Source organism: Rhinolophus ferrumequinum, chromosome 24, assembly GCF_004115265.2.
Source record: "Rhinolophus ferrumequinum isolate MPI-CBG mRhiFer1 chromosome 24, mRhiFer1_v1.p, whole genome shotgun sequence".
In the NCBI taxonomy this organism is placed as follows: Eukaryota; Metazoa; Chordata; class Mammalia; order Chiroptera; family Rhinolophidae; genus Rhinolophus; species Rhinolophus ferrumequinum.
In genome coordinates this window covers 19503345-19625240 of record NC_046307.1, presented here as the reverse complement: position 1 = coordinate 19625240, position 121896 = coordinate 19503345, and the positions used below count along the sequence as shown (strand labels likewise).

Here is a 121896-nt window from a genome sequence, read left to right as displayed (position 1 = left end):
CCCGGACACAAAAGTCACTTAGGCCATTACATTACACATATTACCTACTCAATAAGAAAGAAAGTGGATTCATTTGTAATGGAATCTAGTAGAATCGCATTCAAAATTACATAATGTATATAATTTATTTGTAAATATGCATAAGTAGATATATACGGAAGGGTGTTCACCACACGATGAAACTATTTTTATAGTAAGCATAGTAAGCTGGGCTGCTGTTGAAAGGAGAACCCAATGAGGAGACAGCTGGGTTCTAGTCAACATCACGGGAGAACTAACTCCTTCATATCAGAAATACAGACAATGTCTATTATACCCATTTCTACCACTCACGGGGGCTGATCCCCTACTTCCCTATGGTAACTCATTACTTAGCATTACAGTTATTGGAAAGAAAGCCTATTTTGGAGGCAGGACAAAGCTTTGGAGCTCGAGTACCAAAGCCAGACTGCCTAGGTTGAAATTCCAGGCCTATCACTTACTGGACACGTGACCTGGAAGCAGTTACTTCATGCAATGGAATGTTCAGGATTGACTGGGAAAAGGCCTTGAGATAAGACCTTGTGTGAAGGTGTGTGACTATGACCTTGTGTGAAGAACTCAACGACTTAATACGATTCAATTATCCCTGTAATCCCTGTACCCACATAACACAGAAATACAAAAGACTGCAGCAAGATTTAACACCAATTCAATTATCCCCACTATCATTTGGCCTGTACAGGAAAGGATGGCTCTTTCTAAAAATTAATTGCTAAGGCTGACTCTGAGTAAAGAATACACCCAAGGTTGATGGGGATGGCCTGGCTTAGACGTGACATGACATCCTAAGGACACCCTGTCTCATGCAAACACAAAAGAGAACACTCAACAGCCATTTTAAAGATGTAGATCAATTGATAACACAGAGTTATTTGTGACATATGAAAAGAGAAACCAAATTTACAATGGCATCTAGTACAGTATTTTCAAAATTATATACATGTATAAATTGTATTTGAAAATACATCTACAGAGATATCCGGGCAGCATCACATCTCACCTTTCCATGCTGCCTTCCCTGTGAAATCCAGGAACTCTCCTGCCTCTGAGTTTTTCAACCCTTTTCTAGATTCCATCCATGAGTTATATACCCTAGAGTTTCAGGAAGGTACCTTCAAGACCTCAGCAATAGTGAGGGGAGAGCCTCAGAAAATAGACCATGATTCTACCCGACACTGCTTTAAACAATACGCCTCCCCTTTTATGTGCTGCAGACATTGAGCTTCTGCCAAAGATTTCATCTGAAAAAAAGATTTTCCACAATGTTATGCCACTGGCCATAACATTGACTTGGTACTTGGCTTTACATTTCCAGGGGTATAGTCTTATGTAACATTACGGGCGATCTTTTCACCAAAGCACATGCTGTCTCCCCACACAGTGGTTTTCCAAGACGTGACAGATCCTTAGTCCCACTTCCTTGATTTTTCCCACGATTTCTAGAATGGTTTCATAGATTCTCATTATGTGGTTGAAGAGTTTTTCAACTAGGACATCTATCTGTTGTGGAGATTATCAGACTAACCAACTCTGCAGATAGTTCCACCGAAGTCCAGGTAGGACTCAATGGTCTACAAACTCCCATTGGACCCTCCCATGACACCTCCAATCCTGTTTTACATTATTTCCCACCACAAAGGCACATCTTTTTCAGATGCATTTTATAAAGTTTTTAATAACCATTCTTCAAAGGAGATTTGATACCAATTAATTGTCAAATACAGTATTATGCTCAAAAGTAAAGTAACTACCATGTTTCCCTGAAAATAAGACCTACCCGGACAATCAGTTCTAATGAGTCTTTTGGAGCAAAAATTAATATAAGACCTGGTCTTATTTCACTGTAAGACCAGGTTTTATATGATATAATATAAGACCGGGTCTTATATTAATTTTTACTCCAAAAGACGCATTAGAGCTGATTGTCCAGCTAGGTCTTATTTTGGGGGAAACACAGTACATGGGCCTGGGCTAGATGTGAACATTAGGTATGGAAGAATAAAGAGCTGTGCTGTCCGATGTGGGAGCCACAAGCTCCATGTGACAATTTCAATTTAAATCATTAAAATTAAATAAAATTTAAAATCCAGTCCCCCAGTGGTCCTAGCCACATTCCAAGTGCTCAGTAGCTACATGGGGCTGGTGGCTACCATATTGGACAGGCAGCTATGGGACATTGCCATCATCACAGAAAGTTCTATTGGATAACACTGATGGAAAGGCCACTGAGTTTATCATTTCATAAAGTTTTCTGAAGCACACTAGCCTGGTAGAATGCTGTCATTTGGGCTAAATTAATCTGGAAAGTTCTGCATCCTAAACACCCTGCCTTACATGTTAGAATATTAATATTATGAATCTCCAAGACTCAGGCTTTAGCATCAGATAAGTCCAAGTTTGAATCCTCGCTCAGCCACTTATTAGCAGTGTGACCTTGGGGCAAGTTATTTAACGTTGAATCTCAGTGTCTTCATTGGATAAATTGGAACAATAGAACACCTTGGTATTTATTGTCATGAGAATGAAATAATACATGAAAAATTTAGCAAAGTGCTTCCCAAATACTAAAGTCTCAATAAATGTAAGCTATTGTAATTATTATTTTTTAAGGTGCAAAGACGTCCTATTTTATTTGGTTTAGTCCAGAATTTCTCAAATTTACTAGCACCAAATTTTTTTAGAATACATGGAAGACAGTATAATAGCCCCCTGCCTCCCCAAAGAGGTCTGTACCCGAATCCCAGGACCTATGAATATTTTGCCTTACATGATAAAAGGAATTTTTGCAGATGTGATCAAGGGTTTTGAGACAGATTATCCTGGATTATTTTAAAAACATTTATGAAAGTAAAAATTACAGACATGCTTTGTGAGAATAACTCAAACTTGCATATTTCAACTTCTCAATTACCAAGCAAAGGGGTAAAACAATAGATAAGGTAGTTTTAAGGTAGTTTTAGAAGAAAACTTTCAGAAGAATTTTTCCTGAACTTTTAACATGGATTTGTAATGGGGGACTGAAAAGTGTTTAAATTTCTTGTTTTAATTTACTCAGCAGAAAAGCTGATTGACAAATATTTTGTGCCCAGGTTGAAATATTTGTAGCCTTCCTTCCCCTGCATCCAAACATCTTTTCTTGCACAGAATCAGAGTGTGATATTTTATGACTGGGGGATGATTAAAACAATTTTTTAGACTTTTCTCCTCCCAAGAATAAATATACATGAAGAGCAAAACCACAAGAACTGCCTCTCCCATTTTAAAAAGGAAGGTAAATTCTGGGACTCAGGGGTGGCAATATACTCTCCTTTCTTGACATGTCACCCAGAAATCAGGTTCGGGTCAGACCTCTGAGCTTTGCACATTCCTTTTCAGGCCCATCCAGTCCTGGGATGTTTGAAACACCTGTGAAGACGCCACACCACCTGCTGGATTTGGCAGTCATAGAACCAGCTCTCAGCAGCACGGAAGAGGGAGCATTTCATCTCCGCTAGCCACTCAAGATGGGTAAGAATGTGAAAACATTAAATACCCAAAACCACTGAATTGTCACTTTAAATGGGCGAATTGTATGGCATGTGAATTATATCTCAATAAAGGTTTTTAAAAAAATAATGTGAAGGACGTCATAGGAATGGCGGCAGCGGGGCGCACTTTCTGAGTTCTCCTCCGGATCTTGTTGCAAACAAGACCTATAACCCATCAAAGAACTCTTTGCTCATCACACAGAACAGCTAAGAGACTCGTGGATTACTTGAAGCTAAGGATTACTTGAAGGTGCGCTAATTGGGCGAGCAGGGGAAGGAAGGAAGGGAGCGGAGTGAAAACGCCCGGCTGGCGGCGGTGGGAGATCCCAGCCCGCGGCAGAGTCTCAGCCGGAGGCGGCGAAAACCGCAAACCGCGGTGGCACCCGCAGTTCCAGGCACGCGCGGGATCCCAGGGCGGAACGGAGAGCACAGAGACCAGGAGGTGGGCTCTTTCCCTGCGTCCCACGGCTGATTTCTCCCGCCGGGAGGGCGGCCAGAGGGCCCTAGGGCAGACAAAGAACACAGACTCCATACCTGGGCCCATCCCCCGCCCCTCTCTTCCAATCCTACCTGCCCTTCCAGAGACTTAAACTGGCCCCTGAACTGAGGAGTAGTGTCAGATTACAGAGGAGCCGTAATGCTCAGGCTTTGGGAAGCCTGACGGGCAGCCCTGACCCAGGGAGGAGACTAGGAAGTGTGTGATTTTGGCTGGGCTAGGAGAGAAGAGACTCCTCCACCCCCAGCCACCACCTTTTCTGGCCTGCGGGAAGAGGGTGACGCGCGGCTGGGCTGGGAGAGAGAAGACCCCTCCATCCCCAGCCCCCACTCTTTCTGGCCTGCCTAGGGCGGGGCAAGTGTTACTGCCCAGACACACCTGGAGATCAGCAGTGAGGCAGGCGCAGCTCTGGGCTTTCAGCAGCTCGGAAATCTCCCGCCCGCACCCCCCCTCCCATATACACACACACTGAAGAAGTGCCCTAAGACTCAGGAATAGTGGACATGGGGCTGGTGGGGCTACTCTCTGTGCATATGTGCAGACAAGGGCAGAAACTGCACTGACTTTGTGAAAACTATCATCCAGACCCCCTCAGGCCCACGCATTTAAGTCTGCAGTCCCAAAGTCACTCTGGGCACCAGGTGACCGGCTCTGCCAGCGCAATAAGCAGGGAGCTCTTTGGTACAGCAGAGGACAACCTGGACATTGCTTGGTGGGCTTAGGCCGAGACTGTTGCTGCTTTTTGTTTTGCTTTGTTTTGTTTTGTTTTGTCTTTATATCTTTGATATCTTTGCCTGTGTCAAGTGGGGGTTATCGGGTGTTTTTGCATGTGAATGTATTTGATTTTTTTCTTTGTTGTCGTTGTTGCTGTTGTGCTTGGTGATTTGCTTTGTTCTGAAACTGCCCTGCCGGGGCCCAGCTTGAGAGGCACGGGATTCAGCATATCCAGGGGCCAACTCCAGACCAAACCGGAGTGCTGCCGGGTTTGACCTGCAGGTCACACGCCCAGAGGGGGTTCTCTTCAGGCACTGGAGCCCATAGAGGCCAAACCACATTTGGGTGGTCAACCCTCACACAGCAGAGCGCCCTGCGGGGGGCAGAGCCAAGTCTCACAACGGGTCAGCCCAGGAGTTAACCCCACCTACTCACAAGCAAAAAGCAATTAAAGATCTTCTTGAACGGGACAGTGTGCACAACACAAGAGTCACCTTTGGAGCACACGCAGAGGAGAAGGACGACGTGGTGCGAGTCAAATATAAAGGACACATACTACATAAGATAACCTAGCAAGAACTAAGAACTCTAGGGGATCTACCTAATACATCAAAATAAACACAGAGAGTCAGCCAGAATGGGGAAACAAAGATACATGTCACAAATAAAAGAACAGAAGAAACCTCCACAACTGGAACCAAATGAAGGAGACGTAACCAACCTTTCAGAGACAGAGTTCAGAACACTGGTGATAAGAATGTTTAAGGAGCTTAGAGAAGAAATAAAGAAGGATGTAGAAATCATAACGAACAACCAGTTAGAACTAAAGAACACAATTACCAAAATTAAGAACTCACTTGAAGGAATTACCAGCAGGTTAGATGAAGCAGAGGATCGAATCAGCGACTTAGAAGACAAGGTAGCAGAGATCACCCAAACGGAACAACAGAAAGAAAAAAGAATAAAAAACAATGAAGATGGCCTAAGAGACCTCTGGGATAACATCAAGCGCAACAACATGCGCATCATAGGAATACCAGAAGGTGAAGAGAGCAAGCAAGGGATTGAGAACATATTTGAAGTAATAATGTCTGAAAACTTCCCCAACCTGATGAAGGAAACCAACATACAAGTCCAGGAAGTGCAGAGAGTTCCAACCAGGATTAACCCAAACAGGTCCACACCAAGACACATTATAGTTAAAATGGCAAAGCTTAAAGACAAAGAGAGAATCCTAAAAGCAGCAAGAGAAAGACGGAGGGTTACATACAAGGGAACTCCCATAAGACTATCAAATGATTTTTCTACAGAAACATTGAAGGCCAGGAGGGAGTGGCAGGAGATACTCAAAGTGATGGAAAACAAAGGCCTACAACCTAGATTGCTTTATCCAGCAAGGCTATCATTTAAAGTCGATGGAGAGATAAAGAGCTTTCCAGAAAAAAATAAGCTAAAGGAATTTGTTACCACCAAGCCAGCATTGCAAGAAATACTAAAAGGACTTCTGTAAATAGAAGAAAGATCAAAACAACCTAACTACAAATTTAAAAATGGCAATAACTATGTACCTATCAATAATCACTTTAAATGTAAATGGATTAAATGCTACAGTCAAGAGACATAGGGTGGCTGACTGGATAAGAAAGCAAGACCCTTGTATATGCTGTATACAAGAGACTCACCTCAGAACAAAAGACACACAGGCTGAAAGTGAAGGGTTGGAGTAAGATATTTCATGCAAATGGAAATGAGAAAAAAGCTGGAGTTGCAATCCTTATATCTGACAAAATAGACTTTAAAATGAAGAACATATTAAAAGATAAAGATGGGCACTATATAATAATAAAGGGATCGAACCGACAAGAGGACATAACCCTAGTAAACATCTATGCACCCAACATAGGAGCACCTAAATATATAAAACAGGTACTGACTGACATAAAGACAGAGATCAACAGTAACACTATCATAGTAGGGGACTTCAACACACCTCTGACAACAAGGGACAGGTCTTCCAGACAGAAAATCAATATGGAAACAACAGCCTTAAATGATACATTGGACCACTTGGATTTAATCGATATTTTCAGAACATTTCACCCCAATGCTGCAAAATACACATTTTTCTCAAGCGCACATGGAACATTTTCCAAGATAGACCATATGTTAGGCCACAAAACAAGTCCTGATAAATTTAAGAAAATTGAAATCATACCAATTGTCTTCTCTGATCACAATGCTATGAAATTAGAAATGAACTACAGGAAAAAAACTGGAAGACACACCAATTCATGGAGGCTGAATAACTTATTACTAAATAATGAATGGGTCAAGCAGGAGATGAAGGAAGAAATCAAAAGATATCTCGAGAAAAACGAAAATGAAAACACAACAACCCAAAATCTATGGGATGCCGCGAAAGCAGTCATAAGAGGGAAATTCATAGCTTTGCAGGCCTACCTAAAGAAACAAGAAACAGCACTAATCAACAGTTTATCTTCACACTTAAGGAATTTGGAAAAAGAACAGCAAAATAAGCCCAAAGGGAGCACAAGGAAGGAGATAATAAAGATCAGAGCAGAAATAAATGAAATACAAACCAGAAAAACAATACAAAAGATCAATGAATCCAAGAGTTGGTTCTTAGAGAAGATAAACAAAATCAACAAACCTTTAGCCAGACTCATTAAAAAAAAGAGAGGACCCAAATTAATAAAATCAGAAATGAAAGAGGAGAAGTGACAACAGACACCACAGAAATACAAAAAGTTTTAAGAAGTTACTATGAGCAACTATATGCCAACAAATTTGACAATCTGGAAGAAATGGACAATTTTCTAGAGGCGTATAACCTTCCAAGGCTAACTCAAGAAGAAACAGAAAACCTGAATAGACTGATTACCACCACGGAAATTGAATCAGTAATCAACAATCTCCCAACAAACAAAAGCCCTGGACCAGATAGCTTTACAGGTGAATTTTACAAAACGTTCAAAAAAGAACTATCACCTATTCTCCTCAAGCTCTTCCAAAAAATCCAGAAGGAAGGAAGACTCCCAAACACTTTTTACGAAGCCACTATCACCCTGATCCCAAAATCAGACAAAGACACCACAAAAAAAGAAAACTACAGGCCGATATCTCTAATGAACATAGATGCAAAAATCCTCAACAAAATATTAGCGAACAGAATTCAGCAATACATTAAAAAGATCATACACCATGATCAAGTGGGATTCATCCCTGGTATGCAAGGGTGGTTCAACATCCGCAAATCAATTAATGTGATACACCACATTAACAAAATGAAAAATAAAAATCACATGATCATATCAATAGATGCACAAAAAGCATTTGATAAAATCCAACAGCCATTTATGATAAAAACCCTTAATAAAGTGGGAATAGAGGGATCATATCCCAACATAATAAAGGCCATATATGACAAACCCACAGCTAACATCATACTCAATGGGGAAAAGCTAAAACCATTCCCCCTAAGATCAGGAACAAGGCAAGGTTGCCCACTATCTCCGCTTCTATTCAACATAGTGCTGGAAGTTCTAGCCACAGCAATCAGACAAGAAAAAGAAATAAAAGGCATCCAAATTGGTAAGGAGGAAGTAAAATTATCATTATATGCAGATGATATGATACTATATATAGAGAACCCTAAAGACTCCACCAAGAAGCTATTAGAGCTGATAGATGAATTTAGTAAAGTAGCAGGATGATACAAAATTAATATTCAGAAATCAGTTGCATTTGTATATACCAATAATAAAACATCAGAAGGAGAAATTAAAAAAACAATCCCATTTACAATTGCTCCAAAGACTATAAAATACCTGGGAATAAGTTTAACCAAAGAAGTAAAAGATCTGTACTCAGAAAATTATAAGACACTGAAGAAAGGAATGAAGGAAGATATAAATAGATGGAAACACATATCATGTTCATGGATAGGAAGAATTAATATAGTTAAAATGTCCATACTGCCTAAGGCAATATACATATTCAACGCAATTCCTATCAAACTACCAATGACGTTTTTCACAGAAATAGAACATATAATCCTAAAATTTATATGGGACCATAAAAGACCCCGAATAGCCAAGGCAATCTTGAGAAATAAGAACAAAGGGGGAGGTATAACAATACCTGACTTCAAATTATACTACAAGGCTACAGTAATCAAAACAGCATGGTACTGGCATAAAAACAGACACATAGATAAACGGAACAGAATAGAGAGTCCAGAAATAAATCCACACCTATATGGCCATTTAATCTACGACAATGGAAGCAAGAATGTACAGTGGGATAAAGACAATCTATTCAATAAATGGTGCTGGGAAACCTGGACAGACACATGCAAAAAAATGAAGCTGGACCACCTCCTTACACCATATACAAAAATAAATTCAAAATGGCTTAAAGACTTAAGATCTGAAACCATAAAATACCTAGAAGAAAATATAGGAAGAAACTTCTCAGACATTACCCGGAGTAAAATTTTTACTGATATATCCCCTCGCGTGAGGGAAGTAAGAGAAAAAATAAACATGTGGGATTATATCAAACTAAAAAGTTTTTTCACAGCAAAGGAAACCATCAATAAAACAAAAAGGGATCCTACTGAAAGGGAAAAGATATTTGCCAATGATATATCTGATAAGGGATTAATATCACAAATCTATGAAAAACTCACTCAACTCAACTCCAAAAAAACAAACGACCCAATTACAAAATGGGCAGAGGACTTGAAGAGACATTTTTCTAAAAAGGACATACAGATGGCAAACAGACATATGAAGAAATGCTCAACCTCACTAACCATCAGAGAAATGCAAATAAAAACCACAATGAGATACTACCTCACCCCAGTCAAAATGGCTATCATCAATAAATCAACAAACAACAAGTGCTGGCGCGGATGTGGAGAAAAGGGAACGCTTGTGCACTGTTGGTGGGATTGCAGATTGGTGCAGCCACTATGGAAACAGTATGGAGGTATCTCAAAAATCTGAAAATGGAACTACCCTATGATCCAGTAATTCCACTCCTAGGTATCTATCCGGAGAAATCCAAAACTCCAATTCAAAAATCTTTATGCACTCCTATGTTTATTGCAGCACTATACACAATAGCTAAGACATGAAAACAACTGAAATGCCCATCGGTAGATGACTGGATTAAGAAAATGTGATACATTTATACAATGGAGTATTACGCAGCCATAAAGAAGAAAGAAACCTTACCATTTGCAACAACATGGATGGACCTAGAGAACATTATGTTAAGTGAAATAAGTCAGACAGAGAAAGATAAGTACCATATGATCTCACTTATATGCGGAATCTAAAGAAAAGAATAAGTGAATGAACTAATGAGAAACAGTTTTGGAGACAAAGAGGAAAAACTGAGGGTTGCTAGATGGGCGGTGGTGGGGTGGGGGTAAAGGGGAAGGTGAGGGGATTAGAAAGCAATCAGTAACCACAAGATGGCCACGGGGTTTGAAAATTAATCTGGGGAACGTAATTTAGTGGTTACCAGAGGGTAAGGGGGTTGGGGGGTGGGAGATGAGGGTGAGGGGGATCAAATGTATGGTGATGGAAGGAGAACTGACTCTGGGTGGTGAACACACAATGTAATTTATAGATGATGTGATACAGAATTGCACACCTGAAATCTATGTAATTTTACTAACAATTGTCACCCCAATAAATTAAAAAAAAATAAAAATAATGTTAAAACAATTTACTGTACAAGGTGAACATAGCAATTGAATTTTGATTTTTTTTTTAACAACTATATTTTCCTCTAAATGATAGGACATGTCATTCAGTAAGGTCTCACACAGACGACAGCCTATAGAAACAAAGTAGCTCTAGCCAGGGATGGACTTATGTTCAAAGCATGATTTTTAACCACCCTGGGTCCACATAAATATTTTAGTCCTTTACTTGCTGAAAAGGCTGTTTTCTTAGGACAATGTGCCCCTACCAAATAGCAACTGTGCCATCTTCATTATGGTTATGGCGAATCAACCCGAGTGAGATCTTTCTAGGATCTTTTTGGTTGACCAGGTCCTCTCATCACGTTACAACAAAAATCCTAGCCGCCATTATAATTTTCATTATAACAAGCTAAAAAGCAAACAAACTCTTGTAAACAAACTCGTTTGTTTGAAAAAAGATAAAAGGAAATATATCACAATATCAACCACAACATCGAGAAAGCTGGAAGTTCTACATAAGCTGGCAGGATGCAGCTACCTTCTCATGTTTCTACCATTCTCTTGCTTTCCCAAAAGCCTTCACATCTACGTCCAAATTTTATCCTCCATAAAATCAAAACATAAGTTACTACAAAGGCAAAAAACCCTGGCAGGAAAAAGTGCAAGACTGTGTGAAGAACAAAAAGCATCCACCTGGCAGCTGAGATGCCTGGATCCCAGCTCATGCCCTGCTACCAAGGAACCAGTAACATTTTCTGAGCATCTGTCACCACACCTGGGAAATAACCGTTTGATCAGGCAATCAAAAAGACCCCTTTCAGATCTAACAGTCTCATCTTTTAAGGACTGGGTTCAGATCTCCTGACTCCCAGTCTGTGGAACATTTGAAATATATAGGATAGCCACCAAATCTGGAAACATACACAAATACATAATGGCTACTGATATTAAATAACAGGACAAAATAATCATCTACTTCCAGACTAGATGACCACTTAGTAACGAACAGCACAATCCATCATCTTCCCTACAGTGGACTTAAGAGGTACCAAACCAACAGCAGAAATAGGGGTGGGAGGAGGCTTGGAGTGCTGTGTGGTACAAGTGGCCACTCCGACAGAGCCAGACCCACTCAACACTTACCTTAGAGAGGGACTGTCACTCAGTTTGCACTTGCAGCCGGGAACGATATTCCAAGACACCAGACGCTAAATAACTGGACGTGCCACGCAGGAAGGCTCCCCAGCATAAAATATTCCACAAAACACGGTAACGGTTGTCCACAACCAGAGAGTACAACCAGAGGACTGGAGAAAGGAAGCCTCAGCCGAGCAAGGAGGTCAGCAAGGAAGGAAACAGCACCTGTGTATTATGGCCTTTTATCCACAGTGGGAGTGGGCATGAGGGATGGTAAAGCCATTGCAGACTGAGGGCTAACTTGTCTACTGTCCACGCAGTTGGAGCTGAGCATGCTCAATAAGCTGGTAAATGTCAGCTGGTCTGCGAAGCCCCGCCAGACCCACTCTGCCCCTCCCCGCGCTTCACCTGCAATGTTCGGAGGCTGAAAACCTGGAGGCAGGAGAGATGAACTCTCAGAGACCTGAAGTAAACCAAACTAACGTCGCTGATGAGAAGCAGCTGCTTTCTTGTGTGGTTAACACAGGGATACTGAATATGCAGCAGTGACGAGCTCCAAAAGGCTCTGGTGGAGTTGAGCAGGTAGGTGCATGGCTGAGGTGTCAGCCTGGATTTCACTTCTCAGGAAGTCTTCGCCTGACTCTCCCGCCACTGACTCTTGGCCTGTTTCAGGGGCCCCTCCTCCAGGAATCATCAGCCAGTACTCTCGTAGCACTGCCATTCAACTTTCTTGGTTCAGCTCTCCAACTAGGCTGTAGGTCCTCAAGGAAAGGGACTGTCATGCAGGGTCTCAGCTCCCGTTTCCTGCACAAGAACGCAGGACATGGTGAGACCAAAAAGGAACACCCAGGGAGCCATGGATAGGGGAGTCATAACTCTATAGTCTCGCTAGCGGCTGGTTTGGAGACACAGGAGGCAGGAGCCACACGATCTGCCACCTTCCGTCCACTTTCTGCCAACCAACCCACCCCACTTGCTAGCTGCAATCTGCTGTGCTAACTGCAATCCGCGCTTGCAGGCTCAGCCACCATCTTCTTGCCAGCCCCCATTTTCTGCTAGCCTAGCCACAGCAGTTATATTAGTGCCCACTGGCTCACTGGTTACAGCTGACGGCCAACTAGCCACAGCTGATGGCCATCCAATCACAGCTGATGGCCATTTACTACCTGAGCCAGCACCTTTCCACATGAGACCTAGAGCCTGGAAACTGCACTCCTGGCTCTGTCCCCACAGGACTCTACCACATTGGGTCCCCAGGGCCTAGCGTGCTGTTTGGCACAGTGGAGGAGGGGGCTGGGAGCTTTGTACTCCCTGTGCCAAAGGGCTGAACACATGCTTGTTGAACTGAACTATACCAATTTCATAATCACACTGCTTAAAGACCAGTGTCATTCGGGGTCTCTGGTCCCGCTCCCTGCATAAGAACGCAGGATATGGCGAGGCCCAAAAGGAACACCCACGGAGCCACGGATGTGGGCTTCATACAACTATAGTCTCGCTGGTGGCTGGGTTGTAGATACAGGAAGCTGGAGCCACACGATTCGCAATCTGCCGTCTGCTTTTCTGTCAACCAACCAACCAACCAACCCCACTTGCTAACTGCACTCCGCGCTTCTCTTCTCTCCCACCCAACCCACCAACGTAGCCAGGGCAGTTATATCAGTGGCTAATGGCTAACCGGTAACAGCCGATGGCCAGCTAGTCACAGCTGATGGCCATGTACTACGCGAGCCAGCACCTTTCCGCGGGAGGCCGAGAGCCTGGAACCGCTCTCTGGGACTGTCCCCACAGTCAGTGTCCCACAACTTCCTTAGGGGGCACCGTAGCTGGCTGTGGGGACAGAGCCCCAAAAAGCAGTTTCCAGGCTCTCGGCCTCACATAGAAAGGTGCTGGCTCAGGTAGTAAATGGCCATCAACTGTGATCAAATGGCCAGCAGCTGTGGCTAGTTGGCCGTCAGCTGTAACCAGTGAGCCACTAATATAACTGCCATGGCTAGGCTAGCAGGAAATGGGGGCTAGCAAGAAGATGGGGGCTGAGCCTGCAAGCGGCACAGTGAGGGTTGAGAATTGTGTTGCTCCTGGTTCCTGTCTCCAACCCAGCCGCCAGTGAGTATAGAGATATGACTCCCCTACCTATGGCTCCGTGGGTGTTCCTTTTTGGCCCTACCATGTCCTGCGTTCTTATGTGGGGAGCGGGAGCAGAGACCCCGCCGGACGCCCCGCATGACACTGGCACACTGCTTATGATCATCAGCTCTGGAACCCCAGCTCTGGGGTCAGACCCCTAGGGGTCTGTGATAGGGGTCCCTATCACAACTCTGTCATGTACTAGCTGTGTGACCGACAGACCCACGGGCGAGTTATTTCACCTCTCTATGCCTCAATGTCGTCATCTTTAGAAGGGGTGATAACAGTACCTCCCCAGGAGTCATGAATATTCAGTGCGTGCAACGCTTAGCACAGAGGTTGGTACTTAGAACTGACCCAATACATGGACCCAGGTTGAAACATTTGGAATCGACTTCAGCCTGAAACGTTTGATCAAGCTCCCCTTTCGTGTGCTCCCCAGATGTTGCATTTTTTACAAATTGAAGGTGAGACCCTCCACCAGCAGAAATTACCACTCGCTTTATTGCGATACCTTTATTGCGTTCTGGAACCAAATCCACACTATCTCCAAGGTAAACCTGTGTTATTACCGTAGTCACCCTTCCCTGGAACTGAGCTATAGGGTAAACATCACCTAGCCCTGATAAGAGATGACACTTAGCTCTGCTTTTATCAGAAGCCACTTATCGCGTTCAAGCTTGGCCACCAATTTGCTTTGTCTAGATTCTTCTGATTAAGCTGGCTGAGGTCCCTTGCAACTTAAAATTATACAAATGAAATGATGTCTGTGGCTCAGACTTTCTGTTGCTTCCGAGTTTCCAGGGGCTATCTCCTGGCATCATCACTATGGGTGGTGTCCCTGTCAGGAAAAGCCGCCTGGGACCCAGCTGAGGCGCTTGGGGTGGCGGCTGCACTGTTGCTGGAGTCTTCGTGTGTGTGGAAGTAGACAGAGGGAGAAGGCTACACTGAAAACCCATGTCCAAGCTGGGGAACCAGGTGTTAAATTCTGAGTGCCAGCAGCTGGACGTCGTTGTCTCTGCTGCCCTCGTATATCCTTTCCTACCGAATACTGGCCGTGGGCTTCGGCTTTCTAAGCCCCAATCTCTCCCTGGTTCCGTAATTTTCTTTTTTTCAATCACAGTCTCAGAATAGAATAGCCTGTCTACTGGAGGCTACTCAGCATCCTAAGAGCAAAGAAATGTGCCCTTTACCTACTGCAGACCTGCTGGATCAAATGACCCAGGTGATTCTGGTGCATGCTTAACTTCCAAGGACTCTGCAGTTCAGATGCAGTGTTTACTGAATTAGACCGCAGTCAAGATTTTAGAAAGAGCTGGTTGAAAATAATTGCCTTGACTGGCTCCAGTGACCCCCCAGGAACATGTCCCACTTACACGTATGTTCTCCTCATTTATCATTTATGGCGATGTCGGGCTTTTACTCCACAGGGCTGACACTTTGATATCAGACTTGCTAATGAGTGGCAATCATTCGCCCCTGCTGCCTGTCGTTCAGAGCAATCAAGGTGTATCGCTTGCAGCGGAGAGGAGCTTAGCAGTCAACCTCCTTCCACATTCGGCTCTCAGAAAATAAGGGAAGGGTCCAGAGGTGTCATTTGACGCTGACAACGGCGTATTTCCTATGCAAGAAAGCCAAGGCTAAAGACAAAAAGAAAGCGACCTTCTGTAAGCAGGAGCTGGATGGAAAAGGTGATGCTGGCGGCTGCCTCTGCAGACTCCAACTCCAGCACCATGAACGTGTCCCTTGCTCACCTCCACTTCGCCGGAGGGTACCTGCCCTCTGACTCCAAGGACTGGAGGACCATAATCCCTGCTTTCTTGGTGGCTGTCTGCTTGGTGGGCTTCGTGGGGAACCTGTGTGTGATTGGCATCCTACTTCACAGTGCTTGGAAAGGAAAGCTATCCCTGATCCACTCCCTGATTCTGAATCTCAGCCTGGCTGATCTCTCTCTCCTGCTGTTTTCTGCACCTGTCCGAGCTACAGCATACTCCAAAGGTGTATGGGATCTAGGCTGGTTTGTCTGCAAGTCCTCTGACTGGTTCATCCACACGTGCATGGCAGCCAAGAGCCTGACAATTGTTGCAGTGGCCAAAGTATGCTTCATGTATGCAAAGGACCCAGCCAAGCAAGGAAGTGTCCACAGCTGCACCATCTGGTCAGTGCTGGTGGCCATCTGGGCTGTGGCTAGCCTGCTACCCCTGCCGGAATGGTTCTTCAGCACCACCAGGCTTCACGCAGGTGTGGAAATGTGCCTCATGGACGTACCCGCCGTGGCCGAAAAGTTCATGTCAATGTTTGGTAAGCTCTACCCTCTCTTGGTATTTTGCCTTCCATTACTCTTTGCTAGCTTTTATTTCTGGAGAGCTTATGGCCAATGTCAAAAGCGAGGAACTAAGACTCAGAATCTTAGAAAGCAGATGCGCTCAAAGCGACTCACAGTGACGTTGCTAAGCATCGGCGTCACCTCTGCTCTTCTGTGGCTCCCTGAATGGATAGCGTGGCTGTGGATATGGCATCTGAAGGCTGGAGGCCGGGCCCCACCACAGGGTTTTCTAGCCCTCTCGCAAGTCCTAATGTTTTCCATCTCTTCGGCAAATCCTCTCATTTTTCTAGTGATGTCAGAAGAGTTCAAGGAAGGCCTGAAAGGTGTATGGAAATGGATGATAACCAAACGACATCCAGCTGCCTCGGAGTCTCAGGAAGCACCAGCTGGTAACTTAGAGGTCCTTTCTGAGAACATTCCCTCTCCAGGGTCCCTAACATCCATGCCAGAGAAAGAGAAAACTGGCTCTCCCTCCTCCAGCCAAGAGAAAACGGAGAAGGCAGAGATCCCCATCCTCCCTGATGTCGAGCAGTTTTGGCACGAGAGGGACACAGTCCTTTGTGTACAAGACAATGACCCTACCCCCTGGGAACATGAAGATCGGGAGACAGGAGAGTGTGAGAAATGATTAAGCTTCAAAGCAAAACAAATTGTGATGATTGTATTTACTTGTACTGCTGCTTACTGATATTGCTGACTATACTATATATGACATGGTAAGAATTATTACCATTAGGAATGACAAAAATGCTTCAGCCTGCATTTCCAAAATGTGCAGTTCGTAGAACACCATGTTAGGAGCAATAATTGTTTCAGAATTGTAACTTGGCTGTCGATAGAATTGTACAAGTGACTAGGAAGCCCAGCTATTTTGTCTCTTGTTCGCAATGGCTGTTTTACTGACCACTCTTTAGGAGCAGCTCTGTACTGGCTGGGGTAGAGCTTATCTGTCAAAAGTCTTTACCTTAGTTTCTTTCTGAACCTGCTAGCCCTAAATTAACCTGTCAAGCTTTATTTCACATTAACCAAAGCTCACAATCTACATCCAGTTAAGAGATTTTTAACACACACTAATGAATAAGTTGTAATGAGTTATTTGCATTTACTGAAAATAAGTAAATTTACTTGATGAATATCTATACACAACGTTCAAGACTGAAGGTTGCAGAATAAGGAACACCACTTTATTCCAGTTCTGGGCTAATTTCAAATCATGGCTTATTTTGACTAAGTTTAAGTAAAAACTTTGCCTTATACTAAAACCTGCCTCACTGATTTTAATGCCACCACAGTGAGTTTTCAGTTTCTAAGTCTAAGGATTTTAGCATCTTAACATGACATTCTATTAGGTTGGTGCAAAAGTAATTGCAGTTTAAAAGGTTAAAAATAATTGCAAAAACTGAAATTACTTTTGCACCAACCTTATATACTCTGAAAGAGCTTAAAAACTACCCTATTTCTCTTCCCAAGTATCTACTCTTCCAAACTGCAGGAGACAGTTATTCTTCTGTAAGCTGAAATCAATCTGTTCCTCGCAATATTTCCTTCCTCTCAAGATAAATTATAAGTTATGACTAATGATATAGGTATTAATTACTGAAGGCAATTGTCAAATATAAATATAAATATAAAAGGGGGACAGAGATGGTGAACTTTCTTGTTAAATAACATTAAACATACCTATAACATTGAATGTGAACCCAGCCCAACTTTTAAAATGCCTCAGGGTTTTTTAAGTTATAAAGTTAAGCAAGAGTAACAATAAAAAAAGATTAGTATGGAAAAAGAGAAAATTCAGTGGACACAAGACAGAATTATAAGAGTAGAAAACAAACACAAGGGCAATGCAGAAAGAAAAGCACTAAAATTTAGTGTTCCCACACATATTACCAGTATAACTTGAATAACAGGAAATAACTGCTTATTTTACAGCAAGGTAAAGCATACCCAATAATACATTTCTTCCTCTCTAAGGCCATTTATCCATGGTTCTTGATTACTTTGTAATGAAACTCTGGCGTATTTTCACTGAAGGACTCTTTCAGAAAAAAAAACTGCCTTTAAGGCAAGCAAGAAGAGATTGAAATATAAAACATATGCAATTGATGGAATTTTTATTTTTTAAACAAAGTTCAGTCTGGATTTTTTAGTTTTTGTTTTTACAAATGGTCATGGTTTGCTTTTTCACACAGAAGTGAGGGCTTTTTTCTTTTTATTTGGTTCATTATAAAATTTTAAGGCTCACAGCACACACAAAGTACAACTTAACCTAAGTATCCAAAATATTGTTTTCGTGATATGATACTTATACAAAGGCATTCCTTTTAAAATTGTCTGCAATGAACTATTTAAGATTTTTATATACATTATAGATAGTAAATGTAGGACATAAAATTCCAGTGTTTGATATTTTAACTCGTAAACAAATAAAAACAGTTATGTTTCACTTCAGAAGGAGATTTCAAGCTGTCTTGTCTTAAATGCTCCTTTCAAACTCACCCTTTGGCACAATGGGGCTTTATGGGAAGGTCAGACCTTAACACTGGCACAGGTCTCAGAATAAACGAAATAATGTATGTTTACAAAGTCTGCTGAGAAGCACCAAATCAAGATGCAGATATGGAAACCCAGTGTGATGACAACATCCCTTTCATTAAGAACCTAATACACAAAGTCCTGGCTCGATCTCTTAAAGAAATCTGCGTAGAAGAGTTTGATTTGCAATTTGTATCAGCAATCAATCCCAAGTACTTTATAATAAAAGTAGGAAATTAGATATCACCAAACCATTTTCTTCACACTACTCTGAGAAACAGAATGTAGTGCATGGGCAAACAATACTATGGAATTCAAAATAACAAAGCACTCTGCAAATTTCACCTTTGTAGGACAGTAACATATCTGTAACAGTCACGTTTCTTTTGTTAAACATTTCAGTCTCACTCCTCATAAAAATTAAAAATCACTCAATGAATTTATAAAAATGAACTTCAAAAAAAAAAAAAGAGGAGAAATGAAAGAAAATTCTGCTAATTACAGTTTTACCAGTCGACCTTAGCCAAATAATTCTAAGTTTCTACATACAGAGTTCACGTAAGTTTTGTGGCACTTAACATATTTAAGCTAAGTATTAATAACAGAGATGTGAATGTGTTTGTTTGTGTGTGATGTGTGTCTAACATACAAATATAAATCGGTTGGTGTTTCCTTTTTAGGTTTTGTTACAATCATTGAAGGTGTGAGATAACAGAGAAAATAGATTATCCTACTAACATATATTTTTCTAAACATTTATGTGGTACTCTGAAACTAGGAATCTATGAAGGAATGAAATAGGATCTTCTTAAACTGGGGAGGTAAAGCTGCCGAGAACAACTGGGAATCAAAAGTAAGTTTTATGGTATGATGTGTACAACACATTGAAAGGATGCCAAAGCAGCATTAACTATCACTGTTAATATAAAAGACAAAGACAAGAACACCACAAAATTCAGCATCTTCATATAAAGCAGTGAGATACTGCTGAGGGACTGAACACCAAAATGGCTCTTTCCAAGCCCCTTCTGTCTTATGCTGCAAGTAATTTATTATTATACTCAAGCCTTTCAAAATGATGTGATATCCAATTTTAAAGTCAGCTTTCTTTGTGCCAAATTACATCAGCTGCTGCTGGAAAGAACAGGTTTAAAAGAAGTTTTTACACATTATGTAATAATCATATACAATCCACATATATAAAAAGGGTTGGTTTATTGTAGTTCAAATACATAAACTGAACATTCAAACATCTTAAAATTAAACTTTAGAAACAAAAGTTTAACATTCCAACAGGAGTATAGTTTACAGGGAACACCCAGAAAGGTAATCTGTTGTCTAACGCAGAATATTGATGAAGATCACTTACTGGTGAATAAAAGGTGTTTAACCAGCAGTCCTATTATGGCCCACGTGTTAGTATGACCGTGGTTCCATACCTGAGAAGAAATTACTACAGAAATCTTCTCTTAGGCTAAACAACAAGACCTGGCCTATAATTTAGAGGGGATAATCAAAGCACATAAGTGACCAAATAAAACTAAAGTGTTCTTTAGAGACAAAGTGTCCATTATAATAATCTTAGCCTCTGGAAGATAAGAATTCAATTCTCAGTGTGTCCTCTTTTACCCGCTTTAAAAAACAAAATCAAAACAAAACAAACCCCAACTTAGGTTTTCTTGGAGTCTGTGGTATCTGTATCTTGCAAGTTCAAACCACAAATGCTCTTACGTCTTGCATGTATAACACTGCTAGAAGAACGTCACCAAAAGTCACTGACTTCCACACCTCATAAAAGGATGATTTTTAGCTTCAAGATTTTAGATTTACTAGAGACAGCCTATATTTGAGTATGTATGTCAGTCATGCCACACAAAGAAAAGCATAAATATTTCCAAAGTGTTCTCTGTTCAGCAACTTGTTCACAAATGCTTCTCCTTCTTTTCGTCAGATGGTTCTGCAATTGTCTGACTAATGCACATAACATGTAAAAACCCGAAATTGGCTCATGCAAGCATTTTGAATTAATAGGTACCCCTGTGGAAGAGTCTGCAGTTATTTTGTGGATCGTCTCGTGGGCTCTGACGCTGTGGGCGGTGGGGGTGGACCCCGGCGATCCAGGTCATCCACATATGCCACGATCAGTTTCCGCCTCTCCTCTGGCACACAGTCTAGGACTAGATACCGTTTGTCGTTCTGCAAAATTTTTTCTACATCTTTCAGGTGCTGATCAGATTCCTGGATTAGCTTTTTGGATCTGAAATAAGAAAAGAAGTCCAAGAATTACTGACTGCTGTTCACAGGTCTTTCAGAAATGAGCTGGAAATGTCCATCTAGTTCCTAATTGTGTTTCCATTTTTTTTTTAAGAAAAATTTCACTGCAGTGGTCACCTTTGTAAGTCGCCTCAGCAAAGACTCCAAGGAGTGAAAGGGCCTCAGAAGCTGAATAACCCTCCCACCCCTACTGGTGGTCCCTCCAGATCAGGGCTGAGGGTGGGTGGGTAAATCTTGCCCGTGCTGTACCTGTTCTGTGGATGAACAGAGGACTTCAGTCTGCAGGGCTGCCAATCCCAGCATCTTTCACAAGCTTTCACTTTCACATCTTTCACTAAATTAACTATAAAAATGTAGAAAGAAGTCTTACTTCACATCTAGTTTAAAAGCTCAAGCTGATGCAAAACATTAAGGATCCTGACCAAAAAATCCAATGACAAAATACCTAAAAACCACACCCTCAGCACTATCTATCCTCCCGTGCACATACCCTTCATTAAGATGTTTCAACTTTTTTCTCTTCAAGAAAGAAAAGCCGGAGCATGAAACAACAACGGTTTCCTGCCTAAGGGTGGCTAAGCAATGTAAAACTTTTCCTGATGACAAATTGGTGGGGGCGGGGGGATTACTGGGTATGTTACAGAGAAATCTTGTTTGAAAGCTCTGATTTTATAATTTAAAATTTTCAGTTAAAAGTATCCAGGAAACTGCTTTCCTCTGAGAAAAAAAGTGTTTTTGCTGAGCTTAAATAAGATTTCAACTTTCAGAATGGTTCAACAACACTGAATAGTCTTCAGAGGAGGCAAAGATAATTGATAGTGAAGGATTATTTAAAAATTCTCTTCATGAAATACAACTCTTATATAGTTGGGGGTACTCCTAAAAAAGCAGTGAAGTAAAAACAAAAGTATGTTTAAAAAACTGGATGGTGGGTAACACAAAATAAGAATTGACATCTGGGCCCTTTCTTTAAAAAAAAAAAAAAAAGTTAAGGTACAGATGGGCTGTATTTGGCCTTTGATTAAAGTTGGCTTATTATTCTTAAAAATTAATAATGTCAACATGTGTGTGAATGCAAAGTATGCTTTGGCCATTAGAGCAAGAACTAGTAAAGACGATAACTGCTGATATGAAACATTTCATTGCACACACCTATATGTTATAAATTTGGTCTCTTTCAAAAGCGTCCTGAAGTCAGCTTTGGCTGTGATGTATTTGTCTCTGATGTATTCTTCGAACTCTCTTTGTTTTTTCTGCAAAAAGACAGTAAGATTAGGAAAAAAATCCACAATTCCAAAATTAAATCAGATATTAAACCAGTAAATTTATAAATAAATGTATTTGCTAAATTTCTAAGTCACATAAATAAATCATGAAATAAAAAATTCAAAAGAAAAACACAACAAGGTACATTTATTTGTTCATAACAGTCATTAAAATGCACGATCTGCAATGTACATTTTTTAGGAAAAAAGAAAGCAAGAATTAGGAACCACATAATTTAGTAGTGGCTAAAATCTGAGGGCTTGCTATGTGCTACCCTCAGATTAAAGATTAAAGGATATCCCCTTTAATCTTCGTAACAACCTCAAGTGGTAGACAGACACTCTTAAAAAAATGAAATTAAGAGTTAAATGTGCGTTAGATTGTATTTATGTCTTCTAGCACAAAGATACCAATACACCAACCTAATTTTCATAAATAAGTTATGCTGAGCATTTAACTTTTTTAGTAATAATAGTTATGACAGGTATAAACTCTCTGGGCTTAAAAAAAAAAAAAGAACTTATTATCAATTCTAAACAATCAGAAAGTTAGAAACTGTGATTGGATCGCTCAGTTGTGTATCTGCCACTCTTTCTCAGTCACGTGTATCTTGTGGCCCAAACATCTAAAACACAACTTAATAGGGTATGAAAAAGAAGAGTATTTGGACTTCTAGAGAAACAAACCAGGAAAGGAGAATGATGGGAAGAAAGAACAAATGAAAGGCCAAGGAATAAAACGGACTGGAGTAAGCTACACTTTCCTTGACATCATTCACTATTGCAGACCCGAGGTGAGTTTGTTCCCTATATAGGAGTCACCGGGCACCAGAACAGGGCTCTGCTTCCACAAACCTCATGCATCTGAGGTTCCCCTACTCCAAAGCCTCTGAGCTTTCAAGAACTAGAGATGATGTTATGGAGTTCTGCTGGTGTAGCTTCAGTGAGGCACTTTGACAGTGTGGCATTAACTGACAGCCTGAAGACATCTAGTGAAACTGACTACACAATAAATAAGAACTATAGCTTCATTAAATCTCTAGGATCCCAAAATATAGTTTTAACCCCAAGGATGAAATTCTTAAAGTTTCTATTGTGCTGTCTTGTTAATGTACCGTGCGAAAAGGAGAATGTGAACTTAAAATTCAAATTTGTTTCTCATACACTTAAAAGTTAAACACTTAAAACCATCAACTTAACTTTGGTCATGATACTAGTGCTGCTGATTAGGCACCCGATTAACATTTATAAACTAACAATAAATCTCAGATAAAAATCCTCTTACCCTGTCACTGGAGGAGAACTTAATGCACCGAGGATCTTCCTTAATGATTTTTTTTACTTCTTTCCATGTGGATGTTAAGGTGATCTTTGAAAAGACAAGTGCATAAAAACCATAAATACAATTCACTCTTACCGAGGGGTCAAACTGCAGCACATGGTATGTAATATTACACACTGACCTGCCATCTCTTGGAATGCTCAAGCATACCTGGCCTAGTTAGGGACAAGCAAGCAGCTTTAAGGCAATTTCTTTTTGTTGGCTTGCCACAAGAGTTATTTTCATGGCCATACTTTCAAGGTGGCCTAAGACAATCACCTGCAAACCCTGCATTTCCAAGGCAACTTCATAACTTCTGAAGAAACCATCATCAAAAGAGAGCAGATAAATAGGAGCAAACCTGGACAACAGTGTTCAAACTGCCAAACAAGGGGGCCATGATACCAGATAGAAAATGGAACAAAAAACGGGCATCTATTAACTCTATCATTAGGAGGGATCTCTGATCACACACTGCTGAGGATATATTTTTTTTTTTAAGATTTTTTTACTGGGGAAAGGGAACAGGACTTTATTGGGGAACAGTGTGTACTTCCAGGACTTTTTTCCAGTCAAGTTGTTGTCCTTTCAGTCTTAGTTGTGGAGGGTGCAGCTCAGCTCCAGGTCCAGGTGCCGTTGCTAGTTGCAGTAGGGGCAGCCCACCATCCCCCTTGCGGGAGTTGAACTGGCAACCTTGTGGTTGAGAGGTCGCGCTCCAACCAACTGAGCCATCCGGGAGCTCAGCGGCAGCTCAGCTCAAGGTGCTGTGTTCAATCTTAGTTGCAGGGGGTGGAGCCCACCATCCCTTGCGGGACTCGAGGAATCGAACCGGCAACCTTGTGGTTGACAGCCTGCGCTCCAACCAACTGAGCCATCCGGGAGGCAGCTCAGCTCAAGGTGCCGTGTTCAATCTTAGTTGCAGGGGGCGGAGCCCACCATCCCTTGCGGGACTCGAGGAATTGAACCGGCAACCTTGTGGTTGAGAGCCCACTGGCCACCTGGGAATCGAACCGGCAGCCTTCAGAGTTAGGAGCATGGAGCTCCAACCGCCTGAGCGACCGGGCCTGGGCCCCTGCTGAGGATATTTTGAATAGCCACAGGAGCAGGTATGAATTTGAAAACTGCAAAAGGAAATAATTTCTAAATAGTAAGAATACCATCAACATTTTACTTGGAAAAAAATCCTAGAAGAAAGTGTCATAAAACCCAAGAATTCCAGTAATGGATCTAAAGGGCACAACACTAAAAATCGTATCAATATTTTACTTTTGGGAACTATTAATGGAGATCTGTGCAGATTAGTAAGAACAAACAAGAAACTTACTGCAGAAGTCTCATCCAGAAGCTGCCGAAAGTGCTCCCTCTTCTTTTTGGTGAGCGCTTCAATGTGCTCATTGAAGAGCTTCTCCTTCTCCTCTCTTTCCAACAAGGATCCTGATTCCCAGCGGTGATCTTTCCGGAGAGTTCTCCGGGTATCGGACCATGACACATCTGAAGAACGTACCTGAGACAGAGAACTGTATCCATCACCAAGACTTATCTTCTTATATTTCAACAATAAAAACCTCGTTTGTTTACAAAAGATGACACATTTAATAAAAGAAGCTTCTGGTGACTTCAAGTTAGTTAAGCAGTCACTGAAAATCTGCTTTTAAAGTCAGAAAACCTACCTCCCAGAGCACACCTAAGCTATCAAGTATGAATGTAAAGGTGGGAAAGGATGAAGAGAAGGTATCTCCCATCAACCATGGTCCCCAAGAACTTTAATAATACTTAGGTACTCTACCTAACATCTTACCGCCTTTTAGTAGAGAGATGGATACAAATGAAATAGGATATACATTGTCTAATTGTAGCACCAAGTAGCGCGCACACACACACACACACACACACACACACACCCCACAACTCCTGAGCTCAGATTTGGACTTATCAATTACATAGTGGAAGCATAATCAAGAATGATCATGGTTAAGAAGACAAGGTAACAGACAACAAGACAGGCCTTGCTGGTTCACCAACCAGCAGAAAGGTATGCTTCAATGTGGGTAATGGCATTATCAAAAAAGTCACACTGCTGGCAAGGATAAAAAATATGGGAGGTTGAAAATACAGAAAGGTAAGAAAGAAGAAAAAAACCCACTGATTTAACCAACATTTATCAAGCATCTAAATACATGTCAGGTTAAGTACTATACTTGGCACTGGGAATACAAAATAAGATGCTATCCCTTCCTTCAAAGGGCTCACTGTTTTAGGAAAGCAGGCACATAAGCCTGCTTGTCATTGCGGTCACATGTCATTGGTGCTGCAGAGGTACACGCAGAGCACAGGACAACAAAAGGAACAGCGAGCTCAGGTCTGCCCAGGTGGGTCAGGATCAGCCTCACAGAAGAGACAGCTGCGTGTGCTCTTGAAGAATGAGAAAGTTCGCCACTGTGCCGGGAAGTTTAAAAGCATTCTCGGCTGAGGGACTGGCATGAGCAATAGTAGGATTCATCAGTGTGATTCATTAAAGGTTAAGTGCCGCAAGGCTAGAGCCTAATGAGGGGCAAGAGAGGAAACCAAAGAGGGTTAGGTAATACGAAGGTGGGGGGCATCAAGAAATGAAGAGTCTTTTATATTACGTGGAGGAGACGGAACCTGAAAAGTAGGCCATTGCTAAGAGTAAGCACCAGGCAGGGTGACGAAATCAGCTTTGTCTTCTACAAAGATTTCTGTGATTGCAATAAGATGAACCCAGTGGGGAAGTAGAGGCAGGGAAAGGATGAGGAAACAACTCCAGCTGTCCAGAGAACAGAAAGATCGGCAGAAGCAAGGGGAGAAACCTTGTAACAGGACAGGAATGATGAGGAGAGCCCCACTGAGAGAAAAGAAGTAGGAGCAGGGCCTTCACTGCAGGGACAAAATAACCTACATACCTCAGCAACCCTGGGTAATGCAGAAGGATTTTCAAGAACGTTCCAGGGAATCTCCTGGGGTCAGTACACCCCTAGTCCTACATCTCATACCATCTTCATGGATAATAACTGGTCATCACACTGATGACCTTAGATCAACAACAAAAAATTTAAAGTATGTTCTACACAATTAATTACTATAGCCAGTCAGTGTAATAATTTAAGATGACGTCCATCAAAACCAATAACAATAAAGCTTTAACACTAAAAATTTTCATATGTACAAAACATCTAACTTCTGAAAATGTTAAATAACTAGGGTTTTCCTATTTCAACAGGGCTGAAACCATGCACTCAATTTTAAAAGGCTTTATAAATAACTTACCAAATTGTTTCCCTCAGAGTCAAGTTAAAGAACATTAAAATGTTGACTAAGAGGTATGTTATGGATTAGTAAGATCCAGTACTTTACAGAGAGAAAGGTGAAAGAGTAATAATACCATGTCAGACAGAAGAGCCTTGAAATTCTGGATAGCTTCTTCTCGTTTATGTTGCTCTCTCTCTCGATCTATTTCTTTCGTTTGTTCTGATCGAGCCTTTTGAACCTCTCTCTCTCGTTCTCGGAGGCTTGCCTCAATGCGGGCTTGCCTTTCAAGCTCCTTTTCTTTTTCTGAGTCTAAATTCTGTAAAAGTAAAATTACATTATCCTTCTTACCACTGCTTCAAAACGTTTCTACAGAACAAGTTTGCCAAATGTAAAATTTCAAAACCAAGTTTTTACCAAGAATATACCTAAATAGAGTACCTCATTTACAAATCAACTACTAGAGATTCTTATATTCAGAATACCAACAAGAAAAATTCCAAACCCCCAAGGAGCAGCAAATACCTTTAAAACACAGTTAAGGATTTGATGATTCCACAGTTACAGTACAAGTCAACACAATAGCTACCTTGGCTATTTTTTCGATGTATTGTTTGAAAAGGTCTTCTCTCATTGATGAACTATCCACTGCCTTGTAACGCGGGTCACTTTCTACTTTGTCTTTTACTTTGCTCCATCGAGACTGACTGTCCAAGTGATGATTAGATAATAGTTCAAAGAAATCTGATTTAATCTGTATTTCAAAACAACATGGGGGGGGAACAATGTGCCATGAGAAATTCCTCATATCTAAATGTTTACAACTAACAAAAAAAGTTCCCTTCCTTACCTTAAAGATGAGAATAACAACTTTTTAAACGCACTTATTTAGAGTAGAATAAATTTTACTAAGAGTATCAGATTACTCTTTCATGAGACATATAAAAATCAACACACATATAGGCTCTCATTTAAAACCTACCAAATTCAAGATAAATCATATTCTCCAATGAAATTATTCAAATATAGAAAAAACTTTCATATTGTTTACAATGTTTGATCTCAGCACTGTCATGTTTTCATTAGGAATATGACTTTGGATTTATTTTTAGCTAAGATCCAGCTTACGAACTGATGGTAAAATACGTTAGCATCAAGATGGTAAAAATGATTTATTTTAAAAAGAAGATGAATAAAATTTTTTGTTTGTTAAAATACAGGAATTTAGAAATAACTGAGCACAAATAGCAGGTCTTATTCATTACAAATCTAAAACTATACTGCCAAATGCCTAAAAACAAATAAATAGGGTAGATTTTTATATTTTGGTTTAAAAAAGAGCAATATTTGCAACATTATATTCAAGAAAAACTTATAGCATTTCTATGTTGGTCATAATTAATTAATCATTACTAAAAAAACTACATTCAGATTTTCTGTACTTTTTAGCCATTAAATATGTATGCCTTTATCGTTATACGACTCAGATTATAAGTGTTAATGAAATAACATATTTAACAACTGATGTACCAAGTTAGTAACATTATACCAAAGGTATTAAATAATATTAATCCTTTAGTATCAACATATACAATACTTAGGACCCCTCTCCCAAACTGTATTTATAATTTTTTTTTAATAGGGAAAGGGATAAATGAGGCATTTATTTTTATGCACCACTGAGGACCTGTTTTAAAATTTAATCTCATCTATATCATTCTATACTCCTACCAGGGAAGACAGCCAAGGTAGCCAAAGTCATTTCAACAGAGGATTCTGACCATGTCAAGAACCTCTACTCCCCACAGAGATTAAACATGCCGCCTTCTCACCTGACCAAGAGAATGAGAAGGTAGGAATGAAATCAGAATTTAAAATGTGTTGGCACAAAATCAATGAATCATTCCTGCTGCCTATTCCAAACCTCTCATTTCTTTCTATAACTTCATTTCTCCTATCAGAGGATTAAAAGGGAGGCTGAGATCCTTTCTGGAAAATACTTGTAAGGTTATAAGAAACAGTTTCTATATTAGAGGATTTTTTTTTAAAGACGAGCTAATCAACTGCAGATTTCTCCACTACTGAACTTGGATCTTGACTTTATTTGGATTAATGAGAAATACTCATAAATCCAGTATTTCCAGACGTGATAAAGAAACTACTTGATGTAGAGATGTTAACATCAATTTTCTGTTCATCTTGTCTACTTTGTATCTGATATGATGAACACCAAATCCCAAGATACACATAACTAGAATGCAAAATTTATAAAAGGTAAATAAAACATGCACGCTGTATCAAATAGGAATCTTTCTAAGCTATAGGAATTTGTATTAACTTAAAATAATTTTCAAATATTAAATACAAAGCCTACAAAGTAAAAATGATATAGATTTTTAAATGTATGATACATAACCAAAGTAAACTTTAAATAAAAGTACCTTACCATCTAGGCTGTTTCATTTAATAGGGAGAAACAGTCCCCTGAGCCTTAAGGATTAACTGCATTATGTGCAACTTCAAATGTGCTGTTCCAAATGGTAAATTATTTGAACCAAAATTTTATAAAAATTGGTTATAATAAATTGTAATTAAAAAACCAAAAACTTGACTGTAGCTACACTTTGGCAAACAAAACAGTCTATTAAAAATAAACAGTTTTAGGGGCACTTTTTTTGTAAAATGGAAAATTACCAGTGAAAGCTACGTGAAAATGACTGTACTCTTTTAACTTGAAAATGTCTACGGAAGGGGAAAAAAGATTTCACCAAAAGTCAAGTGTCCTTCACAGGCTTTTGATTCAGCTACTGATTCGATTAGAGAATAACAAGAAAAGAGACACCCAATATACCAGCATGCTACTGGTAGTGATCTTGCTATTCAATTACACAGTTAAAATGTGATTAAAACCAAAACCAAAAAACAGTACAGACAATATACTTCATAAGAATAACTATACAGTGAAAGTCATGAAGAATGTGGTAAAACTTCATTTGCCAAACACTTCTCAGAATGTGAATATAAAATATACTATATTTAAACCCTTAAAGTTTTCTGCTTTCATGACCTAGTTAGTAATTGATTTTGCATTCTTTAAATTGGCTGAGACAGTTTCTTTTTCCTTCCTTTTTTTTTTTAATTTAGTAATGGCACAAAGCCAAACCTATAATTTAGAGAATTAAAATTTTACAATCAAAAGAAAATAAAGCTGAATATAATAGGTTGATTTAGATGTAATGTCTATTTAATTTCTTATTTTAATTAACACATTCTGGGCACAACTCTCATCACTTCATAAGGAAACAGACTAAAAAAATGTAAAGTACTGGAACTGCGGGAGGCTAAAGTTACCACACAGAGAGATATCAATTTTTTCCTCACTAGGGAATCCCATAATATTTTACGTATCAGTGATTGATAGCTGTCAGAACTGAAATGATTGACAGGCCACACAGCACAAAACTGTAAACTCTATCCACTTGTTATAAAACAGAATACATAAAATAGTTACATTAAAAAAGTGTTTAAGAAAAAGTAGTTACAAATGCAAAGAGAAAAACATTTAATTTGTATGAAAGCAATCATACAAATCATACCATATCAATCATTTATTTACTTGGTTTTCTTTAATCAAATAGATTACAACTAAAAGTCAAAACTAGCAATCAACATGTTTCTCATATAACACATAAGATGTTCAAGTAGAACTCAATTTTGCACGTTTCCTCTGAGAAGTATAATTAATCATTTACAAAAAAAATGTTAATACTGAAATAATTCTGGAAAAATCTACTTTTAGGCCCAACAAATCAGGAAATTTCAAACATTTCTGACAAAAGTCATTTCACCTAATACTGTTGTTATTTTCAATGAAAGAGGCTTCTTTCCAGCAAAAGTGATACTAATTCCCTAACATTTCTTAATAGAATTTATGATATTTTAACTTCCTGGAATAAGAGACAATTTGAAATGTCAAGAGTGATTAGGCTTCAGAGGCTCCTTCTCCCCATTCACGAAGCACACAGGGACACTAAGGGGAGTAGCTGCACGTTTTGATGGTTCACACACCACTGGTGCCATCTCCCTACCAGTCTGGCTCCCCAGTGGTGAGCTCCTCTCCATTCCTGACACTGCTATCAAATGACATTTGGAATTCATTCATCTTTAATAGCTGACCTTTAATTCTGATAAGCAATGATTCACATGTGAGATTTGTTTACTAAAAGATTAGAAAGTCACTAAAATGCTTTTAGAGGACAAAAAAGATAAAGAAGCTTTTTGAAACTTAAATGTTACCACCTATAAAGAATCTTGAAATCTTAGCAGGCACTTAGCTGGCACCAGAGAGGCATCAACAACCAGTTCTGGGTTTACCCGGCATCTTAGTATTAAAAAAACTTAAAGCAAACCTATGTAGTTTAGTGAAGCTACTAAAATAAGCATTATGGAAGTCAAGTGACAGAATACACACATGTAAACAATTATATAATAAAAATTAATTTAAAAGACTAAACAGTAAATGTGGGTCCTTTTATGCTCATGCATGAGATTAGAAGCACAGCACCAGCTTAGGCCCTTCCCATTGACACTTCCATCAATCACACTACTGGAACTAAAACCGTCTTACCTTCTCACCTCTGGTCTTCGAATCTTCTTTTTCTTTCTTCCTTGCAGCTGCCACAAATTCATTAAATAAGGCTTCTCGATCTTTCATCTTTTCAATTGCTTTGAATCGTGAATCTTTAGCATGCTTGGCTGCAAATTCACTAAAAGTAGCTCTGTAACAAAATGGCAAGTGTGCTAACTTTGGTAGAGCTATTTCTGCTTATAGAAAGGTATAACAGAAGATACCATTGTCCCAGCAAGGATGTGTACCAAAGAGACACTAAATCCCAACCTCTATCTAAACAGTGAGCAATGAGCTACAGAAAGGAGTAAGAAGGGCTAAAGGGTGAAAATGTGGTTAGAGACTTGTATGGTGGCAGGAGGATCCACACATCAGAGAGCAAAGAATTTATGTAGCTCAAGAGACTTATGAGTTCATCTATTTCCATCCTAAGATGAGGCTGAGGCCTGCTTCTAGCCATGGTGGAATAACTAACTGAATTAGCTCTCCTTCCATAAACAACGTTGTAACACAGGACAAAATATAAAAGGCAACTGATTTCAAGCAGTGGGCAACAGGAACAGCATACTGAGGCAAGCGCACTGCCCTCTCTCTGCTTCAGGACAATCTCCCACGGTGCAGAGAGCTAGTGGTGTCTAAGCACCACAACTATCCCAATGAGTGAGATGCAGCAAAGGTCCGAGTATGGGTGCTAATGTGCCAGAGAAGACGCTCAAGTGAGAGGGTGCCCCAGAAGAATACCACAGAGGGATTCCCCAGGAGGCCACGGCCAAGGCCAAGCTGTGTAAGACAGGAAGACCACCTCCTGTACCAAGCTGCTACACGGTTAAAAGCAAAAAGGAGATACCAGAAACTGAGTAATGCTGCAAAAAAAACAGTATTAGGACAATGACCAAAAAATCCACCAGGGAGACAAAGTTGGGAGGTTGAGAGAAATACCTTCCAGTTTCTAAGATCCACACTAACAAAGCATAAAATCAAACCTAAAATTAAGGTGATCAGCCAGTAACTGAACTGCCTGCTAAAGCAAGAATTTACACTCTTCGGAGGAAGATAACAGACTCCAGAATCTCTACCTATTATCCACAATTTCCAATATTCAATTAAAAATAACTAAACATACAAAGAAACATGTGATCCATAGACAAAAAACTTAAAAGCCAATAGAAATGGAACCCAAGATGCCCAGATGTTGTCTTAGACAGATACTTTAAATTATGTTGAAAAAATTAAATCAAAATAGGTTCAAAGAATTAAAACATGGTCAATGAACGAATATGGAGTTTGAGCAGAGATGTGGAAAATATAAAACAGAACTGACAGGAAATTTTCACTGGATGGACTTAACACGAGAGTAGAGAGAGAACCAAGAGTCAGTAACTTGAAGTTAGATCGGTTGGAATTCTCTCATCAAAGGAGGACCCAGAAAATAATATTGGAGGGGAGGGAGAGAACAGTCTCAGGGACATGTAAGATAACATCAAACACTTTGATATATGTGTGATTAGAATCCTAAAAGAGAAAAGAGTGAATCAGCAGAAAAATTACCGAACAAAAACTTTCTAAATTTAATGAAAAACATTAATGTATAGATCCAAAAAGCCCAGCAAACACCAAGCAGGCTAAATACAAGGATGAAGCCTACGAGGGCTAATGAGGATAGGTATAAAACAAAAGTTTCTTCATGAATAAAAGGCATTTATACACAGCTTTCATGTATTTAGACATATTTTAATATCTAAAGGTTTTTCCTTCTATAATAAGAATTTACTCTTATAATAAACACTCCATATTTAGCATGTTTTAAGAGGAGAAAATGAAGCTTATTTTCCCTCTTTAAAAACTATTTAACTATTTTAATGCAAATTAAACTTATGTGTTAAACATTACAGGCTTTAATTATAAAGAATTTAAAACATCAACTGAAGATTACAAGTACCACTCACAGCTAACATTTACTATTTTTAAGCTTTGCTAACCAGCCAGATTCTAATAATCTTTTATATTAGATATTTCTTTCAATATCTAATTTCATTAACATTTTTAACAAGATATATTGCAAACCTGGTTTGAACAATGGATATGTAACCACAATAAAATTCTAAGGTAAAACAGAAGTGTATCTCAAAAAAAAGATCACATGTAGTCCACTAAATGTTTTTTTTCCATAATAAATTAAGCACCTTGCTTTATAATTTTAGGACAGAAAACGCAAAACTGCGATTAAAGAATAAACCTTTTTAAAAATGTAAAATTAATGTATAAAAGTGAGAATTCAATTATTTTACACTTATTTATATTATTTATAATAGGTAAAATAATTAATAATTTTTACCAGAACAGACTAAAATGAAGTTTTAGCATTGGATTCCCACAGAGATGTTTTTATATGACTCATCTTTTAACTCTAAAAAGAACTATTTTATAACAGACATGGTATAAGAATCCTTTTTGGTGGGGGAGGGTTGGGGGTGGGGTAGGTGATGACCGATGGTAGGGGATGGGGAACAGTACAGTGATCAGGAGTTGACCCAAAATTTCCATTAAAAAAGAAAAAAGACATAGAAGAGACAGGCACTAAAGATAAGTAACTCTCCCCAGTCATTCTTTCCCTTGGAATAAACTCCAGTGCTTTATATCTACAAACTCTACCAAACAGTTTTGTGATAGTGGTCTTTTCCCAGTTCAGAAAAGTTTTGGTCAGTGGATAATATTTTCTCTTTTAAGTTATTCTTCCTTGTTTTCTGCTACTTACTAAAATTGGTCCTAATTTCTGTGCTAGCATTAAATGTACCAATACAGCACAATGCCCCAAATACTAAAACTTCCGGTCACGTATGTGACCTGAAGGAACCTCATAGCATAGATCACCCTAACTATTCCATCTGCTCCAAAGAACATCAATTGGGTACTGTGACACCGTAACACTTACTTCATCAAATCCACAAAAGGAAAACCTTTGGGTCTCAATCATTCCCAGACCCACAAAGGGTTTTAACAAATACATATATTGTGTTGAATCATTTGAAAATAAGCTGTAAACACCATGAGACTTCATCTATAAATATTTCATCAGGCATCTCCTGAGAGTAAATCCCTTTTTCTCCATTACCACAATACTCAAGAAAATTACTAATTCTCTAATATCATGTAATAATAATCCATGTTCAAAATTCCTCAACTGCCTCCAAAAATGTCTTTTACAACCCAGTCTCAACTACCACGATCCATGAGCTCACTCTTTAAATTAAGAAAAAGCCTAAGCCCTCTGGAGAGTCTGAAACTATCACTCACTGAAGGATTTTATATTCTTCATAGCCACAATCTTCTATAGGCTTTATTTCCAGAAATTTACATCAACGCCACAGCAGGTTTCTCTTCATATTTCAAATATAAAATTATAATACAAAATATACTTTCTCAAACATCATTCCACTGACAAAAATAACTTGAAACAAGATGAACTTTTATAAAAAGTGCCATTTAATCTAGACTCCATGACTCTACCTTACAGTTTTAGAAATTCTACATGTTCTGAGGTATTCACAATTACCTAATCCCACTACTACCACAACTAAGGCATAAATAAGAAAGCATTCTTCCTGCCTGGACTATTTTGTGTAACACTGGAATCTAGCTGAAATCCCACATTCATTTGGGCAAGTTACCTAATTTGCTTATGTCTTATTTTCCTTATCTGTAAAATGGGTATGATGAGTACCTAAACCATATTGGCTGTTTTGAAAATTGAACGAGATACTATGTGTGTGTGCGTGTGTGTGTATACATATGGACATTTTAGGTGCATATATGTAAAAATGTATGTGTAAGTTCATACATGTATCTTTAAGGGCACATAAAATGCCCAATAATTGATGCTATTATTATTATAACGCTAGTGTAAAATATCTCATTTTCTTTAGCCCATTACATATATTCAATACATATTAAGAATGAATTGAAAACGTCAGACAAAACTATAATCTAGACCTTAGAAAACTGAAACGAAATTCAATCAAAATAATGTCCCTGCTCTGAAATTTATTATGTGTAAAGAAGACAGGGACAGATTTTCTATTATTTACTCGTTTCTAGAGAAGGAAACTTGTTCCCACAGGGAAGCATTTAAAACAAAGTTACCCTTCTTGAAAACCAATTTCTCTCATACAGAACCAGGGATTCCTCTAAAGGAAATATATTAAGAATGAAAATTAGAAAGGCAGAAATCAAAGATCAAATAAGAAGCTTTTCATGTCCAAATATCCAAAAGATCATAAATATAATTTTTAAAAAATTATTTTCAACTGATCTTAGGAGAAAACACATACATATTTTGATAGCTGACAGTAATGAACTACATACCTGGGATTAAATTTTGCTTCTTCCATCATTTTTTTGAAATCTTCCTTGGCTTGCATTATTTTGTTTTTCTTTTCCCTGCGTTCTTCCTCTGCCCTGGTCTTTACATACTGATCAAATACCTATTACAAAAATAAACCAATTTTGACAAGTTAGTCTTTCATGTAGATAATTTAAGAACCAAATTATGGAATCTATTAAAAAAAAATACTAAGTCACTATCTCTGCCCAATCTATAGTAGGAAAAATAGATAACTACAGGTAACTCAATCATATGCAGATTATCTATAGCAGGGGTGTCCAAATTTTTTTCAACGTTTTCCACCAAGGGCCATATGCGGTAAAACACACAAACAGCCGGGCCACTCACTCGAGGTGAAGTACGTATTGCCTCACCTGGTTTATTTACGTAAACTAAATATATTTTTGGAATTTGCTGCGGGCCAATTAACAATGGATCGCGGGCCGCAGTTGGCCCACGGGCCGCAGTTTGGACACCCCTGATCTATAGCAAGTCTCACTTTAAAGCTCTAATCAATAGCACTATAGAAACATATAGTCTTCTGCTCAGGCTTCCGGAATAGAAAAGTTAAAAGCCCCTCATTTATTTTTCCTAATTATAAACTGAATACATGCTTATTAAAAAAATTTCAAGCAATTTAGAAATGTTTAAGATTAATCAGTCCTCTCAACTCCCTTCTAGGAAAAAAAAAAGTATGGAATCTATAGTTTAATTTTATTTCTGAACTTCTCTTTAAGAAAATAATTATTTTCACCAAAATGTAACCATGCTTTACCTGTTTCCCGCTTAATAATGTATAGTCAAGAGGAAGAACAGAGCATGCACACCTATATCCTGCCTTCTTCAAACACTAATAAAATGACAGTAGAGGGATTTCTTTTTTTAAGCCACAAACCAACAAGAACAGGGAAATGGAAAAAAGAGAAACAGTAACTCTGTAAGTTGAAAAGCAGACGAACAAGTGGTAAAGGATTTGGCAGACACAAGAAAGCTGATCCTAAACCAACAATCAAGAAAACAAAGGAAGCATTTTTTTTATTAGAGAATCTTCAAACAGCTCAGGAACTGGTAGCACCAAACACCCTTGGAAGTGAGTGCGGTACAGCTACAATAAGGCTGTTTAAGAAGCAGTACAATCATTAGCCCTCTCCCGCCAAGTTTATCTTTCTGGGGGGCACTGCCACTTCTGAACTTCAGTAAAAGGCAAGTAGCTGTTCTCTAGAGCAAGAAGAGTTGGCAAATCATGATATGCTGGCCATATCTGGCCTGCTGCCTCTTTTGATACAGCCCAACAACAGTTTTGACATTTTTAAATGGTTGGATAGAAAAACAGCAGAAAATTTCATGACATATGAAAATTAAATGAAACCCAAATTTCAGTGTCCATCAATAAAGCTTTATTTGAATAGTCCTGCTCATTCCTTTACTTACATCTATGGGACTCCGTCACAACAGCAGTTACACAACTGTGACAGAGACCAGATGGCCCACAAAGCCTAAAATATTACCTGACCCTTTATGTTAAAAATATGCTGACCCTGCTCTAGAAGATAACACAGAATCTCTGGACTTGGGGGAATATGAATTAGAAATGAGGTATGCCAGACTGAGAATGTAGGAATTAAGCAAACATTGTAACACAGTTCTCTCAGAATCAAAGCAAAAACTGTGCCTTCCAGCCAGGAGGCTGCAAGTTCTTATCCAGAATCTGACTAGCCTAAAAATTACTTGTTGCCGGGAATCAACAAACCAGCCTAAATCGCCCCACAGCAGGGTTTTCCAACCTCAACGCTTTTCACATTTGGGCCCAATAGTGTGCAGCAGCATCCCCTCAGCTGTGATAACCAAAATGCCCCTGGACGAGAATCATTGCTCTACAATAAAGCCCCCAATGGTAAGAGCCCCACTATACGAGTATGTTAAGATAGCTCAGGAAAACAAGAAAAACTCAAAGAAATCCTAGAAATTAAAAGATAACAGAAGAAATAAAAAAACTAATTGCAGAAATCATCTAGAAAGTTAAAACCAAAGGCAGAGGTAGAAAACAGGACAGAAAAGAAACTGTGCAGACCGAACCAGAAGGGCAAATTCTGTCCCAGAATGAAAAAGGAAACAGAAGCAAATAAGAAAAGTAAATCAAAAAGTAAACCAGAATTGAAAGATGTGTTTCCACATTGAAAGAACCAGCAAGTGCCCAGTACAATAGACCATTCCAACAGGGTACATAATCACTAAATTTCAGAACACTAAGGACTAAGGAAAGAAAGATCCCACATGCTTACCCAGAGGAAAAATAAAGAAACAGGTCCACATACAAAGGAACAGGTAACACACGGGCTTCAAAAACACTAAAACTAGAAGTAGAGCAAAGCCTTCAAAATCCTGAAGGAAAAAAATTTCCAACTTCAAATTCCTTAGCCAGCCAAACAATTTCAAATTAGGATATAATAAACATGTTTTTAAAAATATAAGGCCTTAAATATGTATTTCCTATGCATGTTTTCTCAAGAAGCTACTACAGGGATGGAATGCATCAAAAAGGAATAAACCAAGTAAGAAAAGACTTATGATGTAGGGAACAGGTGAACTCCCGCCCCCAGCAAAAACCAGAGAGATGAAGGAAATTCCCCAGGGTAATGGTAAAGAGCTGTCCTCCTCAAAAATGACAGCGTACACCAGGTCCAGTCTGGACAGGCAACCAGTCCAGACTGAAGTAAGTCACAAGGCTCTGGAAGAAATGTCTTCAGGAAGGTAAAATTGGGGCAGCACTCTGATATTTTTAATAACATACAGAGTTATTGGGCTCTTTAAGTACGTGCATGCATATCTTTGAGAAAAGACCAAAATAAAATGTTTTCTTTAAAATGCCTTAGATATCTTTCCAGGTCAGTCTATATATATAAAACACACACACACACGCGGTGCCAAAAAAATGTAACACATTTTAAAAAAGGAAAAAAACTACTAAAATTGTAGTAATATATACCAATAACAAAAGATGAATACAAGTCATGTGTACACAATTTTTGGGGCATCCTCTGTGTATGTGTGTGCGTGTGTGCGTATGCATATGCACATGTATATGTATATGTATATGTACCTCCACCAGTCTGTAACAGCCACACAGAAACATCTCTAACTGTCTCACCAGTCCCCTGCTAGGCAAGTAGGTCATTTTCAATACTTCCTAAATATAGCACTGCAGTAAATCATGAAAGTAACTGCATGCTGATGTGAAGGGGAGAGTTGTTTCCAATCCTACTCTTTTCTCAGTATATACTTTCTTACTTATAAAAAAAGTATTAAAATTATAAATAAAATTCAAGTGACTCTATATTAACTTTCTTTTCAGAAGCTGGAGGAAACGTCACATCCCCTCCTTTGGGATAACCCACACCAGGGTTAGGAATTCTTCTCTGAGAAAGAACATCTCAGAAAATTAGTAGGAGTTCTGTTACTTGCATGCTTCTAACTTTCTCCTAATTATGGTGTCATGCTTCCCAATACACTTGGCTTTATGTTCTCTATTTTAAGCAGTTATTTTCTTATAACATCAACTCACGAACAAAATGTTAGAAAAGTTTTTAAGTTTAAGTTGAAGTTAGAAAAGTTTTCAAGTAAGTCTTCAGGGATATTTAGGTTAAACATTAGACAGGTTGATCAGAAGGCATTTGGACAAGGACCTGAATGAAATGATGAAGGCAGCTATGCAAACACCTGGGAGAAAACATTCCAGGCAGAGGAAATAGGAAGTACCAGAATGTGCCTGGCTTGTTCAAGGCATATCAAGGCCAGGGTGGCTAGAATGAATAAATAAATGTAAAAGAGCTTCAAAAAGTTTGCAGGCGTGAACACATGCAGAATCTTACAGGCCATGATAAACAGTTTCAATTTTATCCTAAACAAGATGGGAAGCACTGCACAGATGTTAAGCAACGGACCACTGCCTTAATTTGTCACTTAAACTTCAAAATTAGTCTGGCTGCTGTGTGGAAAAAGAACTTGACTACACAGAAGCAAGAATGGATGGAAGGAAGCAAGATCAATTAGGGGCTACACAAACGTTCAGAGTTGTATTATAGTTTGGTGGTGTAAATCAGGGAAAATGGTAAGAAGTTGCATTTAGAAAAGTTCTTGGATGTAGATTTGCCGATAGACTTGAAATTTACAGTGGAGACAAGTTAAGAATTAAGGCTGATGAACAAGTTTTGATAGGGCCAACAACTCAAGTGAGAAAGACCATCACACACAATCATTTTTTCTTTTTGTTTTTAAAGAGTACTGTGTTTGAAATGCTGATGTAAATATGTTTGGAAAGGCATGTCTTTCTATTACAAGTACTAAAATACATGTCTGGCACACTGTAAATTTCCTCTTTTCATAAAAACTCTATGGTTAGACCTATATGCACAAATTGTGTAGAGAATTATTCCAACCATTAAATTACAAATATGGAAGAAGGACACTGTTGTTGCCAAAGGAAATCTTATAAGCTCAACAATGCTACAGCCAGTGGTTTAACATACTATGTTATAGAAATCCCTGTCGGAGTGATCCAGGTAATTCAGAAATTATGTAAGTTGGAAGTGTGTAATGCTTTAGAGAAAGAAGTAATCACCATGAGATCCCATGCCACTGAATTATCAAGGGAATAAATGGCAACTCAGTAAGAAAACAACTCTCATTCAGCAGAGACCCTGAAGTGTCCATCATTTCTCAAAGTTTATGGTGAAAAGACATTTTCACCATAGATGTGGACTTCATGTGTGTAGTGTGTGAGACACGTTAGGTCTTCCAGTGTTGTCTATCTACATTACACGGACACACACACACACACACACACACACACACACACACACACACGAAGTGGTCAGGAAGGCTATAAACCAGTGTTCAAAGGTGGTCCTATTTGCTGGGTAGAATTATAAGTGGTCTTTTTTTCCTTTTTACTCATTTACACTTTGCCATTTTTCTACCCGAAATTTGCATCATTTGCCCAATGAAAAAATAAATTAATAAATGCACTTGAAATGGATTTGGAAACCTTAGCTATAACCTCAGTGTGTATGAGGCATAAGGACAAAATCTCCATGAGGCAATAACCATGCCCATAAAAGCAAAAATAATATCCAAGGCAGAAATGTCCACCTAGAGGACGACTGTGTTCCAAGATCTGAGACTCTGTTTTAAAGTAGTAGTGTTAGGAAAAGGGGAAAAGAAATAAAGGATGGTACTTTATTCCTTACAATTTAAAATTTATATTGGCGAGTGATATACATTTCGTAAACGTTATTTTCCTTTTACCTGTTTTCTCTCCTTAGGGTTGAGAAGTAAGTACCGAGGGTCAAAAACTATCTTGTGCAACTCCTTCTCCCACGTTGAAAAAGCAGACACCTTTAAAATAAAAAGTATATTGCCCTCGTAATTAAGTTGACTCTAAAAACATAAAGGTCACATACTTTTACTTGAAATCTACAGGACATCTGCTTAAAAAGGAGACACAATAAAAACCATCCTGAAGTTTCCATCACTAATAAATGACAAGCAGTGGGAAGCTGGCAATAGCAAAAATTTCCACACTAATTGGCTCTGAACATTTCTATATTATATAGAAATAACACACACTTAATTACTCATTAAAATAACCACTACTGTGTGACATTTTAAAAATCAGTACATCAGAAAAAGCCTTGAAGATCTGCATTTTGGTTTCCTATGCTTGCTCCAATCTTGCGAACAATGTTGATTTAAAATCGAGAATTTTACTTATTCACGAGTCTGTGCACATAACCAAAACGTTGAAATCCCTTCTTAATTAAGCGTCATTAATAACAATATCACAAAGGACCAGTTCTCCTTTCATCATAATCCATTCTGAAGATATTAAAGGAAGAATCGTATATACCTTACCTATCCCGGGTCGTCCGCCATTCCGCAATGTTAATACTCGTCTTACATTACTCACCAAAGTTTAATGACCCAATAAATGTTAAAATGTTATTTGTACTTAAAAGGACGGTCAATGGCATTTAGTTAAGCATGACATAATTAGCCAAGAAGCGGCTGCCTGACAAAGAACAGTAATTTCATAGGCTTCCCTCATCCCCCCCACAACAAGCGCACTAACCTTAGATTTGACCTTTTAGCAAGACATATTTATATTACTTATACAAAACAGAAATATCTCCCCCAAAGATTGTTTTCTGACCCCTCTCTCTAGCAGCATGTCCTTGAACTGCTTCATTCGGGCCTCCAGAGGGACAATGGCCCTTTCTCGGGCAGCTTTAATTTCAGCTTCCATTGCAGCTTCTTTCTCTGAATCAATGTCTTTATTATCGTCTCTCCTATAAAAAATAAAAAATATAAGGCATCAACTGACAAAGTATTAATAAGGAATCTTACTAAAATCTTAAAATGAATGGAATATTCAAGACTCACTACTGAGCAGCATATTTTTGGCAAAAACAAATTATACTGAGGGCTTTAAATGAACTCTAAGGGATAAGCAACTTTCATTTTAATAACAAACTTACAATGAACTTCTAATGATGTTACAATGGCTACATTGTAGGAAAAATAATATACCTTTACTGTGCTGTCTCTCCCTGACACTAGTTGATACACAAAATGTACTATCTTACTTAAAAAAAACAAAAAACTTATCTCACATTGCAGTAAAATTTTATGTCTGAGAATTGAACAGCACAGAATATAATTTTTAGTTCTTGAAATGATACAGGAAAAACAGTATTCTCCAAAATGTTTTACGTTATAAATGCATAAGATAGTTTTTAAATCTAATAAAAATTGGTATGTCTTAGTAATCTCAAATATTTATTTTGAAAATAAAATTAACATATCTGCAAACTTGGCCAAGTAGATATGTGAGATATATACCTTACCTACCTGACATTTTTTTTACTCACTTTCTGGGTGATAAGTTGAGATTTAAGCTGAAGAACAGGTTCCAGAGAGCAACATAGGCCCAGGAGTAGTGAGGTGGAATTAGAACTGTTCATCAATGACTAAACTACTTCTTGCTCCTCCAAAATGACCCCAGGGCTAAGGGCAACCCTGCTGCTGTATGGTACTCAAGGGAGATTGTGAACATGAAATCGAGTCACCTCTCAAACATCTGTACTATGAAGGAGGCCCGTTCATGTGAATAATCAAAAAATAAATGAAGTAATTCAAAAGCTGAGTGTGTTTGAGCACATCTTACTTCTTAAATATGATCTGCTCAGTATAAAAATAAAATTGGTTCATAATCCCTACATAAATTTAAGGGAATTAAAAACACAGAACATCAGAAAATTCAAAAGTTAAGGTGGCCCAGAAAATTTAAATAAAACTAAGGCTAACCTATAAATATGGTGAGAGGTAATTAACTTAGGGTATGAATCAAAAGAAATAGAAGACATAGTCCGTGACCTGCAGGAACTTAGCGAGATAGTCTGTGACCTAAGATATGCACAAAACAAACAGGTAAAAGCAATTTGCCCAACAATATATACCCTCTTATAATTTATTTAAGAACTATTTAAATAAGAGTTAAAAGACATCCAAGAAATATAACTAATGAAAACAAATAATCTTTATAGAATTACACTAAATGAAAATGTCACAATACAAACTATCACTATCTATCTCAATAAAAGAAATAAAGAAAAACTAAGCCAGGAAAAATAGGCTTTTAGCTTTGTACCTAAATAGAGAAGCTCGGGCAATCCACATAAAGGACTTCTTTGACATTCTCCTGATAAAAGCAGTTAAAAACCTTACAGAGTTGTCTATAAGAACAAACAATTAAAAACAACCTAAAAGTTTAACATTGTAGGAACATCCAAAATTATGGTACATAAACAGAATGAATACAGTCATTTATAATAATTAAGAAAACAAACGTCTTATTCTAGATTTTTTAAAAAAAGAACACAAAATCAGTTGATTACAACTAATAAAAATACTTATACATTTGGTCAAGAACTAAAATGTCAATTACAAAAAAGAAAATAGCAGTGTTACTGTGGCTACTGACTCTCTTTAATATCTTAATTTCTTTAACATCATTGCCAATAAAGACATTTTTTAGAAAGAACCACCATTGATAGGGGTTATCTTACTGATTTCTTTGCCATAATTTGGCTGCATTCAATCTGTCCTTTTCAGATAAGGACTATGATCAAACAGTCCCTAATGTCTTCAGACTTTCCTTTTTGCTGCTAAATAATGGTCCCATTGGCCCCCACCCCAAACACCCACTATCCCACCCTTCCACCCCCATAATTAGTAACATTCATATTTTACCCAATTCTAGAGCACTGGCTAAGCTAATCCTTCCACTTACAAACAGTCTCTTTTTCTCAGAACATTTTCTAAGCTCATGGGTTCCCTCTCCAGAGGGTAAAATGACCAGACTCAAGGTTTAAGGAAGTCATAAGTATGTACAAAGAGAAGTCTGTCTGCAGTCATGAAATTTCTGGAATGCTGTCTGTTGGGGTCTACATTAGGGAGGAAATTTATTTTTTATAAAATTCAAGGCCTAATCGATGTTTGAAAATAATTTATCAATTAATCCCTAAAATGTCATTTTGCTTCATAATACATATTTGAATACCCAAATCTTTTGCAAATCTAGCAACAAAAGGGACACCATTTCTACATTCTAAAGCAAAACTTTTTAATATCAGGTCTAAGAGAACAATCATCATTTCTGTCTCCTAACATACAAATTACCTGTCCCAATCAAGAACTGACTGTGATCTAATCAACCTTTAAAAGCTAAAATCTACCTGAATTACATAAATTGGAAGTTATTACTTACTTCCGTTTTTTGGCTTTAACAGGTTCATCTTCATTAATTTCTTCCATTAATTCTTGCTCTTCTTTAACTACAACATAAAATTTAATTAAACTCTGTCAGAATAAAAATAAGCAAGCAACAACTGAAGTATCTAGGCATGAATCCTGCTAACCGCTCCTAGAACACTTGCCTTAATAGTTATTACAAAGAAGCTACAATTTACAGTTAGTTCACTTACTTGCACTCATAGAGAACTGCCACTTTTGGATGGATAACATTGTCGGGGTCGGGTGCCCTGGCAAAAACATTTCAAATATTATTATGAATAGTCATATGTGTATATTATACAATCTTTTATTTTAAAAAATTCCTGTTTACATAAAATATCCATCCTATAACATGCACTACTTTATAAAACATTAAAGCACAGTGATTCTATACCCTCTACTACTCCCGCCTTTACAGTAAATATTCAATTCTTTTGAACTGATTCTTTGATGCATGTATTTAAAAAATAAATGGACTGAATATTTGAAAATAGACTCATAAAAACACATAAAAGCAAATCATATACTTTTTTGGCATGATGCAACACTATGGTACAAAGTCTTATCAGTATCACAGCTATAAAACATATTGCTGGTGGGGACAAGCTAGTGCCCCTATCTTCAGCACCAAGTAGGCAACGTCTGACTGATTTAGAAATCACTTGTAAGCAGAAAATGTTAGTACCACATATCCACAATCCACGAAGATTTCTTAATTATTTTAAGTGACATATATTAGGGTTTGTTCCATTTGAAGTATGTACAACAAAATGATTCATTTATCATGCTTATACATTACATGGGGGAACTCTATACAAACACATCATGTCAATACAAGGGCAAATAACCAATAAAAAATATTCAATAAAAACTATGTACAAATATTTGTTTTATTATATATATATCAGAATGCTGTCTGAACATGAGGTAGATTAAAGATCATCTCTTAATAAGGTTTAAATGTCTCTATTCTCAGGAATAAGGCTTACCTTCCCTAAATTTCATCTATTTTAAAAGACTCATATAAATAAGTTTTCATATCTTACAAAATTTTAGTAAACAAAGTATTTTTAATATACTCTAGTTTTATTTCAGAAAATATATAACTCGTCACAAAAGGGGACACAAGGCTCACTGAGGAGCACTTTAGTATTATTAGTAAGTATGGAGCAAACATCAGCAATACCAACGTATCTTGTATTAACTGAAAGTCTCAACAAGTAAAAAAACATATACGTTTTTTAAATGGTTTTTATCCAAATTCTCTATTTTTTATATCACTAATACTGAACTCAAACTAATACAGCAGTCTATTTTCCATTTCTCCAATTTCTTATATTCCTTGAAAATAGAGTTTTTCTAAATGGCCTCACATTTTCTGTCAAAATATTAAAAGAATGTTAACATTAGAAAATGAATTCCTAATTTAAAACTTACTTAGTTTCTTCATTTCTTCCATTCCTTTCTTATGAGGGGGCTCTTGAATAATTTTGTCAACATCTGCCCTTCCAATCAGATCATCAGGCCGGTCCCACATAGAAAGACGGGTGGTAGGATTATAAAAGAAGACCCGTTCATCACCAGTCCAAACAACACACCTAAGAATGGATTCAAATAGCATTACCTTATGTTATGAAACACATTTTATAGCTAGGTCTTTTGCTGTCATCCTGTTATAAGGGGAGGTGGTGGTCATGGGAAAGGATATGTTTATATTTACTTACAGTTATTTATAGAGAACCAAACAAGGTTTTTAGAGCAGAACAAAGCTGACTGCCTAAGGTGAAAACCACAGTTTAACATATTGAGAAAACCAGGAAAAGCAAAGCAATTGTGATCAGAGTTTAGAGTGCACAGGAACTTGGTCAGGCACACTCAAATTGAGAATGCTACATTTAACATATCACAAAGGATGCGGTTAATGGCAACAAGTAATAATGCAACTAAGCATTCTAAAACTAAAAGAACAGACCATAGTACCTTACCTATGACACAATTCTTAATATCTCTTATCAAATCAGAATTACATACTCAAATACAACCTTCTATGAAGCCTTTATATCTGATTATATCTGGTATAAGAAACAGAAGTACCAACAGAGCTGTGGCACTGTAGTCCACTACAGCTCACTGTTCCTGTTAATCACAACCAGAAACTCAGACAAAATAGAAAAAAACAATTATGGGAGGACTCCGTAAAGTTTAAAAAAAAGAAGGGGAAAAAAAAGACTGGGGTAAGGAGGAGAGTCAAAATTTAGAGAAGCAACTGCATGGGTATAAATTTCCCATTTCTCCTCCCTCAAATCGCAGCCCTGAGGGTGGCCCTTAGGTAACTCCAACAGAAACCAGGCCTTTATGGCCAGATAATCAAGTTAATCAACAGCTGCTAAGCCCAAGGTGACCTAGACTGTGAAATTATCAGACAAAGCCTCTATTGTTGAAATAATCAAAGACTTGAAAGCAGCATTTATACTTAGGCTTCATGAGATGAAGAAAAACAAACTTGAAATGAATGAAAAGACGGGTTCTCAGCACAGAAACGGAAATTGTAAAAAAAAAAAAAATTTAAAGAAGGAAATTTTACAAATGAAAAATACAACTGAAATTAAATTTCTCTGGATTGGCTCAAGAGCAGAATGGTGACAAAAGAAACAATTAGAAGACAGATCAATAATGATCCCATCTGAACACAGGGAGGGCGCAGAGAGCCAGGGGATGAACAGTCTCAGGAACCTGAGGGACCATATCAAAATGTCTAATATACATAGCACTGGGATCCCAGAAGAGGCTATTAGGCAGAAAAAAATCTGAAGACATAATGGCCAAAAACTTCTCCAAATTTGGTAAAAGACATAAATATTAAAGAAGCTCAGTGAACCCCAAACAGGATGGTGCAACTAGAACTCGCATACGCTGCTGATGGAAATTCCAAAATGAAAGGACGACTTTGGAAAGCAACTGGGCAGTTTCTTAGGAAGTTAAGCACATATACCAAATAATCCAGGGATTACACTCCTAGTTATTTACCTAAGACAAATAAAAACCTATGTCTCCACAAGAATGTTCATAGCCATTTTAGTTGTAATTAACTTGGGCTATATCCAATTTTTGGCTATGACAAAAAGGCTAACATGTAGGCGTGGAATGGCTGAATATTGGAAACAACCCAAATGTGCATCAGCAGGTGAAAGGATAAACTGGCATAAGCAAACAAAGGCCTGCTACTCAGCAATAAAAAGGAACAAACTATTGATACATTCAATAACACGGATAAATGTCAAAAATCATTATTGCTAAGTGAAAGAAATTACCCAAGCCGATCACAAAAGGCACATATTATATGATTCCATTTATACGAAATATCCAGAATAAGCAAATCTAGATAGAAAGGAGACTAGTGCCTAGGACTGAGGGAGCTGACAAGAAATGCGGAGTGACTGTAAATGAGCATGGGATTTCTTTGGGGGGTAATGAAAATATTCTCAAGTTGATCATGCTGATGGTAACACAACTCTGAACATATTAAAAATCAGTAGGTTGTACTCTTTAACAAGTGATTTGCATGGTATGTGAATTATCCCAATAAAGCTGTTAAACATTTTTTAAAAAGAAACTAGACAGAAAAAAGTATATACTATATGATTACTGATATAAAATTCTAGAAAATGCAAAGTAATCTATAATAATAGAAAGCAGAGACATACTTAGGGATGGAGATAGAAGGAAGGATGGACTACAAAGGGACACAAGAAAACTTTTGGGGGTACTGGTAATGTTTGTCTTGATGGTGGTAATGAAATTTAAGTATGTGCAGCTTATTTTACTTCAACTATACCTCAGTAACACAAGTAAAAATAAGAGAAAATGTATAATACACCACCAAACTAAAATCTTTTAGGGAAATAGACTAGATATCTTTTTTTTTTTTTTTGTCATGAAATCCAACCAAAACCTAAGGCTTACTGATCCTAGAGAACACAAAATGCTTCTAGTTTTGACCTCTCTTTACACTTAATTTTTAAAGTACCATAGGGTTTTGGGGTGGGGCGAGTGTTATACATTTTCATCCAAATATTCAGTGCAGAATTCTCTTCAAGAAGTTCCATTAGAACCATCATGAGACACTTAATCCATCTTGTTAGATGTTTATTGGGGAAAAAAACTAAGTCTAAATTTTTCTATGGCAGCTTCTAAAACACTGATCTATACTAACAACAACCAATACTTTACAATAGAAATGTTGTTCTAACTCATGTTGGCTTCAAAATACCTAAGTTGCTAATACAGTGCCAGTGGTATTAGAAATAAATGTGGAGTGTGAAGCTCTCGGGACATTTCAGAATTAACAGAAAAGCTATGGACAAAAAAAAATTCTTTTGTCACAAAACTGCCGTGTTGATGATATGCATAATAAATTATTTAGGGGTGAAATGCAGTGATATCTGCAAATGTTAACGTATCAAAAAAAAACTGATTAGCAGATGCATTGAGGGACAGATAAGTGACAAAGCAAATATGATGAAATATTAACTGTAGAATCTAGGTGGTCTATATATGGTGTTAACTGTTCTAGAAACATTCTTTCAATGTTTCTGTATGTTTCAATTTTTGCACAATAATTGGAAGTAAAAAGCTATAAAAACAAAAATAACCACAGAAACACAGCAGAAAGAAAGAGACAGACAGAGAGGGGAGGGAGGGAGCGAGGAAGGAAAGAAGGAAAGAAAGAAAGGGAGGGAGGGAGAAAAGAGAGGGCAGGCCCTGTGCCACTCTCAGTAAATATAAAAGTGACTAGAAGTTAGAGATAAATTTTTCATAAAAACCCAACATAGACTACAGATAAGCAAAGCATGGCAAATACAGACGGCCCTCACTTTGTATGGGACTATAAAAATAAATGCAAGCTAAATCTGTGTGATGCAATCTTAGTAAGCAATAGGAAAAATTACAATTGGTCTGTGACCTTTAGGAAAAAAAACTCCCAATATAGGTAAGAGAAACATGAAACTTTGTGTTTTACATTCAGCTTCTTAACTTATCTCTAAAGAAAGTAATTTGAAGAGCGACATTAGAAGATATCAAGAGACAGACCAATAAAAATTTAATTATCCAAATGAAGTGGCATATCCCTGCCTTAGCTGAACAATTTGTTTACAGTTAATTTACCCATTTTATAAGAAATATAAAATAATAAACTAAGGATTAAAGTTACACTGATAATAAATTCCTTCATTGATAGAACTTGGAAAATAATTTGGACAAGTGGTTATCTTTCATGTACAAATTTCCTCTGCTATCCGAAAGAGCGTTCCTATGAAACCTTTTGTAAGCGGAAATACTAAAGCAAAGAAGCAATTACCATTAATTTATATGGAAAATTCTTGAGCGTTCCCAGATCCAAAATTCAAGATATGCACAATGTCTTTGTTTTGTTCACCATGAACGAAACGCTTACTACATCCAGTTTTCCACTAAGCTTACTGTAGGCTTTTCTTACTGAGCTCTTGTAGGCTTTTCTGATACCTTAGGACACATCTTGCTAACTGATGCACAAAACCAATCGAGATAATGCACAGATGCTCACAGACACACAGTTCAAAGCTGTGGGCGGCTTGATGCTGAGATGCTGAGAGTAGTTTCCGGGACAGGGCTTGGCGGGGCCACTCTAGCTGCTGGGGGTATGCGCTGCCTATAAAGGCTTGCTGCAAAACAAACGCTCAACGCTATTTTCACCTTTTTTCATAAAAGCGAAAATCCTCTTTGGATTTCTTTCAGTTAGCAAAAAAACAAGTACTAATGTAGGTCTTTTGTAAAAGTAGCATAAGATGAACTTTCAAAAAGCAGGGGATACCTGTACTCTGATGGGCTGTAAAAGCACTAAAAATATAGTTGCTTTTTGTGGGGGTGGGGGATAAACGGGAATGCTTCCTAAGACACAGAACCTAGAAACTATAAATAAAAAAATCAATAAATTTGACCTCATCAAAATATAAAACTTATGTATGATGAGATATCAGAAAGACAGAAATTGTAATACATGAAAAAGTCTCTCAGGTATCATTAAGAAAAAGACAAGTCCATAAAGAGAGGAGCAAAAACTAAAGAGGCAATCCACAGCCAATAAACACGAAAGAGGTTCGATTATAGCAGCATTCTGGAAATCTAAGAATCCTTTTCTTATCAGGTTACCAAAGATTTAAAAGGAATAACCCCTACACTGTTGAGTGCAGAAGAACTGGTACTGTTGGAAATATTAACTGGTACAGCTCCTCCGCCCCCCGAGAAAACCCTTACCAAGGTCCATTTAAGCAATGATCACCAAAATTTTAAATAGCTGTATCACTTGATTCAGCACATCAAACAGAAATATTTGAATAAATTCAAAAAGAAAACATGTATAAGGTGTCCTAAACAGCAATTTTTGTAATGCCAAGGGCAAACCACCCCTACCACACACAAAAAAATGTAAAATAACCTAATCACCCATTTGCAGGAAAATTACGCATTTTCATACAACAGAAAATGATGCCCTCACAAGTAGATTTATATGTACTAAAACTGAAAATTTTCTGAGACCTATTTAGTAAAAAAACACCGAGAATACACATATTTTTAAGGACACTATAATGTGCATGTATGCTGCACACATACCTCTATGTACATAAAACACAATATTGCAAAAGGTCCACAAGGCATATGTACCAAACTTTTATTAATGAAGAGGTTTGGTGAAGGTGGAATTCTACAACTTTTTACTTCATACAAGTCCTTCATATTGTATTCTTTTGTGCATTCATTATTCTTTTCTATATTATGTCAGATCAATGAGAAAACAAAGCAAAGCCCAAAAGCAAAAGATATAAATAAGAGAAAAAGTAAATAAATAAATAAATAAAAATAAATAAAATAAATAAATAAATATAAATAAAAGAGGATAATAAATACAAGAGACTTGACATGCAAATGACAAATGTTCCAGAAAAAGAAAAAGATGAAAAGAAGCAATAATTAAATCCCAAAGAATATTTTGCTAATCTGAGGGCCCAAGTCTGAAAGTTGATGAGACCCATGAAGCTCAGACTGGTGGGGTTTGGGGCTGGTTCCCGGCTTGTCATGTACAATACTCAGAGAAACCACAACCTAGAAATATATTCTCTGAATAGAGTGTTTTCGTAACTTTGGTTTTGGAACCAGGTGAATATTCTGCATAATTATGTTTTAAAATGAGCTTGTGTATCAAGTTGGTGAAATAACTACGCAGAAAACAAATATTCCAAATGCCTTTAAAACATAATTTGACTACAACATCCGTAGAGTGATACAACCAAAACAAAAAACAAAATAACGAGGAAAAGAGTTTATACTGTCTTCAGTAATCACACTGTTATTGTTACTGTTGGTGTTGTTCTGTGACTTGTTTGTGAGAAAAGCAAAAGAGTAATTATGTTGCTATCACTAAAAAACAGGATTTTCAGCAGGAAAGGACATACTGAACTAACAGAGACAATGAGATTCAGTAAAAATCTTGTAGACCTGAATTGCAAGTAATGGCATGAATTCAGGATGTATATTTAAATGTACGTGTCTTCCATGTATACGGGTAAGTGATTTGGAGCAGGAACAGGAGAGAAAGCACTGATGGGGAGAGGGAGAACCAAAAAAAAGAAGAAATTATGAACAAGAAACATTACTGGAAAGCACCATGAAAGGAGGAAGAAAGACACTGCAGCAACTGAGTTTTAGGTTGAATACTCAAAAGACAACAAACAAGAACCAAAATATTCAGTAAATAAAAACATACATTTGACATATACTTATTAAAAGTACTTTTGCTTTCTGTAGGATAAACCACATAACAATCAAATGTAACAAACAAATAAATAAGCCAACTACATACCATGGAGTACCAGGAATAGGGGTAGTAGCTACGGGCTTTGCCTTCTGGGCAGCCTTTTCTTCTTCGGTCATCTCCTCTTCTTTGGGCTCCTATAAGAAATGTTACTCCCATTTAATTAATACCATAAAATTATACCACAAAGTATCACTGCAAATGGCTCAAAGTGCAAACAACATAAGTTCTGCTGCTAGTATAGGGAGGAGAGACTGAGTAGAAATTTCTAAGAAAGCTCTAAATTCTTGCCTCCTAGACAGAACTGAATTCCACAATAGTAGATGGTTCTATCTTACAGACTCACTAACCATCTGCTTGGGAGCAGAAATCGGGAATACAGTATACAAAATTTAAGGTCATTTTCATTTAAGGTCATTTCATTTTTTCTGCTAATTTCCTTACTATAAACATGACTGCCATTGTTCCCTCACTGGATAAAGGAAGCTTCCAAAAATCAAGTTTTTAGTGATGCGTACCAATTCTTCCATGCTAGGAGAGGACAGATAAAAAATATAATGAACATTCCCCAAATATGAAGTTATAGTTATAATTTTAACATGTACCAGTCTGTAAGTAGGAGACTGGAGATCAGGTCCAAGCTCTGGTCTAACGTGCTTTCTTTTGATTTAGTATAAGAAGTAATTTAATGAAAACTTTCAAAGGAAAAACTGAATTAAAACTTCAAAGAACCCTTTCAGAGATGAAATCTGTAACAATTATCTGAAACTGTTATCAAATGGATTTTCAGTTACAAGTAACTTGTACCCAATAATCAATGCTGGCTCCCAGGTTACCTCCTTTATCTCCTTTATTGGCTCTTCTTTAGGATCCTCCTCCTCCGTCTCCATTGGCAGAGGTTCTTCAGAAGGTTCTTTAATTGGCTCTTTAATCTTATCCTCTAATTTTTCTATGTAAAAAGTTAAGATAATGTCACTCAATGGTTTTGATATAATTTTCCAAGAACTTTCAGGGACTGAACAGTTAAGATATTCCATAACTAGAGTTACCAACCACAAAGATACAATGTTCTTCCTTGTAATATCATCATTCATTTGAATCTAACATAATGCTCAACTTCACATACCTTGCTATACCAATCAGAAAACTGTCACTAGAAAAGAACTACTGATTTCAGAGAGAAAAGGTCTTTTAGGTCATTCGTGTATCATTTGTAGCAATCATTCATTTTGCTGAAAGGGATAAGATACTAAGATACTTATGAACAGAAACTGGGACTTGTGGTATAGAAAATTATGAGTCTTCTTCAACCAAGACTTCAAGGGCTTAATTTTGTTATTTTGGAACACATACAATACATACATTCCTTTCTGATCAGTACTATCAACCTCAATAAGGATACCGATAATTAAATAACAGACTAATAATGCCATTCCTGACACGAGTAAAAATATGTATTTGTATGTATGTATAATTTTAATTTCTCCAGCTGGAATAGTCTTCTATTTATAATATTATAGTTTATACTATGTCCCACCAAATCATTAAAACTATACCTTTTTCCTTTAGTTCTTGGGGTTTTTCCCAGGTTGATTCTAATGTTCTATTATTATAATAGTATGTCTTCCCATCTGCTGTTTTATATTCAGTCCACTCAGAAACTGCTGTTGCTCCAGCTAAGGTAGCAGGTGAAGCTGCAATAGCGACCTGGGGGTGTATCATGGGTACAATAGGAGGGGCCATTCCTGGCAACACACCTAAAAGAAGAAGTAAAAAAAAATTAGACCCAAATATCAAATTGCAATTCAAAATAAAACTTTTAAATACGAGCTAAATCTTCCTATTAAATATTAATAAATGAGCCAGTTGGAATTAAAAAAAAAATCACATAAAATGTGATTTAATTACTTAAATCTATTTCCCTTATTTAGTTCTAATGTCTAAATTCAATTAAATTCAGAAACTAAACCCAAGAAGTACCATAAGAACAGTCAGAAATTTGGGTCACACCTATGACGAAGTCTTAAAATAATAAATTCTAAAAATCCTGGTATAGTCTCTACTTATTAATAGAAATATATTTTTATAAAGAATTTCTCAAATTCTAATGAAATAAAGGCAACGAGTATATTTACTGAGTATGTTTCCTGAGGCAAAATCATTTTCTAGTTCTAAGGTACTTAAAAGGGTATGAATAAAATTCTCAGTTTTTAAATTAAATGACTGAGTTTATTCTCAAATCTACTTTAAATACTAAGTGATTAAGTCAGAGAGCCCTATAACTGTCAGTTTAGTCTTTTCTTAAAAGAAAACAGTGTCTTCTATTTTTAAAACAAGCCACAACTTACATTTTTACAAGATAGCTAAAAAAGCTGGTATTACATAAATAATTAAGAATATGTGAATCAAAATTGAAAAACAAAACCTCAAATCCTATACAGGAATCTAAGTTTTAGGTAGTTATCTTCAATCCCCTTAAAATATAAATTTATGCTATACACACAAATATTCACACACATATACTCACTAGCATGCAAGCATAATCACATCACTTTACACATGGAAATGATTTTTTTATATTTAACTTAAAAACACGTATCAAAAAATAAAATTAAATGTTATGAATATGAGAATGAAGTTGTTTACACTTATTACAAAAATTAAGATATAAAGTGATCTGACCTTATTTGCTTTTGTGAACCAAAGAAGCTAATACTACAGGCAATTGGGAAAATTAAGTGTTGGCCAAATATGACAACTGCATTTATACTGCTCGTTAAAAAGAAAAATATAAAAAAATCCACTCACTTGGGCAAAAGTAAAGAAATAAAAGGATAAACAACAACATTCACTACCATGCCAACTTACAGACAAAACAAACTAAGATGGTTTTAAAAATTACCGGTCTTGGTGGTAGCGACTGTCTTTACATACGGGCAGCTGACTATTTGCATCATTGCTACACCTGTAAAATGGATAAGCAAGCATACGTTGGAAAGCTGCCATTGTTATGTCGGCTACCACTGGGATTCAGGAAAATAATTTACCACCACAATTTAGAATGCTATTTCCAATGAAAAAGACCAAGAATGGAATAAAATTTCTTTTTGTTTGACATTTTGTGGGAAGTGGCGCCAAATCCAATGATAGCTAATTCTAAATTATATCAATTACCTTTTTAGCAAACCAGCTCTGATAATATTTGAAGGAGTCTTAAGAGTTTAAATTCAACAAAGGAAAGCCCCTTCGTTAACATATACATAACAAGTTCTCATGTGGGACATTTTCCCACAGGACATCAAACCCATGCTGCTGTTGCTTAGATACCAGTGAAAGGCAGATGCAGCATGACATTGACAAGACATTGACTTTCTCTGTGCTGCTTCTAAGTGGGAACTACATGCAGAAGCTGAGGCATGGAGCATAACCATGCAGAAATAGAAAAAGAATAAGGACAAAGGAGGGGAAAGGAAGAAAATAAGGTATGAGATGGAGCCAAATATTCCACTGCAAATAATACTGTAAATAAAGGAAGGGCAAAGATGAAAAGGAGGGTAGCATTCAATTAACGACAAAATATCCATGTGTAGTGCCTGCTCTATGAATGACATGTGCTTGGGACACTGTGGAAGCAGGCTAACATGTTAAGAAAAACACAGCCCCTTTAATCTCATTAATGACTATATGGGCTGACTGCTTCAGAAACCTCTATCACTTAAGCCAGCTAAAGAGATAGCACTTGTAATTAAAGCACGGAAATTACGTACAGTTCTTAGAAGAATGAAGACTCATCATGATGCATTACAATGGTGATATAAAAAGGGAATGAAAGGAAAAGCTGGAAAACTAAGACTGATTAACTGAGGATATTAAAAATTAAGAGTGAAATTAAAAAATTTTTTTGGAGGAAAAGGCTGAAGGATGAAGGGAAATGGATAGGGAATTGAATTTTATTTTCTATTTGTTTGGACTAAAAAACCTAAACCTAGTTTGGTACTAATGAAAATTTAAAATATACTATTTTCCCCACTAAAGTACAGGAAAAGAAATTTCTCCTAATTCAGAAACAAAAATTAAAATTAAACCCCTGGGTTTGTGAATAATGTACCTATGTTCATGCACACACACACAAAACTACTGCCAATTTTTGAAAAATGCTGTTTTTCTTTATTACTACTTTAATAAAGACTATTAAAGCTAAACTTTCTATTAACTCTGAAACTAAAACAACAGCACTGGATCATAAAGGCATGCTGAGTAAAGTTATAGGTATAGTTTTATTTTCCTTAAAAGAAAGTAATGGAAAAATTCATTTGGTTAAGGAAGTCACAGCATGTATCAGGTTTAAATTATTATAAATGCTGCCATCTGCAGGACCACTGAGCCTATTAAGTCAGCAATAGAAATTCAATTCCTGGAATAAATGAACTTTATCCTCAAAGACTGTTCTCCAAAACCATCCCCAATAAGTAATTTTAGCTACACTATTTAAAAAGAAGTCAAATTATTCATATTTAGGTATAACTGCCATTGGTAAATATCAAGTGGGCCAACACAGAACTCTTATTTTTGATCTTCAACATACAGACCACACTGAAAGGTCATACGTGTTTCTTCTCTCTGTGAGTAATTATTACATGCACATCCTGAAGGCTCACAAAATAACCACATATATTTCTCCCTTTTTTAAAGGGAGCATTTGTTCGATTTTCCTACAACTCTGTCTTCAAATTATGATCTAGTAGGAAATTAGAAAATTCCATTTAGCATCCTGGATAATTCTCATGTCACTGACAATAAGTTTCTTAAAATTCCAAATAAGATTTTATAGTCTTAGAAGTAGAAATCTTATACTCCTAATCCAATTTACATGCCCAAATCCAACTCTTACTCCGGTATTTTACCTAACTCTTCCTATCCTTTCCTTCATTTTACTTATCTCTTCCTTAATCTTTCTCATTAGAGCCACACATAGCTATTTCGAATAGAATCTGAGATTCCAAGATAAATTTCACCCAAATCTCTCCTGTTCACCTTACTGCCAAATTGATATAAAGTAGGAAAAACAGAGAGAGAGATCTCACTGAACATAAAACCAAAGGTGTGGGGAAGAGAAAAGCAAGTCTTTTTCTTTATTACTACAGCACCCTGAAGGAAAGAATTAAAGGGAAAATGAGAAAATGGCATTAATGTCAAACATACCTTACTATATAAATAAATAAACATTACTTTCTACAAAACACTAGCTCCCTCTCCAAAGAATCCTGTACTCTTAGACAAAATTTTACAGGTTATCTAACTCAAGTTCTCTTCCAATTGACCTACAAAATGTCATTAGTGGCTGCCATTTATTAAATGTCTTGTACTGCCAAACTTCCTAAGTACCACCTCATTGGGTCAAATGGTCACCACCATCTGTCCTAACATTTGATGGGGTGACGGTGGAGAAGAAAGACCATGACATCAAAATGGAGCTATAACTGAAGAAATTTTATTGTGACAAAATTCCACTTTCTATAGAAAAGAATTTTGCTATTCTGTACCTTTTACTCACTGGTCCTATTAAAAACCTCTAAAGCAAACTAAGTCCTTTTACAGATGACAGGCTTTCAAATACTTCAATAATGTTATTATGCTCTCTCTCAATCTTCTCTCTATAGAATTAACCCCAGCTCCTTCAGATCACTCAGAATCCAGGATCTGGTCTTAATACTGTGCTTCACCTTAAAGCAGACCAAGATTGCAAGATGTTATCAAGAATATCAAGCTACTGTCCCTATGTCACTTAGTTTTCTACAAAAAGTTTATCTAAAGAGGAAAGTATCCAGATACTTGTCTTCAATTTAACTTAGAAAAAGGGTAGTCCCTAGTAGTATTGGTTTTCTTCTTAGTTTTAAATAATTTAAGTTTCTTAAACATTACATTGGGCATTTAATTACCTAACACTACATCAACAACATGTAAAAGGTTTTTCTACAAAAACATCACACTAATTCTTGAAACTTTTGGTTACTTTCTTACTAAGGTGCAATTGTCTGGGCGTTCTTTTCAAAAGGATCACAAGGAAAAAGACAACTATAGCAACAGTGATAATTAAAATGTGCACAAACCTAAGAGGCAGCTGTACACAAGCCTATTCTTACACAGAAACTAGTACAACAGGGTGGCAACAACAGATAGTGGGAGGAATGTAAAATTGGGAGACAAGAGGCCTAGGTACTATTTATCTTTGCTGCAAGCTAGCACAGTGAACTTGACCTACAGTATCCATATTTTCTACTATAATTCTAGAAGAATAGACCGTGGATTAAGGAATAAATATTTGACAACAGCAAAGGCATTCAAATTAGGATGCCCAACACTATCACTGTTTAATCCCTACAGGAAGAATTCTACTCCACAATCTTTTCATTCCTTCTTTAGTAGTAACAATTTCCCCTAAGACAAAAAAAGAAAGAAAGAAAAAGAATTCACTCTATCTAAACTGTTTAAATGGTGCACGTTATACTTTTCTTCACAATTGTTACAAGGGGAACTTCTGGTTTCTGTTTTAGAGAAAAAATTTTTTTTACAGTTAAGTGACTCACAGTTTCTTCCCAGTATAACAGTTATTAAGGGTATGGTATTTGGATGGAGTGCCCAGGCTCAAGTTCAGACACCATCACTTATGAGCTATGTAATCCTGCGCAAGTAATTTGTCTGTGTACCTACCTCACAAGACAGTTGTGAAAATTAAATGAGTTATTACATATAAAGTGCTTAGAACCATGCACAGTATATAAATCACTCAACTTGTGTTAGCAATCAATGACTTGTGTTCTCTCAACTTCATAGGACTCAATCCCTTAAAAATATTGCATTTAGAACATATTTACACAAGATAATCATTTTTAATTCATTGAGGCCATTATCCAAAATAAGTGTAGCTTTAAATGTGGAACTAATTTTAAGACATGTAAACAACAACAAAAAGGACATTTACCAAAACTGAAGAGAAAATACTGCAGTTAGCCATGAATCTTTCAAAAACGTTTCAAACAGGAGAGATTCAAGGCAAATTTCAAATGCAACAGACACATGAGAACAAACTAACTGACAATATGAAAACATAGCTGGAAAGACTATTATAATCTAGTGATTTACCTGGAAGTGGAATTGGCATGCCAGGAAGGGGGACACGAAACGGAGGTACCATTACTGGTGGAAAAGCAGGAATTGCTGCTGCTGGCTGAGGTACTGAATGAGGAACAGCAGGAGGTAAAGTCTGGGGGTGCGGCTGGGGAACGGTTTGCACAGGTGTGGCTGTAGGAGCAGGAGTTGAAACACTAACTGTAGGCGTGGCAACCGAAACAGCAGAACTTGGGGTCTGATCTTGTGTTGTGGGTGCTGACGAAAGATAAAACAAAAATATGTATCACTCCTTCATAAGCCATTTTACGATATTCATTCATCATTCACTCATTCAGTAAGTAAGAATTTAAGGGCCCATTCCATGCACTGCAAGAAATTTGTAACAAAAGCTCTCTCTTCAAGTAGTTTAAAAATAGTTAAATATAAAACAATAACTAAAATACAAAGTGAAATGGGATCAATGTATAGGAATGTAAATCAAGACCCAAAGACCATTTCTAACTGTGAGAGGGTACAGAAAACTTTATACTGTGATGGCAGGCCTTGGGAGACTAGGAATTCAACAAGGAAAATGACAAAGTGGAAGGAGAAAATAAGTAGTGGGAAAAGTGAATAAAAGAAAGAGTAAAGAACAACAAGGAACTGTTTAGCAAACAGAAGGCAGGCAATCAGCTAGTAAAACACTAGGCATACCAACAGAACTTGTGAGTTATTTATGGCTGGAAAGGCAGGCCAGAGGCACGAAGCAGAAGGCCCTGACCAGAAAGCTAAGGAGTCTGCACTTTACTGGGTATGGAAAGGAAAAACTTATGTAAACGTAGAAAAATGATCTAGAAGAATGCACACCAAAACATATTAACTTGTTACATCTGTGTATGCCTTTCACTTTTTACTACACGTGTTTCCTTAGAATTTAAGTTTTTAGTAAGAATGCATTCACGTGTTATTTGTGTAACGTCGTGAATGTAAAAGGGGTTTAGGGAGGCTAAATGAAGGTTTCTGTATGAAAGAGTAATAATCAGTATCCATTTGATGAATTAACTTGATTGATGCATAGAAGTAAAGAAGAACACAGGTGGGAAAATCAATTTCAACATATCTGAAATTGGCCAAGCAAAAAAGAACAGAGAGAAAAACATATGCAATAACTAATGACTGACTGGATATGAACAAATGGAATCAAAAACAACTTGGGTTTTTCTATAATTATTTCAAAATAAAAAAGTAAAAATGAAAAAAAAAATTCAGGTTTCCAGTGTGAGACCAGGAAAATCAGAAATTCAGGATAATTTGGTTCTGCTAACAATTTATTTTTAAGTATCAAAAATAAAACATTTCATCCCTAGTGATCATTTTTTAATCAAACTGTGACCTAAAACATAAATTAATATTTTATACTTTTAAGAAGTTTCAGTTCTCAAATATTACAAAACATTTTTGTTATTTATTTATACACCATCTCGTTCCAAAACAAAATTCATTTTGGCAGCTCATTGGTAACAAATACTTTGTCTTTTTCTTGATGTAAAGAAAAATGTCAAACTCTACCTATATTGAACTAAGAATAAATTTATCAAATTCAATGAAATAAAACAGTGCTTTCCCAATAGTTATGCCAATCTTATTCTACGGGAAAGTATGCTGTGCAATACAGACCACCCGGTACTCCCACTGATAACAAAATTTGTTGGTATTTTTTTTCAGCTCCTAATAATGAAAAACTCACTTAGGCTGGGAAGATGTGAGCAATTTCATACTTGTTAATGAGGGACTCACCTTGGCTAAATAGACAGCAGGGCCAAACAAGTATCTTCAGGGGCCCAGGAATGAATTGTTGGTCTAGCATAGACCTAGCCTTAGGGTACAGTATCATATTAATATAATTTTATAACAGTGTGAAAAACACAAATTACATGCAACATTTGCCCAGTCCCATACATAACACCATTTAGCATTTGTAATCTATTGTATTGGCTGAAAATATATATAGTTATTCTTCCCAACTTCCCTGAGAAGTAGGATTTTATCAGCACTTTTCACAAACTTGCACAGGATAAAATGAATTTATACTCAAATGGAGTTAAAATATAAATTTCTCAATTTTCAGCCCCATTACCCAGGTCTATTTTGCAGTTCATAGAATTACATTTTAAAAAATATTATGGTGATAGTATTTAAATATAATTACTAAAAGTATGATACAAAATACTGTAGGCTGGAAAATGAGTTACAAAGGTGCCAAATTTCAAGTAGAAAGGAACACCAAAGGAGATGGTGAAAGTATTCACTCAACCCATTTCTCTTGCTGACACAGGATTTTCTGAATTTGATTAGTGGCCACAGATCACGAGAGGAAAGGGATAAAGGCAATAAAAGAATTACCATATTTTGCCATGTATAATGCGCACTTTTTTGCCCAAATTTAAAAGAAAAATAAGGATGTGCATTATACGTGGGTAGTACTAATTCCATATCTATATAAATGTTCTTAATTCTTTTATTTATGCTTATGAGTTAAAAGTGTAATAAACACTAAAATTCTTTTATAATACAAAAAACATTTACATAAATATAAACAAATAAAAATTTGAAATAAAATTCTAAAATGAAAGATTGTCTTCCCTGAAAGTTTGGGCCAAAAACTTGGGTGCACATTATACACATGACTGCATTATACACTGCAAAATACGGTAAATGGGAAACTGGGAGAATGGCAACTATGGCTTTATAGTGGGTAAATTCCTACTGACTCCATTTGCTAAAATAACTAGTGAAACACTAGGCCTCAAAATACACTACTAATCCAGCCTGAGATCTCGGCTAAAAAAGCTTTAACAGATGGAGAAATATTAAGACTGTAATATGACAACACTGCATGACATTGAATCAAGTGAAATAAAAACAGATGTAAGGAATACTCAGAAAGATATCAAAATTGATGTTTAAAGGCAGTAAAAAGAACATGATTTTGCTGTTCTGCTCTTAGAATAAAGGCCTCCCAATCACTGCAGGGCAGTGCAAAAAAAATGACAAACGGGAACTCTAAATAGAATAGTTGATAGCTATGGACCTGACAGACCACTCATACACAGAAATGGAATACATATAGGATAGTTAAAGTACCTGGCTACACATCTTCCTTAAAACACTGTAGTTCTCCTTCCTAAGAAGGCAGGGAACAAAACATAAGCAACACAGAGCCACCACATAGAACCACATTGCTTTCATTAATCACCTTCTCCATTACCTCCACAGGTACCTCATACAAACCGGCAGCTTCCTGCCTTGCCACACAGGTTTTAGAAGCACTGACCTAGAAAAAGGCAAAGACCCTCAACCAGCTAGGTCATATCACTGTTACACTTCCATACCAGAATTCACCCTAGCTATGAAACAAAACAGACTTGTAAAGTTATTTACGTACATCTTCCTATTAAGTACATTTTCCCCACGCTGTCTAAAGAATATCAAGTAGGGCCTTTATAAAACTGTCTCCAAATTACATGTACCTTACTTCTTTGGTTCTTGTATCAATAAAATAAAATCTGAATCTACTACGATTAAATTTCTCTCATCTACACACTTCTTACAGTGCAATATATACTAATAATTCCCAAGACACTGAAGCTACTGGGGGAAGGGGCACTTTCTTTTTCTTATTCTTATCTATTATCCACGTAGCAAAATAATCCAAATTATAATCACCCTGTAGGGATACGTATCTTCACAACAGCATCATAAAAAACAATAAATCAACAGTCATTATTTAAATATTTTGGGGCTCAATCTCAGCTATAAAGTAAGTAGCAACAAACACACACACACACACACACACACACACACGAAGTAGTATAAATATTAATGACAATCTTTTAAGCAAATTAATATTCTTCCCTCATCCCTGAAATCTATGAATCTTTTTAGAAAAGATCTAACCTTTAGGCCTCTGTGACTTTATACCTGAAAATTCTCCTACCTTTCTGACTGCCTCTTTCTCAACTCCTCATTTCATCCGCCTGCATCCCATTTCTAGGACCTATCCACCTCTAAATGAGATTGCAACACTACCCAAAAAATGAGCACCAGAAAATTCTTCCAGAATACTGCATTTATACAGGCTCCCCGGTGCCAAACTGACTCACCTATTTGCCTGGTTCTTAACTCTTCAGAACCTGGGTTCACACTTTTCAATCTATTAACCAATGTAAACTTTCCCACCTCAAGAGTTCCTTAACAATCCCATAAACTACATTTATCCTCATTTCCTGAGCTTTGTTTATACTGTCCCCTGCACCTGACAGACTTCTCCTTACTTTTGAACCTACTCAAATTCAACCACAAATCCTTCATGACCAACCTCATACCCATGCCAGTTGTCTGTTTTCTGCAATTGTTTTATCTTATTTTCTCTGTATAATTTTGCACACTATACTCTAATTGTTTTACATGCATTATGCTGGCAATCTGAGTTAGAAAAACTGGAAGCTCTATAAGGTAGGTACTGAGACTTACACTTACTTTGCAAACCCCACAGCACCCAGCATTACTGTTAGCCAAGCTGAATGGCTCACTCTGCACTTCCCCAGTTGAGCTTCAGGAATTGCAACTGGGCAAATAATTTCTTCTATTAATGTAAATTCCTGTTCTTTAACCCAAAAGTCTTATGTCAAATATGTTTCTTAAGTAACATCAAGGATAATACCTGAAACACAAGGATCATTTGGGAATGCAGTCCCTACGTGTCTGTTTCTCTGGCCCCTAAATGAGGACACATGCTGTCTGGTACTCACTTGATACTGTCTGCGACACTGAAGAGGCGGTCGTCGTGGTAGGAGTGGTAGAGGACGGGGTGGATGAAGGTGTGGAAGTGGACACGGCAGGTGCTGGGCTACTGGTCGTAGGGGTGGATGCTCCCACTGCTTGTGCTTGTGCTTGCGCTTGCGCTTGCACTTGGGCCTGAGCCTGAGCCTGCGCCTGGGCCTGCGCCTGGGCCTGCGCTTGAGCTTGTGCTTGTGCCTGTGCCTGTGCCTGTGCCTGAGCCTGAGCCTGTGCCTGTGCCTGTGCCTGCGCCTGCGCCTGGGCCTGGGCCTGGGCCTGGGCCTGGGCTTGGGCTTGGGCCTGGGCTTGGGCCTGAACCTGCGCCTGGGCTGCAAGCATAGGTGTCAGTTCTGACTGCTGAATAACCTTAACTCCATCTGGCTTGGTCCATGCAGATTCACGTGTCCGAGCATTGTAATAATAAACCTGCAGAAGAAGCAAAATCACTGGTATTACAGAATCCATCAACTATCATTAAAAAGTAGTAACCCAACTATATTTTGTCTTAAAAGGTATTGAAAAATAAAACTACTTAGAAAAAACACATCAAAATTGGCTGTCTGTGTATTATGAGACTACAGGTAATTTTTCCCTCCTTCCTCCCCTTCCCCTTATTTTCTATAATGAGCACACTCTATTTTTAACCGAAAAAAAAAAAATTTATTTTTGTGCGGAAAGTTAACATAGCAGGCCTGACTGCTATCTTTGGAAAACCCTACTTGCAAAGTTGGCTCTTGGCTGGCATCTGGAAACTTGGATTTGGGGAGGGTTACCACCATTCCCTAACTCATAAGAATGACTCACTGCACCTAAACTGTTTATGCAAACAATGCAATTTATGCTAAATATCTGCTTTCCTTCTGAAAGTCTGGAATTTTGGTGTGTGCTAGGCAGATAGTGCCAGATATGTTACCAATCCCCAATGAAAACACTCGACTCCGTGGCTGAGATGAGCTTCTCTGGTAGACAACTCTTCACGTGTTCTCGCAATTCCATGCCGAAGAAACTGTACACATTCTACGTGATTCCACTGAGAGGACTCTTGGAAGTTTGTGCTTCATTTCACCCTGTGCACCTTTTCCTATTCGCCTATCTTGTTTTGTATCCTTTCATTGTAACTAGTCTTAGCTATGGGTACAGTATATGGTGAGTCCTATGAGACCTAGCGAACACTAATCCTGAAGTTGTTTGGGGACCCATGACACATATTTAAAATACAAGCTTCCAGAATCACAGGCAACCTTATGCCTGTGCATAAGTCCAATTCAGTGAGCCTGTCCTGGAGTCCCACCCTTCCAACCCCCTGCTTACCCATAGCTCATTTTTAATTAGCAAGAATACTGTCACTGATGTCAATCTGCCACAACTCTTAAGTTTTACTCTTCTGTCACCAACTTAAACATGTTTTATAATTTACCTTCCCATCTGGCGTTTTATTTTCAACCCATATCTCCTCAGCAGGAGGCAGTGCCGGAGTACCAGGAGCAGTCACAGGAGGCATTCCTGGTGGAAACATCATCCCCGGAGGAGGAGGCATGGTTCCCATGGGCGGAGGCATGAAAGGTGGTCTCTGTTAATTCACAAGAACAGTAATGGTCACTGCTATGCATCTTTTTTCCTTCCAATTATTACTGAATTCTACCCAAGGGAAAATAAAACACTGTAAGAGAAACAAAACTAGTTTTATAGTCCATTCAAATACATTCATCTAGGTAGGTTATATAAGCAAAGTTTCTCTGTAACAAAAATGATTACTAAACAGACTGGAAAGAAATACATCAAAATACAGTAGTCATCTCTTTGTCACAGCATCATGGGTGAATTCTGCTTTAGTCTTTATACTTTAACTGCCTATTTCATACACCGGACACTAGATTACTTTCAAAACAACTTTTGATTTTGTATCTTTTTTAACACCAGCCACACCAATGCCTCCATAGCTCACCTACAACAGGAACCAACTATAAGAGAAACATTATTTACAAATAACACAGCAATAACTAAAAAAGAAAATGGGATATACCTAACCCTTTATTCTCTTTTCCTACAAAAAAAAAATATGTATTAGCTAGGAAAATATTAATCATTTCCTATTTTTTAAATAATAATAAAAATGTAGCTCAAAGACATGAATATCAGCAAGCTTAAAAGATACAGTAAAATAATTATCCATTTTACTTTCAGTGGAAAATAGAAATTTAGATGGTATGTATATATAACATTTTTTTTAATAGTTCCGGGAGCCATACTGATTCAATCCTCTCTCTGACAATTCCTTCACTGTCATTCTTCAGTGACTGCTGACACAGCCTAAGATCTAGAGCCAAACAATTCAAGTGTAATTGCTGTTCCTTACTCATTAAAGCAGACAAGAGGCCTAACATTTTAACAAGATTTTGAACAGGGATTAAAAAGATGTCCTCTATAATCTACAAATAACACTAAAACTCAATTATCCAAAGCACCTTAATCTGGATAATGGCACTGATACTATGCTAATAATGTGAAACGGTATTTTATTTTCCTAAATTTTCTTCCCCATACTCGCTTTGTGGATTCGGTTTAATGTCTCTTCAGCATCAGCACACAGATCCTTATCTTATAAAATATCCACCCCAAATATATCACATGCACATTTGCAGGAAATCACTTGGATTTAATGTAAAGCCACACAATTATCTATCAAGACCAAGAAAAGTATAGCAACATTATAAAGTATCCCATTAGAACATCTGACGTATTTCCATCAGAGGGTTACATGAGTCCATTACGTTTTATATTCTGCAAGTAGGTTTAACTCATAAAGGCACACATTAGAATAAATCCATATGTAACAAGTTACACAAGAGTCAGTAGGTCAAAAAGCTATTTTTCATTCTAATCTTGAAGAAAACATAAAACCACCTAACTTAAGGGGGAGGGGCTATCATTACTAGTAACGCAATAAAATTATTAAGCAAATTATTAAAACCTGTGTCTCTTCCATAACCAGAACCCTATCTAAACAGAGAGAACATCACTTAAATAGTAGTACATCACTATTTTTTTTTATTTTTAGTTAAGTTGATTCTTGACTATCTAAGTTAATGAAAGGCAGATACCACCACTATGTTTATTTCGTTTCAGAACTGTACAGGCTGGATAAACTAAGTAAACAAATATATACCCAAACAAAAAGAATACAATCTCAAAAGTAGACATCTGAGAGTTGGCACTTTCATGACCTGTCTTCAGACAATAACTGAATCTACACATACTTGAGACGGATACGTGCCTCATATCCAGAAAGAATCCCACAATTATTCTATTTCTAAAATTATAAGATAACCTTTTTTTTCTTTCCCCAGGGGAAAGAAAAATTCAAATAATGTGTGTACAAAATGTATTTGTTGTCACTTTCTACATTCTACCCGAGGCATCATTTCTGGCAAGAATTGCTCAGGAATATACATACATATATATTTATGCTTAATGACAACATGTATCATTGAAAATAAATTTCCCTCACTCTATACATTAATATTTCAAACTTCATTTCCCATAAAGAAGATGGATTACTAAAGACAATTCTCAGAGATAAAGGCAGGTAAGAATTCCTCTATTCAATCCCATATTTTTCTATCACCATCTAAAGTCCCATTCCAAATTTCTATATGAATTACTGTTATCACTGCTTTTCGGAACAACATTTTATTATATGGATTAGGTTTTCCTATGAAGTGAAACTAAGAACACTGAGATATAATATTGATACTAACGCCAATGAAAAAATGGTGACCTCTATGTTTTACCTGGAGGTGTGGAGGGCCCATAGGTGGAGGAATCCCTCCAGGAGGAGGCATTGGTGGCATATTAGGGTCAAAAGGAGGACGTCCAAAGGGGGGCCGAGGCGGTGGAGGAGGGCCTCGCATCATACCAAAAGGTGGAGGAGGCCGCATGAGAGGTGGTGGGCCTCGCATCACCGCGTTCGGTGGGGGAGCAGGGCCTCGGAACCGCAAGGCCTGCTGCTGAGCCATCCTGTGTGGGAAACAACGGACACATTTTTATTTCTCAAAATTACAAAAATGTAGCTACTGATCTCTAATTACACTGAATGTGCATCAGTAAGAATGACTGATTAATGGACACCATATCTAAGAGGAAATCTGGATGAAGAGGATATCTGGGTGGTCTTAAAAAGTCTCCCCACACGCTGCTTATACCATGTTTCCCCAAAAATAAGACCTAGCCGGACCATCAGCTCTAATGCGTCTTTTTTTGGAGCAAAAATTAACATAAGACCAAGTCTTATATGTATTACAGCAAAATAAGGTTGGGTCTTATGTTAATTTTTGCTCCAAAAGACGCATTAGAGCTGATGGTCCAGCTAGATCTTATTTTCGGGAAAACACGGTAGTTGCAAAGGAGGATGAAAAAAACAGGAAACTGGGCAACACCTTGACCAGGGAATCAAAATTAGTATCATCTAAAAAGGACAGATGGACATCATGTGACCGAGAGGGGCACAACATCACTTATTTCAGGTAAGGATGTATAACCTTAATTTAATAAGGAGGAAATATTAGACAAAACACAAAATAAGAAATGTTCCATTATAATAAAAAGGGGGATCAGGGTTGTATTCTTCAGAAATGTCGATGATAAAAGGTAGGCTGTTCTAATAAAGGTAGGAAATGTTCTAGATTAAAGGAGGCTAAAGAGATATACACTAACTCCAGACCAAATCCTGTCCTAGAGGGAAGAAAGGCTACAAAGGATTAATGGACAACAATGGAATACGAACAGTAGATTAAAGTATTGTATCACTGTAAATACATGAAGTTGATAATTGTACTATAGCTAAGCAAAAGAATATCTCTATTTTTAGAAAATACACACTTAAGTATTTAGGGGTAAAGGGCCATGGTATATGTATCTTACCCTGATATGGTTCAGAGTAACAGAGAGCATGCATGCGTGCAAATAATAAAGCAGGAAAAGTAAAATATTAACACTAAATATACTAGCTTTATTTTTACAACTTTTTGTAAATTTGAAATTACTTCCAAATACGAAGTTTACAAGGGGGGAGGGAAGCAGTTTAAGAGATCACTAATATTCTCTACCTAAAGAGAAAGCCTTTCTCTACACTGCACCCTAGCCCATCCTTTAATCTCCAGCTAAACACCCTAGTTTATTTTCTCCATAGCATTTAAGCAGGTAAGTGCTTTTTAAAAACGAAAATTATTCACTCTTAACCGTAATTATTATATGCCAGGCAGTGGTCCTCTAAGCGCTTTTCAAATCAGTTAATCACCATAACAACCTTACAGGATAGATATTATCAACTTCATTTTACAGATGAGGACACTAAGGCACACAGAAGTTAAATAATTTGTCCAAGACCACAGCTGGTTCAGTGGAAAAGCCAGGATTCAAACACAGGGAAATAGCTCTCAAACATTACACCATGCTGTCTGTTATTAAGCCTCTTTAGAGTAGGAATTTCTGTCCTGTTCACCTTTATATCCCAAGCACATAATTAGGTCTGCATGTAGTAGGCCTCAATAAATATTTGTTAAATGAACTAATGGAATACTTAGGTGATACTGTACCTAAGCTACCTCACAAGTAGGGTATGTAGAATCTTAATAAAATTATTTTTACTATAATTTCCCATAGTCAATTTACTGAGCACCTATTAGTCTTCCCAGTAGTTACTATAAATCTCTCCATTATACATAAAGTTTACATTTCTGCGCTCAAGAGATCAATAATTATACTCCTTATGTATATTTGAAGATAATCATTCTTATATTCTCTTCTCACCAGGCTCTTCCAACTTCCCTACACGTTTCAACCCTTTGCTTAAGATTAATTACCCTTTGAACGTTTTTCCCACATCACAGTTCAATTCTGATACAAAAAAATCCTAATAAAGAATCAATTTTCCTTCTAGGATAGCAAACACATCCAGACCTACTATACCAACTATAACCAAATTTGCATACAATCCTATACTCAAAGTTAAAAAATTGAGTTAAAATCAATGACTGCAAAAAAGGAGTATGGATTATATCAGAATAGTCTTTTTCAAATTATATGCACTCCCAAGAGACACATGACCACTATTACTAAAGAAACATCTTAACCTTTAGTGCAGAAATAAAGTTTACTACCAAGGAAAGCTATTCTGTTTCAGCCTTGAGTTAATAATGTACCTTAATCTTAGATTTCCTTTGAGGCTAACTCTCCCTTTTCAAAAATTCTACAGTATTTCTTTAGAATTTCACACTTCCTAGATATAGCTTGAATTAAGTGTTTCGGCTTTAGAGTCACGAAAAGTCAAATCATGGCTCTGCCTTTTGTTGTCAGACTAGTTACATAATTTCTGAGTCTGAGTATATTCAGATGTAAATTAGCGAAGGAATAGAAATAAAACCTATCTCATATCTCTGTTCAATGAGCTAATCCCCGTGAAAAATTTAGGACAGTACCTGATACGCAGTAAACCACTTTAACTATCTCAACTTTGATTTCCCTACAAAACCTAGCACAGTGCTCTACATGTAAAAGGCACTTAGTTGTCAGTTTGACTAGATGGCTTTCAAAAGTCTGACATTAAAATGGTGACAAAATTCACACAATTTCCTCCATCGGCAGCCTAAAAGGTGCCATTTTCTGATGCCAGATGTATAGCTCTTTATAAACACTGCTCCATCACAACCAACCTACCAGAACCTGCAGTAAGGATTAAATGAGCTAATAAAGTACTTGGAACAATGCCTAGCACATTAGTGCTCTGTAAGTATTAGCTTTTATTACTGTTGCTGTAACATTAGTATAGCAGTAATAGTATTAGTGTTAAATGGCGTTAGTATTAGTAATAGTGGCAGCTATTATTATTACTATAATTATTACTACCAGGCTCTACATAATTTGTCCCTTTTTGACCTCTCTACAGATTCTAGTCTTCTTTATGATCAAATACTTCGTTACCTTGAAGCCTCTGCACTTGTTCCCTCTGCCTGGAATGCTTTTCCCCAGCTCCTTACATAACTGGCTCCTTTTCATTATCAGTCTCAGTTCAAGTGTTACCTCAAACTCTTTCCCCCCTCCTGGCCTCTCGCAGACCCTCTGTGGCTCATTACCCAATTCGAGTTTTCAATTACGTACGATAAATGCTATGAAGAAATCTCTCACTGTTTACGTTTGTAGTCCACTCACTAATACATAGTTTTCCCTTAGTATACTGCGGCATCCCAGTGCCGAGGATGGTAAGTGTTCAAATATTTTTTTAATAATGATAGCAAACACTAGGTACTTCCTATATACTAGGCATGGATATATATCCATGGACATTATATGTACTAACTCTTTTAATCCTCACAACAACACAAAGAGGTAAGTTTGGCACCATTTTTACAGAGGAAACTATGGCACAGAAAAATAACTTGTTTATGGCAGCAGTCAATGGTAACACTAGTGTATTCTTATTCCCATTTTACAATTGAGGAAATTTAGACTGCAAGTACCCTGTCACAAGTCACGAAGTATTAATAAGTAAACAAAGGCCCTGGGTAAAGAATCTTTACAAATACGATGCTAAAAGTTATCTTAATGGCCCTCAACCATAAAGAGATCAATGGCATTTGGATTTCCAAATAAATTCTGTCTATTGTAAGTTATTTGCATTCCTATTACTTAAAACCTTTTCAGAAAACAGAAGCCTACCGCATAAATAGAAACAAAAAAATTTTTTTACAAGAACAAATGTGTTTCTCTAGAAGTACTCTATCCACATATGCAATCTCCCCAATGGTGAAGACAAAACTGCAAATAGTTTAATAGGCGGGGCAAAAATGGAAAAGTGCTGCTGACATGTGGGAAGGGACCTCGGTTTTAATCCAGACTCTGCCAATTACTCAGTGACCTTGTACAAGTCACTTCAAACTTGCAGGATGATTTCCTCATTGGATGTGATTAGTTCAGAATTTAGAACAATCTTAATTAGCATGGAAGCTCCTTGAGGACAAAGGATTTTGGTCTAGTTCAAGTCACCTAGGTCGGTGACTGCACATAGCACACATTCATGGGTCTACTAAGTGAACCATCTCAAAATCACCTATATTCCTTTGTTTACTATATATTCACTGAACACCTTATTTGCTAGGTACTATGACAGACACACAACGAAATACTTTCAGGATACAAATACAAACACTAAGCCCCAATTTCTACCATCAAAGAGGCCAGATAAACAGCTAATTTCTCTTAAACCATGAGAAATGCTGAAATAAAGGTCTGTACAATATGCTCTGGAAGCAACCTCCAACCCAAGAGGCTACATATTTGCAACAAAACATCTAATTTAAGGACATATTCAAATCAGTTTAGTACAAAGTCTGAATGACTATTAATAAAATGAAAAGGCTACTCCTTGTAAAGCTGAAGAAAGATACTCAAAAACGCAAAGTACTGTTCCCACGTAAATCCATATGAAACTAGCTAAGTATCCTTCTCTTGAGATCAGAGTCAGGAATAAACCTTCCACCACTGATACAGAAAAGCCCTGGCAGTGCACACTGATCACTCATTACTAAAGTAAAAACGTGGGGTTTAAAGGATTTGAGATTCATCTCTGAAGTAAGACAAAATTTTACTCCTGCCAAAGTAAGGATTTTTGTGTGTGACAATTCAGAAACTAAAAGCCATTATATATATATATTTTTGCCCTAAAACCTTGAGCTCATTTTTTATACAATTTCATCTTGAGCTCTAGACAGTACTATACACTGCTCGTAACCTACACTGGTCTGTTTTAGTTTCAAATGCTGACAATGGCACAATTCAGAATGGGAGCTGAACATCTGAAATGACATTTTTCCCCATCCACGGAAAAAAAAAAAATGTATCAAAGATACATAAAGCTTAGTACCTCTTTTTCCTCAAAAACCACTGACTAAAGACTTTTCCAAGACACTTTCACTTTCCCAAATCTTAATTAGAAAATTCCATAGGCAATGAGACACCAGAAGAAGAAAGCTCACTGTACTCTTTAGGGCGAAGGCGTGAGCAGACACAGCGATTGAGGCTGCAGGCTCTGGAGCCTGACTGTCTGGGTTCAAGCCATTTCCAGGAGCCACAGTTTCACCTATGAGACCTTGTTCTTCTACTTCCTCAACCTATGCCAGTCTCAGTTTTCTCACCTGTAAAATGGACTTACGAGTAACTTAAGGTGGCTCTGGTCTGTGGCATGCAAAATGCGAAAAGCAACTACTCCGAAGGTCGGTTGTGAGGATTAAATGAGACAACTCTAAGTAAAGGGCTCGTTGGCATATAGAAGTAAGTGACAAACGGTGGCTGCTATTGTTATTATTCACAAATACGGGATACGGGATAAAAAGATTAGAGGAAAAGCCACAAGACATTAAGAGCAAGCGACGTACGGAAGGAACCGGGCAAAAGTAGAAACCTCCAAAGGGCCGCGTAGGGCGTGGAGAAGGCTGAGTCAGAAGTAGTGAGGGGTCTCAGGGAGTTAACTGCGGAGTGGAGAGGTGTCCGTAAGGCAAAGCGGGCCCGCGGAGGCGCGAGCCGAGAGGGAGGCTGTGGTGGGCCGAGGCGGAGGGGGCATGAGGCTGAGGAGGGGCCCCGAGGCGGGAATGTCTGGCCCGGCCTCCCGGCCGCAGCCGCCAGAAGCGCTGGGGCCGCGAAAACCACAAGGAGCTCCCCGAGAACACGCAGGAGGCCGCGGCCCAGTCCCAGCCCGGCTCTCTCATTCAAGCCACCTTCCCCTTCCCCCTTCTCCAACCCCATGCGGTCCTGGCCCCGAGCCGCCGCGGCTCCTCTGCCCACCCTCCACCCCTCATCTTCGCGCGGCGGGCCCATCCCGGGACTCCAGCATGCTGAGAAGTAATAAAGAGCGGGGCCCCTTACCTGAGCTCCCCCGGGTTGAATCGCTCACCGTCCCCCCCGTCCCCGCCACGCTCCGCCATTACAGAGGGCCGCGTTCATCCACCCGCCGACTCGACGTCCACTATTGGCCGGACGGATCATCAATCCCGTGCGAGAGAGGCGGAGACATTAGGGATCTGTGAAATGATTGGTGATACTTTCCATCAATCCTAGAGCTGAGGGCGGCATCTGCCTTACTATTGGTGAAAGCGCCCGCCGACTTTGAAAGCGGTAAGGAGACAGCCGGTTGATTGGTCGCCCGGAGGCTTTATGGGAAATGAGACTTAAGCAACGAGGAACTGCGGGCGCCCTCTGGTGGTAGGCAAAACTAGGTCCTCCCACGTACTGACGGCCTGCGGTAGCCACGTGTCTGCCGGCTTCCAGGAAAACCAGTTGTGGAGCCATATTGGCCACATACTGGCGATATTGGTTCAGTCCGAGACCATTTCTATTGCGTGAGCCAATTAAAAATCGACCTGAGTCATGCCTAGACCAATCACAGAGTTGCTGTGAAAATGAGCTATTTCCCAACTCTTCAGAACAAGGAGTCTTAAACCATTACCAGATTATAGCCACGTTATTAAATAATAAATTAGTTAACTACTGTGTTTCCCCGAAAATAAGATCTAACCAGAAAATAAGCCCTAACATGATTTTTCAGGATGAAATCCCCTGAACATGAATCTTAATGTGTCTTTTGGAGCAAAACTTAATATAAGACCCGGGCTTATTTTCAGGGAAACACGGTACAAGAATACCTCCTAAATTATATTAAATAATTAGTTGTAGGCTGATGAGTGTTAAAAGTTGGTGCATTAAGATAAGTTGGGGAACATAAGCCTCTTCATCACAATTTACAGTTTAAAGCATCTGTTCTTCAATTTTAAAATACACTTGTCTCAAATTAGCACACCCTAATACCCAGAAGGAATTCTGAATATTTATTTCTTATTAAAGGAAAAAAAAAACACAAAAAATACTTTAGGCTCTGGGGTTTCAAAGGCACAATGAAGATAAACCTTATTAAGTTGCTCAAAATATTAAAATAAATTTACTCAGACCTAACTATAAATACTGGGAACTATCTTAAGTACTTTGCACGCATTCTGTCGTTTAGACCTCAAAAACACTGAGACGTGGGTACTATGAATGGCCATAGTTTATAAATGCGACTGAGGCACAGAAAAGTAACTTGTCCAAGTTCACGTGGCTTGTAAATGGCAGACAAGGCAATAATAACAGCAAAGCCTTATTTCTAAACATCCTGAGCCAAGAAAATTGGCAACATACATCCATACAAAAACTCATACACAAATGTTCATAGCAGCATTATTCTTAATAGCCAAACGTGGAATCAACCCAAACATCAAATCAACTGATGAGTGAATAAAGAAACATGGTATATCCATACAAAGGAATATTATTCAGCCATAAAATGTGATGAAGCACCACTACATGCTTTAACATGGATGAACCTTGAAAACATTATGCAAAGTGAGAAGCCAGACACAAAAAGATACATATTGTGTTATTCCATTTCCATGAAGTGTCCAGAATAGGCAAATCCCCAGAGACAGAAAGTAGATCAGTGGTTTCCAGGAGAAGGAGAGAGTGATAGCTAATGGGTATGGGATTTCTGTGGGGTTGATGAAAATGTTCTGAAGTTAGATAGTGGTGATGATTGCACAAGTTGGTGAATATACTAAAACTCATTGCATTATACACTTTAAAATGTGAATTTTATTGTATGTGAATTATAATTCAGTAAATACAATGTTATGCTGAATCCCAGTTAAATATTCAAAATCAATTAAATGTGACAAAATATGATAAGAACTGAACACAGTTTTGAGCATAAGAAATTGGAGAAGGAAAAGATGATTGAAATTTCATTAAATATATGACATTTGAAAAACCGGAGTCTGATTAAGAGTGGGAGGTTAAATCCCTTTTTTCAACATCAGCATGCATCCCCAAGTACTGCCAAACTACTCAAAAAATAATACTGGTATTGAAGCTCATAAAAAACTAATCCCCAGTGCTGGAAAAAAAAATTCAAAATGGATCCCTTATAGAAATCCTGTCAAAGGCATACATAAAAGATGAAAACAGTCAGTTTGAATGAATGAAAGAAACTCCTTGCAGATGTAATAAAAGTTTTATTATTTGATAATTGCATTGTGTTTGTATATCTATATATATTTTAAGATATTTATATCTTGTATTATTTTTATATAGAGCAGGCTTGTATACATGTGACTATGTATATGCATATGATTATATACATATATAGAAAATCATTTCAGTGTTTCATTGCTGTAGTTTACTCACATAAACATATCCTTGAAATTCAGTACTCAATAGCTATATAAAAATACCGCAAATATCTAATCTGAGCTGTGTCTACAGTGAACCATTTTATTGAATCAACGTGAAGAAAATAATTAAAGAGACTCAATGTATAATATCTTTTAAAAAACCAAATGGATTTTCCTGTCATCAAAGCTTGATATATCTCAGGGTACTAAAAATGTGCATAGCTATAGAGAACAGAAAAACAAATACTGTCCTTGCCCAATTGACGGCAATTGAATTATAGACCCCAAAACTTAGTATACCAAGTGAGGTAAAGAAACAGGGTTGGCTTAAGACAAATTAATATCATCAAGGCTCTAAGTCCTGGCTATGAAGTCACTCCTCAGAAGTGACTCTTGAGAAGAGGTTCCAATGCTGAATCAGGCTTTTCTTTTTAATAACTACCATTTTTGAACACCTATCTTAAACCCATGGTAGATATTTTGCACACACTCTTTTTAATACCCTTAACGGCCCTTTAAGGCACACATATTGTCCCGCATTTTACATATGGGGAAGCTGAGGCTCAGAGACATTACATAACTGGTGCAAATTGGCATTCACACCGGTAATAAGAGGTGAAGCTAGGATTCAAGGGCAGGTGTATCTCACACCAAAGCCAATTGGGGACAGCTAAATCCCTGTCTCACTCAAGCCAGAAAGGTAGCATAGCTAATGTATCATTTCTTTCTCTTTTCTGTAGACTGTAAATACTTTTAAAAGACTCTCTACTTTCCTCACCGAATCTCCAGCCCCTAGTGAAGTATGCATGCACATGTAAGGCCAGCACTGTCGACTGTACTGTGCAGCTATATTACTCCTTACTGGATATATTGGTCTTTGAAACATTTAAAGAGATCTCAGAAATGGAAAATGCCTGACCAGATACACCTGCTGGCTGCCTCACAGGCAGTTTGGGTAGCAGTTGTTAACAGCTTTGGAATTAATGAGATGAGGAGTCTAGTCCTGCCTCTACTAACTAATGGCTGTGTAATCCTGGGCAAGCAAGTTACTTGATTTCTCATAGCTTCAGCTTCTTTATTTGTTTCACTCTCAACACTTAGGAGATTCCAAGAGTTCAGGGAGCTGTAAGCCAGGCATTGTGGATAAAGACCAAATATATATGAGAAATATATTTTGCTCATCTTGTCAGACAAACTCAAAAAAAGTCTGGAGGCTTTGCTAGAAATACATGATAGAGATTTATTCAAGGGTCTTATAGTTTGCAAAGTGGGAACACAGCTAGACAAAAACCCAGGAGTGTTCCAAAGATGAAAGAAAAAAGTTCTTATAATAAACAGTACATTCTTGAAAATTATCAGTCTTGCATTCTTAGTCCTAGCATTAGTCCAAGACAGGTATCAGTCAGATGTCAGGCAGTCTGGATGATGGATGCCAGGTGGTCCAGAAGATAGGTGGCAGGATGTCTGGTAACTTCCTGGTTGTCTGGATAATGGATGTCATGTGGATGTATATGTGAGTCCTTCACATACACTAGATAACTAGAGGGTTAAATAGAGGGTTACCTGGAGGTCCAGATGTATATCCAGGCATTGATGCAGGACTGGAAAATTCAAAAAAGTTTAAGTTCCCAGGCTAGTTAGAAAAAGAATGGAGTCTTTCTTCATGCGACAGCTGAACTTCATATTGTTAATAATTTTAACAGTTTGGTTAAAATGACTCCATTTTATATATTCACCATCTTCACTCTTTCTTCGATCTGAATGACCAAATACATATTGCTTATAAACCACAATATCACAGGTTGAACTTAGTGACTCTACCTAACAGAGGTGACACTTCCAGTGGAGAATCCTGGCAGATGCCATATTAACCAAGTGATCGAGGTTAGCATCTTCAGGAATGGCATGCACCCCGGATAGGATGTGATAAGAAGGGCTCTTCACCTCTGTGGTATTCTTCCCCAAAATCCATAACCTCTGTCTAACCCTGAGGAAACATTAAGCAAACACAAATTGAGGGACATTCTATAAATTATCTGATCAATACTCTTCAAAAGTGTCTAAGTCGTGAAAGACAGGTTAAGATTGAGCAGCTGTCACAGATTTAAAGCAGCAAAGGAAATATGACAACTAATGCAATTGGGTATCGTGGATTGCATCTGGGAAGAGGAAAAGGACACTAGTGGGGAAAACCGAGGAAATCTGAATAAAATATAGTTAGTTTACTTACTATCGTACCACTTAGCTTTGATAAATGTACCATGGCTAAGTAATATGTTAACACTAAGGGAAGCTGGGTGCAGAGTATCTCTGTACTAACTTTGCAACTCTTCTGTAAGTCCAAAATCATTAAAAAATAAGGCATTTTTTAGATATGTTTTAAGCTTCCAGATAGCTAGCAATCCATGATGCAAATAATAGAAGGTGGGAACCACAGCCATATTATAATGTATGACTTAGTCTGTCCATCGACAAGATAAGCGGATTAGACAAGCTGCTCGTCCCATTGATAAAAGCAAGCAGCACACAGGGGTACCCCTAGAAAAGGCAGCCACAGGAGCACCAAACGAGCTCCCGATGTACCCTTGACCTTGGGAAATACATGAGGTTAAGGATTGCAATCCTAGCTTCACAGTCCCCCAAATAGATTTTGCTGGCAAAATAAGGCTGCACCCAAAGTCAAGGACATTCACTTTTAACTGAGCACATAAAGACCCATCTCCATAAACCAGAATGCAAATTTATTAATTTACAAAAAATAAAATTACAACTGTCACGTGGACCATACATTTCCCTCCTCTCTGGGCAAACTTACAGAGTAAGTAAAATTATCAGAAAGCAGCTAAATCTGATTGGAAGTAGAACAAGGGCAATCAATTACTGGATTTGAATTTTTAATGTCACTGAGTCATGAGAACCTGATGATTCTCTATTCCAAATAAAGATATACCTTCCACTTAGACCATCTGTGCCTACCCTTGCATTGGGGAACTCTCTGCCCTACCCAGAACCTCTTCCTATTTCTCTAGCTAGAAGAAAATTCAAAAAGAAACTTGTTCTTTTCTATTCTGCTTTACAGGAAACAAACAGAAAGGAAGTCATTTTTATTACTGACGCCACTGGCTGACTCAATCAACAATGAATGGTTGATGGGCTCATGAATTTGCAAACCCTTAAGATAATTCCATGAACCACCTGGGATTTCTGAGCCAGAAAGTAGAGTACACTGCTCTAGGCTGACCTTCTGTGTTTTGTTGCCACATTTTTTCCCAATAGAACACCATATGATTACTTAGGTTTCCACTTATTAAATGATAATCACATTCCCTAAGATTACGCTAATTTGGATTTGTTCTGGAATAATCAACCACACATTTGTAATCTCTTGGTCTATTAATATAGATGACTATATCTAAGTCCATTGTGTGTGCATTTTACTAGTTTCACTTAACTCTCAGGAACTTTGGATTTGTCCCAAAATACATAATAACACATTTACAGTCTCTTGGTTTATTAACATAAGCAGTTAATCATATCCCTTGTGTAAAGTCAACACTATTCTTCTACTGAAGTGGGCTGCAGGGCTCTCTCTTTTCTTCTTTTATCAAAAACAATTATGTATTTTATAGTTCATTTTAACTCTAAAATCGCACTATTAACTTTTTTTCTGTTTCTCAAAATTAAAACAAGAACAACAATATCTCAGGAACCCTTATGCAAAGGTGATATTTATGATGCAGTTATAATGCAATTATTTCAAATACTATCTTTCATATACAATTTCCCCAAAATTATCACCTGGAGAAATTACAAAAGACGTTGATTAAAGAGCTGAAAGGACTCTTTCAGATCATCTCGTCCAATATTCTTTGTCTGCAGATGAGGAAATAGAGACCCTGAGAGTTCGATTATTAACTTTCTCACAGTCACATACGCGGTTAGTGGCAGAGACAGGACTAGAACCTCACTTAAATCTGATTGAAAGCTCTCTTAAAATTTACAAAACTCCACATCTGCGGTGTCATTAAGTACCACACCAGCCTCCGGATGGGATGAGGTAATAATTTTGTATTGCTATAGCAATAACTCACCATTTTAGACGTTACTTCTTCATTACAAAAATGTATCAGATCAAGCGTTCCAATTGGGTGTTCAGAGATAGTTTATTTGTCCATTTGGCAAATCCATTTAATTGTCCATCTGGCAAACATTTAATGAACATCGATATTGTGCCAGGAACTATCATAGCTGCTAAAGACACAAAAGTCGCTGTCATGGAGTACATAATCTAGAAGAGAAAGTAGATAAATCAAATCTTAGCCAAGACAAATGACTAGTAGTTACTGAGTGAGTAGCATATGCAGGCATTTAACATGGAACTTTTCATTTAATTCCTCATGACCACTATATACAGTAGCTACATGTTGTCCCCTCTCCACAGATGAAGTAACCAAGGATTATACAAGTTACCAGAGAGCAGACCCTTCTCTGCACGGTGTCCAGGTCCTTGGCACCTCGAGCAAAGAATTGAACGAGACATAAAAATACAGTGGTGAAAGAGCAGTTTATTAGAAGTGAGAGTACGTGCCAAAGAGACAGGAGCGGGCCCGAGCAAAATGGTGTGGCTCAAAAGGTGCTGACTGTCAAGGACTTGAAGTTTTCATTTCCTTTTCTTCTAGAATGGGCTACTCCTCTGTGATTATGGGGCTGCTTGATTGATACTTGTGATCAACAATGGCTAATGGTTATGGTAAACAAGGGCAAGTTTGGGCAGAGAAGGGAGGTCTTTCGGGCGGTTATTTCCTGTAGACCATGTTGGAAGTGCAGGAATGTTACCTGACGTGTTTGCGCATCTCGGAGATCCAATTCCTATCTCTAACTACCTGCTTTATGTCCCCCTTGAGAGACGTGATCCCCCTAAGTCTCTAAGGGAAGTTGAGGGACAGGAGATCTCTTTTTCTGTATTTGCTTCCTGCTGAATGTGGCCGTTGTCCCTACCTATTGGGGATTCGTGGGACTCTCAACCTATCTGACCTTAGATGAGGGGAAAGGGTCTTGAGATCCGCCTGGAGGACCATGTTGACCTCTTTGGTCGGGAGGTACTGGAAGTCTTGTTGGGCTATCAGTTGTATCCCCACAGCCCCTAGATGAGGAGAGATAGATTTTAGTTAATAGAGTTAATAAAACAGTTGGTCCAAGAAGCAGGACTCGAAGCCATTGACGCAGGGTGACTACGTAATGAAAATGTGTTCAATTTCATGGAGCCTCTGGTCTTTCTTTTGGTTTAACCGGTTATTCAGTTATTATTCACCTGGAAGCTAGGTCTGGAAAGAACACTGTGCTACAATGACCATAGTCAACAGACAGTAATCACAAGCTTTAGGGTAATTATCTAAAGCAGTGGGTAGGCGATTTCTATGATTCACGTTAAAAACAATCTATTGTTTATGATTAAGAAACTGATTTGAAAACTGATTATAACCAGGGGCTATGGAGCTAAAACACTAGGGAAAAGGAGACTTAGAGTTTCTATAGTGAGAAGCCCTTTCATTTGGCCTGTATCATAAAGGTTAAGCAAGTTGCCTAAACTCATACCAATTCAATGGAACAGACAGGCAGTTCCACCCTGCTGCATTTACTCTGAATCTTTATGCCATACTGCTAGAAATTCAAGCAGAAACACAGGAGTGACTGTTTGGAAAGAGACTCCACTGTGGAGGTGGCACCTGAGAAAGCAAACAAGGGCCAGGAAAAGATGCATTAGGGACAACATTTTGGAATTGATTTTAGGAACTATACAACTAAAGTTCTAGGAGATGAGACTAGAAAAATGGGTGGAGTTACAGTTTATTCTGTAGGTGATAAGAAGTTACTATTTAAGGATTTCAAATGGAGGAGTGACAGGAACAGCTTTGTTTTTAAAACGATCTGACTACAGTGAGAATGATACATTAGAAGAGAGCAAGCTTGCAGTTAGAGAGACAGGAGAAGGCTGCTGAGATTGACCAAGATGAGTCCTTGAGCTAAGACAATGACAGTGAGACTGGAGAAGAGGGTAAAGGTCAAGAGCTATTTAAAAGGCAGAACAACAACACTAGATGATTGATTGGATTTGAGTGTGGGGCAAATTTTAGGCAACATTAAGATTTCTTACTTGGGCAGCCTGGGTTAATACATAGGGTTATGGGGTTAGCCAACGTTACAGATTAGGCTTGTAGTTATAATCACAGACAAATATTCTAAGTAGACTTGTTCTGCTTTTGGACTTTGGTTTACTCTATATCATATCCAAATTCTCTTACGAATGAACTCCACTATCACCAGATACTACAGGATTTTTAGAACAAAATAGAAAATGGAAGCATGTGTAGACAATGATTTATCCACATACCAGTCACTTGCATTAGAACATCAAAACGTCATGAGCCTTGAATTAGGAAGTTTCTAGAACATGCCAAGTTCCTTTATGCAGAAGAATTAGTTAGGCCAAAGCAAACAACAAAGCAAATCATTATTAGTGGAATGACGCATTCATTCAAGAATGCTCACAGCCCTTTCTAATTCATACCAGTCCTATACTAAGAAATGGAAACAGTAGAATAGCACCCAACTCCTGCCCTTAAGGAACTTATGTTCTAATGAGGAAGAGTAAGAAGCAAAAAGTGCAGCACAGGTGATAAGATCTCAATCAGGGATTAGCCTAGAAGAGGGGCAGGAGACAGCCTCGTGGGCAGTGAGCCCCTCTTCGAGGTCAGGCCTGCTCCCCTAGAGGAAGCATGTTAGGCACAGATGATGTGTGAGGACATTTCAGGTGGCAGAAGGTCATGGATGGAAGAAGGACATTTTGACTCACCTCATCATTCTGTTCCAGAGGATGTTTGGCCCTGCAATGTCAAGGCATAAGCAGTCAGTCAGTATACACGGAGAGCCAGCCACAGCTTCTCAGTGACAGGCTGGTTTGAATCCTGGATCTGCCTCTCGGCAGTGATGTGATTTGGGACAATTCATATTCAGTCTTTGTGCTGCAGTTTCCCCATCTTAAAATGGAAATAATAATTACATACCTGCAAAGAATTATTGTGAACGTTAAGTTAATGTAAGGCCACTTAAAGTGTTTAGGACTTACAGTAAGTGCTCAATAAACATTAGCTATTACCATTACTATAATTTTTCTTCTTATTATTTTGTATCTCCTTTTGCTGTCTTTATCTCTCCATGTCTGAATCTTTGTCTGTTTTACATAGCTCTCTCTGTTACATGAAATGATCTCAATTTTCTCACTGGTTAGCTAAGAGATAAATACAAGCAAACATTAGTCTGCCATCCAACTCATAATGGATATTTCTGGGGAAAATAACCCACACAAATTAAAACTGAAAATGGCTATGATTGCATGTGGTAGAATGTGGCACTAACCAAAAATTGACTGAAGATCAAATCTTGAAACGCAGATCTGCAAAATTTGATCCAGGAAAGTTTGACTTGGTAGAAATAACAGTCATTAAAGAAACCTCACACAAAGAATATAAAAACTGGTAAAATTTAATACAGACAGAACTGCTGGATTATTCAAATCTTCACCTTGAAATTTAAATGCAGAACTGTTAGTTATTCTGTCAGAAATAACTTCTTGTAAATAAAAAAGAAAATTAATACCAAAAATTGAAAAAACATTTTCTAATATAGAAAATTGATCCAGAAATGTATTGGTGTTTTGGGGAGTTAATTATTTATTGGGGTTTATGATTTCTTGGCATTTAGTGGTTGGGTTATTGACATTTGCTTCTGAAAATGTTTTCTGAATGAACATGTAAGCATGTTGGTATAATTTTGATTCAATGTCAAAGTGCCATTAAGGTCCAAAGGATTAGGATCAAGGCAGGGGTGATAGATCAAAGGGTGGGTGTGTGTGGGTGTGTGTGTGTGTGTGTGAAGAGAACTTAAGAGAAAAACAAAGAGCAGCATGGCCTCCTAACTGGAGCAGCATGCAGAATGTCCCCCATGCCATTTGGAATCTCACGTTATCCTGACTGACAGGCCAGAGACGGAGCAGTGCCCAGGCAGAAGCAAGATCAGGCAGACTTGGTTTGAAAAGGATTCTGCCCCTCACCAGCTGTGTCGCCCCGCAAACGTCACCAGCTCCTTGAGCCTCAGCTTCCTCATTTGAAAATAAGAATGGCAACAGTAGTCGCCTCATGAGGTTATCTTGAGGCCCACCTGAGATAACGGCCTTGGCAGGTGCCTGGCATGAAGCCACCATCATTTGTTATTGTTCTATTTTTCCAGTGTGTATGGGCTCTCAGAGGTTACTGCTCCAGCTGGCCGTCAGCTAGATGAGTCACTTTCTGAGTAGGGTCTTCATATCCTATTTCTCAGTCCCCCGGCCCAGGTTCCAGGACCCCAGCACAATGCCGTGCTTATCATACGATCCCAGTGATTTTTAGGTGTATGTTGAGTGTGTACTAAACAGAGAGAGAGAAATAAAAGGGGAAAAAGAAAGGGAGTTGGGGTCAAGGCCGTCAGACATATGGGGTGCCTCAAAGGATTTCCAAACAGATGGTAAGCAGGGGAGCACACGTGGCTACTATGTACTAATTAGCTGACAGGTGGGTCAAGGCTGCGAAAGGTGGAAAACAGTATGTTGTTTATTCCCTAAACGCAGAGGCTGCCTGAGGCCAGGTTCCCCAATACTCCCACTCCTCCCTCCTGGCCCTGTTAGCACAAGTTAGGAATATGTTCCACTTCACCTGGAAGAAGCCCTGGGCCAGGTGAAGGGGAAGCGTTGCTGACAGGTTTGATAACTGGGCCTTTCAAGAAAGGTTCTGAGCCACTTTGGCCTCAGCTAGCACTCCACTTCCTCTGGTTATGTCGTCCCTGAAACTAAAATACAGCTTGGGAAGACAGCTTGGTGCCCTCACAGTCGCTGTGGCTTCCTCAAGCCACGACACGCGCTCTCTTTTATGAGCCTGTGGGGCTGTAACTCTCATCACCTGACATTTATGGGAGGCTTCATATTAGCAAAAGGCTTTACAGCCATTTTTCTGAGGGATGCCTCCCTGAGACTTGTCAGATATAATCACCCACGGAGCAGAAGGAAAGTGAGTAAAGGTGCACAGTAAATGGCCCTCCCCCACTGGCCTGCAAAGAGCCAGGGCAGTTCTCTCTCTCTCTCCCACCATCTTCTACATCCAACCCATCAGTGGGTTCTGAAGGGGCAAACCCCAGAGGCACCTCAAATCCATCCATTTCTGTGTACCCCCACATCACTCTGGCCCAGCCCGACTCCCCACAACTCTGTCTGGCTCTGTATCCTAGTCTTGTCCTGTGACCTACCTTCCATTATCCACACAGGAGACAACGTCGTCCTCTAAATGTTTACTTATTTATCTAATATATGCACCTTTTTGAACTTCCTGATGTTTCTGGAAAATTTTTATCGGTATCCTATAATGAATAGGTATTTTTGAAAAGAATAACCTTTTAAAAACAAAAATAGTGACACTTCAATAGTTTCTTCTCCTGAATAAGGTTTATCCAGAATAAAATCCAAGCTTGTTAGTGGATCGTAGGGTCCCTCTGGGACCTGGCCCCTGCCCACCTTTCTGGCCTTCCCTCCACGCTGACTGCTGCTTCCACGCTGGGTTCAGGGACCCACCAAGGTCATTTCTGCTTCCAGAACTTCCACCCACTTCTCCATCTGCCTGGAAAGCCCTTGACCCTGCTCTCAGGACGGCCTGCTTCGTCTCACCTTTCCCGTCTCAGCTCACAGGTCACCTCCCGGCCCTCCCCACCTTAAAGTGCTCCCTCTCCCACATTCCCTTGTTGATTATGTTCAAGAGCACTTTGAATAACCTTAAAATGTTTATTTGTTGACTTATCTAGTACGTCTCAGTCTCATGGGACGTACATTCTAGCAAAGAGACATTGCTGGATGTACGTCCCATGAGAACAGGGACCCTGTCTGTAGTTTTTACCACCATATTTAATGCCCAGCACAACATCTGCACAGAGGATAAGCTCAGGGAACGTGTGTTGAAAAATTAAAGGAAGGAAGGAAGCCATCCATCCACTGAAGTCCCCCCTCCTCGCAAACTCCCTGCTAGTCTTCACTACAATCAGCAGAGGGCAGCAAAGACACGGAGTTACCGAACTTCGGAGATTTATGCCAGAAAACTTCAGAAAACTTACTCCCTTTTGCCAAATTGCAGGCTCAGCTTTATCAAGAATTTCAGGGAAATTTCCAGGCTTACAAACTCGTTCTTCTCCTTGTTTCTGACGCCTTCCCCACTCTGCACCATTTATATATTTTGTTGTTGTTGCTGTTAAGATTTCAGGCTCTCAATGCCTCTTAGAAAATGAAAGTAGATGTACTGACTAAGCCAAAAAGAACCCCAAGGCCTTGGAGCCTGTACCTTCCCGCCTGACAAGGCAGTGTGGAAAAAAAGACACTCCTACCATAGCTGACAGCTGTTTGGGACTTCAGGATTTACGGCTCTTCCTTATGGTGTGTGGGGAGGGCAGGTACCAGCCAGGCAGCTGTTTCTGTTTGGAGCACTTGCAAGAGCAAGTTGTACATGTGTTTATAGTTGTCTTCGGCTTGGATCTGTTCCTGCTTATTGCATCCTCTGTTTTTGTTGAACAATCTGCCCACTCAGGGCAGAACCTCAACGCCATCTGCCTCCCCGAAAATGCACACTGACCCTGGGTAATGAGCAGAACAGTCAGCATCCACATGCTCGGGGAATGGAGTTTTCATTCATTCTCTGCTCAACAAAGAGATTGACTGAGTCCTATGACTTACCAGGCCTGGGGCTGTGCTCTGTGGATACAGATGCCCCATTTGATTGAAAGAACAGTGACTAGAATCAAAAGGGAGACAGGATTTCTTAGCCTCAGCACTACTGACATTTTGTACTAGATCATCCTTTGTCATGGGAGCATTCTAGGGTGTTTAGTGACATCCCTGGCCTCTACCCATTAGATGCAAGTAGCACCCACCCCTAACTCGCAATAACCAAAAATGTTTTCAGAAATTGCTAAATGTCCCCCGAGGAGGGGCAAATTCCCATCCCCAATCTTGAAAACCAGTATTTTAACAATCATGGTGGATACATTTTGGAGTATCTTTCCAGCTTTGAGTCAATGACCCCTTTCTCCTAGCAGAGCTTCTCCTTATCCCATGCTTTTCTGTTGTGACCTGGAGCCTGTGGGCTTGGTAGGTTAGACATCTGACTCAACCCAGCTTTGGCCTCTCAGCTTCTCCCTTCTGGGAATTGGAAAGTAGGACTAGGAGACTGAGTACCACATGGGTTCTTTGTGGGGACAAAACTTTAATGCAAATTTAGAAGGTATGAGTGGATGTAATGGTAGCATGGAGACCAGGAAGCGGTGACACCCTACAGCAGAGATAAGAAGGAAATAGACTACAGAGAAACACAGAGGAAGAGGCAGAGAGAAGTCACCTGGTTCTAGCCCTTTCCAGTTCTAGTACTCCCTAAGGATAGGCTCTGCCTAGGGGAGTTTAAGACATTCCTGTACCCTTATAACTTATTCCGTTTTTGTGCTAGGGCTGGGTTGTTTTGTTTTTTTGTTTGTTTTTTTGGTTACTGGCACATGAATTCTACCTGGTATATTTTCTGTGGCCTGGAACTAAAATCATACCAGAAAATATCAGGGATCTAGGCAGTTGAAGGTGCAGTTTCTAACCCTCCAAGCAGCTCCACCCACCTTGGCATCTGGTCTTCCATTCTCCTTTCTCTACCGAATGGCTTCCTCACCCTCTCTGTCAGAATGTTTCTCCTCTCAACCTTGGCTTATACATCACCTGGCGTGCCATAACCTCAACTCAACTTCTTGCTGTTCGTTTACCATCACCTTGACTGCTAACAGCAAACCCAGGCCGGGTTTCCTGGCTCAGATTTCTGAGCAAGTGAGTCTGATTGGCTCATGTGGCAAACACTATTGGCTGCCCATCCAACAACCATCCCTCCCAATCAGTTTTGTTCAAGTGAACAACTCCAGGAGGCGAATCAAAATTGGTTTATAAGGGCAATGAGATGTAAGAGGATCTTCTTGGGGGGCTTCTGGGAAAGAGTTTTATCCTTGCTACAAGAGAGCAAAGTCTGAGAAGGAGCTAGCCGTCCTCTTCCTGCCTGCTTTGGATATGTCATGTGAGGACATGATACATGAAGCCACGGTGGCCATTTTGCAAGGATGAAGTAAAGCCAAGGGAACTACAGAGAAACTGACAGAAGAGGGCTGTAACGTCCTTGAGCTGATGAAGTAACTAACCCTGAAGCCATTTACCTTTAGACTTCTTGTTACATGAGATAATTAGGTATCCTTACAGTTTAGGCTACTTTGACTCAGGTATCCTGTTACTTGAAGCCAAAAGGATCCTGATCGATATAGTATAGCTCATCTTTTCAGGCCAGGTCACTCAGGTCCTAGGTCACTAGCTGGCCACCCGGCAGATTGATTGTCTTGGAGTCATGCACCTACCTCCAGTCCATGTATTCATGCCTATCCCCCAAATTTTTATTATGAAAATTTGTAAACCTACAGAAAAGGTGAGAAAATAATGCAATGAACACTCAAATATCCTTCACCTAGATTCACCAGTGGTCGCCATTTAGCTACACATGTTCAGTGTACATGTTTCCATATACATGGAGGGTATTTTTTGACTGAATCATTTGAAAGTAAGTTAGAGACTTTATGAAGCTTCACTCCGAAGTACTTCAGCATTTATCTCTTAAGAAACAGACATTCTCCTATATAACTAAATTGTCATTATAACAGGTTTAATATTGATTATATTATCTAGTATTAAAATCTTATTAAATTTCTTTAATTTTCCCAGTAATGCCCTTTGGAGATTGATTGATTGATTCATTGATTTGGCTTGTTTTGCCTTATTTTTGTCTTTGTTTTTGTTCTTATCCAGGATTCATCAAGAATTACATGCTATTTTAAGTGTCACATCTCAATAGTCTCCTTTATTCTAAAACCGTTCTGTCTTTTTTTTTTTTTTGTCTTCCCTGTCATTGACTTTCAGGACAGTTCTTTCATAGAATGTCCTTAACTTTGGATTGTCTGATTATTTCTTCAGAATTAGATTTAGTTAAAGATTTTTAGCAAATACTCTATCAGGCCGATGTTGGGTCTTTCTCAATGTATCACAAGAGGCACCTGATGTCATTGTATCCTATTATTGGTCATGCTAAGTTTAATCAGCTGATTAAGGTATAGTCTGCTAGAATTCTCCATAGTAAAGACATTTTTTCCTGTGCATAATTAATAAGTAATTACCATCCTACCATCCGTGGGATGGTACTTTGAAAATATGGGAATATCTTGTTCCCCAACAACTTTTGTTCAATGTTTTAGCCTTCATTAATAAACCTTGCCTGAATCAACTATCATAGTAGTGATTACAAAAATCACAATTTTTCTAATTCCATCATTTCTTCTATATTTATTATCTGGCACTCTAACTTTTTAAGAAAAAGAGCTTCCTCTTCCCTCACACTCATTTAAAAAATTTTCTTGAGTATCATTATGAACTGAGATTATTTATTACCACCAATTTTCTTTTTGATTTTTCAATTTGTCCCAAATTTGGCCCCATCCAGTAGGTCTCTGTGTCCTTTTGACATATTCCCATCAGTGTTTGAACATTTCTTTGCTCTCTAGCAGAGGAAGTCCCAAGCTCATCTTGTACTTTGTACCTTGATCCAGACCTGGAATCGGCCATTTTTCCAAGGATACGTGGTTCCTTTTCATGGAAATTAGTTCTTAGTAACCAAGAACTGGGTGGTGCTCATTACTACCGGGCTGTCATTGCTTCTAAGCCCTTTCAGTGGACAGAGCCAGGAGGTATATTTTATTTTAAATCATGACTTTAACTTGATTCTCCCAACTCCAATCTAACATCACAGGGTTCTTCCTCTTTTATTCCCAGTCCATATTTTTATCTCCTTTCTCCGACAGTGAGAACCCTGGTTTTCACCAACATCAATACATTTCACTCATTTGCTCCTCCTTACAATATAACCAATACTGTAAGAATTACTACACCAATACCACAACCAACAACAAATGTATTAGTGAAATTCAAGATTGTTTGCTGCTTTTTTTTAATCCTTAGAATATAGCCTACTAAAGGTAAAGGTTATTTTAAAAACCTTTAAGCCTTGAAATAGTTTCATTTTTTTTTTCTCTTTATATTCAATGTTAAGGTTTTCCTACCCTTGCTGGTTTGTTTTCTTTGTGGGCTTTTAAAATTTATCTTTTTAACTATAATATGTATATATTATCATATTATACATAGTAATATAATTATATATAATATGCTATACTTTATTATTTAACTTACAATTATGTAACATAATATATATTGTGCTGTGTAATTTTAATTATATGTTATATAACTACATTGTTATATAAGTATGATATAAACTGTAATTTATAATTTAATCTATAATTAACCCTTTTTCAGTATAAAGTGAAATTAGTTTCAACGAATGTATATACAATGGTGTAACCAGCAACACAATCAAGCTATAGAATCTTGGCATCACTCCTAAAAGACCCCTTGTGCCACTCTATAGTCAATGCCCTCCCCTCACCCCCAGCAATCCTGACCTGATTTCTGTCCCTATAGATTTCCCTTTAAGTGAATGTCATATAAATAGAACCATACAATATGTAACCTTTTGTACCAGACTTCTTTCACTTAGCATAATGCTCTTGTGATTCAGTCATGTCGTTGCACATATCAGCGAGTTGTTACTTTTTGTTGCTGAGTCGTACTCCATTTCACACAATGAAAAGGTGAATTCGTTAAAGAACCTCTGGGATCAGGAGCCCATTGCTGACACAGAGCAGCCAGATCACTAACATCCACGCTGGTGACTAACCCCATTCTGGCCACCAGAACTGCTTCTCCACATCCCTGCCTTCTGTTCTGGAAACAAAAGATGACTTGATCCAAATGTGATGAAGAATCATGAGTTGTCCTGCTGCCAATATCATGGAAAGGCACTGCTTAGGAGTACAAGAAGAATTTCTACTGTGGAAGGATTTAGGTAAGAGAAAGGACAAATTAATTAACTTGTCAAACCCTTCCTCTCAGATGTCATGAATGCTATAGATTCTTGCATAATGAAGTATCATTTCCCAGGAGTGCTGAGTATCTATTTTCTTGCTTTCTTTCAGCTCCAGTTTGTAGACCTACAAGTATTCACAAAGTACTGCAGTATCTGCAATCGTTACACATGACAGTCAAAGATGATTTTGCCATATTAAACAATATTATTTTAAAAATCTTTCTCATACATAGTCTAGATATAGCACGTTTGAAGCATGAAGCATAATACCAATTTTTGCATTAGCAAAGAATGGACACTGAATGTAAGAATTGCAAATAATTTTATGTTTATGAAAATATTTTATAAGATATAATTACATGTAAAGACTAAATAACAGCTTTATTTTAATATTTTTTAATTTTAATTATTATTTCTATTTTGCTCCTTAATGTTAATAGATATTTTGGATATTTTAGAAGAAAAATAACTTTTTGAGACCATATAGGAAAAATTATTTTCATTTTTCAGTATTTTCACATTTACTTCAATTACATTTCTGTGAAGTATATGAAAACTTGGAAGCTTTGGAATATGGTTACATTTTAATTCTGTAGAACACTGAGAATGAAAACAAGATGAGAATGGAGTAGAACCACAAAATATTAAAGTGGAGCTCTGCAAAGTAAGGACTGCAAAGAAAGAAGTAGAACACATACCAAGAGGTGGTCTACTTCAATTTTTTTAATTGCAGAAAGTAAGCAGACTTCTGCTAAACATGACTGGCATATGACTCACAAACAGGCATTAAAATTCTTTAGGTAATGAAGATTTAGTTACTAAGCAAAATAATGAAAATAAGGAACAAAAGTAGTCTTAGCAAATCCACAACTTGAACAGGTCAGATAAAACACCGGTAACTTTATGTTCTTTACTAAAAAAAATTTTTTTCCTGATAAAAAGAAGACAATAAAAAAGATAACTTTTTATATAAAATTCACAGCTCTGAAGAAATGAATGCAATTCTGGCCTGCAGTTAAAAGATAAAGAAATTGCAAGAAAATTAGCAAATTGGATAAGAAAGATGAAAACTTTGGATCTTTACTGTTTGGTGGAAAGTGATCCTGGAAAAAGTCTATTATACTCTTCTGAAAACATAAGAATGCTCCATAGAAACACAACTTGATCCAAAGTGTTGGTTAGGAATTTTCCTTTGGATAGATATGGCAGAAAACTTGTAATAGATCATATTAAAATGTTTTTCAAGCTGAGAAAGAAATTTTAGCAACTTTTTAAAATATTTTAACTTGAAAGACAAAGTCTTTTGTTACTATTATTACATATTTCACAGCCATATGTCAATACTAGAGCTGGAAGAAAAAAAAAAAGCCTGAGACAACAGCAAATGATCAATAGTAATCACCAAAGAAAACAGTAAACAAGTAAGTACAGATATAAAATATCACTGTGATATTTTTAATGGAATAGTAATAGATGTTCCATATTTAGCCAAGCTTTGAGTGACAACAATGAAATATTCATAGAAAATCATGGAAATTTTCTAGTTGAGTAGAAAAAATAACTTTCAAAGTTGATGACCAAATGGCCAAGCATTTAAGATAGATAAAAACTAATTCTAAAAATCATATAAAAAATAGAGAATTCAAAATAGTTTTAAAAGCGTGAGAAGAAATTACACATAAATTTTAAAAATTAATAACTAATTTAACTAGATTATATTAGGACAAATCTTATTGAACAATTGACATTTATCATATTGTTGAATTATCAGAAGATAAAAATCGAGGACGTCACAATTAATGAATATTTTATGGGTTTTATACCCATTGTAAAAAGTTGAACTATAAAAATAACCTTGAATTTTAGGCATTGATTTAAAAGAAAAATGAGGACAAGCTAATGATAATGGCAGTTGGTAAGGAAGAAGCATTTTTTGTGAGCCATATATAATGCATCGTTTGAAGTTCTTATTAAGAGACATGCTTTCAACAGTGCCAATAAGTGATGGCATCTTTGGAACAATTCAGTGATTACATAGGATATTTTCTGTATCCGCCCAAACATGAAACATCTTGATAAAAATCATGTCATATTTGTCACTACAACCACTTTTGGAAACACAAAAGGAACGCTGAGTAAGTTCCATTAAAGCAGAAAAAGTTAATTTACACAAGATAACAAGATGCACAAGAATTGTACACGAAATAAATGATGATTCTTAAGTAAAGAGAATCGTGATCTTTGACAGAAAATTATTTTTGAATTTGCACTATCCCCAGTTATCTGGTATGAACCGTTGCTTTCTGTTAATAATGTTAGCCAAAGTTTGCAGAAACTCCAAAAACTAAAACTGATAGGAGTATGGCTATTTGCCTTTTATTCTAAATTAATTCTAAATTAAAATAAACTAGATGTGAAGTATGTAATAAATGTGACATTCCTGTAAAATACAAGAAAACGAGACCAAGTAAATAGAAATGTTTGCATCACTATAAAAGGGAATATTCACAAATAATCACCAAACTAATTTCTATAGAGTCTACTTTGGGGTTACTATAGATCAAGGAATAGTTAAAGAGAGATTTGAATAAATCACAGAACATATTGTCATATTTTGGTCTTATAATATTCCAGCCTTAAAATTTTTGAAAAAAGAACTTAAATATTTTATGGATCTAGATATTTCTTTCAGAGAACATGAAAATTGCAATGTGATAGTGATTTATATGATAAAATTAGACTATTTTATATTTTCTATGATAATTTACAGAAGACCCCATAATACTATTCGAACTTTATATGCAAAAGCCATTGTTGATTTCTGAATGTAAATGGTACTACAATAACTTTATTAAAAATTTCAGTTGCTACTGGCTAAACAGCAAGTTTTCTCAATATTAAAATTTTAAAATAAAAATACAATAACTTAAGAAAAGTTGACCAATTTGGCACTATAATCATTAGAACTCAAAAATCCTGATTATAACAACATAATTAGTAATTTTGCGTTTAAAAAGATAAGAAAAAATAAATCTTATGTAATAAATATGTCATAACGTATGAATGATATATGCCTTTGTTATTACTCATCTAAACATCAGCCAAACAGCAGAACTCCCAGGTATGTGCAAAAAATTAAAGATCGGTCAACTTTAAAGTTTGCTGATATTCAATCATATGAAAACTTGTTGATCTCATGTTAAGTGTTATTACCACAATAAAATGAATTTTTTTTAAAGGACAATAAGAGGCCAGTATTCAATTTTGTTTCAAAGGTAGAAGGACAGAATATATTTTATTATATAATAAAACTTTTCAGTATTTGATATATGTTTCTCCGTTTATATTTTTGAATCAAGCCAACAAATTTAGGGGTGGGCCTGACTGCGCATATGCTAATGTTATAATAAATGCCATTATTTATTAAGTGCTTGTTATATGCTAGGCACTGAGCTAGGTACTGTATAACAGTAGTTCACAACACCTCTATGAGGTAAATATTCTAATCTCATTTTGCAGCTAGGAAAACTGAGGCTTAGAGGGAGGGGTTAAGTCACTCACCCAAACACAGTCAAAGCTGACTTAAATGGACACTTACTGTACCCATCCTGCTCTGGGACTAGCTGTTAAGGGCTGCCAGGACACTAGGGAATGGGATTTATAAAATGCAAGGCCTCTTCTGGGAAATATCTGTCCTTCTCCTCCAATTCATGCTGCTTGAAATTCCACCATTGGGCACTAATTCCCTAATTCCTTTTAGTTTTAAAGCCTTTTTAGTTTCCAAAAGAAACCAAAGAAAATGTAAATATCTCCAGGGATATAAGCATGTGAAGCCACTATTATTTCTCATATTTTTTTCCACCAAAGTAACCCATCAGACCCAGAGTGAATTCTTTTCTTGTTTTTCAATTTTTATTGGGGAACACTGTGGTTTTCCAGGACCCATCAGCTCCAAGTCAAGTCGTTGTTTTCAGTCTAGTTGTGGAGGGTGCAGCTCACTGGCCCATGTGGGAATCGAACCGGCAACCTTGGTGTTATGAGCACTGCACTCTCACCAACTGAGCCAACCGGCAGTCCCCCAAGAGTGTATTCTTAACCCTTGGAAGTCTGAGGGCTCAGCCCCAAAGATTCTCATCAATTTTTCTCAAGTCTTGTGCTGTCTCTTTAAAATCATGCATATGTTTTTCTCCATACTATATACGTTTTTAATATAAAAGTGTTTTCCCTCCTGATCTTCAAATAAAAACGATGTTTCAGAAGAGATTCCAATATGTTCCTCTTAGAGTTCAAGGACTTAAGAGTTCAAGGACTTAGAGTTCAAGGTCTGGTCCTCTGATTTGAAAGGCAGAGCCTTGGATTGCTATTAGTGGCCACTTTGGTGAGGTTCACTTGACCCTCAGGTGATATCAAGGCCCTGCAGAAAAAGGGGCAGTTGAATTAACTGCTTCCCAATTTAGTTCCGGATCTGCCCTGTTTGTCCTTTCTTTTCTTCCTCTTCCTTGGTCATTTCAAAGTCTACCTCTGACTGTTTCAAAGGGAGGTCAACTTTCTGTCGTAATAAGTTCGAAGCAGACTGAACAACTGCTTGGTTGAAGAGCTATAAGGAGTAGGGTATCAAGTAGTGCATGGAGGAAACTTTCAAATTTGGTGGCCTATGATCCTGAATTTCCTAAGTCTTCTATAGCAGTGATATCAAGGAAAGTTTACTCTATTCAGTAAATATTTCTTCAGCACTTTCTAAGTGCCAGATGCTACACTAGGCCGTGGTGGACAGGACAGTCTTCTTGAAACTTAATTTGGTAGGCAGAGATATAAACAAGCAGGTACAATATAACCTAGGGGCTCTCTCAGGAAAAGCACAGAAGTTATGGAAGCTCAGAGAAGGGTCACCAAGCCTGGAAGAGTGGAGATAGAACGTGGTAGGCTTCCAGAAAGAAATGACATCTAAACTGAGGTTTCAGGAACAGGTAGAGGTTTGCCAAGCTTCTGAAAGCTCCTGTAATTGGGTTAGATTTCAGCTAGTTTCAGGTCCCTTCCTCTGCTGTGCTTTTTTGTGTTTTTTTTTTTTGTTGTTGTTGTTGTTGTTGTTTTTTGTATATACTGCAATTTTATTTCAATTGCACAAATGAAGTTAGTATGTAGGAAATTTAAATGGAACAGTACAGTAAAAATAGCAGAGAAAAAAAATTCGAAAAAGGAAGTATACCTTAAAGCATGAGAATTCAACAGTCATTAGTTTCATCTTCAGTTTTGATTGACACTTGATGCTTACAAATTTTGAAATAAACTTTGAAATCAGGATCACTCTTCTGAAGAGATTTCGGCACCATCAGTAAGATTTCCGTGTCTCCCCACAAATAAGACCTAGCAGGACCATCAGCTCTAATGCATCTTTTGGAGCAAAAATTGATATAAGACTCGGTATTATATTATATTGTATTATATTATATTATATTATATTATTATATTATATTATATTATATTATATTATATTATATTATATTATATTATATTATATTATATTATATTATACCTGGTCTTATGTTATAGTAAAATAAGACCGGGTCTTATATTAATTTTTTGCTCCAAAAGACGCATTAAAGCTGATGGTCTGGCTAGGTCTTATTTTCAGGGAAACACGGTTGTACCCTGCTACTTTTTTGTTCACCCATTCAACTAGTCAACTTAGGACAGTTAGAGACCAAGTGCTGACTTTATTATCAGTTGTAACCATGCAAGTGTAGAGAGAATAAGTGGTCCGCCCCATTTTACAAAACTACACCAGACAGGGGGACCAGACTCCAAGATTTTGGCTTTGAAGTTACTGGGCAGATCCTAAACTCAGTTTAGATATTCATAGCTGTTTTAACCAAGAGTTACTGCAGGGGAGAGTCATGCTGCATTTGCCTCCCGGGCTGTGAGCACAAAGGAAAGAAAATATTATTAGGGGAAGAAGCAGACTCTTCACAGTAGCATGTTTTTTGGTCATCACGCAGCAGACAGCAGAGCCGATAATCCAGTCTGCAAAATCGCCAGCTAATAAAACCAAAACCCTTTGAAGTGGCTAATGAATACACTCTTTTTAACTTACTCGGATCTCATCACTGAGAGCTGTGCAGTTGCTCCTGGGCAGAAGTTGCACTAATGTAGGGATGTTGACTGGCCACTGCATCAAATATTTATTAAGTCACAGATGGGAATCTACAAAGAGTTTGCAGAGAGGTTTAGTGTCTTTCTTTGGTTCTAGAGGAAGCACATCAGCACTGCAAAATGCAAGTCCACACATGCCCACCTTTAAACTCATGCGTATGGCTGCTGATCCATTTTAAACAGCTTAAATGGAGCCCAATTTAAGGAAATCGCTTTTTCCCCTTAAAGCAAAAGTAGTACATTGTCACTAGTGACCTTTTTAGAAAGTACCTCCACACTGAAGAAGAAAGAGAACTCACCCATAATTTCACCATCCAGTGTATTCTCCCAGTCTTTTAAATAAAAATTAAATCATACTGTATCCCGTGTTCTTTATGTTTCACTGTTTTGCCTTTCTCATTGAATACTAGATTCTTAACATCTTCACACAACATGGAGTGTTTTGCTTTTGCTTTTCTCATTTAATACTAGATTCTTAACATCTTTACACCACACGGAGTGTTTTTCTACAGCTTATTTTTATGTATTTGCACAGTGTTCTACTGTATCAATGTGCCATGATTTACCCAACCAATCTCATGGAGATTTAAGTTGTATCTAGTTTTTCACTATTACAAGTGATATTGTTCATGAGCATCCTTAGGATTAATTATTTGTGCCCAGTTAGGGTATTTTCTCAGGAAAATGAGTGGAAAAGGAATTGTGAGGTCAAAGAGTTAGCTAGTCTGATAATACCAGTTCAGATTTGCATCATCAGAGGCAGGACACGGTGGGGCTGTCATCTTTAAGGGGCTGTCAGCGCTCTCACCTCAAGTGAGATGGTCGAAGAGGTCACTGAGAGCAACACATCGGTCTAGGAGTTTGGGGGTTGGTTGGTTTGCATATTTCTTTGTTTTTGTAACAGCCTCCTTGAAACTCGAACTTTTTTCCTCTTTAATTTAACAGCTATCTCATTTCACTAATCTCCCATCTTTATTTAGTTACACTGGACAGAAAGAAGGATCTCTTCAGTGATAAACAGCAGTGCCTGGGTTCAATAAGGATTTATGGCTCGCTGTTTTGCATTGCTAGTAACCACCATTATAATGCTGGGTCTATCAATACCTTTTTCCTCTAACAATGGACAGCAAGCTGTTTCCTGCAATTGAAGTCTCCTAGAACGGAGGAGGTTCAGTGATATATTGAAAAAAATAGAGCAGGGGGTTGCTAACATAAGATTACCAGCTTTTTGTTGTGCCACCTAAAGATACTGGAACAACCACAAAACAATAAACAATGGCCATCTGCTTCCATCAAGTAATCACTAAAGAATGAGCATTTTAACACATTCATACAAAAAAAAAAAGAAAGAAAGATAATTCCAGAATAAAGTGTATTCTTACCAAGAAAGAACAACTGGCATTCTTGCACTGACATACAACTGTCCTTATTTTTCTTTTCACAGAGAATTTGGGAACGACGTTGTGGATTACCATCAGTCTGTGGACGCTGACTTGAGAACCACTGTCCTACAGCTTCATGACCATCTGTTCTACGTGCAGCAGGATCTGACCTAGTCTTCATCCGCCCTCTACAAGACAGAAAAAGAGGAACCTTCTACTCCTTCCAGGGGTCTCTTCCTACTTGCTTGGTCTACACAGTGCTCCCGGATTACAGTACTTTGAGTACTGTTTTCATGATTTCCACATACCTACAAACCATTTACATTATTATTTATTTAGTGTTTGTTCTAAATCAACATTTTTTATTTCAAAAATAAATGTATGTCAAAGGGAAATGTAATATCTCAACCATAAGGGGAAAAAAAAACGATACCGCTTACCATAAATAAAGCAAAACAATGTTATTAGATTCTAGATCTAGTTTACCAGCCAAAGGTTGTGAGACTGAGTCCTGCATCCTGCATCATCTTGGGAGAGAGAGAAGGAGAGGGAGAGAGAGAAAGAGAGAGAGAGAGAGAGAGAGGTGAAAGGTGTTAAAAGATATGTATTAGCACAGACGTGAGACTTAGCCTTTGACAGAACTACAAGGATTGAAGGAGAACTGAAATGGAAATAAACTTCTCGCTCTGTGAGATCATGTATTTTGATGCTCTATCCATGTGCTACTGCTGGGGTCCCACAGTTTGGAAAGTACCAGTAAAGAGGAAAGAGACCTGAACCTGGTTTCGGGCCCTAGGTTGGCTACTTGCTGATTAAATCCTCAGGCAAATCACTTCACCTCTGCTGAAAACAGCTTCTCCCGCTGTCCAATGAGGTGATGACAATCTCTAATAGGGATATTGTAAGGAATAAATGAGAATGGTTAAAGCATTTCGTAATCTCTAAAATGCCATACATGTCTTGACGGCTTCTGCTCATTTGTGGGGGTATTTTTATTTATGAGTATTAGATTTTTTTCTCCAGGGGCCCAGAATCTATTTCTAGGCCAAATATCTCACTACAGCTTAAAATAAATAAGTGGATTAAAGCCTTTTAAAATGAATTACTGGATCCCATATCACATGGGATAGGTCCTAGCAGGCCTGAACTAAGTATTCTTAAGAATTCTAATTATTTGATCAATGGCTGTAAAAAGCAGGAGGACAGGAACCATGTCTGGTTCATTCACGTCTATGTCCCTTGCAGCTAATTCAGTGTCTGGCACATTAGAGATGACTCATAAATGTTGAGTGACTAAATGAATGAGTGAATGAATGAATGAATAGCTAAATGAATGAAATGGCATACTTACATTAGACGTTGGTCATTGTAGTCGATATCTGTGGCTTTTTGCCAACCAGTACTGTATTAATCATGTTTTCAATTTTTCTATTTTTTATGATGCTTTGACATCTTGGGCCTTGTGGACCTGGAGAGGGACTGCTTCTCCCAGGGGTAGCTAATTCCTAGAAATAGCAAACAACTTGCCTGTGCACATTCTTTTAATATGCAAACCAATCAATCCCAAGTCTCTACTCACCATCCCCCTCCTTTCCTCAGGCTCCTGCAGTCCCAGACACTCTCCCCCTGCCCTAAATCACCCCAGGGCCATGTCAGGCAACTAGGGACCACCCTTATAGCCCAGAAACCACTGAAACTATTCAAACTATCCAATCCTAAACCTGCTCAGCTATTTACCCTTCCGGTTGGAAGGGGGTAGGCAAGATTCCTTCCCCTGGAAACCACAATAAAGCCTTCTGCCCATGCTTTTTCCTCCTGTCTCCTGGCGCTTCCCCTATGTGGTCCTATGCAGTGGGGGCATGCCCCCTCCTCTTGGGAATTGTGGGTAACAAACTATCTTTTGAATGGCAATCATATCCTGATGGTTTGGTCCAGCCAGACCTGAAAAAAAAAAAAACTAAATCCCAGGTACATTTAAAAATATTATCAACCCTGAGAACCCACCCCAACTCTAATCTCAGTTCACGATTACAGGGGAGTTGTTCTCACCTCCAGCTCAGGGAGGAGTATATAGCTCAGGTTTAAGCCAATCAACTTACAATCAACTTACAATGTTATGATTGTCTCAGTGATGGACACATGCCCACGTTAAAGTTGCAATGAGTTCTTTTGCTGGGATAAATACTCTTGATTTTTTTCCTGCTGCATTAGAAACTGGGAAAGTTTTGGGTCTGGAGCTATGCAGCCATTCTGCTAGCTAGAAGCAAAAAGCCTGTCTGAAATGGAGCCAACCAGAGAAAGCAGTGCCAAGAGATAGAGGGAGAGAAATCTGCTACTGATGGCATCATTTGAATCAACCCTACCTCCTCCTGGACTTCCCAGTTACCTGTGTTAAAGACAGTATAGATTGGGTTTTCTATACAGACAAATAAAACAATCCCAACCTACACAGTCTTCTTTCCCCTTTACTTGATACCAAAACCATATCTGGAAAACTTGGAAGCTGCAATTTGAATTAATTCAGTTCCATACTTAGTGGGTGGGCCAGGCGCTGCACTGGGCCCTGGTGATTCAACATCTAATAAGACCCTGGAAGACCTTCAGTTTATCTGGGAAGACAGACCTGCCAACAACCAGCAGAAAGTGGAATAAGAGCTTTCATAGAGGTTCAAGCAAAGGCCGTGGGGACAGGGAAGGAGCATCACATCTGCCTGGAGGTCCCCCCTCTTCGGCCCTGTAATAGTCGCAGCCCTCCTTCAGCCAGGTCCTGCAGGGTATCTCTCCCACTTCCGGGAGCATCAACTATATTGAATGCTAACATCTATTGAGGGCTTCCTGCGTCGCTGTACCCATGCTCATTTCCTTCTTTCAGCTCCTTTATAGCACAGATATTATCCCCATCTAAGAGACGAAGATTCCTCTATTCTGAGGCTGAGCTGGTGTAAACAACCCTACTCAACTCGGTGGTAGAACCTGAACTCCAGTGTCGCGTGTAGGACTCCGAAGGTCATGCATTTCATTGCTGAGCCACTCCCCGGTGTGTGCCTGATTCCATCCCATTACCGTAGAAGAGAAAGCAGCTTTCCAAAAGCATTCCTTATTTTACAACAGAAGCTGCTATAGGGTTCTTTTACCATCTAGTATCTGGAAGACAGGGGTCAACTTAGAAAAATCTTTTTTAACACACAAGTTATTTTGAGGACCACAGCTAGTCAGTGAAATGAAGTACACCGGTGAATGTGAGCATTCTTGCTCAAGACCTCAAACTCTCATTTGAGATGTCTCCACCTGGCAGTCCTCCAAGAGGTGGAACAGCCCAAGGCAGCGCTAAGTAGAGAAGAACCTCTTGGGCCCCAATATGGGGATTGCCTGCGGTTGGAAAGGGCTAGGCAAGATCGCAGACTGACACCAGTCAGAAAATTGTGCCTTTGCTTTTAGCAGAGCAGGTGGGGCTTCTGAGAATTTTACCATGCCTGATGGAGGTACCGGAGGCAGCCTGAGCCCCAGGCATATTGCCCACCTTGGCAGATTTCCTTTGCAAGTTTCATGTTGGCTTGTCAACCTCATCATCCCAAACCAGTTAAACAAACAATTTATTAGATTGGCAGCCTCTCTGGATGCTGCAACTTTTATTTAAGGAACTGTTGGCTTTCCCATTTTCAACTACACTTTAATGATTTTCTTTCCAAAGGAAAAAAGGGTGCATCTTTCAGCTTGGGTAAGAAGTGTATTCTATGGATATGGACATGTAGTTCATATACTGGCTATGAATATTCATAGGCTCTCCTAGGCATATCACATCGGATCTGTGTGAGGAAGTAAGTATTTCACTTTAAAAATCAAAGCTGAATAGGATGCTTTTAAATCATCATTAGGTTTTTATTATAAATGAATGCATTTGTATTAAATTTGGATTAGAATTAGATATAATTCACACAATACATAATTAGATAACTTTCTTTCTTCCCTTGATAGTATTTCTCAAAGATCTTTTTATGATCATTTAATTTTGAGTCTTTTGAAATAGATGTGAATAGACATACTGGATTTTGTAACACATTACTGCCTCCTTTATTTCAAAATTATTACTTTAGGTTTCTTGACAACTAAGAACAGCCTTAATTTTTTCTAAAACTTTTTTCAATGATTGGTCAGGAAAATTGGGATTTTACTACCCTGTTATACTTAATTTTTTTTTTAATTCACAGATCTCCTTGGAATTCAGATTTTACTCTTGTAAAATCCTGATTTTATCATTCATTTGTCATAAGAAATATACAAGTCTTACTAATGACATTTGCCAGTGCTTACTCTGCTCCATTCACTGTATCTGTACATAGCTTGTTCAAACCTCAGAACAAATCTAGGAGGTAGACGCTATTTTTTCTCACTTTATAGTTGAGGAAACTGAATCTGAAAAAGTGCAAGATATCTTGCCCAAGAAACTTCGCTCATAAGAAAAGGAACGGGATTATCAACTGAATCCAAAGTCAGCGCCCTTATCTTGCCCACTGATTCTTTCATTCCGCAAACATCTACTGAGCCCGTTCTAGGTCCAGTCACTGTTCTAAACACAGTGGGGAACAAGACAGGCAAACCCCCTCTTCTCAAGGAGTTGGCAATCTCCCCAGCTTCCCAATCAAGCCTGAATCATAAATCTGGACTTACACCCACAGATGCGATGGAGGGTCTCGTCTTTGGCATGTCTGGATTCCCGGGTTGGTTTGAATCCACTGCTGAGCATTTCCCAGTTTGGCCCTGGGGTTTATTTCAGTGCCTAGTTCAGTGTCTGCATCATGATAAGTTCTTATTTTTAATATTTATTAATATTTATAGTTGTTTGACATTTAGGCTTCCAAAAGAGAGAGGGGGAGATTTGTCTCAGATGGACAATACTTCATGTAAAGATCCCTCTGAAAGTGTTCCCGCTTTGATTTTACTCTTGACCTGAATTTGTTCTCCTTCTTCTTACACTTGCAAAGGCCTGTCACAACTCTAAGGATGGTTCAAAAGGGACTGACATCTCACGCCTCCCAGAAGTATGTCTTTCCTTTCTGAGGACCAGGGCTAGACTCCCTCTGGCCAGGTCATTCCCTTCTGGAGGCTGCCACATTCCTGACAGTCAGAGTCTGGCTGGCTTCCCACTCCTTTATGTCTCCAGAAAACAACAGGGCGGATGAAAAGAGGGTTGCTACCACATCAGACCTTGCCATCAGATTTACAGCGTCTGCCTCTTGATCAGCAAAAGAGGAGGGGAGATGAAAAAGGCCCATCAGCCCTGCCTGCTCTCTCGCGTCACAATCAGAAATGCTTCTTCAGCCTCCAAAGCACTTGGAGCTTTCTCACGGCAGGAAACTAAAACGCTTTTTTCCCAGACATGATAGCTTAGGTCCTCCCCAAGCAGTGGGACCTGTCTGCCTTCCATTGGAATCTTTCATCTTCATTCACATTCCCTCCTTTCAGGGCTTCTTCAATAATTGATGGGGTTCTGAGTGGCACATTCATGGCAGCTGCATGCTTGCATCAAGGTGGGAAGGATGGAGAAGAGGACGGTGACACTGCTGAAGTTCCCCACCTCACAGGTAGCGTATGCTCTCTTCTCCATTTCCCCTCTTCCCTCTCCCATGTCCAACACAGAGTCTGTGACAGAGGTTTGTCTTAGGTCAGGTTGTCTGGACACAGAGGCTGTGATGGGAATTCTTGTGTGAGTGATTTATTGAGGGACAGCCTTCAGAAGAAACCGGTAATGGGGAGGAGGGCACGGAGAAGGGAGAGAAGGAGGACAGGGCAGGAGAAGGAGCTAGGCAAAGGTGAGGTTTAGGAAAAGCCTAGCCTAGACCTGATCCCACTGGTAACTCTGCAGGATAAATGAAAAACTTAGAGGGGGCGGATGGGTGGCTCAGTTGGTTAGAGCGCAAGCTCTGGGCAATGGGGCTGCGGGTTCGATTCCCACATGGGCCAGCAAGCTGCGCCCTCCACAACTGGAATGAAGACAACGAGCTGCCACTCAGCTCCAGGGTGGCCAGATGGCTCAGTTGGTTGGAGCGCGGGCTCTCAACCACAAGGTTGCCAGTTCACTCCCGCAAGGGGTGGTGGCCTGTGCCCCCTGCAACTAACAACGGCAACTGGGCCTGGAGCTGAGCTGCACCCTCCACAACTAAGACTGAAAGGATGACAACTTAAAGCTGAGCTGCGCCCTCCACAACTAAGATTGAAAGGACAACAACTTGACTTGGAAAAGTCCTGGAAGTACACGCTGTTCCCCAATAAAGTCCTGTTCCCCTTCCCCAATAAAATCTTTAAAAACAAACAAACAAACAAACAAAAAATCTTAGAGGTTGGCCTGCACAGGTAAAGGGGCTGGGCTCCTACACTCCATTCATCAGTCAGCCAAAGGCCATGCCACGGCCACACGTGGTGTGCTGCGGGGTAACCTCCTAGGCATCTCCTACCAAGAGGCTTTCTGCAACAAAACACAGCCCTTTCAAGGAGAATACAAGTCTGTGACCCAGTAGCAGCCACCATCTGCAGCCGCTGAGGAAAAGAGGTTGCATGTTGTAAGAAGCAATGCAAGGTCTGAGATGAGTTGGGGGCATCTGACATGGCCTAGATAATGCACCTTGTAAACCACTGGAAGGAGCTTAGATTGAATTTACCCGAAACTGGAAACCTTATTCAATGCATTCAGATGCACAAAGAAAATGTAGTCTCTACTTCCTTGCATGGATCCAATCTTAAACTTTACCTAAGTGCAGCAGAAACTTGACTTTTCAACGTTCATACCGTGTTTCCCTGAAAATAAGACCTAGCCAGACAATCAGCTCTAATGCATCTTTGGAGCAAAAATTAATATAAGACCTGGTATTGTATTATATTATATTATATTATATTATATTATATTATATTATATTATATTATACCCAGTCTTATAATACAGTAAATTAAGACCAGGTCTTATATTAATTTTTGCTCCAAAAGATACATTAGAGCTGATTGTCCAGGTAGGTCTTATTTTCGGGGAAACACGGTATCTCATTCACAGAAAACACCAGGGTGATTTGGCCTTTTCCGTCCCCCCAAATGGCCTGTGAGGTATAGGGAGCTTACACGTGAATCCTCGTGGTAGCCAGGGGGAGGGCCTTGGACCTACATGTGGGTCCTTGTGAGGGTCTCAGGGTCCTTTCTAGCCCCTCCAGCAGGATGGGCCATGCTCTCCTCTCGTTACATCCCTGCTGCAGAAGACTGTAACTGGTGAGCGTGCCTGTTTTATCCCTAGTGTTGTTCCCGAACCTCCAACACCCCAGCCCCACTGACTGACCCCAGTCTTGGTCTTGCCGGTACTGCAGACCTGCAGCCTACCCTTGACTCCCATTCAACCCTGGGCTTGGCGTCAGCCCTGCAGTCCTCAGCTTTTCCATGGTGGTAAGCTCCAGTACCTCCCTCCACAGAACACAGGGCAACTTCTGGGTACTTTCCATGCTCTAAGGGTTTTCTTGCGATTTAACTCCCCTTATGTCTTGCCATCAGTTTTACCCCCAGGTGGCTGTGCCGCATTTGCCTAGATGGCTCCCTGCAAGGCAGTCTCCTACCAGAGTCCAAATCAGAATGAGGAAGCCAGGTAAAATTCTCCCCTCCACTGAACTAACAGGAGCAATTGGGCACACACTCTACCATGTCTGTCCCGTAATCCTCCCCTCAGCCCCCAGGAATGGAAGGCTTCCCTCTTCCTCTGGTGTGTACTCCCTGCTTCACTTGTTCCTTCCACCAGGAATGACATCACCATTCACTCTTAACAGAGGCTGCAGTGACAGATTAGCTGCTTAAGACTCTTCTTTATGGGAAAAAGAACGATACATTGGTTTCATATTTTCAAATTAGTATTCCTGCTACAAATGGTATGAAAAAAATCACTGCAGTTGCAGTGTGGAAATTGAAGGGGCCAAAAGGATGGAAGTGGAGACAGTGGGAAGCTGGTTTATAGTTCTCCATGGGAGATGTTGGCAACTTGAACCAGGGTTGCACTGGAGTGGAGAGAAGCAGACAGATGTGATACATATTCTTTTTGATGTAGATCTGGCCAATAGCCTATTCAACAAGCATTTACTAAGCACGTGCTCTGAGCAAAGCCCTGGAAAGAAACAAAGATGAGGAGGACTTTGTAAGCACTCAAAATGTTTACAAAGTAATATGTAAGAAAAAAACATGCACACAACTAATCTCACGCCAGGTTAGCACTAAAATTATACGTAAGTAAGGGAGATGAGAAGTAGGAATTACTAAGGGTAATTCCAGCAATGGTTACTGGGCTTGGATACCATCATCCCACAATAGTTGTATGACCTTGGACAAGTTACTTAACCTCTCTAAGCCTCAATTTCCCCAAGCAAAAAAAAAGAAAAAAAGAAAAGAAAAAGAAAAAGGATGCATTAATAGAGGATCCAATGAGATTATATATAAGGCACTTAGGATATGAGTTGGCTCATAACATATATTTTTATCATTTAACGACTTTATTGGGCAACTCTATTCGCCATATATTCTTACTTCCCTTTCCCGAAATGCACTTCCTCCTGACTGTACACTTCCCTACATCGATAGGAAGGCTTCCAGACCGTGCAGGCTTCCATGGAAAAGACAGTGGCAATCAGCTCCTAGTACCCACCTGGCACCATCTGCCTAACACTTGTGCAGAGGATGAGAGCTACCCACTCCACTGTGGGACCGCTGACCTGAGTGGAAAGACAAGGCTTACACATACGAATAAGCAACAACACAAGGCCGCGTTGGACTTGGTGATTCATTCAAATAATTCATTCAAATCATTGTTGAAGGCATAGAGAGTGGTGATAGGCATATTCAATCTTCCCCACTGCCCTCACAGGGAGGCCTTATCAATCTACTTCACAGGTGAAAAAACTGAGGCTCAGGGATGGTAAATAATTTACCCAAGATCACACAGCTATTAAATGGCAGATGTTGGTTTGACTCCAAAGCACACACTTGTACATAAATGTTACCAGCCGTGGGGTGGCCAGGTAGCTCAGTTAGTTGGAGTGTGGTGCTAATAACACCAAGGTTGCCAGTTCTGCCCCTACATGGGCCACCGTGAGCTGCGCCCTCCTTTAAAAAACATTAAACAAATAAATAAATGTCAGCAGCCAATCGGTGGCTACCTATTGCGTGTCAGTTATGTGCCAAGACCCTGGACTGAGTTCGGGGTACTCAGTTTGGGCTGATTTCAGATTGTGACACAGTCATGCAGAGGGTAGAAGATTAAATGTGTGCCACGGTGGCTGGCGGGAGCATTGGGCATTGAAGGGACAACAGCTTGTAAGATTCTGAAGTTGGGACATCGCATGGCTTAGGAGCAAGGTTTTGGATTCAGACAAACCTGGGATAAATTCTAGCTCCACCATTTAACTAGCTGTGTGCCTATGGGCAAATTTATTTTACATCTCCATGCCTCAGTTGCCTCAAATGAAAATGGAAGGGAAAATCTACTTCTTAGGGTAACTGAGAGCATCAGATGAGATGATGTATGTGAAGTGCTTTGTCGGTGCCTAACATAGAGTCAGCGTTTTAAAGTGGGAGCTGCTGTCGTGATATTGGATAAAACTGAGCATAAATGACGCTGAGTATCAGGTGTTTGCAGCATTTCAGTGGGTTTTTTTTGCACAACCCCTGACCCCATGAAAACGTATATAACTATTTTGTTAAACAAGCACCTCTCATGAAATGCGATCATAAAGCGATTTAATTTTTGCCCCTTCTGTCCACTTAAATTTTCCCCGTGGGGAGAGTTCTGCCACGTATGAAACTTTAGATCCCATGACTTCTCTGTTCACTCTTCAGTATTTTTTTCACCTTAATTCATACAACATTGTCTCAATTTGGTAATTAAGACGCCTAGTCGCCATGTAATGATATATCTAATATGACTTAAAGTTAAATGTTTGCTACCCACCCTCCCTTAGACCTGAAGTTGAAAAATGGGATGTGATAGGCTTTTGTAAGGATTTCTAATTCTCCACCCCCCTCCCTAACTCCTGCAGGGCTGGGCAGGCTGAGGAAGAAGAGGTAAGAAGAGCAGTAAAGTTCTCACTTGGCAATGCCAATGTTAGCCTTGGCAGAAGTGTAAGGCTGCCTCTCCTGAGGGACTTTCTTGGGTTCTTTGCAGACCCCATCAGTGTTCAGTTTCCTAAATGTGAATGAATGCATTCCTGGCCCAGCTGATGGCTCATGGCTCCGCCCATAGTGTCCAGGCTTCTTGGATTCCACTTCTAGCTTCTTTCTACCAAGTCCCCCTTGCCTCTTCTGGTGGCCCTCTTGGGCCGAATCTAAGATGGCCCCACACTGATGTTCTCTTACACATGGTCCCCATCTGATCATGGGAAACACTCATGTGTTCTTTGCTCCATTGTATTCTAGGAGAGCAATTATTTCCCAAGTTTCAGCTTTCCATTCAGCACCAGAGGCCACTCCAGCCAATCTCATGCTCCTTAGATTTCTCAGACACAGCTCACACCACCTGTCCACTGTGCACCAGAAATAGCAAGGGACTCATTTTAAGCTCTTTGAGTGGTCTCCTTGAAGTCTTTTTCCTTGGGCATGGGGTAGAAAGTACAGCCCCCACCGCTCCCCTTGGGGTGAAGAAGCCCTCTTCATATATCCTCCAATCTCCAGCTAATGGCCCTTTTATACCCTTGAGGTGAGTAGGGGGTTTCTCAGCCACCTACTTTGAAAATGCTTGTATCTTCTTCCAGCATCTCACTTTAGAATGTGCCTGGGCCAAAATTTCCCTTTTAATGTCCTATTACACTCACAACTCAGTGAATGAGCTAATGACTCATTCTCCCACGGGGTGGGTGGGAAGGCGCCCTTAAACAGCCATTACGAGCCCTTGGTTCTTCTCCTAACCTCAGCCCAGTTTCTCCAGGTGACCTTGGAGCAGCCCTTTCATTGCTCTGGGTCTCAGCTTCTCCTCTCAGTGAAATGGAAATCAAATCTCTGTTCTCGCCCTCTCTCCAGGGAGGTATTGTGAGGAATAATAAGGCAATGCCTATAAAGTGCTTTAAGTACTTCGGGGAAAAACTGTTGGCTAAATACCAAATGATAATAATAACACCGCCGTCATCATCATCCACATTATTATTCATGGGTTGAGAGGAGAAAGCGGTTGCTGATGGTGTCTTTGCTCTGTGGGAAGGAGGACTTCAGGCCCCAGGATGTTCTATCAATAAGTCAAAGCCAATAAAGACAGAGCACTGGAAGTGGAAGTTATCTAGCCATAAAGGCTGAATGTACGGGCCCATTTGTATTTGAAATGACAACAACCCGCTCCATTTCTCATTTTTTATTTTTATAGTTAGTGCTCAGAGCAACTAGAATTAAGGGGAAATTGTATCTTTATTCTGGGAGATGGAGGAGCAAAGGGATTTTTTTTTTTTTTTTTTTTTTACGTCTTGGATTTTACTATCCACCTCGCTCTTCTTCGCATACCTTTTTCTTTTATGTTTCCATTCCACTCATTTCTGAGTCGAAGTTCTACTCAGCAAGCAGAACTGCAGTCTGGTAGGAGATAAGGAGCAGAGAGGATCACAGGAGAACCCTATGGAGAACCAGGCTCAGAGCTTGGGCAAGGAAAGGAAGGCTGTCCTTCCCCTAAAGCTCTGATCCAAATCCATTCATTCTTTTGTTCATCAAAAAAAAAAAGAGTGTCATGTTGTGTGAAACACGTGCTACGCACCAGAGCTAAATCTAGAGCCAGAGGCAGTCCCTGCCAAAATTTCAGTCCCTTAAGATCAGGCAAAATCTTCATTGGAGGTCACTAAGACAGCACAATTCAGTGAACATCAGATCTTTATCCAGCAAAGTAACGTACAGGGGTTGATAATGTATCACCTTCAGAAGCCATTGTCCCAAATGATTCCCAAATTGACACTTCTGGTTCTAGAGGAAAGTGTTTTCATCACCACCCCAAATGAGCAGTGATGGTTCGAAATTCACAAGGTTGTTCCCAAATACACAACACCTCTTTCAGTACGTGGCGGTAAATGCTATGGACTTCCAGTCTGAAGGTCAAGTTTCCGTCCACGTTGACTGCTTACCTCCTAAATTTCTCTGAGCCCCAGTTTCTTTGTATGAACATTGAGAATAAAAATGGCCACTCGGTATACTTCCAAGAGGTGCTGTGTGGTCAAATGAGACAATGAAAGCAATGGTGTACTTTGAAGTTCTCTTCCGATGGAAGGTGTTAATATTGAGCTCTTGCTGACATGGTACCAACAATGTGCTGGTGAACAAGTCCCTAGAACTCTAGCTGGAAAGTTGAGCACTAGGCCCACCTATCTGGGCATTGGAGGACTTGCTGTTTTCGGTTTTGGAATTTGTGGGCACTGAGGGAACAGGAACCCACCTTGGTTATCTTTTTTTTTTTTAATTTCAAATTTTATACAGAAAGCACTTTTGTGGTTATAACAGTCTTTGCCAAAAAAAAAAATTCAGACAATAGAGAAAGATACAAAGATGAAATTAAAAACATATAGTCTTAGACCTATGAATTTCAGGGATATGGCCCTTCAAACTTTTTGCTGTACATTCACTCACATATTTTTTTTCCCCCAAAGATGGGACCTTTTATATACATTGTTTTGCAACCTGCCCTTTTAACTTAAAAATACACCTTGGAGAGCTTTCCCCCTGCCTTCATTTAAAAGGCTCTCTGACTGATCTGGAAATCTCTTCCTGAGACATAGCATCTCCTTTGAGCTCTTCCAGCATTCCTTAGGGTCCCTTTGATGGAGTACAGTAACTTTCAGTGGCCACAAAGAACGAGAAACTTCCCCCAGCTCAAAGCAACCCAGATTGGGTACATTTACAAGCCCTGCTTGCTAGGTTCCGAGACGCTGACATCTTGTCATTTTCCCCCTTTTTCAAATTTCAAGTTGAAGTTTGATGTTGAATTTAAAATGTTGCCAGAGGCTGCCTGCAGGGCCCTCAGGCTAAAACAGTGGCAGCATCTGCCAGGGGAGACCCACAGGTCCTTCTTCGGACCATGGCAACGTACAGCTGGCATCTGAGCCCAGCAGAGATGGGGAGAAACATGCATGTGAAGGGAATTTCAAGGATCACTACTTTTTAAAAAGCCAACCTTGGCAAGCGCTTATTCATTTTACTTGGGATTTATCACTAAATACCTGTGGGACATTTTGTGTTCAGATTTTTCCAAGAGGGAGGAGTGGGAGCAACCCCAGACTTCGTTAAATGCTTAAGGATACTGGATGAATACTGTGAAGGGGTTAGCATGGAGCTGATCAATAAATTCCTTTCTTGTAATTGGGCTATTTGCTGAGCAGATCAGAAGAGAAGGTGTATATGGATGTGCTCTGGAAACAGGAAAACCCTCTCCAGGTGAAGCCCTGAATTCACCCACACACCTGTTTAAACCGAGAACTGGAAGGACTGACTCATGTAAAACTGGAGACAGGAATTGCCTCTAGAAAAGGAACTAGGTGACTGGGAGAGAAGGGGGGGGGCGACTTATTTTTCACTCTAGATCCTTCTGTTGTTGTTGTTGTTGTTCTTTTAAATTTTGCAACACGTGCATGGTTTACCTTTCAACATAATAAACAAACAAACAAACTCAAAGAAATCTTGATTCCTGGGACACATCCTCTAGAAAAAATACTCATGCTAAAGCCCACTATGTAGTCTTTCCACTGGACAGAAGTGATGGCCTCGTTTTTTCCTACAGAGCATTTTCCTTTGAAAATAAAAAAGAAGATTCAAATCCAAGAACCAGCAAGAGTCGTAAATTACTATTGTCTTTCTGTGTGTTGTATATTTTCTGACTTGGAAAAGAACTGATAACCTCAGATGGCATATAAATGTCAATTAATGAGACTAACTTTTGCCTGGGTCTTGTGACTGTACTATATCACTCAGTACACCTCTTATTTATAAGTCATATTATATATAATAACTTATACTATGCTTAAATTACTATACTTGCTATACCCTCCCAGCTCATTCTCAATCCAGCTGGGCTACCTTGAACATTTACTGGCTGTGCTATCTTGGATAAATTATTTAACCTTTCTGAGCCTCAGTTTCTTCCTATGTAGAATGGTGGCTAACAGTAGGACCTGCCTCTCAAGGTTGTTATGAATTAAATGATAGTGCATAGGGCTTGACACACAGTGCTCAACAAACATTATACTTATTATTAATATTATTTTCATTACTACTATCCTTGAAGTGAACAAGATGTTGAAACCACAAATGGAATCATAGGTGTATTGAGGAGGAAAGATGGCTGCAAAATGGAATGGAAGCAGTATGGAAAAATGCTCGGTGGCCCAAGCTCTGTATATCCTACTTAGCAAATCCACATAACTCATGTAAGCAGTACCTTCTAAGCAGCATACCTCTCAATGTGTTTTTATTCTGCTGTCTAATGTTCTTCTATTTTCCTTAACGTCACACCTTTCTCCCCCAGAAGTTGTCTTGCACAAAAACAATAACAGAGGCAGTCATTGCGTTCTATGCATGCCTGAGATTTAGCTTTTACTGCTCTCGGGTGGAAGCGGCTCCTGGTGATGAGTATGGTAAATTATGAATGCTGGGGGGATCCAGGAGGAATAGGCAAGCCTAAAATGGCTCATCCTTTTTTATTTTTCCTTTCTTTCAACAAATAATTATTGAATGCCTAATCTTGGCAGGCAATCTTCTAGAACTGTTGTTGTAAACCGGGGACTATTTTGCCCTCCAGGGGCACCTGGCAATGTCTGGAGACACGAGGGAGGGCTACTGACTACTAATGCTTAGAGGACATGCATGTTCTAACCATCCTACAGTGCACAGAACAACACCCCAAAGCAAAGAATTCCACAGCCCAAAGGTCAACGGTGCTGAGGATGAGAAACAGACAAAGATCCCTTCTCTTGTGGAATATACATAGGATGCCAAAAAAATGTATACACATTTTAAGAAAGGAAAACTGTATTAAAATTGTAATACTCAATATATACCAATAACAAAAGAGGAATATAAGTCCCGTTTGACTTTTGCAATTACAAAAGGTGCTCAAAGTGGTTACCATCAGCATCTAGATATTTCTGATTATGGCGAACTACTGCTTGAGCAACAGTGACCAAAGTCTCCACTTGTATATATTTCTTTGGCACCTCCCGTATAAATGTATAAATTTATATTCTACAAGGAGTCTGAAAACAGAGTGTAAACATACTAATTAAATTAGAAAGTGATAGGTACTACTGAAAAAGGACAAAGTTAAACATGTTCAGGAAAATCAAGAGTACTGGACACGGGGAGAAATATATAGGATGTCAGAAGGTGACCATCCTATATGGTAAAGTTTGAGCAAATTTTTAAGGGAGGGGAGGAAGACAGGCAAATAGATATATCTGTGGGAAGAGTTTTCCAAGAGGAGGAAACAGCTACAGGAAAGACCCTGACGCAGAGTGGGCTGTGTAAGTAACAGCAGGGAGGCCAGAGTATGAGTCTGGGTTGAACAGTAGAGAGTAAGGTCAGAGGCGATAGGAATCTAGGTCATGCAGGGCCTTGTGGCCACCGTAGAGATTTGGATATTTACCCTGAGGAAATGGTTTTGAGTACTCAATTCTCTTCCGCCCTTCTTCCCCTCCCTCCCGCCACCATTCAATTGATGGGGTGAAGGAGGAAAGGGGAAGCTCACGGAAGGCTTCCAGGAAGAAGAGATGTGGAAGCAGATGTGTTGAGCAGGAGTTAGGTGAAAAGCAGGAGGGACAAAAACCATTCCAGGCAGTGTGGACATGTGTAAAAGGCTGGTGGAGAGAGGAAGCAGGAAGTGAGAGGTTCAGCGTTGCAGGAGCAGAGGGAGGCAGGAGAAAGCCAGTAAAGATGAGGCTGGAGAGGCTGGCAAGAGAATGTGAGGAAGTCACTGGCCTTTTCCACCAAGAATTTGGGCTTTATCATAAAGGCAGTGGAAGCGTTGATGGGATTTAAACACAGGAGTGAGATCATTCATTTGTACTTCGAAAGGTGTGCTCTGGCTGCCTGGTGTGGGTAAAGAGATGGAGGATGGCAGACAGTTGCAATCAGGGAGTGAGAGAAGACGATGGCCTGGCCTAGGGACATGGCAGCAGAGCTAGAAAGAAATGATAGATTTAAGAGCTGTTTTAGTTGTCTGATTGATAGGTCTTGGTGATTTACTGGCTGTGGAGTGTCGAGGAAAAGGAAGATTCAAAGAGGATGCTTCAGTTTCTGATTTTGAAAACAGGGTGGCTGGTGATGCCATTTGCCGAAACCTAACAAACAAAGGAATACTCAGTTTTGGAAATGTTGGGTTTGAAGTGCCCATGACATATCCAAAAGAATGTTCTCGGGGGCTGTTGTACACAGGATCTGGCACTCAGGAACATCTGAGAGAGAGAGAGAGAGAGAGAGAGAAGGAGAGATTGATTTAAGAATTATCTGCAAATAGATAGTAATTGAAGCCACGGGAAAGGATAAAAGAATCCATCATCTGTGTAGAGCATGAAGAAAGGAAGATCTAAGTCAAACTCCTGAAGAACACCAACGTTTAAGGTATGGGCAGAGGAAGCAGCCTCCAAAAGAAGCTGAGAATAATCAGCCAGAGATGAAGGAGGAAAAAAATCAGAAGAATGTGAAATCATGGAAGCCAAGGCAAGAGAAGGCTTTATAAAGGAAGGAGTGGTCAACAGTGTCAGATACAGCCACGAGGCCGAATAAAATGAGGTCTGGGAAAAGGCCCATTGAATTTGACTATGGCAGCCATGAGGGCAGAACCCAGACTGCAGCAAACTGAAGAATGACTATGAGGTGAGAAATTGTAGACAACAAATGTAAACTATTCTTTGAAGAAGTTTGTTATGTCCATATGTTAAAAAAAAGAAAAAAAGGAGAATTGGATGCAAATATTCACACGAATTATCTCTTAAAAGACACATTAGTCTTAGGTGTCAAAATATCTCAGGGGAAACATTTTCACATGAGTTTCCAAGATAATTTTCTCAACTCTCCATCTTGTGTGAGAGCATAAACTCAGCCAAAGACAGTTATTCTAACTCAGCTTCCCTTCTTGGGGCAAAATTATATATCTTTAGGTAGGCCTTACAAACCTGTCACCTGTTAATTATTTTTGTGACTGTCCTCAGAGTGCTTTCCAAATTCTTCAAGCTGCTCTCTAACCACTGTAAGACCATGAGATGAAAGTTTACATAGTAGGGACTTACTGGCTAAGTGATAGAAACTAACCGGTTAACGTAAGCAAAAAAAGGGAGAGAGAGAGGGGGATTTATCAGAAGGCTAAGAAGGAGCTCACACAAACATGCAAAGCTAAAGAACCAGAAAGAACAGAAAACAAAGCATCTTGGGGCATCTATGTGGCAGGAACTGGTAAGAACTATCTCCAGGGTAGCATCCTCAGGTATGTGGCTTCCTGGGGTCACAAACCTACCTTTACCCAGGAGAGGGAAGGACACTTTGATGGACAGTCCCATCAAGACGAGGAATGGATGTCTCCCAAGCAAAGCTGAGGCTGGACATTCACCACAGCCCCTAAGAGATGCAAGCCCTGGAGCACCTAGCTGCCTACACGACCTCCTCTGGTTGAGCCTTGAGCAATGATCACTGAAACCAACATTCCTTGCAGCCTGCCTTTCCCCTCACCAGCAACACTCCTTATTTGGCTGACTTCTACTTGCCTCTTCTTTCCCCATCTCCTTGCTAGGCTTCAACATATAGACAAATCTTCATGCACTACAGCAGAACATGCTGTTGCATCTTTCTGGCCTGCCTACCTCCTTCCTCCAAATTAGAGTTTCAAATCCCAAAATTCAGCCTGGGACATTGATGGATGGAGCAGCTGAACTCCACACCTCCCCTACTTGGCTCATCTGATTAGTGGAGACAGCTGAAATCGACAATTCAGACCCCGAAGTATGTTTGGAGTCTGGATGATTCCATTTGGCTGAATCCCCAGACAGAGGAACTGGAGAGCTATCAAATACCCACTTTCCTTCGTGTTGGGCACATGCGCCAAGCTGACAGTCCCAACGCCTTTGTAGTAAATAACCTCACACACTTCATTGTTATCCGAGTCTACCATTGTCCATTATGCATCCCAGTCATTAGTTAATTGTGTGCAAAGAGAAATGTCAGATCTTCCTCTTTTTAACTCAAACATGGAGGAATAGTTGCTGAGCAAAAAGGTGGTAGGCAAATATGACTCTTCTTAAACAGGAGGCTTATTTTCCAAAACAGATGAGTTTCTGGACAGATACATGTAAATGATTTGGGGAGTTGTTTTGTTGTCAAATTCACTAATACCCATATTCCCTCTGGCTAATGAGTTCAGAACAGCTTCATTTCTGCCTAAACTTCTAAGTTTTTAGAAGCACGATAAAGTGACAATAAAAGGTTCTGGCTTTTGAAATATTCAACTACACTTTTTACTAGTTATGTCCCATTGAGTACATTACTTAGTGTTTTTGAAGCCCATTTTCTATGTTTGTAAAATAGTTTGTCTTTGTCTTAGTGACCAGTGCACAACAATGCACAGCACTTAGCACAAAGTAAACAGCCAGTGAATTTTAGTTCTTGAAATCTCTGCTCTACAGCTATGTTGAACACCACTTGAAAACAATGCTCTAAAAAAAATTTTTTTTATTGTAAAATTAGAAAATATTTATTGTAGAAAATTTGAAAAATATAGAAAAAGAATAAGGAAAAGCAAAAAATGTCCCTTAATTGTACCCCTGAGAGAAATGTCCCTTAATTGTACCCCTGAGAGATAGGTAGATGCTTTTCTTGCACTCAGTTCTTCAAAGTACTAAAAAAAAAAAAAACAAAAACAAAAACAAAAACTTATTAATTAAAGGTTCATGTAGATAAATCTTTAAAAAAATTTTTTGAGATATAATTTATATGATAAAATTCACCCTTTCAAAGTGTACTATTCAGTGCTTTTTAGTATGTTTACAAAGTTGTGCGACTATCACCACTACCTAATTTCAGAATATTTTCATCATCCCCAAAAGAAACCCCATACCCACTAGTAGTCAGTCCTTAGTCCTCAGTCCCCCCAGCCCTTGGCAACCACTAATCTACTTCTATCTGTAAGGACTTGTCTATTCTAGACATTTTATATAAATGAAATCATACACTATATATGATCTTTTGTGTCTGGCTTCTCTCACTTAACAATATTTTCAGGGTTCATCTATGTCGTAGCATGTATCAGGACTTCATTCCTTTTCGTTGCTGACTAATATTCCATTTTATGGGTGTAATGCAAATTGTTCACCCATTTATTAGTTGATGGACATTTGGGTTGATTTCACTTTTTGGCTATTATGAATCAAGCTGTTTTGAACAATCATGCACAAGTTTTATGTAAACATATGTGGTGACTCCTTTGGAAAAGTAAAAGCTTTTTAGAAAATCTAGTAGATCTCTAAAATGCTTTCCATAAAGCAGTTTAAATTTATTATTAAATATTTCAATCATTGAGAAAAGCACAGAGAATGATATAAAACCAAGAACCTATCACATAAATTAATAAATTTTAGCATTTTAACAGGCTTGTCCCAGACCCAAATATTACACTGAACATGACCTTTGAGCCCACCTGCAACCCAAAGTAACCACTCTCTTAAGGCAAATTAAAAAATTAGTTCTGCTGTATAAGTATCCTCAATCAACACTATATTTTTAAGATTTATCTGTGTTGCTGCACGCTGCTTTGGTGCATTTATTTAATCTGTTGTACAAAACCCCACAATAGATTTATCCATTCTCTCTCTTACTGCTGGAGCTTTAGGCTGTTTCCTGGGATTTGTTAATAATATAAACAGTAATGCAGTGAACATCCTTGCGCATGTCTTCTTGTAATTCTAGATGTGAAATGGTTGGGTTGGAAGTTATAGACATCTTCAACCTTAATTGATTTTGCCAAAATGCACTCAAAAATCGGATTTTCTTGTTTGAGACACATTTGTGCATGGTCTTTCTTTCTTTTCTTTCTTCCTTTCTTTTTTTGGAGGGGTTATTTTTGTTTTCTCTTTTGAAGTTCTTTACCGTTGTGTGTTTTGTTTTTTAGGCCTAATTCCATCCACTGAGCCCTTGAATTTCCTTTGATCTTAAAACTTTTGCACAGTCCTTTTGTGATTAGCTATTATTCAATATATGTAACTGAGAGCATTTACCTTTTCCCTATTTAATATGTAAGATTATTTTTCCAGTTTGGGTATTCAATGACTCAGGCTGCTTATAAGGAAGATACATTAGACTTAAGAGATATCTTTGATTCCAAGGTGTTCCTGGAATTCAAGTGGGAAGAAAACTTACCTATAGAAAATGTGTGGGAAGAAAACACTGGTAAGGACATTTTTTTTTTTTTTCTGCTTCTTGTGCCTACGACCTGTTGATTCAGTGGGAGAGATACTTTGGAGGAAATGGTGTGGGCTTCTTAGAAGAAATCCAAGTGGAAAATCCATGATAGAGTAGAGAGAAATTCAGACAGAGTGAGGTCTATGAGTAAAGCAAAGGAATTGCAATGGCCTAATTATTATATAATTTGAACAGCAATCAAAGAATGGAAAAATCAATTATGGGATACTGTACGACAGAACTCACAAGTGAACCAATGCTATACAGAAAGGCTCCATGTCACACATCATTTCTGATACGGCAATTGCTGTCAAATAAAAACCTTACGGTGTGTCCTCATCCACCTTATTCACCAGATCTGGCACTGTGCAACTTCTGCTCTTCCCCAAAGTCAAAATGACCATGAAAGGAAAATGTTTTGAATCGATTCAGGACATCGAGACAGCCACAACAGCACAACTAAAGACATTCACGAAAGAGGACTTCCAGAACCGCTTCAGAAAGTGGCAAGAATGATGGGATAAGTGTGTTTGAAGCGAGGGGGAGTATTTTGAGGGGGATTAATGGCAATGTGTCTTTTACTATAATAATTTTTTTTTATTTAAACATTCCCCATATTGCTTGATTATACCTTATAGCAACATGGATAAATTTCAAAAACGTGGAGTTGTTTAAGGAGAATTCTAGAGCAAAAACAATTTTTTAATGTGCATGAGTGGAACAGACATAAATTTAGCATACCAGTTACTTCTGGAGGAAGGTGAATAGAAAAAAAGAAGACTGAATTTGCAAGCACTTGGAAAGGGTTAAAAGCCTTGTACTTACTAACAAACATATACTCTGTTAGGGAAGTTTATGTATGTTATCTCCAAATCGTCACAATCGTCTCAAGAAGTAGATAATTTTATTATCTCCATTTTACAAGTGAAGAAACTGAGGCACAGACAGGGTAAGTAGGTTTCCAAGATCTCACCGCTGGTGAGTTCCAACTCCAGAGCCTGTGAACTTAAAATCTACACTGTAGGGTCTTCTACAAATGTTAGAAATACTCAATTGCTGGTGATGTGATTACAAGAGATATTATAAGAGAACAGAGCCTGTTTCAATTCTTCTGCTAGAAACTCCTTTAAAAGAGCAGGCAGCTTCTCTGGAAGGATCAGACGCTCACTCAAAGCTTAAATATTACTCTTGGCTTATAGGACAGCTAAGCTCGTCCATAAAGCTGGGAGAGGAGGGGTAAATGGTAGCATTTAGCTTTTGTGACTGAACTGTGGGGGCCTTGGAACTCTTCCACCCACTTGAAAAAGGGTCACCCATCTGACATTAATAGAAAAAGACCATTAAAAAGCTTTATGCTATTCTGTTCTCCTGGTTCTGGTCCCTCTTTGTCTTTGTTGCTGCTGGCATTTTATAAATTATGGATGCGCCTAGGTGCTGCTGTTCCCCCATTTCCTCTGTAGTGCCGCTCGCTCCCGGTGCCGGCATGGCATCCTTCCTCTGAGCAACGGACCACGCGGCCCAGACCCCACCTCAGTGTAATTAGCGCGCCGCACACAGCTCGGGTGTCAGGACTGCTTCCACTCACTGCCAGCCCTCTGCCAGCCCCTGTCACTCACGCAAAAGTCAGCCAAGGCCGGCGGCGCAGGCCCCCAGAGCGGAGAGGGGATGCTCAATGTGGAAACTCGGGGTCCCCTGCTGCCAGCTGAGGTCTGGGGATAACTCCGGGGTTTGGCAGCAGCCTCAGACCATGCCTGGTCCCAAAGGCAGACAATGTGGAAAAGAGGGAAATTAATATCTGTCCCTTGACCGGCTACAGAGGAGGTTGAGGAGTTTTCCGCCACAGCTGGACCAGTTTGGGGGGAACCCCCAGAAAGGTGTTTCCCCAAGTTTGCTGCTGGTGAGAAGTGCAGTATGAGTGGCAATGGAGAGTATTTGAGGTGGTGTACCAAGGAGCACTTTTTATTTTAATGGATTGGTAGTTATTTTAAAGTTGATAGAGAGGGACATGGACATGGACATGGATATGGATAGATACCAATACATAGATACACAGATATAAATAGATATAGCGAGAATCTTGCTCATCAAACCCACACTCACAATTTTATGGATATTGTTGTTAAAGTAGGTATACTCTGGCATCCAATTTTATTTTAGATAAAAATTT

At 38.7% G+C, this 121896-nt stretch overlaps 2 protein-coding genes and 1 long non-coding RNA gene across 13 annotated transcripts; 1 reads left to right on the top strand and 2 right to left on the bottom strand.

The window, feature by feature from the left end:
* Window positions 1-15465: 15465 nt before the first annotated feature.
* GPR151 (G protein-coupled receptor 151) lies at window positions 15466-17166 on the top strand. The gene has a single exon (XM_033096857.1). It carries the CDS (start codon window positions 15466-15468, stop codon window positions 16735-16737), a length of 1272 nt encoding a protein of 423 aa, XP_032952748.1. The 3' UTR covers window positions 16738-17166.
* Window positions 17167-19840: 2674 nt separating this feature from the next.
* On the bottom strand, window positions 19841-74440 carry TCERG1 (transcription elongation regulator 1). 11 transcript variants are annotated; one of them, XR_004421948.1, is made up of 24 exons: window positions 74340-74440; window positions 68216-68441; window positions 65842-65994; window positions 64397-64850; window positions 59619-59861; window positions 55378-55440; window positions 54032-54232; window positions 53312-53424; window positions 52524-52612; window positions 46064-46224; window positions 44818-44874; window positions 44601-44667; window positions 43482-43532; window positions 41985-42120; window positions 41081-41170; window positions 35758-35876; window positions 31396-31546; window positions 27358-27522; window positions 26905-27087; window positions 24829-25008; window positions 23469-23552; window positions 22071-22171; window positions 21168-21261; window positions 20761-20901 (listed from the first exon to the last, which is right to left on the bottom strand). XR_004421948.1 is itself a non-coding variant. In XM_033096273.1 (23 exons), the coding sequence occupies exons 1-23, from the start codon at window positions 74396-74398 to the stop codon at window positions 20700-20702; spliced, it is 3396 nt and encodes a 1131-aa protein (XP_032952164.1). In that variant the 5' UTR covers window positions 74399-74440; the 3' UTR covers window positions 19841-20699. The 11 variants fall into 11 exon arrangements, 6 of the variants coding, with proteins under 6 accessions (XP_032952164.1, XP_032952167.1, XP_032952166.1 ...); XR_004421947.1 differs by lacking the exon at window positions 43482-43532 and adding an exon at window positions 43139-43237; XM_033096273.1 differs by lacking the exons at window positions 21168-21261; window positions 43482-43532 and adding an exon at window positions 43139-43237 and having other exon boundaries at window positions 19841-20901.
* Window positions 74441-77839: 3399 nt separating this feature from the next.
* LOC117016924 (uncharacterized) lies at window positions 77840-83730 on the bottom strand. Its single transcript, XR_004421996.1, has 3 exons — window positions 83529-83730; window positions 80767-80963; window positions 77840-78662 (listed from the first exon to the last, which is right to left on the bottom strand). It is a non-coding gene; the product is annotated as an uncharacterized LOC117016924 (long non-coding RNA).
* Window positions 83731-121896: the final 38166 nt, after the last annotated feature.

Bases quoted from the DNA above. Each gene is read 5' to 3' on its own strand.
- GPR151 (XM_033096857.1), top strand. From the start codon at position 15,466: ATGGAAAAGGTGATGCTGGCGGCTGCCTCTGCAGACTCCAACTCCAGC.
- TCERG1 (XM_033096273.1), bottom strand. From the start codon at position 74,398: ATGGCGGAGCGTGGCGGGGACGGGGGGGACGGTGAGCGATTCAACCCG. The intron at 64,851-65,841 runs GTAAATTATAAA...CTTCTTCTGCAG, and splicing joins ATAAAACGCCAGATGGGAAG to GTTTATTATTACAATGCTCG. The intron at 59,862-64,396 runs GTGAGTACCAGA...ATCTTTCGTCAG, and splicing joins AGTGTCGCAGACAGTATCAA to CACCCACAACACAAGATCAG.